Below are 144,179 nucleotides of genomic sequence, written 5' to 3'. Positions count from 1 at the left end.
CAGACTCCCTTAGGCATTTTGCAGGACATCAAGTGTGCAGTTTTTCTTGCACGCGGTGTATCTCATCTTTGAGGCTTGTTTTGGGATCTCCATAAGCAATAGGTAGTCTGGAAAGGACTCTGCATACTTATTAGAAACAAGCCTTGTTTCTGGCCTTGATTGACAACCCCACAAGTTGGTATCTACGACCATTAAAAAAATATGCATAATATATAAGAGAGAAAAGAGTGTTGTGGTGGTCAGTGCGTCGGTCACCAAAATTCCATTGCTCAAATCCCTTTTGATTTTGGTACCAACAAGCAATATTTACTCTGTAAACCCCTCTCTAACATAAGAGAGAGAGTGATATAAACAGAGGGAGGATAAAGAAAGAATCTATATGAAAAAAGAAAATGTGTAACCTCTCTTTGTTTCTTATTCCACGCTTGTTGGATGGTATGCTAACTTTTTAAAATTTAGGGCTCTGAATGATAGTAATTTCAACTGTTTGAACTTGTTAGTAGCCATATTATCCCTGATTTCGACTGTTTGAACTCTAAGGGTCTCTCCCTTATAGGGGAGGGTGAGAAAAAAAATAGGAAAGCCCATTTCCTTCCATCAACGGGATGATTAGCTCTCTGAAGCCTGCCTTTCTTAAGCTTTTTTAATACTTCTCTCTCTCCCTCTCTCTGTGCCGACGAGTAGCGTGCATCGAAGAAGATATTGCAGAGGTGGAGATTGGTGATGAGGATCGTGAAGAATCTGTATTGGAGGTTTCGGATAGTCGTGAATCTCCTCAAAAGAAGGGAAGCCGAAGCGAAAAATCCAAGTTCGTCTGTGCACGAAGATGGTGGAGGGCATTCAGAAGTACGTGACGTGTTGGTTCCATCGGTGGTCCATTGGCGCTATCCAGTCGGCGAACAATAGCCCAGAATGGTGGAGCAAAGGTTGATGAGAGTCTAAGCCCGAGCGTACACCTCCTCGATCAGGCCTGAAAGGCGGTCGAGATGACGATCACAACCATCCCGTCGGCGAGGATGCTGAAACCCTAGTTATAGCTTGATTGAGAGGCGGCGAACTCCGGTGGTGCAAGTAGCAGAGCCTCTGACAAAAAGGAGGTCATTAAGGGCATCGATGTTGCCAACGAGCTGTGGGGCTTCGACCGGCTGACCGACGAGAGGTCATGGCCCCTCTGTCGTGGGATGTTTTCTCCCTGAGCGGCGCGGTTGCCACTCCCAATCGTTGCACAAAAGGGGGCGCAATTTCCGCCTCCTTCCTGTTCACTTTTTTTAAGGGGAACCCCTAAGGTGACTTTTAGAGGACTCTTTTACGGGAGCAGGGAGCAGAAGAACGTGACCTGGGACTAGTTGAGGTCCCCGACTTCGAACAGGTCGAACCACCTCCAAACTGAGACACGCTGATAAGGTCTCTGGTGAGATGGGAGCGGGAGCCTTCAGTTGGGTTAGGACGATCAAACAAAACCAACTTTTTTTGTGTGCTTATAAAAAAAATGGGGTTAATATTCTTTTAAGGAACCGGTTTAGTTATTTTTTACTCAGTGGGTTCATAAAATATTTTTATATTACCTTTTGAGACCTCTATTATTTTTTTAGAACAGAGGCTTTGTTTTTTGGATTTTTCAAAAACAGGTTTGTCTCCTGGTTAATACCCGAGACAATTATATGTTTTATAAAATTACAGAAAACCACTTAGAGTTTGTTGTTTAACTCAAAATTTTATGAATATTATGTTCTGAATTATTGTTTTTATCCAAAATTGTTTCTGACTTTTTTTATTTTGCAGAAAAGTATTTTTGTTTAGCAGAATACCTTCCAAAGCGTCATCCTGACAGGTTTGGATCCAGTTGGTATAGGTATTTTCATAAAAGACCTTGTTGGATTCGGTAAAACTTTTGGATCCTGAAATCTTTGAGTTATTGCATTATTTTTATGCTTCATATTATGTTCATGTTTTGAATTATATTATGGTATAGTCTGTATTGATTCAGTTTTTTTATGGATCAAGTTTAAATTGGACTCTGATCCATTAGATCTTAGGCTTGGTTTAAAAAGTTGATTTGATTAGTATTAGATCAGATGTTTGAATCTAGTAAGGTGACATAGATCTAGTTTGATCAAGTAAAGCATATAGGATTTGGTTGAACATATATGGATCTAGATAGTTGAAATTGATTGAGTATCGATCCATTTGAATTAGTTTTGGATCTAGACAATATTAAATTTGAGTGAATCTAGTGTTATATCCGGATAAGTATAATTACCATATGGGATCCAAGATTGTGATTGATCCGGATAAGTCTATTATCATATGAAATATGGATCTAGTTTGATCTAGTTTTTGAGATTGGATCTAGATAAGTATTGTGCTCTGATATAGGATATGGATCCAGAATTGATCCAGAGACAAATCTAAATATATATACATATATATATTCTGTCAGATATTTTGTATGAATCTAGATTTGATCCAAGTTGAATCTGGATAATATCAAGCCAGATATTTGGATCTAATAATGATATATATTTTGTATGGATCCGGGATTAACACAGTTAGATCCAGATAAGTAGAGTGCTGGATGTATAATATAGATCTATCTGCTTTTAAAATATATAGTTTTGAATATGGATTTGGATTATGGTCAAATCCTAAGTGATCCATGGTTTCATTTAAGACGGTTATCCATTTTAATATGGATCGTGTTGGACTTGATATATAACATCTCAAGTCGGATTTAGATATGGACTTCTACAAATCTAATAAATTTGAATATATATATATATATGAATCCAAAAATGAATCTAAACTTAAATATTCAACCTTGTGGTTTGATTAAAGCCTTGTAATTGGCTTATCATATTTGGCATATCCAAATGATAATGAGATAACTCTCATTGAATATGGATATGGTATATCTAAATTAGATTTGGATAATGCTAAACTTCATGATGAAAAATCAATCTAGCTTGTGAGTATCCTTACAATGATGATATATAATGAAGAAAAAATCCAGCTAGTATATGTATAACCTCATGATGTCGTGGCTTAATGCAAATATTACTTAAATACAATGCATTGGAATAATGGAAGCTCAATTTTTACATATGCATGAAAGGATATAATGATAAATAATCATTATGAATACTCTCTACGGTATAATTGTAAATGCAAGAAGAGATATTTTGTTTTCATGCATAAAATGTTAAATGGTGTTGGTTAGTCACATTTATGACTATTTGAATCCGGATATACTGATCTAAAATGATCAGGTAGTGATCAATATGTGCTAATGCACATGAAAAGCGGGAGTATAAGTTATGGTAAAAATTTTGAAAAGTAAAAATATTTGCTATGTTTGGCAAATTATGAATTTTTCATAGTATTCTACTAGTGTGCATGCCTATGATATAGTCATGAAAGAGCCACAAGAACTCCATGACTATATGAAACCCACACCATGATGTATTCATTTTGATTTATGAACTGCATGACTTAGTATGTGGTAAATGGTGAATACTTAAAATCTGTAACATTATAAAAAAACAACCTAGTTTATGAATAGCCCCATGATAGAGATATATCATGAAGGAGAAATCCAACTAGTGCATATAAAACCTCATAATGTCATGAGTACAATACATATTGCACTGGTTATAATAAAATGTGGGTGTTTGCCCCATATGACCAAGTGAAATATGTTGGATCCAATGTTACCAAATGAGTCTCACTAAGAATCCAATGACCCACTTGAGTAGTGGGTCATTGAGATATACACCACCAGGATAATAGTGAGGCCCATTACACATTGGATTCCCAGCATGTTTGGGAATCCAATAAAACAATTATGATTGGATAACGGCTACCCAGGAGAGGTTAAATTCTCAGTCCCTGCCTCCGCAACAGATAATTGAAGAGGTCTCGATAAGCTAATCGAGGACCCCCCCCCCCCCTAAGCAAGCCGTTAATCAATTCTCACTCCTCTCCTCATGTCTTTCCGGTGCACACCTCAATTCGAGATTCATCACCCCCACACCAGACGGGCCAAGCCATTCTATGACTTTGGCTTCGGCCCATCTATTTGGGGGGCTAGGTTTGACCATGCTACGGCTTGTTGGCAATGGTAGGTCTGTTGATCTGCCCCCCACCCCCCATAAAAATTACCTTGTGTTAACCCATTGCCGCCCTCTATTCTATGAGGTAATGGGTCACATGTCAACCTAGTTGAAAGTAAGTTTGGGCCCTAACCTCCCAAAAAAGAAAAATACCATATTTTCATATTTGTTTGGAGACTCGTATATGAAGAGGCAACTATGAAATCTACAAATTCTCTTAAACAACTTCAAAATAGTTTTGGTAAATGATTGCTGGAATTTTGATGGTGCTCCTAAGCAAGCAGGTGGGAAGTACTAAATTCACTAGAATTGTGAATTCCATACTTCCCTGGCTGCTATGGACGCCGAGATTCCAAACAACCATAAAAAGAAATATGTTTCTCATGTTTTGGAAGTGGAATTTCCATAACTTCCTTTTGTTTCAAGGAAGCGAGAGTTTCCTAGTACCAAAGTGCGCTTTTGAAAAAGATATTTTTCTCATGTAGCAGGATGCTCCAGGTAATTATGATACAAATAAGACCCAAGGGATTTCCCACATGACCTTGGGCTTGTGGATAGAGAACTTTTTGATGCAATAACTCAATGTGGACTCAGTACGCACCGATCCACAATCCAAGATCCAAATGGATCTTGTCACACGCGGAAGCTTTTACGAAGATGAGTCTGAATAGGACTCAGTAACATGGATTTTCGGGACCTATGCACTCTATTTCGACAGAGGTGGTCCAAATAAAAGTTGTGCATAACTCACACAGATTTTTAACGAATCCAAAAACACTGGATTCGGGTCAGCGGTGTCTGTTTTACGGACTCGAAACGGGGACTGACAAACAAGGTTATGACAGACTTTTGGATTCTGTGGATAATGTATTCGATAGGGTTTTCGACCCTGAAAACAGTAGAGTTTGCAAAAACTCCCAACTGAAAAGTCGAAAGTTAGATCCAAACCTTTCCAACGAACTAAAAATTGGAATTTTATGAGTTTTCTATAAGGCTCTACGAATTTTTGAATTCTGGAAAATGGTGTGAGTTATTAATAACAGAACTAAATTTTTTACTATTCGACAACAGAAAAGATTGATATTTTGAGGTACTTAAACGAAGATTCAATTAAAATTCAAAACATGAAAACTGTAGATATAGGTTCTAGCTTTTCACAAAATTAAACAAATTAGATTTTTATGTAGGGAATCTCCAGATAACGAAAAAATACTGAACACCACTAGGAGTGTTATGAACCAAACTGATAACAGTGGGTTCCTATGAGTTCGAGACTTTGATAGCAATTTTCAGAGACTCAGCCGGAAGATTCATGAAATGGCCTCAACCACAAAGTTGTAGAAAAATGCTTTAGCTTTCCGATAAGATAAAGAACGCAAGAATCTGACCAGTATCGAAGCCGATACAGGTGATTCTTTAGATTCATTTTAGACAACTCAGGATTCAGGAATCCGAGTTTTGACAGAAAAATCTGAGTTATGTATTAACCAATAAAATTGGATGTTTGTGAATAATAGAATCACTCCATAGCATAAAAGACTTTTATTCTTTCACTAGAAAAATAATACATAACCTATTGCAACTCATAAGCAATATACTTTGATAGAAACAACAAATAAAAACACCAATGATAAAATGACGAAGATCTAAGAACAAGAGAACCCGAGAATATAATATCCGGATGATGAAGACAATGGATGTCGCTGGGAAGCAGTCGACACCGAAATGACGATTCATGAACAACCACTTGAATCAACCACGAACATTTGTATCAACTTGCAAGGTCGATCTTGACAAGATCACCTTCACACCAAAAATGACTTTCGGTTTCACCTTCACCAAAGGAGTCTTTTTTTCTCAAAACCATCCACCAAAACAGAATTTTCCCTCACTCTAGAACCAGCCACACACTAAAAACTAAAATGAAGAGCTCTCTTCCTCCCCTTGGTCGACCTCCACACATTAAAAGGCTTGGGGCTTGGGAAAGAGCCACATTAAAGAGTCAAATGGCCTTCCTAAGCCAAGCTACAAAAACGAGTTTGACTAGCCTATTTTTTATCATGAGCATTAACAAGGGCCAACAACTATTTTTGACTTGGAATAGTCAAAACTAAATTTGAACCAATCCCAAATTGGTCCACCTCAAAGTGGCACCAACTAGGGCTCCACTGAGATGGATCGAGATCCAGATTTGGATCGTGCAGCGAATTGGATCCTGCACCAAAAACACATTAGAAAATGCAAATACGAAAAATAAAAAAAAACTACCTGCAATCCCCATACACCCTCTAGTACCAGAAAACAATCCTACAGGGTACCAGAACTGTCCAGATTCATAGAATTCGGCTCCTAAAAAATAAAAAATAAAAAAGATTACAAATAAAAACATATTTAACACGATTCCTCACATGCCAAAATGAAATCGAATAATAAAAATACAATATCTGAGAAAGATACAAAATATCTTAGCTATTGTAGCACGATAATAAAAAATGGGTCTAGGTTAGCAGAGATCCAATTGGACCCTGATAGTTCTGCACAATTGGATCTGCTATGAATCACATCCTAGATTGGATCTTGGGAATTTGATTTGGATCCAATTTATCTTCAAAGCTCGGATCTTCAAGATGCTCTGCATCATTCCCCCTAGGTCGAAAGGCTTCATCCTTAGAGCCTATTTCTGCTCAAATTCCACTTTATAATCCCTGCACACATTCAAAATGTAATCAGCGCAAAATCTGTTCATGGCAAATAAAAGAGAACTAAACAAGGCAGAAAATTTTATATAAGAATGACAAGAATATTTGATGCAATATAATTCAATATGCTCTATAAAATGCAATTCAGATAAATTCAAACAGAACAATGGAATTGAATCTCAAAAGCATCTAAGACAGTATACTTAATAATCTTACCTTGCATCAACATGCTGCAGATAATAACAAAATTTGGGTCAACCACAAATAAAATTTGCTTATTTATCATGTTTTTCAATATTTCAAAATTTTCACTAAAAATTTTCCAATTATAAGGCAAGTCACAAGCAAGACAATGTAGCAATAATTCAAACTTACTGAGAGGATTTTTGAAGGATACAGAATCAACATTATTGACTAAATCCTGATATTTCCAAAATAAATTTAGGGTGTGCGCGATTGTCATTTCCGCTTTACCTGAATCACATTTAGGGTTTACATGGGGCTCAAAATTTTCTAATGGTGCACTAAGAGAATTTTTAATATCTAAGTGCTCATTAGAATTTCTAATACTTTAATTAGTCTTTTCAATTTTAAAATCATCCTAAAAAATGGTTGCACTAATGAGACTTGACAAATCAATGCGGACAATCATGTCAAACGCATCTTGAGGCAAAATTGTACTTTCTAAGGGCTCATAAAATTCCTTAAAGACCTGATCATCAAGACTGGCATAGGACGGGTCTTCTAGAGGTGCTATTTCCCAAAATGATGAGATGTGAGGCATCTCTTCATACATCTTTTCAAAGACTGGATCAGTAATGAATGCACTCATAGGAACATCCTCAAATTCAGGTGAGGGTTCCTTCTTGATTTCCTCATCGAATATCGATTCACCAACCATTTCACGAAAAGACTCCTCGGGAGGATCCTTTGTGAAAATAACAAGAGTGTGATTAATTTCTTCGCACTGGGACTCTTCTTCGCTATCCCAATCCTCGTTTTCCATTATGACTTCTTTGAATTGTTGAGATCCAAAGTCAGAAGAAACAAAACTTTCTTCATCCTCGCAACTCACACACGAGATTTTCTTAAACCTATCCCTAGAATTATCAGATTTAAATAAGGTGGGGTTGGGTCGGGGCCTAAAGGATGAGACGAGCATACGAGAACTCTGCCTTAATTCTCTCTGTGAAAAAATCACATAATGGACCTTTAGATTTAGAGTACTAGACTTCCGACTGGATCTCCTAGGCAGATCCATCTTTCTACCTGCATATAGGTATTGATGTGGGTCAGACCCACGAACGGAGTCAGACCACCCATACGCCCTCAAGGATCGAAGTAGATTCGATCTGTGACAAAACTCTTCCTCTAATTTCAGTTTACAAAGCTTCAATTTTATCCCAGCAATTCGCATTTGCTCAGTACGAAGTTGACTTTGCAGATTCTGAGCTTTCTTATCTTGTTCTGACTCAAATTCTTTATCAGATTCATAATAATATGTCTTATGCATTCCTCGAGAAGCATACGGACTTCGCTCAGATCCTCTCTCCCACTCCCTGGTAAAATCTGTCAACATATGACTTAGATATTCGATTTTACGCCTCAGAGTTTGAGTTTCATACCTAAGGTCACAGATTTCATTTTTAGGGTTATACTCGCTATGACACATATAGCATGTTCGCCCAGACATGGCACATGAATCCTAAAAAAAAAATTAGACACCCCACAACATCGAAAATTATGTCATATTGAAAATCTGACAACCCTCACTCTGATACCAAAATTATGCAATAACTCGATGTGGACTCAGTATGCACTGATCCAAGATCCAAATGGATCTCGTCACGTGCGGATGCTTTTACGAAGATGAGTCTGAATAAAACTCAAGAACATGGATTTTTGAGAACCATGCACTCTGTTTCGACAGAGGTGATCCAAATAAAAGTTGTGCACGACTCACACAACTTTCAAACAAATCTGAAAAAACTATATTCGGGTTAGCAGTGTCCATTCTACGGACTCAAAATGAAGACTAATGAACAAGGTTATGACAGACTTCCAGATTCTGCGGATAGTCTGTTCGACAGGGTTTTCGACCCTGAAAACAATAGAGTTTGTGAAAATTTTCAACTGATAAGTTGATGGTCAGATTCAGACCTTTCCAACGAACTAAAATTTGGAATTTTCTGAGTTTTTTATAAGGCTCTACAAATTTTTGAATTCTAAAAAATGGTGTGAGTTATTAATAACAGAACTAAATTTTCTACTATTCGACAACAAAAATGATTGATATTTTTGAGGTACTTAAACGAAGATTTAATTAAAACTCAAAACATAAAAATTGTAGATCTAGGTTCTAGCTTTCCACAAAATTAAAAAAATCAGATTTTCATGCAGGGAACCTCCAGATAACAAAAAAATACCAAACACCACTAGGAGTGTTCTGAAACCAAACTGGTAACTGTGGGTTTCTGTCAGTCCGAGACTTTGATAGCAATTTTCAAGGAATCAGATGGCCGATTCACGAAATGGCCTCAACTACAAAGTTGTAGAAAAATATTTTAGCTTTCTAGGAAGATAAAGAACGCAGGAATCCGACCCATATCGAAGCTGATACAGGTAATTCTTCAAAGTCATTTTAGACAACTCGGGATTCAGGAATCCAGGTTTTGACAAAAAAATATGAGTTATGTATTAACCAATAAAACTGGATGTTTGTGAATAATAGAATCACTCCATAGCATAAAAGACTTCTATTCATTCACTAGAAAAATAATACATAACCTATTGCAACTCATAAGCAATATACTTTGATAGAAACAACAAATAAAAACACCAATGATAAAACGACGAAGATGTAAGAACAAGAGAACCCGAGAATATGATATCCGGATGATGAAGACAATGGACGTCGCTGGGAAGCAGTCAGCACCAGAATGACGATTCACGAACAGCCACTTGAATCAGCCACCAACTCGAACCACGAACATTTGTATCAACTTGCAAGGTCGATCTTGACAAGATAACCTTCACACCAAAAATGACTTTCGGTTTCACCTTTACCAAATGAGTCTTTTTTTCTCAAAACCATCCACCAAAACAAAATTTTCCCTCACTCTAGAACCAGCCACACACTAAAAACTAAAATGAAGAGCTCTCTTCCTCCCCTTGGTCGACCTCCACACATTAAAAGGCTTGGGGCTTGGGAAAGAGCCACATTACAGAGTCAAATGGCCTTCCCAAGCCAAGCTCCAAAAACGAGTTTGACTAGCCTATTTTTTATCATGAGCATTAACAAGGGCCAACAACTATTTTTGACTTAGAATAGTCAAAATTGAATTTGAACCAGGCTCAAATTGATCCACCCCAAAGTGGCGCCAACTAGGGCTCCAGTGAGATGAATCGAGATCCAGATCTGGATCATGCAGGGAATTGGATCCTGCACCAAAAACACATTAAAAAACGCAAATACAAAAAATAAAAAAAAACTACCCACGTTCTTCATCTGCAAACCGACATGGCCACTCCCAGTATGTCATCGCCCTTTCTCTTGCGCAAGCCTGTGTGTTTATGCCTATATATTTTTTTCTTGATTGCGTTTTTTGGGCAAAACCGTCGTTTGAACGGCTACGCCCCTCTTCTCGACCTCAATCGGTTTGGTTTCTTAAAGAAGGGAGGCGCATACGCCGTATTCAGGATTCAGACAGGCAATCCCCTATCATTTTGGAAAAGCCAGGCGTTATGCTAGTTGTTTCCCGAAATGCCCAAATAAAAAATATATACCTTCTGTCTGGGCGTTGATCGAGGCCATCATCCACCGAACGGATCCTCCTAATCTTTCTCCCTTGCAGACGTTGCAGATCCGTCGACCATTTTGGTGTCGCAGGCTATGGCCATCGTTGGTGCCTCTACAGCGTGTCGGGTTGTCAGAGATGGCGTCTCCACACCTTGCCTGGTCGTCGACCATAGGCAAGGTGGTGGAGGCTTCTGCCCCTATTTGCCGATGGTGTCGTCGACCATGTCTGCCGACGATGTCGCCGGCCTTGTCTATCGGTGACCTTCTGGTTGCAGAACTGTCGAAGACAGCGATGGCACTTTTTGAGAAAGGGGAGAGAGAAATCTAAAAGTAGATTTTAGGGTTTTGAAACCCTAATTCATAAAAATGGGGTATTTATGCTCTCGGGTTAGGTCCATATATGGATCTGGACCTACCCTACCTGTATTGACCCATAAGGAATTGGATCGGGTCTAAGCCTTGGGTGAAGGATCTGGTAATTCTAGAACCTGATCCAATTAGTTCTCGATTGGGTCCATATCTGGATCCAAACTCAACTTTCCCAATACCGATCCATAAAGCTTTTTCGGTCCGGTCTCGGGTTTCGGGTAAGAGTCCCAAAGCTCTTGCGACCCATACCCATTTTGGTTTAGATTCGGGTCGGGTTTGTGGAACCCGATTTGGTTTCTGGGTCCATACTTGATCCATTCTATTCCATTGGATTGGGTTATTGTTTGGATCTAGATCTGCCGACCCATACCAACCCATAAGGCTTACTAGGTTGGATCTGGTTAAATCGGGTTACATGGTTCTGGATCTGGCAATATGACAAAACCTGATCCACTGCACTGTAACAGTGTCAGAGAACCATTTCAGACGGTTCAATATGATTCTGAACCGATTTGAGTCTCTCTGGAACCGGTTCTCAGTCATCTGAGATCAGTTCAGTGTTTCAAAGACTGGTTCAAACTGTTGCAGGCCCGATACCGTGACTTTTAGAATCGGTTTGGGGTTTTTTATGACTGGTTCATAAGGATTAAGAGTCGATACAGTTAATTAATGACCGGTTCATGCCATTATTTCACTGGTTCATTATATTTTGATTTGGATACTTGTTTTTTCTTCGGTTTATGGGTATAAACATTAAGTTGCAACATTTTAAAAGCTTTTATTTTGTTATGTTCATGCATTTTATTTATAATTATGCATGCATAAATGAATGTCTGATATTAGAATCAAGGATAGTTAGATAACTTGGTGAATTCATGTTACCGAAGTAACTGAATACACGTATGTTGTCAATTTTGTTCTATCGTATAGTTTTATCAAATATTGATGTTGTACTTAAATTCATAAAATGATGAGCGACCCAAAGAGAGTCTCATCGTGTTCGAAATTTAAGTAGGGTAGAATAAGGCAAGTGTATTGAGATGCATCATGCATGTGTATCCAAAGGTACCATGTGTTAATGGTTTAGCTTCACATGAGCCTTAGTTTTACCAACTATGCTCGGTAGGCATAGTGATTATGCATGTTGGAGTTCTTACCAAAGTAAGACTTCAATGACCCCTTACACTCACCCGAAAATAAGCATATCAAGGGCCTTTTATTTATTGTTTTTTCATCAAGTTTGTCTTGTATATGCTTATTTTGATACATGTCTTTTGTCATGCAGTTTCTATTCCTGTGATTCTAGATGGCTCAAATTCTATTCATTTTCTTGACGGATCTAATTTTAGTGATTGGAAAGAAATTATCATTTTCATATTAGGGTATATGGATTGAGATCTGCCCTTAAGAAATGATAAACCTATTGCCCTGATAGATCAAATCATTGCTGAACAAAAAAGTGCTTTTGAGAAGTGGGAGCACTCAAATAGACTTAGTTTATTGCTTTTGCGATCTAAGGTAGATAAGAATATTTGAAGTGCTATCCCGCAATACAGGACATAATTTTTTTTTGAGTGCTATTAAAGCATAATTTATCAGTTCAAATAAGGCCAGGGTCAGTACCCTAATGTTAAAACTCATAACTATGAAATATTTTGGAGGTGGTAATATTTGACAGCATATTTTGAAAATGAGAAACATAGTGTCCCAACTGAATGACATGAAGCTGGTCATTTCTGACTCATTCCTAGTGCATTTGATTCTAACATCCTTACCTTTGGAGTATGAACTTTTTAAGATCTCGTATAACACACATAATAATGAATGAACATTCAATGAACTTATGTCCAAGTGTGTTAAGGAAGAATAGAGAAGGTGCAATGTGCACATATAGCTTCTCATGGATCCAAGGTAGGACCAAAGAAAAATGCATTCAAGAAAAATGTTAGGAAGAATTCAGCAGAAGATAAGACATCTCAAAGCAAGCAAGCTGATTCTACTAACATAAAGTGCTTCTTTTGCAAGAAGAAGGGACACAGGAAGACAGATTGCATTAAGTACAAGAAATGATTAGAAAAGAAAGGTAAGTTGTCATTTGTTTTTCATGAATATAATTTATTATATATTTTTTAAAATAACTGGTATATTGATTATGGTGCTATTGTTCATATTGTCAACTAGTTGCAATCATTCCTGAACAGAAGGAAACCAACAATGCATGAGAAGTGCATCTATTCGGGAAACAAAATGTGTTTGCATGTGAAGGGTGTTGGGACTTGCAAGATCACTTTAGATATTAGCGTAGATTTGGATCTTCATGATATCTTTTATGTTTCATCATACAGTAAAAATTTAGTTTCAATTTTAAGGTTGAATAAATTTGGATATTGCTTTAAATTTGAAAACTCCAAGTTATTCATTTATAAAAATTCAATTAAAATTGGTTATGCATTAGTTTATGATGGTTTGTACAAATTAAATGTGAAGATTCAAACTCAGGAGTCTTTGACTTTTGAATACGCATTGGTGGAGAATAAATGTAGCATGATTAATGATAAATCCTACATGCTTTGCATCGAAGGTTGAGTCATATCTCTGAAAAAAGAATAAAGAGGCTCGTAAATGAATGGATCTTGAAATCTCTAGATTTTATCGACAATGACCCATGTGTTGATTGCATAAAGGCTAAGCAAACAAACACATATAAAGATGATGTCAAACATAGTAGTGAGATATTAGAGATAGTCTATACGAATGTACGTGGACCATTTACCCCTATTACACAGGCAAAAACTATTTTGTCACATTTATTAATGACTATTCTCGGTATATGTATCTCTACTTGATTTATGAAAAATCTGATATTTTTCAAATGTTTAAAGAATTTAAAAAAGAAGTAAAAAAACAAACCGATAAAGTTATTAAAATAGTTAGGTCTGATAGATGTGACGAATATTATAGTAGGTTTGCTAAGATGGGGCAAAGGGAATGACCATTAACACAATTTCTTAAAGAGGAAGGCATTATGACTCAGTATACCATGCATACTAAAATGGTGTAGCTGAAAAGATAAATCGTATGCTTAAAGAAATGGCCAGGGCCATGTTGAATGATTCAACACTTTCCATCAAGTTGTATAGCGAAGCCTTAAGGACAATTGTGCATATTTTAAATAAGGTGCCTACAAAATATGTGCCTAAAACTCCTATGAGTTGTGGATAGGTATGAAACCATCATTGTTTTATATGCACATATGGAGATGTCCTACAAAGACTAAATTGTATAACCCCCACATTAAAGCCTTTGATCTAAGAACAACTAGTGGATATTTTATTGATTATCTAGAGAGATCAAAATGATACAGGTTTTACTGTCCATCTCATTCACCACCAATTTTTGAAACGGATAAGGCAAAATCTCTTAAAAATGGTTTAGTATGATTATGTGCACTTCAAAACCTTAGATTTGAGAAAATACAAGATCTAGTCTCACCACCTGTTAAGAAAAACATTGAGAGATACCATATTGTTATCCCTAACGATGATGTGGTTGATCACCGATTGTTGATGTACAAATCCAAAATAAACTTATTGTGGATAATGCAAAAGAGCACAAACAGAATGAATAAGTTCAATCTGAACCTGTAGAACGACCTGTTTTGAGATCCATAAGAATTAGGAAATCTGTTATATATCCTGACTATGTGGTGTACCTTCAGGAGCCTGATGATTTCATAGATATAGATGATGACCTGTTAACCTTTATGGAAGCTATTAAAAACAAACAATCTTCACACTGGATAAAAGCTATGAAAGAAGAGTTTGACTCTATGGCTAAGAATCAAGTGTGGGATCTTGTCGAGTTACCTAAAGAAGTAAAACTCATAGGGTGTAAATTGGTCTTCAAGACCAAAAGAGACTCCAAATGTGACATAGAGAGACATAAGGCAAGATTGGTTGCTAAAGGGTTCACCCAGATGAAGGGCATTGACTATAATGAGACATTCTCTTCTATCTCAACTAAGGAGTCAATGAGAATAATTCTAGCCCTGGTAGCTCATTATGACTTAGAGCTACATTAGATGGATATAAAAATAACATTTCTCAATAGAGATCTGAATGAAGAGGTATATATGGATCAACCTTTTGGTTTCTCTGAAGATGATAATTTGGTTTGCAAGCTTAACAAATGAATACATGGACTTAAAAAGGCCTTTCGACAGTGGTATATTAAATTTTTTCAAGTCATTGTGACTTTTAAGTTTGCAGAAAACATTATTGATCAATGTATATACCATAAGAAAAGTGAGAGTAAGTTCATTATATTGATGTTGTATGTAGATGATATTTTGCTTGCAACCAACGCTATAAAGTTACTTGCAGAGATAAAACAGTTTCTTGCGTCATATTTTGATATGAAAGATATGGGTGAGGCTGCTTATGTACTTAACATAAAGATCCGTTGAGACAAAGCAAAAGGCTTTCTAGGCCTCTCTCAAAGACCCTACATAAATAAGGTATTAAAGTGATATGGGATGAAGAATTGTTCTCCTAATACAACACCCATGTCAAAAGGTGATAAATTGAGCCTAAAGGATTGTCTACAGGACGATATTGGTAAAGCACAGATGAGTGCTTATCCAAATGGATCAGTTGTTGGCAGCTTACAATATGCGCAGACTTATTCACATCTAGATATTTCTTTCGCAATAGGGATGCTTGGTAGATTTCAGTTTAACTCAAGCATATCCCATTGAAAGGTTGCTAAGAATGACATGCGGTATTTGCACGGGACAAAAGATTATATGTTGATGTATCATAAGGTTTGATCACCTCGAGTACTTCCATAAAGTTTTCATTTGAAGAACATTTTTCATGACACTAACAAGTTGGAAACTACGTCAAAGAAACATAGGTACTCCAAAATGTACATAGTAAGCGCTGACTTGAGCGTAACTACCAACATTTTCTCATGAAGAGAAGAAGTCATACTTCTTATACACGCTTTACACAACTCGATAAATTATTTCACCTCATCCAACTGAGCAGAATCGATGTCAACGTTCGCTTGGCATCCACCAAGATGTGTTTCATCAACAAACCGCCATTCCTCTATCGCTTCATAGATCTCCTGATCCACGAATAATGTAAGCAATTTTAGACGCTCATGTAGCACCTCATAGTGGCCTTCATAGCATAGAGGTGCTATTTCAAACGCACTATACATTTCTCAGAGAATGACCTTAATATAGTAAAATCATAATACTTTATCAATCTTACCAAAACCAAGATATTTGTCTCTCTGCTCGAATTCATTAGAGAGGTGCTCCCTATTCTACAACTCAGGAGCAACATCCAAGGGACCATGCATTACCAACTTCATCTTTCATGCCTGTATATTCCTCCTTTCAACATTGTCCATAACCGAAGGAGAATGTTACCTAAGAAAACCATCCATAAAACACTCAACCATACATACCACACTAATAAAATCCCATAACACTTCACAAATGAAACATTCTATTAAGCAATAAAAAAATACAAAAGTCAACCATCGCTATGTTGCCAAAAAAAGCCAACACCATCATTAGCCTAACAAAGCAGTGATAAAAAAAAAGCATGCAACCATAGAGGCCACCCTATTAAAACCCCACAAAACTTCATAAATAAGAGATTTAACTAAGTAACAAATGAATAAAAAACAAACAAATCCACAAACGAAGACAAAAACAACAAAGCATACAATAATTTGAATCGAAAGATGAAAAATGATGGTATTGTATGGGTAATTTGACATATTTTCCTAAAAGCCTATAATTTTTTATATTCTTCCCATATCCAAAATCACAATTATCTAGATTTAAAATGACCTTTTTACCTTTCGCACATGCAAACTTTCTCCCAAATACATAACTATTTTTTGTAGAACAATCTATGTTCTTATATATGTATCTCTTATCAGATGTTGAAAACTTGTGTTTTTATAATAGTTGAAAAGTTGAGACACCTATAACTTTTATGTTTTTAGTCAGAATAAAAAACCTATGTAGGGTTTTCATTTTTTAGTTCCAAAATCAGAACAGAAACATGTTCTACACCCTCTAGAGTTGCACATTTTCTGTTTGTTCTATGCTATTTTTTGACCACTTACATTGAAAAAATGAAAAATAGAAAAAAGGAAAGAGACATATCAAGATGTTAGCTTTCTACTGTCATCAAGATCACTTTGATCTGATAGACTATTCCTCCTAAACATGCAAACAATGAACATAGGCGAGGATGATGAAGTCCACATCAAGCATAAAATATGAGTGGACAACCTCAAGTCCGCATTAAATATATGAGGAATTGAGGAAGCCTGCATAAAATATATGTGAACTTCCTCATTTTGTTTAAGTTTAATAGGAAGTTTGCATATAATTTTATGCGAACTTTGTGAAGCCTGCAAAAAAAATGTGCAGACTTCATTTTAAGTGGGCGTATGCAGCACCCGAGGAGTGGAGCACAAACTTGATCAGTTTCACACATGCAAAGGGTAGAAGGGACATTCCAATGCTTGCTATTTGTGATTTTGGACAAGGGAAACAAATTGCAAATTTATGGGGTTTTAGGAAAACATGTCATTTTTATCATACAATACCATCATTTTTTGATTGAAAGACCCACCTTACAACAATCCAATAAAGTTTCATAAATAAATAAATACACATATTTAATGAACGAATAAAAGATCAATGAATCCACAACGCAGACATAAACAAATCAACATACAATAGTTCGAAACCAACATTATAAACCCAATAAAGCTTTATAAATAAAGGATCCACCTATGTAATGAATAAATATAAGACCAACAGATCGACAAAGCAAACCAGAAACAACAAAAATATTGTTGTTGCACGACTTTCCTATGGTTCCTTCCTCTTATTTTCTCACACATATAAAAAAAAAAACTTATGTTATGCTTAACCTTTCTTTTTTCATTATATACCCTCTTTTTTAGTCATTTATGGATTTACGTCGCATCTTCCCTACAAGTGTCTATTATGATTGTTTTTTTGTCGATGTGTGGCTCAAAATAGTTCCATCCATGCATCCATCACCATACCTGCACACAAACGCAACATGCATCCCATCCCACATACCATACACATACATCACCATATGATAGCAGCCCAAGGTTTGGAGAGAGAGAGAGAGAGAGAGAGAGAGAGAGAGAGAGAGAGAGAAGTTCGGGATTTGAAAAGGGAAAGAAAGGGAGCAATCTTCTTTGAAAACCCAAGAGAGTCATTCTATTTAAAAAATAAAGAGTCAATCCTATTATAATATTTAATAGGCTAATTTGAGAATTTCTTAATTGAAATTGAATTCAAAATAGCATGTGCAAAGGTATTTATAGACTTCTCATCCTTGGGGCTGTTTCAACTTGGGTGGATCCTTGGAAGAGATTATCTCCTTAAGCATAAAGACAATAATGCCCCTAAGGGGTGTTGAGACAAAGAGAAGGACTTCCTTACTCTTGACTATTCGAATAATCTCCATGTAACCCTTAGTTACCTAAAAAACCTTAATATCCTTCTCAATAACCCCATTTGGATCATTGGATCCATAAGTTCCTAATGTGAGAGATATCCAAACCTGCCCCCAAATAAAACATACAACAAAAATACAAAAAAATAAAAAAATCATGAAAGCGATGTCAGGCTGCTATCATCATACTTGTAGAAACTACCACATCTCATCATGCTTGTATAAGCCACCCACAAACAACGATTCATCCCACACCCATATAGATCACCACATCATCAATCTACATAACCACGACCACTCACTCCATGTGATTGGTGGGTTCCCCCACCTGGAAAAGGTCAAACACATGGCAGCCAAGGCCCATGGCCCATGTCAGCCTTTGACCGGACCCACCATGAAGCCACTGGTAAAAGTCAAAGCCTAAATCATATAACAGAGTGAGCTAAATGACCTAAATTCTCATGGCAATACGGTCAAATGGGTAAATCCAATGTTTCTAACCAATCGGCCAACAAGAGCTTAAGTAGCCAATAGGTTGGTGTGAGAGGTCATGATCCAATTTGACTCGAATAGCTCCTCGATCCAAGTCTGTGTGGGAGTAAAAGTAATTCTTAAGGTCTAGAGCATAGTTACTGGAAGCGCTTCCGTGCTTAGAGAAGCATGCAATTCGGTGCTCTTCTGGAGTAGGGGAAGCGCGCTTCCACCCTGGCCTCCCAAATCAATTCATCCTCGCTTATTAAGAGTACCACTCTTGCTTCTTGTCGCTCTTCACTTGCTTCATATAATTTTTATATTAAAAAATAATATTTAATGTTACAAGTTTGCAGGTTGATTTTATATTACTTCCTACTCTTTTGATGTTCTTTTTTGCTTTCACTACCGCTTCCTTTGGGTTTCCTTTTTCGTTTGTCATGCGCTTTCCTAATCGCTTCACAACCATATCCCGCTTCTTGCTTCATGTTATTTTTCAATACTCACTTTCCCGCTTCTCGCTTCTGGCTTGTGGCATTGTTTTTCATATCCATTTAGTATCTTGGTAACTATGGTCCAAACCGAACCCACAAATGAGCTTGGTTCAAGAAGTCTCGAGCTATGGAAAAACCCTAATAGTCTTTGACCAAAGTAGGTGCTTGACCAACCTACTACTTTACAAACCTTGAACAATGGAGATGTTAAGGGTTTGACCGACCAACTACCAACAAACCTTGAAGGGTGAGGATGTCCACCTTTGAGTATTTGGAGCAGATATATGATGTCTGGAATCATTCAGTCAGTTTAGGTAGGCTTCTTCCAGAACCCACAACAAAAACGAGTCAGATCAATGTGGGTTTGGAAATCCAATAATCCATATCCAATGAAAACAAAAACAAAAAATTCCAAAATGGATGAATACCTAATCTGATTAAGTTAATTTATACCTAGGCACATGTCCCATAAATAGTAAGGATGCAAATCGGTTCGATTTCTGGGTCTGAGATAGATCCGACCAATTTTGTGGATCTGGTCAGTATATAAACTGAACCAAGTCGGACTTGGAACAGATATGGTCAACATATTTGAATCCAGGTCAAATTCAGGTAAAAAAAATATGGTTGGGCATGAGTTAAGATAAAGTCTAACCCTACCCGTTTTTGTTTTCCACATGAAAATCAATAGATTGTAACCATTTACATCGGATCGAGTGTGACAATGACTCAAATCCTAACTGGATCGTGGAATCCATCGTGAGATCTGATTTGGATCCATAACTGAATCCTCTCCATAGTGACAAAAGTACGGCAAAATATTTGCAGTAAAAAACTCAAGAGATTTTGAAATTTTTCATAATTCTCGCATTTTTTGGCAAAATCTGGGCAATAAAATATAATTTTTATAATAAAATATAAATAAAACACATTTAAAAATAAAAAAACTCGAGGTTTTTCATTATAAATATCTGTTAAAAACGTAAATATCATGATATTTGTCACAGTTTGAAAATCTCGCGATAAATTGCGGTTTTAAACTTTCAGGCAATTTCTCCTGATATTTGTCACATAGATCCTCTCTTTTAAGGCCAGATGTAGAGCCGGGTCAATTATCAAACGAACCAAATTTGACCCGTTTTAAAGCCTAGCATGGATGCCTAGAGACAATTCATCTGGACCCGATAAGAGGTCTCCAACTAGGAAGCATGCGACATCTTTATCCAAATTCACATCTGTATCCAAAGTGCGTGAAACAGGTCTGAATCCAAGTACATAGATCCGATGAAGTAGTGTTGAATCTGGATCCAAAGTATATGTGGTAATAATGGGCCAAGTAAAAAGCAAACTAAAATTAAAGTTTTTTTTCACAATCAGATCGGATTTGATCCGAGCCCAAACAGAGATCTGACTCATATATGGATACAGATCCAAAAATAACTTGACACGCAAATTTGAATCCAACCCTAATGCACATTCATAATTCGTTAGTAAATAAAGTGTTGGATTCGGCTCTGATATCTGATTCATATCCAGTAAAGCCAGATCCTATATCCAATAAGGTGAGATCGTATAGGAGCATATGTTGTTAAGACCCATATGCGACCAAAGATCCGTTCCCACCAAAACCACCAAAGGTAGAAATCCACCACTAGCATGTAGGGATGACAGTGGACCGGGGGAAAGCAAGGCCCTGCCCCGCCTTGCCCCGTTTGGACCGGGGATGGAGGGCATGAAACGGGGATGGAGGTTAAAATTCATCCTTGTGCGGGGATAGAGACGGGGATGGATTGACACTTTCTCCCGCCCTGTCTCGCCCCACCCCCACCCCGCCCCTTCATATTTTATCTTCTCTTACTAACCCTAACCCTATTTTATCAGTTGGAGCCATCACCGTCGCCTCTTTCCCATCCCCATTTGCATTCTACTACTTCTGCAGGAACCGACATCTCGAACACCTGCACTTCATCGAGGTCCTCCTTTTCTCCTCCCACTGCCTCTTCCTTAAAGGTGATCGTGAATGGAATCGAGTCTCCAAACAGGAACTCCCAAGATGGGTTTCTATGTTTTTTACTTTTTTCTTTCAAGATTCTTGATTCTTACCGGTGGTTATCTTGTTTTAGATTTTGTAGACTGTCTGAATGTTCTAAGAGGGAAGGTGATGCTTGCATTATACTCGTGGTCCTGCAAAAATGTATGAAAATGAACACATAGAACTGAGGTTTCTTTGGTTGGCACCATTTCTTTCATCTTTTAAATGTAAAATTCCTCTTTCATCTTTTAAATGTAAAATTCCCATACCCACTTAATTCTATTCTCAGACAACTCTGTTTTCTTTGATTCCGGGGCTAGCAATGCCAATTAGGTATTTTTGTCTCTTTTTTTTCTTCCTTAAATATTGCATTGGAAAGATTGGGGTTTTGTGAATCTTTCTCTTGTTTTTGTGAAAAAACAGAGGCTATAAGAATGGGTTTGTGTGGCACGATCTCTGTGAAGATGATTTGATCTACCCCACAAATGGGAACGAGTATATTTTAAAAGGCTCTGAACTATTGGAAGAGATTCTGTCCCCTTTTGGTAAGAATTTTCATTTTTTTATCAGTTTAACTTATATGTTGTTCGCGATTCATCTTTTTTTTTCAAATTCTTGGTCCACGTCTTCTTTTTTCCTTCAAAATTCAAACTACCATCATTATTTTTTTCTTTAAATTCATGACCTCCATCTTCAAAGTTTCAACTTTCTGTTTCGTAGATCACCAACAACACCCGCCACCCATTGCCCAGACCAAGCAACACCGAGAATCCTCTTCCTCGACATCCACCTCATCTCCGAAAAACTTATTAGATGACTTGTGGCCAACTTATTAGATGACTTGCAGAAGTAGGGGACGCAGGTGCGGGGATAGGAAATGAGGCGGGGGTGGAGATTAGTATTTTGAGATGGGATGGGGGTGGAGGTCCAAAGTCTCCCCACCACGGGGGTGGACCAGGGATGAATGTTACATTTCAAAGGCCGGGGCAAGGTAGAGACCTTGTCCTCCGCCGGTCCCCTGCCATCCCTATTAGCAGGTGTCGAGTGCAACTGTCGAAATATGAATCGGATTACGACGTTCCGATACATATCATAACGGACACATCGAACCGTCTAAGTCAAATGTACAAACAAAACAGGCCGGTTCGACATTCGGCTGTCAGAAAGAGCCGATTCTTTTGGACCTTACATCTCGGTCGAGTCGTCTAGATCGGCGCCGCAGTTTCGGCGGGGTCTTGTCCGTTACTTTTCGCACGTGCCAGGGCCCGACTGATGATTAACTTCACTTCTCCTGGTTTTCTTTTTCCGTATTTTCTCTATTTTTTTTTTCTCTTGGAAAAGGGAGGTGGGCGATTTATATGAACCAGATCGAATGGAATTTTGACGTCCGCAATGACGCCTTGGTAGAGAGAGAGAGAAACAGAGGGAGAAAGCAAAGCTTAGTGAGAGAAGGAGCGACTAGAGAGAGAGTGAGTTTCGGAGAGAGAAACTAATGGTAGAGAGAGATAAGATCATAAGAGAGGGTTGGAATTTGGAAAACTGGAAACAGTGAGGAGAGAGAATCATCGCGGGTTAGAGAGGAGAGAGAAGGACAGAAGGTCTTAGAGAGAGAATGACAGCGGTTTAGAGGGAGGATAGAGAAAGAAAGAAGGCCTTACAGAGAGAAAGGAGGCGGTTTAGGAAGGAGAGAGAAAGACAGAGGAGAGAGGAGAGAGGAGAGAGAAAAACACAGTAGAAAGAGAATGAGGGCGGTTTAGAGAGGAGAGAGAAAGAAGAGAAAAGAGAGAGGAGAGAGAAAATCACAGTAGAGAGAGAGAGGGGAAGGAGAGGCGAGAAGGGGTGTTTTCTAGGGTTTCATCGCCCTTCTAGAAGCTTCCAGGACGGCCTCCGATTCCGCTCTAGCTCGAGAGTCGTCGTCGTCTTCATCTCTCATTCTGGTATGTTTTTTCTCTCAAAGGAGGGATATTTCCCCATCTTTCTTTCGAGCTCTACCGAAACCCTAGAATTCACAGAGCGCTCGAACCGCGGGAGCTCTGCTTGATCAGTAAAATCACTCTGTTTCGTCTTTGCGCTGAATTCCATCGGCATTCCGACGGTACCGCGAGTTCTTGTTTTGTTCTTTCTAAGGTTTTGTGGGGGCAAAAGGGAAGGGTTGGGTTTCTTTTAGGTTTTTAGGGGTTGTCGTTGGGAGACGTTGTTGATCGAGGGTTGGTTTCTTTCCTCGGTGCTTGTTGGGGTTGGAATTCGAGTGTTTTTCGGTGCCGGGTGTTTGCTGTGTTAAGTTTTTCTTTTGGTGGTTTCTTGATCGAACACGGAGTCGGGGTTTCGCGCTTTTCGTAGGCGGGGATGAGAGTCTGGTAGTGGTGATGCAGCTTTTTTTGATGTCTGGAACGTCCCTTCTGAAAGCCGCCATGTGTTCGAATTGAATGGGTTTAATGATGGATCTGTTGGGTGGTTGTTTCTGTGCGTTGTTATCGTTTTCCGTTGCTCAGGTGCGAGAGGTGGTGTGAAAACTGAAAAATTGGTTGACCAGAAATCTTGATTCGAGTTTGTGTTCTTGGTATTTGTCTATGTTGAGCTTTCTAGTGACTTGTTTCCATTTGAGGATTCTGATTCTTAGAAAAAGAAATAACGGAATCTGGGTTAAAAAATATGCGGTACCCTCATTCTCATTGTGTTGGTTCGGTTTTGTCGTCTGTTTTGCTTCATTGCCTTCTTTGTTGAGTGATCAATGCTCACTTGCGGGTTAGTTCGCCGCCCATATAACTGTTCAGGAGCATAGATAGAAATGTCTGGACTGCAGTTTTACCTGTTGGAAGCTTGCCTGTTCTAGCTTCATCGCTGAAACTGGGTAGTCTGATCAGTTGTTTGATTTGTGAGCAAAGGCATCTGCGTCGAGGATGATACCATCAGGGCCTCCGACGCCCGTCGGTGGTGCCCAAACAATTGCCCCTTCTGCTCTCTTACGAACAAATTCTAGTCTTTTGGGAGGCCAAAGTGGGTCAGTTCCTGCACAACCTGCCTTTCCTTCCCTTGTTTCTCCACGTTCTCAGTATGGAAATATGAATGTGCTCGGCAACTTGTCCGATGTTTCTTCACTTCTTGGTGGTGGGGGAGGTGCAGGAATTGGTGTCAACCAATCTTTTGCTGGGGCGAATGGTCCACTGTCTGCTGGTTCAAATCCTGGCCTTTCTGGAAACATTCAGAGGGGAGTTATTGGCATGAGTGCTGAATCTGATCCACTCTCAGGCATTGGCAGTGGATTGGGCTTTAATGCTTCACCTCTGTCGTTCACATCATTGAATGCTTCTGGCGCTATCTCATCTGGTATAAATGGATCTATGACGGCTTCTGGAGGTGCCCATTTCCAGAATTCTAATAATCAGCAGTCTCAAGACTTGCCGCATCCTCAACAACTTGAGGTGCAAAACTTTCAGCATGGACAACAAGGGCAGGATTCCTCTAATAGCCTGCAAATTCAGTCTCAGCATCTGCTTGGGGCAAGAGGGTTGCAGCAGTTCTCTGCTCAGATCAACGTTGGCTTGGGATCAAGCCAGCAGCAGCAATTACAGTCTCTTAGGGCAGTAAACAGTGATCAAAATGGACCCCAGTCATTGACATCCTTGCGTGGCCTGGTCCCTGTAAAAATGGAGCCTCAAGTGCCGAATGACCAATCTGCACAGCAACAATTGCAGACATTGCGAAGTATGGTTCCTGTGAAGTTGGAGCCACAACAGCATCAACCACAACAACAGCAGATTACGTCTTTAAGAAGTATTGGGGGCATTAAAAGCGAGCCACAACATTCAGATCAGTCACTATTTTTGCAGCAGCAGCAGCAGCAGCAACAACAACAACAACAACAACTTTTGCAAATGTCTCGACAGTCCTCCCAGCAGATGCAGTTGCAGGCAGCACAAATGAGTTTTTTGCAGCAGCAGCGGCTCTTGCAACAGCAGCAGCAACAACAGCAACAACAACAGCAACAGCAACAGCAACAACAACAGATGTTTAAAATATTACCTGTGCAACGCTCACAATTGCAGCAACAACCTATGCAACAGTTTCAACAACACAATCTACCACTAAGATCTACCATAAAACCAATCATGTATGAGCCAGGAATGTGTGCTCGAAGGTTGACACAGTATATGTATCACCAGCAGCATAGGCCTGCTGTAAGCTTCTTTATGTATACATATTTTGACTGCTTTTAGTGTCTTTGTAGTTTATTCTAATTTCAATGGTACAGCTGCTTATTTATGTCATTTAATACGTGCAAAATTATTGTCACAGGATAATAACATTGAGTTTTGGCGGAAGTTTGTTGCTGAGTACTTTGCTCCACATGCCAAGAAGCGTTGGTGTGTTTCTTTGTATGGCAATGGGCGGCAAACCACTGGTGTTTTCCCTCAGGTATGTTTTTTATGTTTCTTTTTTTCCTTTCTTCCTTTTGTATGTTCTTGATCCTTCTGATCTCCATGGGAATAAAAAATCAAGTTGCTTCATGTCTTGGCTCATTGTCTCCATTCATTTTTTCTTTGAAAAGAATGCAAGATTTTGCATACCTTCTCAGAGCAGACAATCCTCAGAAAATATTGAATAAAAGATTGACGTTCTCTATTTTTTCAGGACGTCTGGCACTGTGAAATATGCAATATAAAGCCTGGTCGTGGTTTCGGTATGTAATTTTTCTTTCTCCATATACGTGGTTGACTGCTGTGTGGTTGTATTGTTATGATGATATGTAAATATCCTTCAATGTTTTTTTCTTCTGGATACTTTTGGTTAAATGCTAAATATATTGTTCTCTTTGTCACCAATCCAAATACAAGGGCACCATAAATAGATTTTTGCATGCTTATGATTATTACTGTAATTTTCTTCTCTCAGAAACAACTGTGGAGGTTTTGCCAAGACTCTGCAAAATCAAATATGACAGTGGTACTTTGGAAGAACTTCTATATGTGGACATGCCCCACGAGTATCATACGCCATCTGGTCATATTGTCTTGGATTATGGAAAGGCAATCCAGGAAAGTGTGTTTGAACAACTACGTGTAGTACGTGATGGGCAACTTAGGGTTGTTTTCTCTATGGATCTAAAGGTTTGTTTTGTTTTTCGTTTTTTACTTTTTTTGGTAAAATATTTGGCCTTCATAATGTCTTTCTGTATTCTTTTTCCTTATAAAATTTCATTGAATCTCACAGTGACTTCATTTTCTTTGTCTGTTGTCTAGATATGCTCCTGGGAGTTTTGTGCAAGGCGCCATGAGGAGCTTATTCCTCGAAGACTGATATTATCTCAGGTCCTTTATGATTCCATCACGTGATCAAGATGTTACCAATTATTGTGTTGTTTATGTCTTTTACAGCAATAGTGGAAAGTAGCAGCAATATGTAAAGAAACCCCTAACAAATATGTTATTTATCAAGTGAGAATATCGTTGTAGCATTGTGGTGTTTTAAAAACGTTTAAACATGAAATTTAGCTTACGGATCTTGTTAAATTCTTTGCCGCCTATCCTCTTCAACCCTGACCATAGCCTGATTCGATGGTACTTGACATAGGATCATGGTTCATTTAGTTTTTTTTTTCTGACAGTCAAGAACTGATAGTTGACAATGAGTAGTCCATTATTCTGCGTCTTTTGGTTTTGTTTGGGCCTTGCCATGTTTTCAACCTTTTCTGTAACATTTTTGTTTATCATTCCTTTGCATTCGAATTTCTTTTTTATTTCAACATTTCCTGTTAAAAGTTGAGATACATAAAGCTGGTAAATTGCTGGTTTTAACTTTTGTTGCTGTTCTTGATTCAAGTAATGACCTATGTCACATGGGTGCGGGTCCGGGTGCGACACGGGTGCGGTGCAATTTAAAAAATTTTGGACACAGGGACTCGGCTATATATATATGTATATATATTTAATATATATATATATATAACAATAATAAGACTCTGTCAAAGTTGTGCCCATTAGGGGGACACGGCTATATATATATATAATAATAAGACTCGGCTATATATCTATATATTTTTGAAAAAATATATAAAAAATTTGTTTTTTTTAGTTTTTTGCCCTAAAAATGGACAAAAATAGACTCGGTCAAAGTTGACCGAGTCCAAAATGTGGACCGACTCGGCCCCGGTGCGTTGACCGAGTCTGACACTTGGTTGACCGTGTCTGCCTCGTGTCCGAAGCCGCACCCGTGTCGGGGCATGTCGATGCGGGTGCGTCGACCCCCTAGCCAAGTCCGTGTGACATAGGTAATGACTGAATCACTGTTACATCCTCACTTAAAGACAAATGCAGATGGACAACATGAAGACAGTCAACATGTTTTCACTCATACAAATAAATAAACGAACAACTCAGTTGGTTTTGTAGTGGCTCACATGAAAAGCACTAAGGTTATGGATTAGTAGACTTCAAGAAACTTTTTGATGGGCTTGCCAAATTACTAAATGAAAAAGTCACTGGGTTTGTAGTGCCTCATATTAATCTCTAAGTTTGCTGGATTAGAAAGTTGGGAATTTCCTCTATTAATGTAGACTTGGAGAAACTCTTTGATGAAGTTGTTTGGGGTTTTTTATAACCTCTAATGGAGATAATGAGATGCACCTCTTCATTTTTCAATGCTTTTTAGTCCCACTTTGCTTTATGTTTAAACTTCAAATATGTGGCTTAAAATGCATCGATGTAGATGCCTTTGTGATGGACTTTTGCGTTCTGTTGCATTCTGTGATTGGTTCTTTCGGTTTAGGAGGAAACCCTTGCCATCAGCTTCCTGCACCTTTTCCATATAGTGATTCCTGTTTCTTCCTTTCTCTAAGAAGTGTATCTGGGACACCATATTGAGTATGCACATCTACAATTAAAATAACTTGTATAGATTGACATAATGCAACTACTGAGCAACTTCCTGCTCAAGTTTGACATGGCTGACAATGTCTATAGGAGGAAGGGTGCTAGTGTTTCCATCCTTTTCCTTTTTCCAATGGGTGCCATAAAGCACTAATTGATACTTGATTTGAGCTGGAGCCCACTTGGAAATGGCCCCCTTCAGCTAGAGTATATTGGTTTGTCATGGTCATCCCCAGGAACAGCCTAGCTAGTAAATGTGTTACTTCTCGTTGCTGATTTGAACCAGTTATTATTTGTGCTACCTGCAGTAATCTCGCCAGCTACCAAGTAACCTGCATAAATAACATAAGGATTTATGTGTTGATTTTTTGATGTAGGGATAATCATTAGATTTCATTTGATTCTTCTAGTTGTTGCTATGTGCACATTTGCACGTACATCTTCTGTATGAACAAGGAATTTGGTGATTATATTTTGGACGCATTTGGATAGAGCTTGTGAAATTCTCATCAGCGAGGCCACTATTTCTGTGTTTGTGTGATGGAAGAAACGGAGCTGACAATCCATCAAATTTTTGAAAATTGAAGTAATTTTAGTCCTTCCAGAAGAAACCACTTTTACTATTTAAAGATATGGTAAATTGGATTCTCAGAATCCTGGGGCTCCATAAAAGCTGTCAATTCTCATTCTTCTGGGTTTCAAGGAAACCTCACCAATGATGTTTGCTTTTTAATGCTCAATCAAAGGGCACCCTTAAGATGAACATTATGCAGTGCTCTGTTTTTGTGATGATATGTACATATCATATCCATCTTTTGTCCTGGTCAACTTTTTTGATCCATACAACACGGATGCAGTCATTGGTTCCTATTCGTTGCATTCTAGCACATTTTGTTATAGCATAGTTGGTGTGGAAGGTGTTATTGATATTTGCTGTCATGTACAGGTTAGCCAGCTTGGTTCAGTGGCTCAGAAATACCAGGCTTCAACTCAAAATGGGTCGTCCAGTCTTTCATCACAGGAGTTGCAGAGCACTTGTAATATGTAAGGCACAACTTTCCTTTTCAGAATTGTGGTGAAAGTATCTGAAATTCATTCTTTAATAACGTTTTCTGAGAATATTGTTTAATAGTCCTCTCTCTCTCTCAAACACACACACACACACACACACCTCTGTTTGGGTTCCTTGGATCTGGAGCTAGATTAGAGCCCTTTGCTATTTTGATTAGTTTTCGAGAGCCATCACTTTTGCTTGTTCTGTCCACTTCTGGTACAGACTCACTCACCATGTTTGCATGCATGTGCATGCAGGCACCTTGTTCTCATTCATGCTTATTGTGCCATCATTCAAAATTATGTTATTGGTATTGTATTTATCTAGTGTGTTTATGTTTATCTACTTCCTGCAGATATAGAGTGATATTTATGATTTTTTTTCTTTTGTACTTTAGTTATTAATACGCCAAAAAATTATTAACTTACTGGAGATTAGTTTCTCTTTAGCTTTGTCTTGGCCTTGCAAGACTGATTTACCGATAAATATTTAAGTGTTAAAGACCGATTTCCAAAAGCGATATCTCTATAAACTTTCTCTTTGAATTCCTATTTAACAAATGCTAACTTGTTCATGGCTTGATTTAGATATCTTTTTGATTGGCGTGTGAGAGGTTTAATGCACAGTCACAGATATTGCTGATAAATTGAAAATGTCGGCTTTATAGATCTTGTTTTTTGGAAAACAATTTAAAAGGTAAAATATCACGATATTCTCAAAAATAATTCTATAGCAATATTATTGCCATAATATCACAATATTATTACGATACTTGTGATATTTTGTTAGTCTTACTTTTTTTATTTATTTTCTATATCTTAAATATGTTTTTTCTTTTATATTTTTTACTTCTTTTATTATATTTTATACATGTGTATTTTATTATCTAAACATATAATTTTCTTACTTATTTATGCTATTTTTATATTCTTTAATTATTTAATTGCCAAAAATTTCCCAAGATTTATCAAATAAATCTATATTCTTGCAAGACTTGCCTTGCCAAGATATAGCCAAGACCCATTTTTGTGACTGGTTTGATGCCTCATTATACCCATTATGTTTTTTTTTGTCATACTGCATCTTTGGCGGATTTTATTACCTTTTACTTTCTTATTATTAGTTCTTACTTTAATGCAGAACAGAGATGTTTTTTATAGCTCGTGAGTCAGCCATAAAAGCCCCCTCCCTGTTTTTGGTTGTTCACGACTTCCAAATTGAAAGTATGAGGTCCATTGTCTTCCCTACAATTGGAGATAAATATTGAAGGGTCTAAAGGCTCTGGTTAGAAGAGATAATTGTTGGAAGAGTTGGATATTTATTGAAGGTCGATGACTAAAGAGCAGACTGGTGCTCAGATGTTGTGTTGACTGAGTGTTGGAAGATGGAACCTATATATTTTTTTGGAATGAAAAGACACAAAAGAAAAAAAAAATTACATAATATGAATAGAACAAAGGAGTTTATAAATGTCTTTTGGTGGAAATAGTTGTCTGTGAGATATCAACATTCGCTTGATGATGATGGGTTCCTATTTTGAAGCTAATGGCCTGATGCATCCCCAACCTTTGATCACTTACTCCATCTGGTGGATTACAGCTAAGAATGTCTGTTTCTCTATTAGAACCTCATGAGCCACCTTTTGGATCAACGAGTGAATCATCTCGCTGTGAAGGACATTTAGTCTTGGTGTCTATGGCAAGCACATTTGTTTCATGGATTATTCCCTTACGCTACTTAGTGTTTATTGTTCTAAAATGCGGTTATCATCTTGCTAGTTTATACCCTTGCAATGAAGACATTGGATCCTTGAAAAAAAAAGTCGCGATTCATCGCCTGAGGTGTTGTGATGCCATCAAGTTCCTCTTTCTCCCAGGATTGCCCGAATATGGAAGTTTTTTGAGTGATCCTCATTTCCTAAGGCCTGTTTTTTTACACCTTGAATCCTAAATATTATAAAAGCAGAAGTGAGGGTATTAGGTGCAAAAAATTAAATGCTTTATTATGTTTTGGCATTCTTCTCATATGTTTTGACTGTGTAATTAAAAATTTGTTTGCCCCTTCTCTATGTAGTTTAAAAAAAGTGTTTATTGTAATTTTTGAACAAACTGCTGGGTTTCCATCATAAATCTCTCTCTCTCTCTCTCTTAATTGTCATAATAAAATGACTATAATCATAATAATGAAATAGGAAACCGTTGAGAACCTCACTCTCTCTCTATGAGAATCTTAATCTCTAAATCTTGATAAATAGAATTTGATGATATTTTTTTGTCATTTCGGTTTTCTCGTGGGGCCCGTACATACCGAGGGGCCAATTTGAGTTAACCATTGAATATGTGATAAAGGGAAAAAACAGGTTTCAGATTTGCATATTGTGGATTGAGGCAACCTATTTTACTTATGTTTGGATAGCATATAAGGATAAATATATACAACAATGAGACTGGTTTATGTCTTTTCACTATGCAAAGCGTCTTAAGTTACAGTTTTATACACCAAGTGGCTGTAATGAAATAAGAACAAAAGCAAACAAGTGCCTCTTATGGGCTTACAAGAACACAACCAACTCGAGAACACTAATTGATCATTCCACACCACCCACACAAGGGTCAAGAATAAAATAAATGCTTTTGTATTACACAAATACTTAAGAAAGCATTGGAATTTACAAGGGCTTAAAGCCCTATTTATAACAAGCAAGAGAGATAGGGAGCAGCCCAACTAGCTCTTGGGTTGTGACCGTTGCGAGCAACTCCAACAACTAGTTGGAGCTGTCCCAATCTATTGTACCAAAAAAACAAAAATACAAAAAACAAAAAATAACAATTATACAGTCAACCCTTAATGGGTTGACTTCTATTACAAGGTAAAATGACCGAAATACCATTGATGGGTATTTCAATTTATATATATTAAAAGAACATCTTAACACCCCTCTTCAAACTAACAACCGAGAGTTTGCCAAGGAGGAAGTGAAATCTATGTGACAGGAGGCTTTAGTGAAGAAATCCATCAGTTGATACTCAAATGGATCATAAGGCAACGTGGTCTTCTTTAGAAATTCATCACGAACGTAGTGGCAATCCATTTCAATGTGTTTGGTCCTTTCATGGAATGCATGATTGCTTGCAATGTATACTAATCTCTTGTTGTCACAACATAATCTCGAGGGTTTTGCAATGTAAACTCCCAAATCTTCTAATAACTGATTAAATCATACTAACTGAGACTAATTGTCGGCATGATACGGTACTATGCTTCAAAGGAAGAGAGGGACACCTTCTGTTGCTTCTTGCATCTCCATAAAATTAGAGAATCACCTACCAAAACAAAGCAACCATTGGTTGAGCATCTATCATTCACATCATTTCTCCAACTAAAATCAAAATATGCAATAACTTCCAACGAGGAAGATGATAAAAGAAATAACCCATAATTAATAGAATTTCTAATATATCTAATAATTGTCATTATAACACTCATATGTACTTTAGTGGGAACATGAAATTGACTAACAGAATGAATAGCATGAGAAATATCAGGACGACTAATAGGGAGATAAGATAAAGCTCCAATCATTTGTCTCTATGGGGTTGGATCCTTCAGGCTTTCCATCATCTTTCTTGATCTTTGCATTGATGACTTTTGGAGTATCAACTCGTTTTTCATCTGAGAGTTTTGATCGTTTACTTAGTCTGCGACAACAAATAACCACGAGGTGAGTAAGTCACTTCTATTCCAAAAAAATACCGTAAAAAACCAAGATTTGTCATATTAAAGTTAGCTTTGAGCACATCTTTGATATGACTAAATCTCTGCTTATCACCTCATGTGGGTGGAAACAATTATCAACCCTTTCTGGATTTTTTATTTTGTTTTCTTTTGGTGAGTCCTTATTGCTATGTCTATTTTATTATGTAGGACGGCTATTTTTAGTGGAAGTCTATTTTCTTGTTTCAGAAAAAGATATCGTTATTGTTAGAGGTGGCATCAATCCTGCTTTATCTGATTTTGATAACAGATTGTGTTTGGTTTGTCTATGTTTTTGGTCTTCTAATCCTTTAAAATTTACTACTTACAGCCAAATGATATAAAATTCTACTCTTTCCCTTTGCAGTTTCTTGATTTTATAATGTCTGAATTTTCCTTTTCAAGGGTAGGTTGTGGATTGCAAAACATACTCAAAATAGTGCTTAACTGACGGAAGCTGTGTTCGTGCTTGTCCTTTAGGTTTGTTGCAAGTGCACGCCATTTAGCCAAAGCTATGGAGGTTCCCTTGGTAAATGATTTGGGATACACAAAAAGATATGTTCGCTGCCTGCAGGTTGGCCTTCTTCACAATTTCTTTTTTGAAATTAAAAACGAAATCTTCCAATTAAAATTATATTGACTGGCAGATACATCTTAGAGCTTTGGGTTTTCTCTGTTGATGAACATCTGAAAGACATCCAATTGGACTTGATCAAATGCTAATTTCATACGTTCCTTTGAGATAAAATTTATAAACTGATCTAGATCATTCTTCATTTACCGGCTAATTTTTTCTGATATGATTAGTTTTCGTCATTGTGTGTGATCAATTGAAGCTTTGCAATATGAAAATTGAAAACGAGTGCTTTAATTCACTTATTTTATCTTGTAATTATTATCCTACTCATTATTATATGTTAAACTTTTTGCATACTGCAATAATTTTGTCAAACTGGTGGGCTTAAACAATATCTAACATACTATTTCGAAGTGCAGATATCAGAGGTGGTTAACAGTATGAAAGATTTGATTGATTATAGCAGAGAAACTGGGTCAGGTCCAATGGGTAAGCATTGAAACATTTTCCTTCTGGATTTATATATAATAGATATGATAATGGCCTGTCAGTATGTCCAGTCCAGATTTATCTTGTAGTGTTCTTTGTATACCTGTTTGTGATTGGGAGGTCATCATATTTGATCTGATTATAGTATTCTCCTAAAACAAAATATATTTTAACTATGTTGCTTTGCTTTTATGGTACCATATTTGTGTTTGATGCTGCGTCAACTTTTGGTTTGGTGGATAGCCATATATTTCTGGTTTTGTTTATTTTTTTAGGAGACAGAAGAGAAAGGATTTGCAAGAGTCTATTTTCGATGGGCGGTCTACATTAATATGAATTTAAAGGAATGAATTTCACAGTATTATGGTTTGCGCTTTTAGAAATTAGAACCATTACACATGGTACAAGAATAAACTGTAATAGAGTTCGAAAATACATGACAGAAGTACCTAAAACCAGCACGACTACATAATACACTCAAACTGTAATTCATGATACCATTGATGGCATGTGTTTTAGCAATGTCTATAAGGCTGTGTTTGGGAGCCTTGCATTGGGATTTAAACATGGTTTCCATGTTTTGCCATAACATGGCGTTGGGATTCATGGTATTACCAACTCCAACCAGATGTTTGGGAGCTCATCACATGGTTTTGATACTTCCATGAATTGGTGTTTACTCCTAAACGGATGTGCATTTTTTTGAGTCAAAGTCAACAATTTAATATAGTTTGGGGTTGCGAGTCAAAAGACAGTAAAATTTGGACGAATTTGACTATTTTGTTTAATGTGAGTTGTTTCAACATGTTGGGACTGGTTCAAACTTGGATGGATCCGAACCTGAATCTGACTTGCTGCTGGTGGTACCGGGTCTGGACTCAGGTCTGATTGGACCCAGAGCATACCCGTCCTTTAAGAATTATATGAACCCGACCCGGTTCATATAGGGCTGCGAATGGATCGGATATTGGATTTGGATCCTTTAAGATAGATCCAAATGTGCATTCAGATCGGATTTGGATCTGTTCAATCAGATTACTTTTGGATACGGATCCGATCAGTTAATAATTCGGTTCTAGAAATGATCCGAATCAAATTCCGATCCCATTGCAATTTTTACATCTAAATAGCTTTTTTTCTTCTATGTATTATCACTTGCATTTTGGATTCGGATTCAACCTTACCTTTTCGGATCTGATTCGGATCTACTGTTTGCACTTTGAATTTGGATTCAGATATGGTAGGATCCAGCCCACAACTGACCCATTTGCGCCCCTAGATTCATACCTCATAAAATATTAATTTTTTATTATTTTCCCATTGAAAATTGCAGATCTTAATCGAAACTGGAATGGAACCTAGGTTTGTTATGAAGTTTCCCAAACCATACCTGGTTCCATATACTAATCTAACCCTTGGGTCCGACCTGGATTCTAGTTGGATATCTTTCTTGTCACTAAACCCTGAGTTTATCGAGATTGGTACAGGCAGGGTCTGGGTCAAACCGGATCCATTGGCACCCCTAGATACAGGTACATGATTGAGCCATGGAAGAACTTTCATCAGAACCCATCTGCATCACATTTGTTAACACCTCAATCCCACCCGCTGTACAAAGTATATAGTTGTTTTGCAAGATGTCATACCACATCTTCGAAGTTTGCTCACATAACATAAGGGTTCTCAAGATAGTCAAAACAGTTCAGTTAAAGAACATGTTAGATCCACTGCAGCTATCAAAATTCACAAACTAGGGCATATAATTAACAAAGACCACCAAAGCACTTAACAAACATCAGTTAAAGTTTGCCCACCAAAGGACTTTTTTAAGAAAGACCTAAATTAACAAAAACAGCTATACGACCTAAATCAACAACCTGCTGAAAATTTACGACATTTACAAAACTTTGTAACCATTCAGCAAGCTTACACTATAGTAAGGCTAAAAAGAATAAAAAATATCAGAAATATACACTGCAGCTCTCAGCTCCCTTGAATCGCCCAGCAATCTTCAACACCTCTGCTTACATTACCCAGGACAATCCACTAAATTTACGGATCTCCTTGCAGTAGTATTCTAAAGTGAACACAATCACCTAACTATACATTGGCAAAGTAATGGTCATGTCTCCTCCAACCTTGTGAGAACGAGCCCTTATTTGATTGCCATAGGTAGGAGGAAAGTGCCAGCTTCAAGTATAGTCTCAGAACCAGAGTTATGACTCATCTCAACTAGAAAAAACATTAGCCATGAAAATAACATGTAAACTGCCAATTGGTAACACAGCTAATGTCAGCTGTCAGGGAGTAGTCCTGGTTAAATGTCTTTAAGGTCATGAACTTTGCAGATAGTCAAGTTGAGGTTAGGCAGGCCTTACCAGTTCACCAGGCGATCAAATTAGCAGTAGATCTTTGGGAGACAATAGTTTTTTGGTGGGCATACACATACAATCTTTGGTAGGCATGTGCACAACTATGTCACATGGATACTGGTGAACATACGGGAATACAGCCATTTTTATGAAGTTTTCAGTCTAACTTGTTTGGAAGGGGATACAGAACAGCAGCCTAAATGGAGTATCTGTGTGACATAGGTGCACACAGAAAATTTTGATAGGCCACACACACACACACATACACACAATCTTTGGTAGGCACATGCACACATACATAATTACCAACAGTAGAAATACGGAAGCAAATCATGGACCACATGAATCAAAAACCAGATCCATACTAAACAAACAGAAAGCAATCCAATTCAAGCAGATAAACATTTAAGATCCCTATGTAAAAGGGAAATGCAGGTAGTGAATCAGAGAACCTTTTGTCCATTAACAACAGTGTCCAACAATATCATATTCTCAGTATTTGTATATCATGCTCAGATGATAGTTCTTGCCTATCCTCTATTGTTGCTATCAGCTTAACCTCAAGTTTCTAACCACTTTGATATCAAACATAGAAAACCAGAGGGACTACCTTTTTTCTAAGCTACTTATGCAAGTACGTGACTTTTATCATAATACATCCATCTTTCCTAAAACTGCTGATTATGTTGCAATAAAAAATTGTCCAACAATGTAATTCTTTCTCCAGTCAACTTATTGATGCTCATGAACAATCTTACAATGGATAACTAGATAAGTAGATAACAAGTACTCAGATTTACCATTTAAAATGCTACTACTAGATGGGAGGCCCACCAAGCTATGAGTAGCCATCAAAGCCAAATGAGGGGCCACTTCTTACTCCTAAACTGTTTGCCACCTTTTTCCCCCACAAGTTGCATCACCTATGTCACAGGGATTCGGCTAGCAGGGTGCCGCACCCGCGTTGACACGACGCGGGTGCGGTCAACCCGACCCTGGGTGTGGTCAACGCACCCAGGGTCATTTTGGTCCAATTTTTCGGACTTAAAAAAAATTTGCCAAGAACATTTTTTTTGCCCTATATGTCACAGGGATTCTCCAACTAGGTGCCACACCCGCACCCGATGCGGTCAACCTGACCCTGGGTGCAGTCAACACACCCAGGGTCATTTATGTCCAACTTTTGGACTTTATATATATATATATATATATATATATATATATATAATTTTTTATATTTTTGCTGCACCCCCACACCCATGTGACATAGTGCATCACTAAAGGATACTCCCCATCCAAGACCATTCAAGCAGCTTCCAGATAATGAACATAGACCAATTCAAGTAGCTCACTAAATGGAACAAAGGCTAGGCACATGGAATATCGATTTATCACTTCCAAAACTAAGGATGCAACGTCCTGCATCTCTGATTTGCCTGTATAAGCGGCTTGAAATAGAAAACTACGAAACCATGACGAGGGTATTTGACTAACGGTGATTCTAAAAATACAGTACCACTCATATTCAAGTTTAGCAAGGTGTAACCAATGTTGTATCATACGATACCATACGATACATACAACAACAACAACAACTACGCCTTCATCCCAAAACAATTGGGGTCGGCGATATGAAGCAACAAAGAAAATCATTCTGGGTCTTCCACATGAATCCTTCTCCTCCAATCATTTCTATCCAATGCCATGTCCTCGGTGAGGTTCAAAGCATTCATATCCTTTCCTATCATCTCCATCCAAGTCTTCCTAGGCCTACCCCGACCTCTTTTAACTAATATATTTTCCCATTTCTCCATCCTTCTAACTGGAGCATCATTAGGCCTTCGCCTAATATGTCCAAACCACCATAAACGATTCTCTCTCATCTTATTTTCAATGGGTGCAACGCCTACCTTCTTACGTATCTTCTCGTTCCGAATCTTATCTTTTTTTGTATTTTCACACATCCATCTAAGCATACGCATCTCAGCTACACATCTTTTGAATATGATGTCTCTTGGCAGCCCAACATTCCGTACCATATAGTAAAGCAGGCCTAATAGTTGTCCTATAAAACTTCCCCTTCAACCGCAATGGCATTCTACGATCGCACAACACTCCAGTTGCACTGTTCCATTTCATCCACCCAACCTTTATCCTATGATTTACATCTCCATCAATTTCTCCATACTTTTGAATGATAGATCCCAAATATTTGAAACAATCATCCATCGGTATTTCTTGCTCACCAAGCTTCACTACACTCCCATCACTACTTCGTTGCTTACTAAACCGACATTCCATATATTTTGTCTTACTCTTACTCAACTTAAAACCTCTTGCTTCCAATGTCTGTCTCCATAATTCTAACTTAGCATTAACCCCAACTCTAGACTCATCAATCAAAACAATATCATCAACAAACAACATACACCACACCACATTTTCTTGAATTGATCTCGTAAGCTCATCCATCACTATAGCAAATAGGAAAGGGCTTAAAGCAGATCCTTGATGTAACCCAACCGTTATAGGAAAATTGGTTGTCACCCCTCCACAAGTGCGGACATTGGTTACTACTCCTTCATACATATCCTTAATTATACTAATGTACTTGAGAGAAACACCTTTCTTCATCATTGTCCACCAGAGAACGTCCCTAGGTACTCTATCATATGCCTTCTCCAAATCAATAAAAACCATATGCAAATATTTGTTCCTCTCTATTTCTCTCAATAAGTTGTCTAAGAAGATGTATAGCTTCCATAGTTGATCTTCCGGGCATAAAACCAAATTGATTCTCCGATATCATGACAACCTTCCTCAACCTAGACTCAATCACCCTCTCCCAAAGTTTCATAGTATGACTCATGAGTTTTATACCACGATAGTTTGTGCAATCTTGTATATCACCCTTATTCTTATATAGAGGCACCAAAGTACTCTTCCTCCACTCATTAGGCATCTTATTTGTCTGCCAAATCTTGTTAAAATATTTGTCAACCATTCTAAACCTTTCTCTCCCAAGCATTTTTCAAGCCTCAATAGGTATAGCATTTGGGCCAACTGCCCTTCTTGATTTTATTTTCTTCAAAGCCTCTGTAATTTCTTTCTTTTGAATCTTGCGCATGAAGTCACGATTCATCTCATGGAAAGGAATTGACAAGTCTCCAAGATCCTGAGCATGACTTCCATTAAATAGATTATCAAAATAATCTTTCCATCTCTCCTTAATCTCTTCATCTTTGACTAAAACCCTTTGTGTTTCATCTTTGATACATCTAATCATACCCAGATCCCTCGATTTTCTATCTCTCATTTTTGCAAGCCTATAAATATCCTTCTCGCCCTCTTTGGTATCCAACTTGTCATAAACCTCCTTATATACCTTATCCCTCGCGTTTTGAACTACTTTTTTAGCTTTCTTCTTTGCTATCATATACTTTTCCAAATTCTCATTATCACGACTCTTACTTAGATTTCTATAACACTCTCTTTTAACCTTAATAGCTAATTTGACATCCTCGTTCCACCATGATGTATCCTTAACTAGCGGTGCACCGCCTTTAGACTCACCCAATACCTCCTTAGCCACCTTTCTCATGTCACCCGCTATCTTATTCCACATTGAGTCTGAATCCTCCTCGAGACACCAATCAGCTTCCTTAACTACTTGCTCTACAAACATTCTTTGTTTAGCTCATTTCAATGCCCACCACTTAATTCTAGGATCGATCCTATGTCTATCCCTTTTGCGGCATTGTCTAATTCTAAGAGCTAAAATTAAGACTCTATGTTGTGTAGCTACACTTTCTCCCGGTATAACCTTACAATCGATGCAACAACCCCTATCTCTTTTTCTAAGTAGGAAAAAATCTATCTGACTCGTATTGACCCCACTTTTAAATGTTACTAGGTGAGACTCCCTCTTCCCAAACCAAGTGTTTGCTAAGATCATATCATAGGACAAACCAAAATCTAAAATCCTTTCTCTACTTTCGTTTCTTTCTCCTATACCATAGCCTCCATGGATATTCTCAAATTTATCCCTACTAATACCTACATGTCCATTAAGGTCACCGCCGATGAAAAACTTTTCACCATAAGATATCCCTTGTACTACTCCATCTAAATCTTTCCAAAATTGATGCTTAATGGAATTATCTAAACCTACTTGAGGTGCATAAACACTAATAATATTAATAATATTCGTACCTAATACTAATTTAATAAGTAAAATCCTATCACCCTTCCTACGGACCTCAACTACATTATCTATAAACTCATGACTCGTAACAATCCCTACTCTATTCCTATTTCTATTTATTACTGTATACCAAATATTATATCCCCGAGGTTCTATCACTTTTGCCTTCTCACCTACCATTGATCTCTTGTAGACATAAAATATCAATCTTTCTCCTACACATAACATCTACTAACTCTACCAACTTGCCACTTAAAGACCCTATGTTCCAAGTGGCTAACCTAATTTTATGGTCTTGGACTAACTTCTTTACCCCCACCTGTCCAAGTGAGGGAACCCTTGCCTATTTGACACCACACCCGGGCATCGGTGTGACGCGTCGCTTCCGGGCGACGACCTAGCAACTCTTGCCCATTTATCACTGCCTCCGGGCCTATAGAGTACGACACGTCGCTCAGTAAGGAACGCCCCAACAAAATTCTCATATTGGTTCATATTCATAGGGTATGACTAAGTTTTTATGCTGGCTGTCACTGGCCTACCGCAACCCTCCTCCTTTATCCGGGCTTGGGATCGACACTGTATAACTAAACAATTATACACAGGCGGAGTTACAGTACGATACATATCGTAACTATTTAGAATATCGATACGATACACACTCGTATTGTGATATGGGTGCGTCATGTATCGTACCGTATCGATGTATCATACGATACGGGATGTATCATACGATGCAAGGTCAGCATTCTTCAAAAATAACCAAATCGTAATTTTGGAGTTTTAAAGACCTTTGGAGGGCCAACTCCCTCATTTGTATAGAAGCCATTAAAGGTATCCACACACCTTAAGACTCGTGAGAGCGATTTGGGGGCCGATCCGTGCGCAAGGGAGAGGGCTTTTTCGGTTTGCTAAAATAAAAAATTTTTCCACCATTTTTCCATTCAAGGAAGTGGGTTAAGGTAAAAAAGATTTATTATGATTATAATTACAAAACTAACTTCCAAAAAAATTTAGAGATTTATATTAAGGTTGAAATTAAGCTCCACACTCCTCCAACAAAGGTGGCATCGATGATTCGGCATGGCAATGAGGCACTCAAGTAAAATCGAGTGCAACTATTGCCATAATATTTTTGTTTATGTAATATGAAAGTACGAGTCTTGTGGCATGTTCTTAATTGCAAGATATTTAAAAATTTGCATTGTTCTTGTGAGATAATTGATGTTTGATGATGTCTTATGCAACTCAGTCTAATAGAGACATAAATGCTTCATATGTGATTTTATGGTTGTATTTTGTGCAATTCATTATTGTTTAATGTGATGATTTTTTTAGAAAAATTGCTATTTTTTCTGAATTTTTATGATTTTTTCAAATTTTTTATTTTTTTTCAAAATTTATGATTTTTTACGATACAATGTATCTTATTTTGGGCCCGACCAATACGGGTTACTATACGATACATACAACCTTGGGTATAACACTTATTTCAAATCTAACATGTAATAAACAAAATAATAAGCCAATACTTCTTTAAAGATCCATACTTTTAACATCAAAGCAACACTCTGCCAAGGGAATTTAAAGGAAGAAAGAGAGGAAGTCCTGACTAGCCACAAGAAAAATTTTAATAACCCAATTGTTTGGAAAATTTAAGAACAAAATGACAATTTGAAAAGAACCAGTAACAAAACTTTGGATAGTTTGATCCAAGATGAAATCTAGCATCAGATCTTAGGATTGGGTAGGCACACACACATCAAGAAATGATGGCCTTACCCGAATATGGGATTCCTGCTCACTTTCTTCCATGACTACTCTACTGAAAAGATAAAATAAACTTAGGGTTGTTCTAGAAAAAAAAGAGAAAACAGATATTCATGGAAAAACAGTGGCTGGGATGATATCCAATTTACTCAATGAAGAAAAAAAATAGAAAACCAAGAAAACATAGGGACTGCAATTGGCTGATTTGGTTGTGTTGCTCCAAAATCCTCTTTGTGAAAAAAAACCTTGCAAACAAACAAAAACTATGGTTTAAGACTAGGAAACAGAAAACAGAAAATCTTCTTTGCAAAACAAAAAAACAGAAAATCTCTTTGCAAAAGAAAGAAAAACAGAAAACAAAAAAGAGAACATCATACCTTTGTTTTCCATTGTTTTGGATGTTGAAGCTGCTCTCCAATCCTGTTTGCAGCAGTTACATTTAAGCCAAAGAGGAGAAAGGGTTAGCAATGGAGGGAAATTTTTAGGGTTGGGTAGAGAAGATTCAATGGGTTAATAAGGGGCTGTTAGGTTAGGTAAGAGGGCTTCAATGGGGGGAAGAAGATGGGGCTGTTGCAGAGGAAGGGTAGTGGGGAAGCAGGGTATCAGGCAGGGTGTTCACTCATGGATTCTGTAAAACCCACCTCCTATGGTGGGGTGTTGAATCCCTGCATCGGGGAGGGTTTTGGTGCTGCCAAAAACCTTCTCATTACCCATGTTTTATTAAAACATGGTTCCCAAATGTCAGAGTGCATCGGCAATTCTGAAAACCTGCACCCATGCACTCCGATACAAGGTTCCCAAACACAGCCTAAATACAAAACGCTAATCTTAATCTTCTTATTGTCCTTCTGCAGCCTTTTCCTTGTTTCATCTTATTTGATCTTTCATTTCTTCTTACTCTTTGTGGTTAGATCTGAAAATTCTTCTTAATTCTTCTAAGCTTATTATCCAGATTTGAAATATCATGTTAATGATTACCAAGATCTTAATATCCCAGCTGAAACCTTACTTTATCAAATCTAGTCTATTCCCATCTTTCATAAATTTCTTCCTTGCTGACTCCCTATTCAAATCAGGATCTAATTTCTAAGTCATATCTGGATAATAGTGCGTAATCCATGTCTTTCATTCAGCAAAGGACCACTTTGTTATGAGAGAGAGAGAGAGAGAGAGAGAGAGAGAGAGAGAGAGAGAGAGAGAGAGAGAGAGAGAGAGAGAGAGAGATCAGCTTGTTCGAATATTCGCACCAATTATTAGTGCGGTTTAGGAATTTCTCTCTTTCCATGATTTAAAAGAGGAGAGAGAAAGATGTGTAATTTAAAATTTTAGTCCTTTTCCACATTATTCTTTGACATATTAATGATAACTTTTTCCTTCCATGGTTAATGATTACTAGTTTTCTTCTCCTTGCTCAATGACAGATCCACAGACATCTTTGAACCTAGTCTCTTTTGGTTCTTCCAATCTTTCTTTTTAAGGATATTAAGTTAACCCACTCTACCTATATAGTATATAAGTGTCGTTCTTCCATGAATTCATCACTTGTGCTTGTTTGACATGTTGAGAAGAAGAAAATTCCATTACAATAGTTCATTTTGAGAGGAGAGGTGAAAGAAGGAAAAAAGAAGTCCTTCAATTCATTCTAGCATATGATGATTGGCTGGCTAAGGATCAAGGTTTAATGTGTGGCTAATGACTATTGCAACAAAGATATTTTAGCACAATGTTTTTTTTAAGGAAAGATAACTTTGATTAAACGGAGAGAAAAGATGCCAAGAAGTCACGCCAATGGAAAAAGGAAGGGAAAATAAACTTCATCAGAGGCACATGTTTTTCTTGTGGGGTGGAAGACAATTGGACCTTGTCAGAACCAGTTGGTTCTTGGTGGAGTCAAAGATTCCTATACCGGGTTCATGTCCTCTGACAAGAGGGGTTGAAATTCATTGACGACTCATCAAAATTCTCTCCCATCAATGGATTTTGTCTTTTTGAACAAGAATTTTATTTAGAAGTGATGTGTGTTTAGATTAATTGCACTAACAATTTGTCCTTGTGTGTGTCTGTGATTCTTTGTTTCAATTCAACACTAATGCTCAAAATTGGTTCGACTTGTACATGGCAGCCAAGGTATTGGAATGATAGATCTGTCTACACAAACTTGAGGGATAAGAGTAAGTTTTAGCGCACCCCTTTTCTTTTTTGTGAGGGTGGACAGGGAGGGGGTGGACGAGAGCAAGGTTGTAAAAAACGTAGCCTAACCCGTATAGGCTGGATCCAAAATAACATACATATCGTATCATATCATAAAAGAAATAGTATGACTCCCCAAGAAGTCAGGAAAATTTAAAAAAAAATTGCACAAGAAACAATGATGAATTGTATAAGATAAAACTAGAATATCACGCATCAAAACAATTATATGCTATGAATGGCATGCATGAGACATCAAACATTGAATAATCAAGATAATATGCTCTCAATAGCATGTGTATCTCATAAGAAAAATGCAAACTATGACATAATATGCCATATTAAACAACAAAACTAAGCTAACAAGTCACAAGATTCATAATAGTATGTTACATAAACCAAACCAATATCATAAGGTGTTTTTTTGCTTACAAATTTTACATGACCAAGTTTTTTAAAATTCAAACAGAATAATTTCAATCATGATTATCATCATCATCATCTTTTATTTTGACAAGAAATCTCCCCCAAATCACTCTCAAGCTCTTTATGAATGAGCATAAACTTGCCTTATCGGGCCTTAGATGTTTCCAAAAAAGAAATAAGTGCAACTTAAATTGCAGTTATTGCGTATTGTAAGCTACACCCCATATGGCATGTATCATAAGATACATGGGGCGTATTGTTTAAGTACAACCCAATATGGGTATGGTACACACCCGTATCAAGATATGGGCATGTATCATATTAGAACACCTAGTAGATACGATACGTGTCATAGCATATCATACAATACGCTATGATACGACACTGGATGAGAGTATTGTTATCAATAATGTGGTCAATGGTGGGAACAGTGCCCAAAAGATAGCTTTGCTCTGTTGAGGCGCGTTGACCCTTGTTAGAGATGAAAAAACTTGGTTTGAGGTACTCCGAATAGCGCTTTGGGTGTGGTTGAAGATTTCAAATAGGAGTGAGGTGAAAAGATCGTAAAGTTTTTGGGGTCTATCATCAAAGAACTCAAGGAGGATAAACTTGATCTATTTTCAGAATTTAAAAGATTTCTCGTCTTAGGAGGGAGCTTGCTTTGCATGCAGGCAACGAGTTAAAATAGCGGAGCCTTTTCTAGAGCTCTTGGATGCCTAGAGGTTTGCCTAATGGCAGGGTTTGCTCTATTGCTAAGATATCAAATCGTTTCTAGAGAAATTAAACAAAGCACTCTTAGTCTCCCACAGTGTTTAGGTCTATTTCTATCTTCCATTTTTCTTGGAAGTTGCTAAGAGGATATTTTAGCACAAGTTCTGGATTTACTAATTGCGTATGATCTTTGGCAAAAGTTGAAAATTTCTTATCCTAAAGGGTGATAGTCCAACTTGATGCACCTTCATCATGCGCTTGTGGATTATGAAAAGGAGGATTGGCTTATACTATCTTGTACATACTGAGAGCATCTATGATCAATCTGTGATGATGAAGCAACCAATTAATGATGCTAGTGATGCTTGTTACACTCTTAAAAGCTGAGGAGATCAATGTGAGAACTTTGTGATAAAAGTAACTAATAAACCTTGCTATCGAGCTTTGCTGAATCAGACTCAATAATTGCATGGCTAAATTGTAAGAGAGCTGGATATAAGTAATTTGAAATTAACCAACTTTCTACCATGAATTGTATCCTGCATCTTACCTAAACTGCTTTGTTGTGTTGTTGCATATTTGCCCTTGACTGAAATTTATTCTATTCTTTCTTTTGCTTTCTTCTTTATCCTTTCATCTATTTTAAATGGATTCCTCTACCTATGTTGGCTTCTCTTCGAACTTTTTGAGTCAGCTTGTTTCCGAAAAACTTAATCATTCTAATTTTCTGACCTGGAAGAGATAAATTGTTCCTTTTATAAGGAGCCAAGATCTGTTTGGGCATCTGAATGGATCAATTTCAGTCCCACCACAGTTCATTCTACAGGAATCAAAGGATGATAAAGGAGATGCTCCGGTTATCTATGTTTCAAATCCTGAATTCACAACATGGATGAAGCACGATTAGGCATTGGTTGCATATATTGCTTCCACCTTGTCTCAGGAAGTATTGATATCAATTCCAGATGATTGTACTGCTGGTCAATTATGGAATAGACTTGCACAAACCTATTCTCAGATTTCAGAGGCAAGAGTTTTATTTCTAAAAAGGGAGTTCCAGACCCTTAAAAAGGGCTCAATGTCAGTCATGGATTTTTTAAACAAGGTGAAATCAGTTACAGATCAACTTGCTATTGTTGGAAGTGTTGTCTCTGACAAGGAAAAAGTGCAACAAACTCTCAATGGACTGCGTCCAAAATATCATGTTCTCTCCACTTCTTTATTGGTTCTACCAGTGTTACCTAGCTTCGAGGATCTTCAAGCTAAACTTCTTCAATATGAAATGAGCATAAAACACTTGACGGAAGGCAGTGAATGTGCATATACTCATAATGTCTTGGCATCAGATATATCTCATGGTTTTGAGCATGGAGGTACCAATCTTTAAAATGGTAGAGGTCGAGGTCGCTTTGGTCAAGGAGGTCGTGGTATTCTTCCTACTCCGAGCATGCCGAGATTTTTTAATATAGGGCATAAGAAAAGAGTGCTTATATGTTTTCAGTATAATAAGAAAGGACATGGGAAAGTTGATTGTTGGTTTAACCTTTAAAACAAATGAAAGAATAATAAGGAAACAAAAGGGAATCTGATGGTTAGAGATCTTTTGGAGATATGCAACAACTTTTGCTGGCAGCTTTATCTCAGATGAGTATTAAGCAAAATGAACAAGGTGAATGGTACGTGGATTCTGTAGCCGTCTCTCATGTCATAGGAAATGTTGGTAAGCTCTCGAATTTATCCTCTTATTTCGGAAAAGGTAGTATAGTCACTAGAGATGGAATACATCATCACATTTCTCATGTTGGAAGTGCACAAATTCTTTTGTCTAGTGCTTCTCTTAACCTGTCCAATGTTCTTTTTGCTCCTAATATTAAAAATAATATTGTTTTTGTATCCAAACTTGTTGATGGTATAAAATCTTCTGTTGAATTTACTCCATCTTCTGTGTATGTTAAGGATCTTCAAACGAATGAGACATTCGCTAAAGGGGAGTGATGAGGAAACATGTATATCTTCAAGGAGGATCCAATATCTCATTCTTCTTCTACCTTGAAGTCATCATTTTTGGAGTTGACATCTCAGAGTTGTCATACATATGTTTTTAGTCTTTCTAGATGTAATGAACCAATAGTCATGGTTTCATTAAGAAACTTGTATCAAAAAAATTGATTTCAGAGCCCTGCCTACATTCTGTTTTAGATGCTAAAAAATGTTTACGCTGTCAGTTATGTAAGAGTCATGTTCTTCCGTTTAATCTCGTTAATGAAAGAGCCTCAAAAGCTTTTGAAATTGTGTACTCTGATGTATGGGGACCAACTCCTATATGTTCTTCATCTGAAAGTCAATATTATGTTTTATTCATTGACAGTTATTCTCGTTTCACCTGGATATATTTCATGAAACACAAGTTCGAAGTTTTTAGATTGTTTCAAAATTTTTGTGCTCTCGTTAAGAATAGTTTTTCTTCCAATGTTGTGCATTTCCAATGTGATGGTGGAGGTGAATATTCTTCAAGTGACTCTTTTGATTTTCTTCAAAATAATGGGATAAGTAGGCGTGTGTCCTGTCCACATACTCCTCAAAAGAATGAAGTGGTTGAACGAAAACACCGCCATATCGTAGAAAGTGCCATAAGTAATATTTCTATTAATCTCTGGACAGAAGCTTTTCATACCGCAATACATGTGATTAATCGTTTGCCTATGAGAATCTTAGAAAACAAGTCTCCATATTTTTACTCTTTTTGGAAAACATCCTTATTATAATGACTTGCGCACTTTTGATTGCGTTTGTTATGTTCATATTTAACAATTCTCTGAGGAATAAATTTTAGGATAAAGCAGTGAAGTACAAATTTGTTGGATATGCGAATGATTATAAGGGATACAAATGTTATGATCCTGTAACAAAGCGTATCAAGATTTCTAGAAATGTTTTTTATGAACAAAATTTTGAAAGCATGTCATTATTACAAGAGCAAAATTCATCTCGAAATGTTGAAGTTTATGATCCCTGGTTGAGTGCAAAATTATTTGAGAATAAAAGATTTTGTCAGCCATTTTGTGAAGAATTGAGTTCAAATGGGCAAAATCCCGATCCTCCGTATTCTTCAGAAAACAAAATGCCTAGAGAATTTCAGAGATTTTCTGGTTAAGTTTATGTTAGAAGAGCAAGCGATCATGTCACAGACAATGTCGAGCAGGATATGAGTCAGCTTCCTTTGAGTATATCAGAAGGGATACGTCATCCTATTCAAAGATGGGTCAGTTATGCTAACTTTTTCATGGATTTTCAGTTGTTCATGTCACAAGTTAAGAAGCATGATGAACATGTCAATTTCTATCATGCCATTAAATCACACAAATGGATAGAGGCTATAAACGAGGAGATGGAAGCTCTTCATGAATGTCAAACCTGGGAAATTATTCCTAGACTTGAGAAAAAAAATGTTGTTGGATGCAAATGGGTTTATAAGATTAAGTATAAACCTGATGGATGTATTAAAATATATAAATCAAGACTTGTGGATCATGGTTTCACACAAGAATATGGGCAAGACTATGATAAAACTTTCAGTCCTGTTGTTAAAATGGGAAAAATACGGATTGTTATATCTTTAGCTGTTGATTATGGATGGCAGTTGAGCCAGCTAGATGTAAAAAACGCCTTCTTACATGGAGATTTGAAGGAATAAGTTTTCATGGAGCAACCTCCTGGATATGTTGAAGGAGAACCTAAGGATTATGTGTGTAAACTGAAAAGAGCTCTTTATGGATTGAACCAAGCCTCTCGCTCTTGGTTTGAGAGTTTTTCTCTTAAAATTCAAAACTATGGTTTTGCATATGCTCTCTTGATCATCCACTCTTTATTTTCAAGGATAAGGATGTTACTACGTTAGCAGCCCAAAGCAAAGTCAAGACCGGTCAAAAACAAGTGTGAGTTATAGTTTCACTTATATATGTTGATGATATAATTCTTACGGGCAATTCTAACAGTCATATACAATCTGTGAAGGAGTTATTGATGCAAGATTTCAAGATGAAAGATCTTGGTGACTTAAGGTATTTTCTTGGAGTTGAGGTGGATAGAAGAGATGATGTCGTAACTCTTACTTAACATAAATATACTCTTGATCTTTTGAGCAGGGCAGAGATGTCAAATTGTAAGCCCCTAAACACACCCTGTATTCTTCATCAAAAACTGAGTCCTAATGATGGAGACTTATATAGTGATCCGACCAAATATCAGAGTATCGCTGGAATGCTTCAGTATCTCACCTTTACTAGGTTTGACATCGTATACTCAGTTAATCAGGTATCTCAATTTATGCATGAACCAAAAACTGGTCATGTTGAAGCCGTAAAAAGAATTTTGAGATTTTTGAAAGGGACCATTGGTGACTGTTTTCTTTATCAAAGAAATTGGATTGACAATAAGGGACATGAGATCATCACTTATACAAGTGCAGATTGGGCAGGGGATTCGGATGAGAGGCGATATGTTTCTGCCTATTGCATATTCATTGAAAAAAATTTGGTGTCATGGAGTAGCAAAAAACAAAGAGCTATTGCTAGGTCCAGTACTGAAGTTGAATATAGGTTTATGGCAGTTGGGACGGCTGAAGCTACATGGGTCAGACATCTTGCAGATCTTGGAGAAGGAATCTCACAATCCTTTTTGTTGTGTGATAATCAAAGTGCTATTAATATTGCTCATAATCCTATATAGCATGGTCGCACAAAGCATATTGAGATAGATCAACATTTCATCAGACAAAAGGTTGAAGACATAAGCCTCGTCACATTCGCATATAAAGCCAAGTTGCAGATTTGTTCTCCAAGAGCCTAACAAAGCATCAATTTTGGTTCTTAAAGAACAAGTTGTCCATGGTTCATGATCATGCACAACTTGAGTGAGGGTGATAAAACGTGATTTGATGTCATCGGATTTGGGTCAGATCCAGCTCCGTGCGTCTAGTCATGTTTAGACTGTATTATTTTTGTAATGGCATTTGTGTTATTTGTATGTATTTTAAACCTCTTGTATAATATGATTCTTACTATAGCATTAGGGTTAGCCATCTCAATAAGGACTACCATTTTTTAGCATCTTCCTCCCTCCCTCTCTCTCTTCCTCTCTCCTCTCCTTCAACTGATTGTGGTGATTTCTTCATCATATATTGGTTTTTCTTACACGGGTCACCTGCGGCGGCTTATCAGGTACCCAACCTAACTTAGGTCGGGCCCTGGCCCAGCTGCTTGCTCGAGTGAGACTCTTGTACCCGACTTTTAAAAAATAAATAAAAAACAATATATATATTATAATATATTTCATTTCGGGTCTTGTGTCAGCCATAAAAATGGTGAACCTCAACCCATTGCATTGAAAAAATGAGGGTAGGGGTTCCTCCTTTTATAACCCATGGAGGGCTCTTTACTTTCTCTTGTTCTTCAATGTGGGACTATTCCCCACAAAGTAATTGTGCATGCTATAGCTCCTATGGATGATACATGAACAATGAACAAGTTTCCTTTTATATGTCAACACATTTAATGCTCTCTCTCACATGTAAATGGGCCAACACATCATTTAATGCTCTTCCTCTCATAAATATCTTACTATTAACATCCTTTTGTCCCTCTCATAACAAACGAAAGGTTTTCATACAAACCTTTAGTCCCATATCGATCAATAGAGAGAAGCGTGCCCCTATCCACAACCTATAAATAGAGGACACTCCCTCCTCTTTAAGCATTAAAAAAACGAGTCAGTTTTTGACTTTTGGGTTGGTTTTCTCTGACCCGACCCGATCCAATATTATCGACGGGTCACGGGAAATCCCTTAAGACCCATGCTAAAAAAATGTCGGGCCTAACCCGACTAGATAGTTATCGGGTCGGGCTTTCGGCTACCCATCATCCCCATCGGGCTTGTCGAGCCCTAATGGGTATTTAATAGGGTTGGCCCGGCCCGACTTGATGTCCATCCCTACCTATAAGGGTGGTGGTTGTGTCATCACTGGTGATGGTACAACACATCCCATGAAAATTGTTTTTGTTGTTCTAAATAGTAAAATAAATCTTACTTTTGTCCTTTAATCTCTAGTCTAGTTTTTGTTTTCATTATCTTTGCTTTTTTTTCGGAGGATCATTTCTCTAATACCATGCTAGAAGATTGTACCATGGAAGCCTATATTTCCTTGGTGATGGGTTGAAAGAGTTTTAAGGGTTGTTTCTCTTTAGGCATGTCAATAAAGATGCTAGCTTTGGGACCATGGATTAGGTTGTTGTGGAGTTGAGTCATTGAAGATTCTCTGGGTTCATCTTCTTATTTCATTTAAGCTGGTCTCCGAGAGTTTTTTCTAAAAGGTACTTTTTTATAGGAATCATTCCTACCAAGAGAAAATGGTGAGGTCCACTCCCCACCACCCACCACCATCCGGTTTGTAGAAATTATTTTTTAATTTTTAAAAAGTCAGGTAAAAGAGCCCGAGTTGGGCCAGGTACTTGATAAGCCATGGGCAGCCCAACCCGATGTCCACCCCTAATTGTAAGTGAGTTCTTTCTTTATTTGACATTCCATTCTCATGTTTGGGGTTCAACCCCCACCTTGATTTTGTGGATTACGTTTTAAGTACACAGATATACTCTGCCAACATAAGTTTGAGGTGTTTTCCAAAGTTCTTGTATTTAGATCCTTCATTTGAAAAATCAATTTGGCAAGTGAATATGAATCCTTCATTGTAATGGGGGAGGAAGTGCATGTCCAATATTTAATGAATATTTTAGGTCTGATGGAATATAGCAGAAATCTTTTATCCAAACACTTCTGAGCAGAATGACATTGCAGGAAGGATCATGGACACATCAATGAAATGGGTTTGTCACTATATATAGTAGTGGAAACCTCGGAAATTCATGGAGTGAGTAATTTCTTACAGCTATATTTTATATTTACTGGCAAGTGGCAACCATTGAATACCTTAAATAATTTATCACATTTTGAAGTATTCTCAGGAAAATCTCCAGATTATCAATTCTTGAAGAGTTATGGTTGTACTTGACATATTTGTGGAGATGCTAACAAAAGAAGCAAGTTTGATCCTATATGTGTTTATTGGATATTCCGACAGGCCTAAGGGATTCTGGTTGAAATATTTTAATCTCTAGAATTTTACCGTTATCGCCAATATATTGTTCTAAAATTCTAAACGTACTACTTTGGGAAATTCAGACATCATGAAGCAGTGGTTATAAGAAATCCAGGGACAATTCTGAATTATATAGTGCTGCTGGTGCATATGTTAAGGATGTAACAAATCCTAGAGAAGAATTCTCTTAATTCTTCCGTGAGACAAGAATGAGCAACATGCATCCAAATTGAGTTGTGAAGAAACAGGTTGTAAAGCCATTGCTTTTATGTTAAGGATGTAACAAATCTTAGAGAAGAATTCTCTTAATTCTTCCATGAGACAAGAATGAGCAACATGCATCCAAATTGAGTTGTGAAGAAACAGGTTGTAAAGCCATTGCTTTTATATCAAAGACAAAATAAATCTGGCCAAAATGATAACATTGACAAGCAGTAGCAAATGGTAATGCATAGCAAGCTTAATGAATTTTGTGACTACCCAAAATCAGGTGCATCAAACGCCTAATTTGTTGAATATTGTTGTTTCATATGCAGCAAACCAGCAAAATGAACATGCATTAGCTGAAAATTGTCTAGCTGTTGAATATAAAACATGCTTGATATATTTGCATAAACTCAGCTGAGATCATTAGGGATTCAGCACCCTATTCAAGGATGGATCTCATATGAAGAGCTGATTAAGAATATGAAATGGATTGAAGCAGTTGGTGGAGAAATACTAGAGGTGGTCATTGGGTTCGGTCTAGGCTTCCATTTTGGACCTCAGCCCACCACCTGGACCAGGCTTAGATGCAGCCTATTCAATGATGGATCTCATATGAAGAGCTGATTAAGAACATGAAATGGATTGAATCAGTTGGTGGAGAAATACTAGGGGTGGTCATTGGGCTGGGTCTAAGCTGCCATTTTGGACCTCAGCCGACCTGGACCAGGCTTAGATGCAGCCCATCGATTGGCCAGCCCTGCTTGACAATTCTTCTTTGGAATAATGGTGGCCCATGGCCTGCCCACCTGGGCTGTTGTTTTGGCCCTCTACCAGCCTGGACCAACCCATTGCCACGCTCTAAGAATATCGACCATGTATATTAATGGTGTGTAAGAGATTATAGAAAGTCCAAAATATAGGAATGTTCTTGAGTGTAAATGGGTGTACAAGATAAAATATATACCTGATGAAAGCATTGAAAGGTTAAAACATGAGATGGTTGCAAAAATGCTGTAATTAGCATCATAGGCTATATATATAATAATGAGGCCTTCAGATCCATGGTTAAATTCATTAATTGTCTGTTTTATCCTATCACTAGCTTTGTTGTGTGGATGACGTTTGGGCCATCTGGATGTGAAAAATGTCGTCTTATATTGATAATGAAAAGAAGAGGTTTTCATAGAGAAAGCTCAAAGATTTCATCAACTTTGATCAAGAAAGATATTTTCAGCAGTTGAAGTAATTTAAATATCAGCTGAAAATGTTTCATATATTTTGTTTCAAAGTTTCCACAATGTGTTAGAATGCTAAAGTTGACTATTTTGTTACAATGGCAGACAAGGAGGATTCAGGTTACTGTCTGAAACATATCAATGACAGATTTATTTGTTTGAAACTGTCTTCTGTGCGGTGAATTGTGACAGTGCTGAGTTTGTTGACTTCAAAACTTGTTCTGGTAATGAAGAGTCAAGGTATTTATTGCAAGTTAAACAGCAAACAAAAGCCCATTTCGGACAGGTTTTTCTCTGATATTGCTTGTTGCAGGTCAAGTTTCATCTATAATAAATTATCCTTTTTCGGATTCCTCGATTGTCTTTTCTGTCATTTCCTTATTTTTCTCTGTAAATTTATTGGTGTTTGCCTTGTTGCATTTTTTAACATTATATGAATCTTCGTAAGATTTCCCTTATTGCAGAGGTGTAAATGTGTCTCGTTGAAACACCAGAAAATTTGATTAATTAGGTCAATCGTTGCTACTTTCCTTGGCCTCTGTGAGGCAATTGTAAGAGTGCATTTTGTCTGCGGTATGGTCAAATAATGGTCTTCCTATGGTTGGTGGGTTGGTGCAAGTCTTTACTCACCTTTCATTAACATTTATTTACTCTGTTTTGCTTTACAGCAAGCTTGATTAATTTCCCCAGAAGGACCACAGTATCAGGTGGAACAGGTCAATGTCAGCAGCAGCAACAAGAGCAATCAAGGTCACAGAACGGTGAGGGTTCTGTGCAACAGCTTACACAAGGTAATGGTGTAGTTGGTCTCACCAACTTGCTCAATACCTCTTCGTCATCCTCCTCTGCATCCACAAGCACCATAGCTGGTCTCATCCATCAGAACACCATGAACACAAGGCAGGACAGTCAATTGAACAATGGCAGCAGTCCTTTTGGAAGCTCAGTTCAAATATCATCCGCTGGTTCTTCAAATTCACTACAACAACAATCACACCCAAATCCATCTTCCCCCTTCCCAAATACCACCCCTGCTGCAGCTAACCCGCTTCCACAATCTTCCATTCCACCAACTGCACACTCTAGTTCTGCTAATTCAGCTGCAAATATCCCTCCACCTCAGCCTTCACACTCAAGTGAAGTTGATCCAGATGATTCTCAAAGCTCTGTGCAGCAAATAATACAAGAAATAATGATGTCCTCTCAGCTGAATGCAGGGGGTAACATGGTTGGGGTTGGTCCCGTTGGAAACGAGATGAAAGGTTTGAACACAATGAATATGCAGACAGGAAACACGTCTCTAAAAGGAGCCAACTGTCTGGTTGGTAATGGAATTTCCAGTGGCATGGTCATCAATGGTGTTGGCTTTGGTAGCATGGGAAGAATCAACCCAATGTCAGCAGTCACAATGAGTGGTGTAAGAACAACAATGCCCGGCAACCCAGTACCAACTTTGAATGGGAAAATCAGCATGCCTTCAATGTCTCAACAGGACCCAAATGTAAACCATCAGCAGGATATGAGAAACAGAATGTTGAGCGGGCTTGGGTCTGTGAACGACTTCAATAATCTTCAATTTGACTGGAAGCCGTCTCCATAATGGTAACCATCGATCTGAACGTATGTACACGATATGTTAATATCTGATTTAGGATGGGGAATGACTCTTGGCTGCAGGAAGAGTTGATCATCTGTACAACAGTATCCCCAGGTCTCCCCTGCCCTTGGTTTCTGTTGTAATTTTATAGTGATTTGAGAAAGAGAAATTGTTGTATCAAGTTGGAACAGTTGCTGTTTCTCCGTCCTTTTTCCATGGGGTGACAATGTAATACGAGCCGGGCCGTTTGAAAGTACAATGCGGCAGTGTAGCTCTTCCTCCACTCACACCCTCAAGCAAGCAGCTGTTAGGGCTGAGAGGCATAATCCGGCAGCTTACTGGCTCGGTTTTCTTTTTCATGTAATTTTATTAACAGTGTAGAGCTGGTTGCTTTTGAAAAGCAATGTTGAATCTCAACCTCTCCGAGGGATTTACACTCTCCCTGTGTGCGTGTTTGTGTGTGTGTGTGTCACATCTTGACCATCTCCCCCTTTAGAAGAAATTTTGGGGGATCAGATTTGGTTGGGTATGTTATTTGATCCAAGACATTATTTTCAGCTAAAGATACTAAGATTTTTGGGTTCTGATCAATATTATGTTAGATATTATATTAAAGTCCAGATCAAATCCAGAATACAGTTTTTTTATACAAGCAATCTTGTTTCTGACTTTTCTTTTACCAGATTCAGTACAACAATAAAAAAATTGTATTTAAATTCGACTTTACTACATTGGACCAAGTTTGATACATACATTGAATTCAGATCTGCTTACACGGATTTCAATCTACCTCTAGCTTGCTTTCAACCCTTTTTTTTTACCCCCAAGTTTAGGTCGATATTGTTTTCCCGACCTTGACTGAAACTGGATTTTTTCCCAGAACAGGAATCTAAATTAAGAAAAATCTTATTGAATTCAGTCTAGACCCATGCTATATCCTGATCTAATTATTACCTGATCCTTAAGATCCTCCTTGAATTTGCCACCAATTCAGATATTTGTCACCACATTCCAAATTTGAAAAATCAGTTCACAGTTCCAATCTTACAATCTAATTTGGATGTCTCTGTGGTGTACAATGTCCACTAAATTGGATAGGGTCTCTCAGTGCCAAACGAAACCACATCATTGAACATCCCAACCTTCAGCAAGTCAATGCTGTAGTCCCTATTGTTCAAACCAGGACCCTGTCTTGTTTATTGCCTGGTTGTAGGACTTTGTTATGGATTAATTCTGCAGTGAAGCACATAAATCTTGGTTACTATGCACTAAATTTTGCAAATAGTTAGTTCAATGATCATGTTGGTGATACATTTTGTATGTCACTACACCAAGGCTCTCTCTCATGCACAAACATGTATGCACACACACACACAGGCATGTAGAGTTGTGCATAAAAAACTATATGAATTCTTTCCAAAACAAAAAAATCCATACGGAACTCCCATAAACATGCATGCCACATAGGCCAACATAATGTGGATGCATCTGTCTCATAGTTTTTCATCTGCCCCATCCCCACTTCTTGTTCCCTTGTAACACTTTGCAACTTGATTGAGGAAAATCAAAGATAATGATTCATTCAAGAGATGGGTTTCAACGTTAATGTTGAATCTAGGATTTACTTGCTCGAAACGGTCAAGCTACTGAAAAATTCAGTAATGTGTACATGCACAATTTTTTTTTAACAATGAAGCACAAATTTTACATTGATCAAACCCAGAGAAGCCAAATACAATGTTGAATATTTCTGAAGTGTGGGACAACCCAATATCTAATATCAGAAAATTGAGATCTACAATGTCTGAGGGGCCTTCACTAATAAAATTACATTGGATACTGTACATAGAACCACATTCTTTATAGCCAATTACTCCGACAGCCAGTAAGAAATAGAACTTGGCTCCTTTTCTTCAAGGGCCTATCAATTTATCAATCCAAGCCCCACGATTCATTTTGTTGCAAAATTTCCGAGTGCAATCAAATGAAGGTGCCAATTGTAGTTATTAGACCTCAGAATCTTCTGAGTTCACATCTCATGATTTTCTTTCCATCATTTTCGCTTTTGTGAAAAACACTCCAGCAAGAAGACCTGTGTACCACAATTTAAACATGCTCCATACTAACTATACAAACTCCATAAAGCCCCATCCAATTAACCAGAGATTTTTGTCTTGGGCACGAGCACTTACCAAAAAGAATACTCGAGAAATTTTCAGGAGTTGTTGGAACATCGAAGAGAAGAATCCCAGCAATGGAAAGTGGAATCTTATTCAGTGATCCCACCAAACTGAAAAATAAGTAACATGGGAGTTCCATTATGCATATCACAGCACTAAATTAAATTTCAAAATTTTCCATTTAGTTGAACACCAATCAAACTCTGTATGCTGCAAACTAGTACAATGTGAGATGCAATGCAACAGAATGATGATGCTCAATAATAATGGTTATGATGGAAACACCCATACAAAATTGTCATCCCCAAACACCATGTACCTTTGCAGGATGGAGAATAACCATACTGTTTTCACTTTTCATACAGCTCAGTTATATAAGTTTTGTATTTAGCTATCAGCAGCAAATTTGTTCCCATGGTAACAAATACTTAGAAAAACATGTCTCACCTGTAGGTTGTAGCGCCAGTTTGATGCAGAAACCACATTGAAGTGAAGCTGATGGCAAGGCTTAACAATCCGCTTGCTGTCAGAACCAACCAGAACACAGGCATCCTAAGAAGTGGCCTGCCAATAGATGTAACAAGTAAAGGACATTTCTTAAAGATATAAAGGACAGTTTTCTACCACAAAGTAAGCTTGTCTGTTCAATCTTTTAGTTGTATCATTCAGATCAGGCACAACTTTTACCTAGGATTGAAAACTGGTTCAGATATGAAACCAATGGATGTGCTACATATGGTATATACTATATACCATAAGAGATCAGGTATGGATGTAGCATGTCACCTAAACATATGGCCTATATCAGTAAGAGGTTAGATACACATGTAGCGTTGTGTGTCACCTAATCCTAGGTTCTACTATGGATCTGGAAGACAAAATTTAGCAGCTTAGGCTCCAATCTGAATCTGAATCTGAATCTGAATCTGAAATGGATTATACATGCTTTCACACACACTCACACACACACGCACAAAAACACAAACGTAAACAGATATGTAACTGGTAGAGCTAGATTTTTTTATGGATACTGAAATGAAGAACCAGAAACTTTGTTAGTAAGACCATTTCTCTTCTTGAGTGCTGATCTACGTTATCTAGATAGCATAAAAAGCTAGTGTGTGTGTGTGTGTGTGTGTGTGTGTGGTTCACACGTGAGTGGTACCAGTAATTTGGTATATAAAAAAAACTAAGAGTCAATATATTTCATTTCCATAACTTCTTGGTTGATAATTCAGATAAAACCATGAAGAGATAATTCGATAACCCATCAATGTGCATGTAACTTTTAAGCAAAGTAACCACAAATGTGTATCAATCTAATAGCAACCACACATAAAATTACAAACAATTGTTCAAATATGTTTGCAAATGTTGAAAATGTGTGAGTGCCCAAAACTGTTGCACATTCCATGCACTAGAAATTGGAACATCTAGAAATGTCCAAGCAATGCTTGTCAGTGTTAGCACTGGCAAGTGTCACACGTAGACACAACCAACAGGTCGAAGTGTTCATAAACAGAGGTTCTGATACTTATTGTGCAGTACAATCTGAACCTTGTAGCAACAGCATTCTAATTTCACACATGCACACATGCATAAACTTGCACATACACACACAAGTGCAGAGAAAAAAAGGTTAGTACTACTTATTTTTGACACTGATTGTGCATCAAATTTATGCAATTTATTGCTATTACAGCTCATTGTGAATCAGTATGGACAGAATGATCTACAAAGATACATGGAACAGAGGCAAGGAAATGAATTATTTCCCAAGGTGTGGCAAGGAGAAAGTCCAGAGCTAACTGGATATAGCGTTACTGTTAGATTTTCAATCTCCAGGTCGTTCCACGCGTGAGAGCTGAGAAACAGAGAGAGATAGAGAAAGGGAGAGAGAAGTTGGGGAAAAAACCGATACCCTATTATCTTAGGGTCGGCTGCTGTGAATACTCATTTATATTAACATGCTATTACAAAAATTAGGGTACTAAAGTACCCTCATTACAATAAATTATATTACACAATGCCATTAATGAGAAGTTAATGTCACGGGTCTAGATCTCCAGATCCATGACCCGTAACAAGGGAAAACACTTCTTTTCACCCTCCCTCAAGTTGTGCATGATCTTGAACCATGAACAACTTGCCTTTTAACATCCAAAATCTGTCTTTTGTCAATCCTTTTGTAAATATATCTGCCACTTGATCTGTAGTTCGTACAAATTCAGGCTCAATCTCTTTCTCTTCTACCTTTTGCCTCACAAAATGCTGGTCTATTTCAATATGTTTGGCACGACTGTGATGGATTGGATTAAAGGACATACTAATGGCACTCCGGTTGTCACACAAAAGAAGTGATCGAGAGATCGATTCTCCTACTTCTGTCAGTAGGTGTCTAATCCAACTAGCCTCAGCAGGGCTGCCATTGACCTGTATACAGCCTATGTACTGGATCTGGCAACAGCCTTTTGTTTCTTACTACTCCAAGAAACCAAATTTATCCCAACAAACACATAATAGCCGGATACTGATCTGCGTTCATCTGGGTCTCCTGCCCAGTCCGCATCAGAATAAACAGTGATCTCATGTGCATTTTGCCCATTTGTCTTTCGCTTATATATGAGGCCATCCCCAACCGTTCCCTTCAGATATCGAAGTATCCGTTTAGCTGCTTTCATATGCCCTTCATATGGTGCATGCATAAACTGAGAAACTTGATTCACCGAGTAGACTATATCAGGGCGAGTAAAAGTGAGGTATTGTAACATACCCACTATGCTACGGTACTGTGTGGGATTATCAAATGGATCTCCATCTTGAGAGCTAAGCTTTTGATGAAGAACGCTAGGAGTGCTCAAGGGCTTGCAGTCTTTCATACCCGCTTTATTGAGAACATCAATGGTATACTTATGTTGAGTGAGAGTCATCTCTTCAGAAGTACTGTCGACTTCAATTCCAAGAAAGTACCGTAGTTTGCCAAGGTCCTTCATTTTGAACCTCTGATTCAAGAGATGTTTGACTTCTTCAATGTGCTCATTGAAATTACCAGTGATGATGATATCATCCACATATATCAACAACAGAGTAATTGTGTCTTGGTTCTTAAATATAAATAAGGAGTGGTCAAGAAGAGATTTCTTAAAACCATATTTTTGTATTTCAAGAGAAAAGCTGTCGAACCAAGATCGAGATGCCTGCTTCAATCCATATATCGCCCTTTTTAGTCTGCAGACATATTTTGTAGGATTGCCTTCTGCGTAACCAGTGGGTTGTTCCATGTATACTTCTTCTCTCAAATCTCCATGAAGAAAAGCATTCTTCACATCAAGTTGGCTAATAGTCCATTGATGTTCAATAGCTAAAGAAAGTATGACTCTGATTGTCCCCAACCTCACCACTGGACTAAAGGTTTTATCATAATCCTGTCCTTGCTCCTGTGTAAAACCTTTGGCTACAAGTCTCGCCTTGTATCGCTCTATAGTCCCATCTGGTTTATACTTTATTTTGTACACCCATTTTGAACCAACAACGTTTCTGTCAGGTGGTCTTGATACGACATCCCACGTACCACATTCATGTAGAGCTTCCATCTCCTCATTCATTGCTTCAACCCATCTTCTAGAATTTGATGCTTGAGAGAACGTTGTGGGTTCATCTTCTTTATTCAATGCTGTTAGAAAGAGTTGAAAATCTAATGATAAATTTTCATAACTGACCCACCTTTCAATTGGATGGCGAGAGCGTGTGGATCTTCTGGTATCAACGATGTTGGATGTAGAGGATGCGTCCATATTCGAATTAACTATGGTGGGCGGCTCTCTTTCTCGTCGAGTGTAGACGAGGCCTTTATACCTTTGTGGATTCAAAGTTGGGTCTGTATTTTCATGGGCAATCATTTCATCAGTAGACACAGGTTTCTTATCCTTTTGAGTGCAGTTTGAGCAAACATCACTAGCTCCTTAGAGAAGTTCATAATTCAACCAAGGATAATAAGCCTCAACTTTAGGTTTTGATTCTGAAGAACTAGTACATCGACAATCAAAATTCAATTCATTGAAGATGACATTTCTTGATATTTTGATGCGCTTGCTCACCGGATCATAGCACCTGTACCCTTTATAGTCATCAGCATAACCCACAAACCTACACTTCAGGGCCTTGTCCTGAAACTTATGTCTCATTGAACTGTCAACATGAACATAGCATAAACAACCAAACACATGCAAATCATAGTAGTTGGGATGTACACAAAAAAGAGACAGGTAAGGAGACTTGTTTTCCAAAATAGTCATGGGCAATCGATTTATCACATGAACTGCAGAATGAAAAGCCTCTGTCCATAAAGTGATCGGAAGACTACTGTCATGCATCATGCTCATCGCACTCTCAACAATATGGCGATGCTTTCTTTCAGCAATCCCATTCTGCTGAGGTGTGTGTGGGCAAGACACCTTTTTCCTTATCCCGTTATTTTGAAGAAAGTTAGTAAAGTCAATGGAAGAGAATTCACCTCCTCCGTCACATTGAAAACTTAGGATGTTTTCAGAAAATTGGTTTTTGACAAAGGAATGGAAGTTTCGGAACAATTTGAAAGTCTCATATTTGTGTTTCATGAAAAATATCCAAGAATAGCGAGAATAACTGTCAACAAATAAAAGATAATATCTAGTTCCAGATATGAAAGCAACTGGAGCAGGCCCCCAAACATCAGAACAGATAGTCTCAAAAGGTCTTGAAGCTCTTTTATTGATATAATGAAATGATAAAACATGACTCTTACATAAGAGACAACTAGAACATTTGTTGTCATTGACATTTATTCCTAAACTTGACTTGGGAATGAGGTTATTTGAAACAAGCTTTTCAATGAAACTACTACTGCAGTGACCTAGACGACCATGCCAAAGGTTTGACTTATTGATTTCAGAGACACTAAAAACACAGGTAGGATTTTCAGAAGGCAACGATGATTGGAGCTTCAAGTTTGGGTCTGCAGAGCGAATATGTGTTGAAGGATCTTCTTGAAAGACATACATATTGCCTTGTCGTTTTCCTCTAGCGATCGTCTCCTTCGTGCAGAGATCCTTGACAAGAACAGAAGAGGGAGTAAATTCAACTGAGGCTTTGATATCATCAACAAGTTTAGAAACTGAAATGATGTTTTTCTTGATATTAGGAGCATAAAGAACTTTTGAAAGGTTGATGGAAGATTCAGGCAAGGGTATATGAGAGACAGAGTAGTGTGATCCATCTCCAGTAACTATACTACTTCTACCAATGCAAGGAACAAGTTTTAGGAGCTTACCTGCATCACCAGTAACGTGGGTCGCTGCGCCAGAGTCCACATACCAAGTACCTTGCTCATTTTATTTCAGATTCAATTCTGCTAAAGCTGACAGCAATAACTCCTTTACTTCTTTGTTGGTCCTTGTACTATCTGTGCCTCTTTTTGCTTCAGTTTGTGTTGATTTTCCTTTATTTAGGGGATTGAACCAGCAATTAGCTTTGATATGCCCCTTTTTATTACACAGAAAGCAGGTAGGAATTGGCCTCTGTCTTTGTGGATTGGTATATGTGTTGGGTGTAGGCAATAATCCACGACCTCCTTGACCACTTCTCCCTTGTGCTCCCTTTCCCTTGATATCATAGCTTCCTCCTCCTCGTGCATAAGTAACCCCTGTAGCAAGAACTTCATGTGCCCCAGTATGCATAAATGATTCTTCAAAAAATCCCTTTAGGTTCATCTCATATTGTAACAATTTTGCACGCAGATCTTCAAAGTTGGGCAGCTCAGGTAAACATAACAGGGAAGTGACAATCATATGATAGTCGTGTCCCAACCCACTGAGGGTTTACTGTACCAAATCTTTATCAGTTACTGTACTTCCAACAACTGCTAGTTGATCTGTGATAACCTTCATTTTGTTCAAGTATTCCATGATGGTCATGGAATTCTTTCTTAACATTTGAAATTCTCTTTTAAGAAACATAATCCTGGCTTGAGAAACCTGTGAGTATGTCTGAAAAAGTCTGTTCCAAAGTTGCATGGCAGTGCAGTCATCTGGAATGGCTATAAGTACCTCTTGTGAGAGTGTAGATGTAATATAAGCAACTAGCGCTTGGTCTCTTTTCATCCAAGCCACAAATTCAGGATTTCTAACATATACTGTAGTAGATTCCCCTTCGCTGTCCCTTTCTTCTCGTGATATGAACTCAGGAGGAACTGGAATAGATCCATCCAGATGTCTAGAAAGATCCTGACTCCTAATGAAAGGTATGATTTGCCTCTTCCAAGTCAAGAAGTTACCATTATTTAATTTTTCAGACACGAGTTGGCTGAGGAAACTTGAAGAAAGAACCGACTGGCTAGGAAGTGAATCCATGTTTCACAGTATTAAGAGTGTGTTCAGCACAATCTGCCTACAGTTTTTGTAACCTTTTTTTTTTTGCAGAAACTAATTCAGATCAATGACTATCAGATTGTTGATTTAAAACAGAAATTGAATATCTATCAAATTTCTGATTTGTATAGGAAATGAAATATTGGATATGAAAATCACAAAAAAATTGTGAATATGAATTCCCACTCGGTATTGACGCAATGCTTTCAAGCTAAAGCAGATAAAATGGTAGAAATGAGAGTGTATCGGCTTGATCAGATCTGATCAAGGGTGCAGCTGGATCAAAATAGGGCCCCGATTGCGTGATTAGATCACGCTGTGATCAAGAACGATAAACAGGGTATATTGATGACAGAATGAAGAATGAAGAATGAAGAATGAAAGAAAAAGGTATATTCAACAAAGGGTTTGGGGTCGAAAATCTGGGCTGAGTCACTCAGTCCTCTCTGAGTTGACTCAGATTAGGTAGGAAGATAGTTTGATCAGATCTGATTAACGTCAGATTTGAAAAAAAAAAGGAAGGCGGAAGAAGGAAGGCAGATCGGATTTTCGTCAGATCAGATCTGATTGAAAAGAAAAGAATGGACTGGGTCAGACGTAAATAGAAAAAAAAAATCAGACGAGATGGGGAGACAGAAAAAAAAAATTCTTGACTTAGAAGAGAAAATCGAGAAGAGATAGATCTTTCAGACGTACCTTTGAGATCGATTCCAGTTTCAGCTGAAGCGTGGCTCTGATACCATGTTAGATTTTCAATCTCCAGGTCGTTCCACGCGTGAGAGTTGAGATACAGAGAGAGATAGAGAAAGGGAGAAAGAAGTTGGGGAAAAAACCGATACCCTATTATCTTAGGGTCGGCTGCTGTGAATACTCATTTATATTAACATGCTATTACAAAAATTAGGGTACTAAAGTACCCTCATTACAATAAATTATATTACACAATGCCATTAATGAGAAGTTAATGTCACGGTTCTGGATCTCCAAATCCATGACCCGTAACAAGGGAAAACACTTCTTTTCAGTTACATGTATCAAATTTGGATATCCATCAGATTCGTTCAGATGTATTTCTATGTACAAAATTTGATTAATACTTGGATACTGTTTGTTCTACCAAATCTGACCAAACAGATTCGAATTCTGTCAGATATATGACCTGAATCTGAACACTTGACATCCCTACATGCACATGCCAAATCAACTAAAAATTATGGTGATAATATGACTGTGTATAGAACTCACGTCTTGGAAAGGTAGTCCACCTCATTGAATGCAACAATAAGCAGCAGTCCTAGAGGCAGTGAGAGGACATTGTTCAGTAGCACCATTGAAAATTCATTTAAATTTCCAGAATTGGTGACTTGCTTTGCTGTATCCATGATCCTTCTCAATGTTAACTGCACAGGAACAAAACATCCAGGTTAGTTTACTCAATAATTCCATTGAAAGAAAATATAGTTATCAAATAGTTAACTGATTTTAAATCCATAAAGTGTGAAGAAAGTTCATCAGTGTATCTATATAAAACTGTAGCATGAGATAGCGACTGAAAATGATTCGAGTTTCTACTTTCAATTTCCTCAGTGGGATGCCCGGCAAGGAAATTTTGCAGCTCATCATTCTTTATGCTAAGAATACTGCCTCTACCTTTTTGCCTATCAAAATTGGTATGCCACAATTGACTCTTAGTGATTTGTGGTTATGATTGTTTCCACTAGTGGCACCAATCATCAACTATTATCAACAAGAATCACATAAAAATTTCCAGTCTATGTAGCAAACTCAAACAGTGTGCAACTCCAAATTTTTTACAGATACTTTATCTCAGTTTTCACTTATCCTAACAAAAATACAAGACCAAGTTGGAATTCAGGTCAGAAAATAAATAATTAGAACAGGAAGGCAACAGCATCCAAGTCAACAGAGACAGCTACTTCTGACGTAGAAAAATTACATCCTTGGATTATAAACCAAGAATGATGCATATGAAGTAAAAGGAATTACCGAATATGAAGCTGTTAGGAAACAGTTTAAAATTTGCCATGAATATCCCACTGCATGAAAAGTAAGATCTGTGATCCCACCAGATATTGCTGAAATGATCTGCAGAGATAAATAAAATGTTAAATGGTCCTATCTAAGAAAAGACTCCTCAGTATTATAAAAGAATAACATATGGACCTATTTGAGCAAATCGATAGTGAACATATACATATATATAGGTATGTTTACCAGCAAAACATGTTTGCTGCTTGAACCAACAATGGTTCTTTCCCCTTTCCACCTTTCCGCCCAATGCAAACATCTCTCTCTCTCTCTCTCTCTCTCAGGGATCGATCCCTGGGAGGTCGGCCCTGATGGATCCGGTTTGCTGAACACAGGGCACAACTCACAAGGGGCTGCGCACGAGGGGGTCAAGCCACGGTAGTCAGGGGCACGTCCGAATAGGCAAGCAGACATGAGAGAGAAGAGCAGTGAAGGGGGAGTGCTGGGCGCGTTTCCAGGGAGTCGGACACGGTCTGGGCACTGACGTGAAGGGCGTGTCCCAGGCAGGGGTCACAGTCATGTGAACCATGAAGGGGAGGTTGAGTCCAGGGCAGGGACTTGGCCAAGGAGGGAACCGACAAGGAGAGAGAGAAGTGTCTCTCCTTGCTGGTGCAGACAACAAGGTGGAACGCGAGAGCAGCGGCCCGAAGGGAGAAAAGCGTTCCCGACTAGCCGACAATGGACAGAGATGGATAGGTGAGAGAGAAAAGTCTTTCCCTCAAAAGAACACACCAAACCAGAACCAAGAACGAAATTTAGAGGTTGAACTCAATAAATTTCATTAAGAAATAAAGTAACTATACATGCCTATTTATAGAAACATAGAGGGTAAAAGGGTAAGGGTCCATACACAATCCCACCCTGGATGGGATTCCAGGGGGCATCCCACCAGACTCTCAGGCTGGGGTGAACTCTGATAATTAGTGCATAGTCCTCATTGGTGCGGGATACTCTGGGGCAGATCCTGTACTGGGTGGATCCAATACTAGGGCAAATCGGACTTGGAGCAGAAAAGAGTCTGTAACACTCTCTCCCCTGCCAGCCTGACTCCCTTCTCCATCTCCCTCCTATTTTTCTGTGTTGTGCTTCCGAGGACCACCACTGTCAAACACCACCAGCGGAGGGAGATCGGGTGACACGGAGAAGGGAGGAAGAAAGGCGAGCAGAGGAGGGAGATCAGGTGAAGAAGGTGGTGGTCCTCAGAAAGAAAGGAGGAGGAACCTCGCCAATGGTAGTGGTGGATCGGTCGACTGCCGGCGGTGGTTGTGATCCACGGAGAAAAGGGAGTGAGAGGGAGAGGGAAAGAGAGAGAGAGTAGTCAGGCTGGGGTGGGAAGGAGAGGGGTTTGCATTGGGCAGAAAGGGGAAAGAAGGAAGTTGTCCGATCCCCATATTAGACGGCAACTGTTGGTTCAAACCAGCAAACATGTTTTGCTTGTAAACATATTCCAGTTTTCCTATATATATATATATATATATATATATATAGAGAGAGAGAGAGAGAGAGAGAGAGAGAGAGAGAGAGAGGAATCAAGAACATCGAGATCAAACAGATACAAACTAATAACTCAAGGTAACACCAAAACATTCGGACAGACTATTGGTTGTCATGTACCATGGCACGGAATAATGCATGTCTCATAAAGAAGCAGAGCAAAGAGAAGAGGCCCAAGTTAATGAAAAAGAGATTGCAGGAGCATGACATACCCAGAAATCACATCCAAATTGCTAGGCATATCAACAGCAAATAAAGTAATGCCAACGTACAAAAGACAGATGACGAGTTTGGCATAACTTAAATTACTTAAATATCCTTCACTAGTTACGAAGTCTACAATGAAGAAATATTATAGGCACACCCTTAACATATAGAAATTGCACAGTGCTTGGATCTTCATCTGTCATCACTTAAACACACACACAGACACCAATAAAGAAAAACCTCTAAAAGTATAAGAAAATGGTTCATCATACCATTAAGAAAAGAGCTGCCCACACTTTATTGTCATGATGCTTGTTGAAAAGGTACATTTCACCTAAAGCAGTTATTACATTGGTGACATTTTTCAGAATTGTCACCATAGCAATGTTAATGTATTTAAGACTGCAAGAAGCAAGAAGAGATATTAGCCAACTGGAAAGAAGAAAATAGTACAACCACAGCAAAAACAGATGTAGTTGAGGTGGGGTGCACAAAAAACAAGACACACAAGTCCACAACAGTGACATTCCAATGATTTTGGAATTCTTGTTCTCTTTAAAAGACACATTATCCAAAGAGAATTTTGCTCATCATAATAAACTGCCAAAATAATCGTAAATCTTGAAAATACATTTCATGATAACAAAAACAATACTTGCACTTAGTGTAAGACTTTTTCCAGGCAGAGGTCCATCATAAAATAAAGGATCTTCTTGTATGGGATCCACTATAAAACTATCAATGGTAGCCAAATAGGAAAACCTGACTGAAAAGTTAAAGATCAAAGGAAGATTGGAGGGATTCTATGCATTAGAAATAACCAATAGAGGATATTGTATAATAGATCAAACAAAAAAGGCAAAGCAGAGAAAGAACTAAATAGAGATTTAGCAGCTGTATGAAAACGACAAATCAATATTGCAGGACAAGACAACAAATATCTGGCTGCAGAACATAGTTGTTGAAAATTTATTCCACTAGGAGCCCAAAACAAAAGTAAAAGAAAGAGTCATCAAAATTGTCTGCATATATGTAAGCATTAAGCAGATAAATAGTGCCCTTCAAGTGACTGGAAAGAGCAAGATGTAGTACTAAAGACATGCTTGGGTCCTGCCTCCAATGCAATGTCTATGACCTGTTTATGAAATCAATCAAGTCATAGGATACTAGTCCTGCTAATTATGTTGCCACATGGTTGCAGCACTATTGGCTTTCTCCTGAGCTGGCCTATTCCAGACATTAGTACATGCTGCTGTTTTATAGACTAGTTCCCTTTCTTTGCAATGTCTAGCATAGGTGACATCTTTCATCCCTTCCCTTCTGCAAATCTTTCTTTTCAAATAAAAGAAAAAGGACATTGATAAAATGCTTGACTAATATGTAAACATATTGACTTATGCATCTGATGAATATTCATCTAAATATGTTCTTTTAGGACTGCATCACTCAATTGCAAGTAGAAGGTTCATAACCATTATGCAGACATAATTTTGGAGTTTCACATTATTGCAGATCAAATTCATGTTATCAATGTTAAGATAAGTGTGATCTTTTTATGTATATATATATATATATATATATATATATATATATATATATATATATATATTGGTTAGTCAACATATGTTGACTAAAATCAACTTAGGTTGATTTCTTCTAGCCATTGGAGAGGCTGTCCAGCGGCTAGAAGGGAATCCACTTATTCCCTTTTCTCTGCTCTCTCTTTAAATGCATGGGTGAGTGTATGTGTGGGGTTTGAGAGAGTGATGGGTAGTTTTAGGGTTGAGTGTCTTTGTAGTGAGACAATTTGTAATTTTGCATTTTCTTTTTGTATTATTTGAATTTCATTCTTAATGAAATTATTCATTTTATATTTTTTGTGTTCCAATGTTACTTCTATGGTGAGTATGTATTAAAGTACATTGTATTTTTGGTTCTTGGTATTCATTCCGGAGTGCATCAGGATTTGTGCCATTCTCATGACATGGTATCAAAGCAAGGCATCATGGTCTTGGAAAAAAATTGTATGGTATGGATTCAAAGACTTCACATTCCGGTATATATCTTTGACTCTTTTAGTTTCATATGTATGGTAGGTATTTTTAAAAGATTATATCAAAATGTTTGTTTTTAATTAGAATTTGTTGTCTTTTGACATCTAAAGTATATGTTTTAGGTTATGGATATGTACGTTGAAAAACTTCATCTTACAAAAGTATGCACTTTCTTATATGTGTCTCATGTTTTTCAAAATACTAAACTTTTATGTTGTATTTCTCCTCTGAATGTCTCTTAACATGCATGTATGCTTGTTCTTATGCTCATATATGTGATTACATGGCTTATCTTTTAGATTTTTGGTGTATCGTGATGTTTTCTTAATAATTTTAATGATGTGATCAAGCATCAATTTTTTGTGAACTAAAGATTATGAATCTTAGAAATTTTTTGCACAGTATTGTCTTTAGTGATAACATGGACATGTTCCATGAGTTTATACGGTCCTTCTATCATCAATGTATTATTCCATGTGTGTTTAAGTGATATTGCCTTTTTTTGAAAAATATCTTATTGAGTAAAAATTATTCTCAAGTTGATGGCTTGTGTATAATGTTGATTTAAGCAATTCTTGCATTATATTCGTAGGTATATGCCACAAGTAGTTTATATGATTACTATTGGATGGAATAATTATGATTTGTTGCAATATCGTGTGTTTTTACACTTAGTTAAATTCAAAGATTTTGGCTAAGTGTTGTAGAAAATTGATAAATCCTCAATTTTAAGTAGCGTCAATTGAGTTTGGGTTTCGCCCAGGTCTCATTGATAAGACCTAAACGAGCCAAACAAGATATGATAAAACTTTTATTTTTGACCTTTAAAATCAAGCAAAATTCGGGTTAAATTCGAAGGCGAAATTCAAGTTATACATCATTAGATGCGCCTCAAATGCTGAATTCAACAATATTTTATTTTCCTGAATTTGGACTACGGTTGGCCTGAAAATCACAATTTTTCAAAAAAGGCCTGTCTCGATGGGACCGAGTCTCGGTTGGATCATACCGGATCTGTATGATCCAAGATAATATGGATCTGGACTCAATCCAAGACCCATATTAATTAGGATCTGATCCACTTCAGGATCCATACGGATATTGGATATGGATATGAATCTTGGATCCGAATTCAGATCCAAAATCCAGGTCTAACGAAATTAAAGCTTTAAATTCAGTATAAAGGTTTAAATTAAGAAAATTTAAAGTTAAAAACCCTCTGAATTTTTTGAATATTTATTAATTAATAAATAATTAATTAAATTAATATTAAAAACAATTAAATTCTGAATTTCAGTTGCATATGGTAGTTACCAAATAGTGGGGTCTTTAGAAGAGCCTAATTTGGTTGATTAAAAAACAGGTAAGTAGATTAGAAAGAGGAAGAAGTTGGAAAAGAAAACAAAAAAGTTTTGAGAAAAATTAGGAAAGGAGGTTGGAGATAGTCCCATATGGGAAAACTCTATCTCCAGCCCATATGGGAAAACCCTAGAGGGGCGTCACCCTCTAAAGGCTCCCCTCTAATATAAAACCTCAAAAAAAAAGCAAGAAAGAGAGAAAGATATATATATATATATATATATATATATATAGAGAGAGAGAGAGAGAGAGAGAGAGAGAGAAGGGAAAATCGTGGGAGAGAAAGAAAGAGAAGAAAAGAGAAGAAGAAGAAAAAGGAGAAGAAGACTCACTTCCTCTCCGATTGTCTGATTTTGGTTTCTTTCGTTTTTTTTTCAAGCTTCAAAAAAAGGTACGGTTTCTCTCTCGGTTCTAACGGGAAAAAATAGTGTAAGTGAATTCTATGTAATGTTTTTGGTGGAAAAGGAAAAGAATGAACGAATGAGAATCTGATTTAGAATATGTATATATGTATGTATATACATAACGTTACAATGGTTATGTATATATATATATATATATATATATATATATATATATATATATATATATATATATATATATATATATATATATATATATATATGAGATGCTGTCTTTTCTTACTCTACCGACACACACACACACACACACACACACACACACATATATATATATATATATATATATATATATATATGAAATAAAATTCAGAATGGATTGTACAAGCTATTTGATTTCTGTGCACATAGTGGAATCTGTCCCACTATGCGTGTGGACAAATCTGCCGATTTTCATGGGGTGCACAGATCTGGTCCAGATCTGATGAAATATTTTTTTTTCTATGTGATTCGGACCATACGGTGTTCAAGCACAGTTGACTTGAATTAGATTTGTCAAGTGAGGAAACACTTATGCTGGATTTCCCTACAAATAGTCATTAGTACAAGAACATAATATGTATAATTCATTTTTGTATTTCTTTGAGAGAGTAACCAAGTAAACTTATGAATTGTTGTTCGCGCTTGATAATATACCATTTTGATTATCCTGGCTACCTTGAAATTATATAGATCCAAATGGGAACTTGAGCCACCCCGGGTCTGCTATTCGAATATATATATATATATATATATATATATATATATATATATATATATATATATATATATATATATATATATCAGGCCTGAATTCCGATAGAGTGTGTTATTATCTGTAAACCCTGACCCGGTAGGGTTCGGTACTGGCCAGATCTGGGTCAGATCCGACCCGTTGACAGTCATACTTATACATATTCAAGATTTAATTTATCTATGTAGAAATTGTTTCAGATTTATACAGCAGTTCAGATTCTTAAAAGTAAGATGTGAGTACTTTAGTTCAGATCTTGTCTAAATTAGAATAAATATCTGAGATTGTTTTTGCATTTTTTTGTTGTTTTACCTGATCCGGCATTGTCATATACACTCTTAGCTGGGTGTAACTTTACTATATCGGGTTTGTTTTGATAGGGGGTTCAGGTTCACAGATCCCGTGAAGGACCCAGAAATATACCTAGATTGGGTGGCTGGTCAGACCTGGTACGGACTGTATCGGGTGCTGACCAGACCCAATAACATGGCAATTTCGGGTGGCTGGTCAAACCCTGATACGAACAGTATCGGGTGCTGACCAGAACCGATAAATTGTTGTTTTCAAGGGGCGGGTCAGACCCGAATACATGCTGTATTGGGTGCAGACCAGACCCGAATAGATGTTGATCGGGTTTCTCACATAATGATTTCCTTGCACAAAGATGCATCTGGAATCCTGGATAGTATTCTAGCATGTCATTTTCTTGTATATGTAGATGTATTAATCACATGAACGTTGACTTTTGTTGGGCTGTTTTGAGGTAGACCAATGTTGCACTTTTTGGTGCAGCATTGCCTGACACTTTTTGGCTGCATGTTTATACATGAGAAACATACTGTCAATAGTGTTTTAGAGTCGTCCTGTGTACGGGGCATCATAGCGTGAGCCCGGTGGTTATGTTTTTGTAACCCGAGCATACTCGAATTTGGTAAGGATGCTGTTGGACATGTATGCTGATGAAATCTAATATTTTGTTGACATAAATATGCATATAATGAACACATGAATTCTGAAGTTATAATGTTGTTGTATCAGCATTATCATGTGCATGTTTGCATGTTATGCACTAGACGAATCATGAAAACAAAAATGTATATTGCAAGCATGTGTTCATATGCATATGTAAATTATTTATTCATGTACATTCGTACTGTGTGTGAATGAATGTACATTTGTAGACATGTTTGGATAATTGTGTGATCACTTGCTGACTATGGTTTTTGCATAAGATACATCAGTGGTCAGATGTGAACTATGTAAGCCATGGGGGCCAAGAGAAATGTTGCTCTAAGTTTTATTCTATGCATTGCAAAAATCCATTTAAAACTATTGATTTTTTAATTAATTGCATTGTTAAATTTTGTAATGGGCTAAGGTCCAGTGTAGTGTTTTACATGTTGATTTGCGAAACTAATCTTTTGTAAAGAATCTGTCTTTTGATAAAAAGATAAAACAATGTAATTAATGTTTCTTCCTAGATGTCCTTTCCACAGTGTGAGAATTATGGATGTTTCTCTCTGTTTCTTCATTGAAATATTGCACTTGAGAAGAAAGCACATTTACCATGCAAAACAACCACAAGCATAGCATAGTTGCAAGCAAAACAGCTTAATGTGTTCCATACAGAAGTAGATGAAACTAAATGAGAAACAGAGAGAACAAAATAAAAAATTAAGAGACTAAAACATAGAAGAAAAAAAATCAACAGAACAGAACAATAGCAAATTACCATAGGTTGGAATCCATACCTAAAAATGCTTGTAATAAGCATCCCAACAAATACAACATTCACAGGTAGCCACACCTTAATCAATCTCCAAGTAAGGGGCTCTGTTGAGATTATGCCGAAAAAGCTCAGAAAGGAAACAATAATCACACATACGAGATTCTGCAAACCAAAGCATAGATGGAAAATCAATATGGATACAAAACTTATAATGTGACTACGTAATACAGAAGTAATATATCTATGGATTCCAAATATAGTACATATGCATGTCACAAAGCATTTGCAGTATAGCAAATAATTCTTTTTTGGATATGGGAACTGAAACGCCAAACCAAGTGTGATGTTAGATTTCAAATTGTGAGTCAATTCTACAATGAAAATGAACTATCACCAGAAATTCACCTGATACATCATTAAAAATATTCCACCACTAAAATTGTAACCTGACAACACTAATTTGTTGACCAATATCATGCTGCATGATGAAATGCAGTATGCAATCCCAGACAACAAAGCTTGGTTATGAACTTTGCCAAGAATATGCCTGTGTGCAGTTCGATCTCTGTCTTTCTCCACTTTACCATCTTCCAAGTCAATATCATCAATGCAGAAAGATTTCATCCCAGAAAAGGATCTATACAGAAAAAAAAGGAAAAGAAAAAGGGGCCCTGTCAGCAACAATAGAATGACACATTAACAAGGAAATGGAGCAACATCTCTTTAACAAAATCGAGGCCTCCAAAAACATAAAGCACTTAAATAAGTATCCAACAATAGGAAGCTGTATAATTCTAAGAAGCATGGAAATTCTGACATCTGCAAACTAATTGGATCTAAAATAAAGTGAAATGCAATTAATTAGCTTGCACATGAATAATAAACTAGAAAAATCTGCACGACATAAGGTCTACAAGAGGCCATGAAGAAATGCATATCTTGTGCATGTGTGTGTGTCCTGTGTGTGCACGCATGTGTGTATGCAAGCTCATGATGTGCTCTGCCCTTTGATTCTGGAATCGGAGCTCAAGCGCTCAAAAAGCATTCGTTTCTTGAATGCCTCCTCTATCCAAAGGTTATGTCCACCATTTATTCTTATTTATCAAAATTATTGTCATTGATATAGTTGTTATAATCTGTTAAAGTTGTATAGACACATTATATATATATATATATATATATATGTGTGTGTGTGTGTGTGTGTATACATGTATATATGTGTATATATATTTATTTTTACTGATTTGTATATGTAATAGGTAATGCCCATTAGGGGCACTTTTGTACTTTTGTTTTTCCTTTTTTTTGTAGTTTTTTTAATTCTTGTTCTAGCTGTTGGGACTAGCCCAACAACTAGTTAGCTAGCCCCTTGTGTGGTTTGAATTCTCTATAAATATGGGGTATTTCCCATATTGTAGTTACGTTTTCCTTAAGCATTTTCATTAATATATTTTATGTGTTCTTGCCCATAAAGTGACTTGTGTTCTTGTTTGTATAGGCAAATAAAAGGCTTGCTATCTTTGTGCACATTCTAGTAATCTTGTAAGCCCATAGTGGCATCTATTTGTGCACCTTTTATATTTCATTACATGGTATCATAGCCTTTGAGCTAGGGGTGTCAACCGATCAGGTTTACCCGGACCTGACCCGTATCAAACCCTATAGGGTCTGGGTATGGTGATAAAGAAGAAGACCCGATTAAGACCTGGATCTGGATCCAAAGGTCCGATTAAAACATGGATTCGGGTATAGTTTGTGAAATTTTATATCAGACCCGGGCCCAACCTGAGTTCCTATTAAGACCCACAAATTTTCAATGTAAAAATAAATAAAAAATATTATTTTACTGGGTATGGTTCGGGTCGGGTCCGAACCCAATACCATACCCAAAAATTGTGGCCAAGTCTGGTTCTACCTGGGTCCAACTCTGAACCAAACCCAACCCGTTGACACCCCTACTTGGGGCTCTTGAGGTTGAGGATCATGTGAACAAGGATAGAGTGATAGAGGGTTTGTTGCTTTGGAAAGCTCGTCATCAACATCCTTCATCTTCTCTCTTCTTAACCATGACCGACAAAGAAGTTTTAATGGTTGTTCTCATCAAGTTCAATGGGACCAACTGTGAAAATATCTCAAAAAGAGGTAGTGTGCAACCCAAGCTCTAACTCCACAATGGGATATGTGCACAAAGGCACAAGAACACTTAGAACAAAATGTACCCAAGGTACAAATGAGGAACACAAATGCAAAAATATAAAGAATTTTATTGAACAATTGGAGAACAATGCTCCAAGCATTGAATGAATTTTACAATAGGAGTTCAACCCCTTTTATAGAGAAGAGGAAGCCTTGGAGGGGCTCCCACTAGACGTTGGAGGGGTCCAATGTCTAGTGTTGGACCCCCTCCAATGTCGACTAAGTCAAAAAGAAAAAAGAAAGGAAAAGAAAAAGAAAAAGAAAAAAGATAGAAAAGAAAGAAAAGAAAGAGAAATAAATTACAAACATATTTACAAATGTAAATATGCATAAAACAGTAAAAAGACAAAAATACCCCTGGGGTTTACATGAAGGAATATATATATATATATATATATATATATATATATATATATATATATATATATATATATATATATATATATATATATATATATATATATATATATATATATATATATATATATATATAACGATAGATACATATACATATATGCATGATACATATATGTATATGTATCTCTCGTTATATACATATAAAAATATATGTATATAACAAGAGATACAATTTAACACCCTCCCTCAAACTTAGGGCGCAATGACCGAGAGTTTGCCAAGAAGAAAGTTGAATCTGAGAGTGCCTTAGTGAAGAAATTTGCCAACTGATATTTCGAGGTCACGTATGAAAAATCTATAACTCTTTGCAAGTATGTTTCTCTAACGTAGTGGCAGTCCATCTCAATATGCTTTGTACGTTCATGAAATTTGTGATTTTTTGGCAATGTAGATTGCACTCTTATTGTCACAACATAACTTGGTGGGTCCTTGAATCTGAATCCCCATGTCTTGTAAGAGTTGATGAATCCACACAATTTCCATGGTTGTGGATGCCATGGCTCGATATTCTGCTTCTGTGGATGATAGAGATACCTTTTGTTGTTTCTTGCATCTCCATAAAATTAAAGATTTACCTAAAAAAATGCAAAAACCTGTAGTGGAGTGACGGTCATTTGAGTCACTTCCCCAATCAGAGTCAGTATATGCAATTAAATTTAACTCAGAGGACGAGAAAAGAAAGACTCCCTTATTTAAGGTTTGCCTTATGTATCTGACAATTCGGAGAACGGTGCCCATATGGACAGATGTAGGAGCTGTGAAAATATCTCAAAAAGGAGATAAAGTGTGCGATAAGCACAACACCACCAATGTGCACAAATGCACAAGAACACTTAGAACAAATATACACGAAGGTACAATAAAGAAACTCAAATGCACAAAGGCATACAAAATATAAAGAATTTTATTGAGAAGAACGGAGAACAAAAACTCCAAAAAGTGGTTTTTACAAAGGGGGAACTCCCCTATTTATAAGCAAGCAAGGAGCCTTGGAGGGGCTCCACTAGCTGTTGGAGCCTCTCCAACGGTTAGAATTCTAACCGTTGGAGAGGCCCAACAGCTAGTGTTGAGCCCCCTCCAAGTTGACTTGAGTCAAAAAAAGAAAGAATAAAATGAAAAGAAAAAAGAAAAGAAGAAAAAGCAAAAGTACAAAAATATTACAGCATATTCATAATTATGAATATGCGCAAAAGAAGGGAAATGACTATAATACCCTTGCGGGTTTTACAAGAAGAGAGAGAAACATATATATTTACATATATATATAAAGATAGATACATATGTTAAAAAATGATGTATATTTATATATATATATATATATCTATATACATAGATTACGACACATACACATATATATGATATATATATGTCTATGTGTCTATCTATATATATAAATATATATATATTTATTTTGTAAAACCCGATAGGGGTATTTCTGTCATTTCACCCTGTACACGCATATCATTGATATGCTTTTCTCTTTTTCTTTTTCCTTTATTCTTTTTCCTTTTTGCTTTTTTAGTTTTTTGTTTTTATTCACTTGAGAGGGGTCCACATAGAGTCGTTGGACCCCTCCAACGGTCATAAATATGACCGTTGGAGGGGCTCCAACGACTCTATGGGAGCCCCTCCTTGGGTCCCTTGCTGTGTATAAATAAGGGGCACAGCCCCATGTATTTGTTAAGCTTCTTATGAAGCATTCTATGAAGAGAAATATATTTTTTATCTTCTTTTTGTGCTTGACCACTTTTGTGGTTTATTTTGCCCTTTAGTGGCCTCTTGTGTATGTGCGTGCTTCCGTGCTTTCGCTTGGAGACGTTGCTCTTTTCATTTGGCACTTCATTACATGGTATCAGAGCAAGGTTAAGAAGGCTTCATTGGATCCTCCCTTGACAAGTAATACCTCTCCTCTCTCTTGTCTTATAAATTTTTCTTCTAATGGCCAACAAAGATGCAAAAATCGATCTCTCATTCAAATTGGATGGGACCAATTATCGCATGTGGGCGGCCGCTATGGAGAATAATCTCAAAGGTAAAAGGCTTTGGGGTTATGTACGTGGAACCATTCCGGAACCACAACTAAAGTTAACTAAACTTGAAGGAGGTGAAGAAAAAGCTTTGAATGAAGAAGAAAAAGAAAAGGCTATTCTTGATTATTCTTCTAAAATGGAAGATTGGGAAAGTGAACATGCTAAAATCTTAGCATGGTTCATGAATAACGTCGAATTAAAGATTTGTGCAAATCTTGCAAAATTCAAGAAGGCTAATGAAGCATGGTTTTTCATGAAAGGTATGTACACTCAAAGAGACCTTGCTAGGCATTTTTTTCTACAAGAAAAGGTAAGAGCTACCAAGCAAGGTGATATGAGCATTAGGGACTACTATAGTGCCCTATCTTCTTTATGGGATGAACTTGTCCTTCTCGAACCGCAATGGGAAGGAAGTGCTATTGCTATGCGACAAGAGCAAATGGAAAAAGAGAGGTTCTTTCAATTTATTCATGGGCTTCGTCCCGAATTTGAACAACTTAGAGGATCTCTACTTCATAGAGCCTCTACTCCTCTAAGCGATATTTTGGCCGATTTATGTCAAGAAGAAACCCGTTTGGCCTTAAAAAGGGATGTTGATGAAGTACATGCCGTGTCTAGACCCGGCAACAATGTAAGATCATATAAACCACCACATTTTTGGAAGAATAATGGTGGTGGAGGAAGAAAAATCATTTGTCATAATTGTAATGAACCGGGCCATATTCGTCCCGATTGCCCTAAATTCAAGAAGAAGGTAGCTTCCGTGGGAGAGACTCCTCCAATCATCAATGAAGATACAAAAAAGGATGGTGACATAAAGGATTCCATCGCTCATCTAACCGAAACTCTCCAACAATTTATGAAGATGAACGCCTCTACATCATCATCCTCACCTTCCACTTCCGGTGCCGGCATCTCTTCATTTCCAGGTATGTCCTCTTGGATTCTTGATTCGGGTGCCTCTTTCCATATGACTCCAAATGCATCACTTTTGTCAAAACCAAGTCTCAATAAATTTAAATCATATGTATCCACCGCCGATAGAACTTCTTTAAATGTTGAGGGTATTGGAAACCTTGAGAAAATTTATGACCAAAACAAAGAATTTTTTGTTCCCAAAATCCGAATCATCCCAAAACTTAATCTAAATCTTTTTTCCGTCTCTCAAATTACCGATTTTGAATGTAATGTCTCTTTTTCACCTACCCATTGCTATGTGCAGGATCTCCGGTCCGGGAAGCGGATTGGGCAAGGCCATAGAAGAGGGGACCTTTACTATATGGATTTTTTGTCTTTGCCATCCAAATCATTTTGTAATCATGTTCAATCCAAAGATATTGAGACTTGGCATAAGAGACTTGGACACCCTAGTATTTCTAAATTGTACCTCTTTCCATTTTTGGAAATTTTTTGTAATACAAATACATTTACATGCAATGATTGTATTCTTGGGAAAATTCACTCTATTCCATATTCTCATAGCAATTTTGTGTCAAAAAGGCCTTTTGAACTTGTGCATTCCGATGTATGGGGACCGGCACCCGTTATGTCCAAAGGAGGCTTCTCTTACTATGTTTCTTTTATTGATGATTTTACTAGATACACATGGGTTTATATTATCAAGAATAAATCCGATGTCTTCACTAATTTTAAAGAGTTTCACGTTCTTGTTCAAAACCAATTCCAACACAATATAGCTATTTTTAGATCCGACTCAGGAGGAGAATACATGTCTAAAGACTTCCAAAATTATTTTAAAACAAATGGAATTTTGCACCAACGATCTTGTCCTAAAACTCCGCAACAAAATGGTCTTGCGGAAAGGAAACATAGGCATTTAATTGAAACCACAAGAACTCTTCTTGTGTCTAAATGTGTTCCTAAAAATTTTTGGGCCGAAGCTCTTCTTACCGCAACATATCTTGTGAATCGTATGCCCTCTTCCTCTTTGAAAAATGTTTCGCCCTTTGAAAAATTATTTAAAATTACTCCCGATTTTAATAGACTAAGAATCTTTGGATGCAAATGTTTTGTACTTAGTCTAGGACAAGATAAGTTGTCACCTAAAGCTATTGAATGTGTGTTCATTGGCTATGGTGAGAATAAAAAAGGCTATAGATGCTATGATATTCGAAACGATAAATTATATGTGTCGAGAAATGTAAACTTTATTGAAGAACAAAATGGTTTCGATATCCACACATCTAAGGAAGACATCGATTATTCTTTTCTATTTGACTTAGCTCCTAGAATTGAGTCTCCTGAGGCTATTACTTGTGATACTAGTTGTGATGGAATTTCACATTATAATATACAACAACATGATAATACCTCCCAAAATGAAAACCTTAATGACATAAATGTCTATACCCGGCGGATAGGAAATGAACATCAACCTGCTATTGACAGATACTCTCAAGACTTCTCTTTAGAAGAATCTACTGACAACAATCTACCTAGGAGATCTTCTCGTACTAGTAGGCCACCACAAAAGTTTGTGTCCTATGAATCTTTTTCTCCGAATTATAGGGCCTGTCTTATGTTAATACATTCGTATCACGAACCTACCTCTTTCAAGGAAGCTAAAGATCACCCACATTGGATTAAAGCCATGAAAATCGAATTAGAGGCTCTTAACAAGGCCCAAACCTGGAGCATTATTCCTCAACCTTTAGGGAAGAAGGCAATTGGGTGTAGATGGGTATATAAAGTCAAAACTAAAAGTGATGGGTCTCTTGAAAGATACAAAGCTCGTTTGGTTGCAAAAGGCTATGCCCAAGAATATGTGATTGATTATGAAGAAACTTTTGCTCCCGTAGCCAGAATGACTAGTGTACGAACCTTAATTGCTTTAGCATCCATCAAACAATGGCCTATATACCAACTTGATGTTAAAAATGCTTTCTTAAATGGAACTTTATGTGAAGAAGTTCTTATGGACCCTCCGCCGGGTCTTGAAATTGGGAAAGGTAATATTTCTAAAATTAAACAAAGCTCTTTATGGGTTAAAACAAGCGCCAAAAGCTTGGTATGATCTTTTTAGCAAAGTAGTTCTTGATAATGGTTTCTCCTCATGTTACACTGATACTGCTTTGTTTGTTAAATCCTCTAATGAACACATAACAATTTTGTTATTATATGTTGATGATATGATTATCACAGGTAATGATAAGAAAGGTATTGATCTTATTAAAAATATTCTTAAGAAAAATTTTGATATGTCTGATCTAGGTTTTTTGAGGTATTTCTTAGGAATTGAAGTTGCATACTCCCCCAAGGGGTATGTCCTATCTCAGATGAAGCTTGCCTCTGATATTATTGCTAGGTCTGGGCTAACAGATGACAAAAGGGTGGAGACTCCAGAAGTGATCAATGCCAAGATGAGAGCCAATGATGGCACTCCTTTAGCAGATCCCACGTCTTATCGTCAATTGATTGGATCCTTAACATATTTATCTATCACCAGGCCTGACATTTCTCATGCAGTTCATAGTGCAAGCCAATTTCAGACTGCTCCTACCACCACTCACATGGCAGCAGTAATGAGGATTATCAGATACTTAAAAGATTCCATAACTAAGGGAGTATTCTTTTCCTCTTCTTCACCTCTTACTTTACTTGCGTATACTGACTCTGATTGGGGGGTAACCCCGATGATCGTATTTCTACCACAGGTTATTGTGTGTTTCTTGGGGAGTCACTTATCTCCTGGAGGTGTAAGAAGCAGCGTAAAGTTTCTCTCTCATCTACTGAAGCAGAATAACGTGCGATGGCCACTACCACAACTGAGATTATATGGTTAAGAAGCTTACTTAAAGATATGGGTGTCTCATTCTCCACTCCCTCAAAGCTGTGCTGTGACAACAAGAGCTCCATTTATATTGCTAGCAATCACACTTTTCACGAACGAACGAAGCATATTGAGATGGACTGTCATTATGTTCGAGATGAGTTTTTACGAGGCACCATTCAACTTCCATATGTTCCTACCGAATATCAGTTAGCGGACTTCTTCACCAAAGCTTTGCCTTCGCCTCGCTTCTACTTCCTCCTTAGCAAACTCTCGGTGATCTCACCATGTGTTTGAGGGGGGGTGTTAAAAAATGATGTATATTTTTATATATATATATATATATATATATATATATATATATATACATAGATTACGACACATACACATATATATGATATATATATGTCTATGTGTCTATCTATATATATAAATATATATATATTTATTTTGTAAAACCCGATAGGGGTATTTCTGTCATTTCACCCTGTACACGCATATCATTGATATGCTTTTCTCTTTTTCTTTTTCCTTTATTCTTTTTCCTTTTTGCTTTTTTAGTTTTTTGTTTTTATTCACTTGAGAGGGGTCCACATAGAGTCGTTGGACTCCTCCAACGGTCATAAATATGACCGTTGGAGGGGCTCCAACGACTCTATGGGAGCCCCTCCTTGGGTCCCTTGCTGTGTATAAATAAGGGGCACAGCCCCATGTATTTGTTAAGCTTCTTATGAAGCATTCTATGAAGAGAAATATATTTTTTATCTTCTTTTTGTGCTTGACCACTTTTGTGGTTTATTTTGCCCTTTAGTGGCCTCTTGTGTATGTGCGTGCTTTCGCTTGGAGACGTTGCTCTTTTCATTTGGCACTTCATTACAACATATACATATATACATCATGTATATATGTATATGTATCTCTCTTTATATATATATGTAAATATATACATAAGAGAGATACATTTTAACAGGAGCATGCTAAAATTGGCTTGCAGTGTGCACGACATGCGAGATGTCTGGCCTTGTAATGCTAAGATACATTAGAGACCCCACAAGTTGCCGGTAGGGAGTAGGATCTGTTAGAAATCCACCCGTACCTGCGTTGAGAAAGAGAGAGAGAGAGAGACGAAGAGATGAAAGCAAGAGGTGAGCGACTGTCACGATTTCAGTATGAAATCGTGACCTAAACTATTCATTTATAACTTAATTTTATAGAGGTATGGATCCGGGTCTGGTGTATCCAGACCCGATTAAAATATAACGTATATTGTACACATTTTTTTTTACATGGATCTGGTCGGATCCCGGGTTGGATCCTTTTGCACCTTTTTCACCCCCCCTCAAGTTGATCATGGTTTTGGACCATGAACAACTTGCCTTTAAGCATCCAAAAACGATCCTTTGTTAACCCTTTGGTAAATATGTCTACAACTTGTCTTTCAGTACTGATGAATTCAGGTTCAATCTCTTTTTCTTCAACTTTCTGTCTCATAAAGTGTTGGTCAATCTCAATGTGCTTAGCACGACTGTGATTACTGGATTGAATGAAATGTTGATAGCACTTTGGTTGTCACATAGCAAGGTAGTGTGAGAGATCTTTTCTCCTACTTCAGTTAATAGACGCCTGATCCATGTGACTTCGACAGTAGCAACAACCATGGATCTATACTCAGCCTCAGTGCTTGATCTAGCGATAGCCTTTTGTTTTCTACTGCTCCAAGAGACTAAATTCCTTCCAATGTAGACACAATATCCTGATGTAGATCTTCGTTCGTCAGGATCTCCTGCCCAGTCTGCATCACAGTATACAGTAAGTTCCTGCTCATCTTTGCCATATGATTGTGGTGAATATATCAATCCATCCCCAATAGTCCCTTTCAGATATCTAAGGATTCTCTTGACCGCTTCCATATGTCCAGTACATGGTTGCCAGTTGAGGAAGCGGGAGCGGGAAGCGGGAGCGGGAAGCGATACGGGAAGCGGGAGCGGGAAGCGAGGCACTTTCAAAATTTTAGGAAGCGGGGAAGCATGGGACCACTTAGGACCGATTCGGGAAGCGTCTCGGAAGCGACCTAGGAAGCGTCTCGGAAGCGTCTCGGAAGCGAGGGGGAAGCAAAAAAAAAATAAAAAATACAAAAAAATTGAAAAAACAGGGGAAGCATGGGGGAAGCGTGATGGGAAGCGCGCTTCCCATTAAAGGGAAGCGCGTCCCCCATTAAAGGGAAATGCGTCCCCCATTAAAGGAAAGCACGCTTCCCAAAAAAGTGGGACGCTTCCCCCCACACTTCGGAAGCGCGCTTCCCCTTTTAGCTAGGCGCTTCCGGTAACCCTGGTCCAGTACGTGGCGCATGCATAAATTGAGATACTTAATTGACTGAATAAACGATGTCAGGTCTAGTGAATGTGAGGTACTGTAACATTCCTATTATGCTTCGATACCTGGTAGGGTCATCACACATATCTCCATCATCAACGCTAAGTTTTTGATGAAGCACACTCGGAGTTCCTAGAGGTTTGCAATCTTTCATGCATGCCTTGTTGAGAACGTCTACGGTGTACTTATGCTGAGTGAGTGTCAAGCCATGAGCCTGGTTATCAACTTCTACACCAAGAAAATAACGTAGAACTCCAAGATCTTTCATTTTGAACCTCTGACCTAGTAAGTCTTTGACTTCTTGGATGTGAGCTGCAGAGTTTCCTGTGATGATAATATCATCGACATAAATTAATAATAGAGTGGTCACAGTCTGGTCCAGCATGGAACGTGAGAATCCATGTTTCTGAATCTCTAGCGAGAAGCTATCAAACCAAGAGCGAGATGCTTGCTTCAGACCATAGATAGCTCTGTTTAACCTGTACACATGGGTTTTACAATTTTGTTCTTGATATCCAAGAGGTTGCTCCATGTATACTTCCTCCTTCAAATCTCCATACAATAATGCATTTTTCACATCAAGCTGACTCAACTTCCATCCATGTTCGACAGCCAGAGAAATAATAATTCGAATTGTTCCCATTCTTACAACCGGACTAAAGGTCTCATCATAGTCTTGCCCTGCTTCTTGAGTGAATCCTTTTGCCACAAGCCTGGCCTTATATTGTTCAATGGTTCCATCTGGCTTGTACTTTATTTTGTAGACCCATTTACATCCGACAACATTTTTGTCAGGTGGTCTGGGAACAACTTTCCAAGTTTCACATTCATGTAAGGCTTGCATTTCATCATTCATGGCTTCTACCCATTTGGTAGAAGTGGTTGCCTGATAGTACATAATGGGCTCATCTTCCTTATTGAGTGCAGTTAAAAAGAGTTGAAGATCCAAGGAGAAGTTGTTATAGCTAACCCACTTGTCAATGGGATGTCGTATGCGGTTTGATTTTCTGACCTCAAGAGTATGAGAAGGAGTTGGATTGGCGACTGAGACATGATCTGAATGACTTGATGTTGTCGGTCTCTGTCTAGAATAGACAATGCCTTTGTATCTGCCTGGTACTTCCTCTGCATTCTGTGATCCCGACGTCCCAATGTTCTCAAACATCTCTTCTTCTTGTTGCACGCAATCTGAGGAACATGCTTCATTGGAGCCAGCAAAAAGTTCTGAACTCAACCAAGGATAGTAAACTTCAGTTGGCATGTTCGTTGAGTCAGCTCTGTCATCAAAGTTTTGTTCATCAAAGACAACATTTCTTGAGATTCTGATACATTTGTTGGTGGGATCATAATACCTATATCCTTTGTAGTCATCTGCATATCCCACAAACTTACACTTCTGGGTTTTGTCCTGAAACTTGTTTCTCAGAGACTGATCAATATGCACATAGCAAACACATCCAAAAACACGCAGATCATGATAGCTAGGATGAGCTCCAAAAAGACAGTGATAAGGAGACTTATTTTCCAGAACCATGGGCAGTCTATTTATCACATGCACGGCAGAATGGAAAGCTTCTGTCCAGAGGTTGATGGGAAGATTACAGTCATGAAGCATACTCATGGCACTTTCAACGATATGTCTATGTTTTCGTTCAGCAATTCCATTTTGTTAAGGAGTGTGAGGGCAGGACACCCTTCTTCCTATTCCGTTATTTCGAAGAAAAGAAATAAAATCACTAGATGAGAATTCCCCACCTCCATCACATTGAAAAAATTGAATGGACTCAGAGAATTGATTTTTGACAAAGGAAAGAAAATTTTGAAACAAAGAGAAGACTTTTGACTTATTTTTTATGAAATATATCCAAGTGTATCGAGAATAACTATAAACAAAGATTAGGTAGTATCTGCTTCCAGATCCAGAGACAATTGGGGCGGGTCCCCATACATCAGAACAAATAATCTCAAAAGGTTTTGAAGCTCTCTTATTAATTGAATGAAAAGGCAATACATGACTCTTGCATGAAAGACAACTGAAACACTTATGACTGCTCTCATCCCCATTGAGACTTTCTTTTGGAATGAGATTATTAGAGACAAGTTTTTCAATAAAATGACCCCCACAATGTCCTAATCGACTATGCCATAAGAATGGCTTATTATATTTAGAAATACTAAAAACATTAGCATAAAAGGGTGAACATGACTCTAATGAAGGCTTCGAATTCAAATGAACAGGGCAGACAACATGACATGGAGCTTCTTCAAAGACATACATATTGCCTCGTCTCTTTCCTTCAGCGAATGTTTCCCTCGTGCGTAGGTCTTTAACCTGCACAGAAGAGGGGGTAAATTCAACTGAAGCATTATTATTATCAATAAGTTTGGAAACAGAGAATATTTTTCTTGATGTCAGGAGCATGAAAAACGTCAGAAAGAGTAAGAGTAGAATATGACATGGGAATGAGAGTTTTTCCAACATGAGAAATAGGATGGTGGGATCCATCTCCAGTGACAATCATACTTTTTCCAAAATAAGGAATAGGGTTAGAAATTCTACCTGCATCGCCTGTCACATGAGTCACTGCCCCTGAGTCGACAAACCAAGTGCCTTCGTCATTCTGCTTCAATTTCAACTCTGACAAGGCAGATATCAGCAGATCTTTAATCTCTCCACTGTCTCTGGTATTTGTGAATCTTCTTTTGGTTTATGTCTGTGGACTCTTTCCTTTATTTTCTGGATTATGCTAGCAGTTCGCCTTGATATGCCCCTTTTTGTTACAAAGGAAGCAAGTAGGGATGGATCTTGGTCCTTGCGCACGAGCTAACATGTTTGGAGTGGGAAGAAGATCACGCCCTCCGTATCCACTTCGCCCTTGTCCTCCTCGTCCCCGTGCTTTACCATAAATCACACCTGTGGCAAAAACTTCTTGAGAATTTGGGTGAATGTGTGTTTCTTCAGAGAATCCCTTCAGATTCATTTCATACTGGATCAATTTGGCTCGTAGCTCGTCAAAGTTAGGAAGAACAAGAAGGCACAATAGTGAAGTGACTATCATATTGTAGTCAGATCCCAATCCACTCAGAGTTTGTTGCACCATGTCATTGTCACTTACGGCACATCCTATAACTGCAAGCTGATCTGTAATGATCTTTATCTTGTTCAAATATTCCATGATGGTCATGGAGTCTTTTCTTAACAGCTGAAATTCTCTTTTCAGAAAAACCATCCTTGCTTGAGGAACCTGTGAATACGTCTGAACCAGTCGTTCCCAGAGTTGTAGTGTTGTACAATTATCGGGAATGGCAACAAGGACCTCTTAAGACAGGGTTGAGGTGATGTATGCAACAATTGATTGATCTTTCTTTTCCCAATTGAGAAATTCTATATTTTTGACATACATGATCGAACTCGCCCCTTGATCATCTTTCTCTTCTCTCGGAGCAAATTCTAGTGGGACTGGGGTGGTTCCATCCAGGTGACCTAAGAGACCTTGGTTCCTTATAAAAGGAATGATTTGCCTCTTCCAAATCAAGAAGTTTGAGGTATTCAACTTTTCAGAAACGAGTTGTTGAGAAAACTTAAAGAAATATGTGATTGGGAGGAATAAGGATCCATAGAGAATGAAATTCAGCAAGAGTGTTCACGAAATGCTCAGCCCCTCTTTCTCCTTTTTTTTTTTACGGCTGTCAGATTCAGAGAATAGAGAGGTTGTTAGATTCAAAGAATATAGAGACTGAACCCCTTTGTTTGCACTCGAGAAAATTGATATTGAAACTTTTCCACGTTAAATATATTTTCAAACAAGTAGCAAAAGAGAAACAGGAAAGGGAACTTCACAACAAATATATTTGAATATGTAGAAATATATATGCGTGGAGGGGATTGGACAAACGATAGCAATAAAAAGGAGTCATGCAGGCAATATCCAACAAAAAAAATGAAATGGGGCACTCGATAGGTCTGGGTTTCAGCCACTCGTTTTTGTTTTTTTTTTACGATCTGGGTTCACGTGAACAAGATTCACGTGAATCTCAGATCCAAGAGAGAAGCAAGCCCACGTGCGATGTGGGTACACAAAAAAAAATCAGAAAAGGGAAAAGAACGAGGAGGAAAGAACGAGAGAAGAAGGAAACGAAGAAGAGTGGAAAAAGGGGGAAAAAACTCAACTCCGATGGTCGCACCTGTCGGAAACCTCCTTCCTTTTTTTTTGCCCTTAGACAGATCTTAGCTCTTATACCATGTTAGAAATCCACCCGTACCTGCGTTGAGAAAGAGAGAGAGAGAGAGAGAGAGAGAGAGAGAGAGACGAAGAGATGAAAGCAAGAGGTGAGCGGCTGTCACGATTTCAGTATGAAATCGTGACCTAAACTATTCATTTATAACTTAATTTTACAGAGGTATGGATCCAGGTCTGGTGTATCCAGACCCGATTAAAATATAACGTATATTGTACACATTTTTTTTTACATGGATCGGGTCGGATCCTTTTGCACCTTTTTCAGGATCCTCCAAAGGAATCCTATTATTGATCTTCATCTTTGATCCCACAATTTCAAAAGTCTCACAGATTTTATCGTCAGAAATACCTGATCTGTCAAGAATCTCACATGCAAGTTTAATTTGAGACAATAAATAGCCTCTATGAGAGTAGGATACCTCTATACCAAGAAAGTATGTCAAATACCCCAAGTCTGACATTTCAAACCTTTTTTTTAAGTAGTTTTAATACTTTTGATGCCCTTTATGTTACTACCTGTTATCAACATGTCATCAACATACAACAATAAAATCACAATTCTCGCATTAGACCTTTTAACAAACAGAGCACTGTCAGTATAGCATGAAGTAAAACCTTCTTGAATCATAACTTTATTAAATCGATCATACCAAGCCTTAGGAGCTTGTTTTAAACTATAGTGTGCCTTTTGCAAACGAAGGACTTTTCCCTTCGGTATGTCCATGCCAGGAGGAGAATCCATGTAAAGTTCTTCTTTAAGATCCCCATTTAAAAAGGCATTTTTAACATCTATTTCGTAAATATTCCATTTTTTAATAGATGCAATGGTGATCAAACATCTTACAGTGACCATCCGAGCAACGAGGGCAAAGGTTTCTTCGTAATCAATACCGTATTCTTGGCTATATCCTTTTGCGATAAGGCGGGCTTTATATCTTTCAAGAGTGCCATCACTCTTGGTTTTGACTTTAAAAACCCATCTACATCCTATTGATTTCTTTCCTTTTGGAAGATATTAAAAGGTCCAAGTTTTAACTTTATTGAGGGCTCTAAGTTCGTTATCCATAGCGTCCCTCCATTCTATCATTTTTTTAGGTTCTTCAAAATTCCTAAGCTCTTGATATGAGTGAATGGCACTGAGACATGCCCTATGTTTTGGGAAGAAGGATTCATAGGATATAAATCTAGAGGGATTTCTCCTAGGTCTTTCGGTTCTTCGAGAGTGGTTGGAAGGTTCACTAAGGTCACTATACTTCTCTATTGCACTTCTAAAAGTACTTTTATCTCTCTGTGTATAGGTAATTGGTTTAATTGTTATTTCTTCTTCATGTTGGATGGGTTGTGGAATACTTTCACTTAAGTCTTCATCCTCATTTAATTCATCATCGCTAAACAAATCTTCGTTCTTAGATAATAACTCAAACAAGAAAGAGTAGTCGACATCATCTTCATGAGTTTTATGTTCTTCAAAACCACTCATATTTTTTAAAAAGGTTCCATTTCTTGAGACATACTCTTGTCGTTTTTAATATCATAAGACCTAAATCCATTTTGTGTTTCGGAATATCCCAAAAACACACAAGGGATAGCTTTGGAAGATAGTTTATCATTCTTATCGGTGAGGACAAAACATTTACAAGAAAAAATTCTTAGTCTATTGTAGTCGGGATCCTTTTTTAACAAGGTTTCAAAAGAGGATATTTGATTCAAATTTTTCGAAGTCGATTTATGAGATAAACCGAAGCAAGAGCCGCTTCGGCCCAAAATATTTTTGGATTTTTTTGAGAAATGAGTAAGGTCCTTGTAGTTTCTATTATATGTCTATGTTTTCGTTCGGCTAGTCCATTTTGTTGAGGTGTTTTGGGGCAAAACCTTTGATAAACGATTTCATTATTTTCAATGTAACTTTTGAACTCATTTGAAAGGTATTCTCCTCCGGAATCTGTTCTAAAAATTTGTAATTTACTATTGAATTGATTTTGTATCATCGTATGAAAAACCTTAAAGGTAGAAAAAACCTCATGTTTATGCTTGAGTAAGTAAATCCAACTATATCTTGAAAAGTCATCAACATAGATAACATAATATGAAAAACCTCCTTTAGACACTACGGGTGCTGGTCCCCATACAATCCGAATGCACAATTTCAAAAGGCTTAGATGAAAACATAGTTCTTTGCTCAAAAGGTAAGCTTCTCATTTTACCAAGAATACAAACATTACAATTGAAATTGTCTTTGCATAAAGTTTTAGCAAAATGTAATTGAGAGAGCTTGGCAATATTTGGATGCCCAAAGCGTTTATGCCAAACATTTATATCTTTATGTTGGGCAATACAACAACAACTACGCCTTCATCCCAAAACAATTGGGGTCAGCGATATGAACCAAAAAAGAAATTCATTTTGGGTCTTCCACATGAATCCTTTTCCTCCAATCATTTCTATCGAATGTCATGTCCTCGGTGAGGTTCAAAGCATTCATATCCTTTACTATCATCTCCATCCAAGTCTTCCTAGGCCTACCCCAACCTCTTTTAACTAATATATTTTCCCATTTCTCCAACCTTCTAACTGGAGCATCTTTATGTTGGGCAATATTACAAAAAAATTGTTTTGGAATTTGAAGAAATTCCATGAAGTATAGATCTCCCTTCCTAAAGCTTTCCCCAATCAACTTCTCGAACCGGCGATCCTGTATCCAACATTTATTTGATGAGAACTTGATATCACACCCATGATCCGATAGTTGAGAGACGGAAAACAAATTTAAATTCAATTTTGGGATAAATCTAACTTTAGGAATAAAAACTCCTTGTTTTTCAAACTCTCTAATTCCTTTTATTTCAAGAGAAGCCCCATCTGCGGTAGAAATAAAAGAAGGGGAAACATTATTTTAGTATTTAGAAAGAGCAAAAACATTTGGAGTCATATGAAAAGATGCACCCGAGTCTAAGAACCAAAGAGTCTTACCGGGAGGAGAGAAGGTAGTCATGGCGGCTCCGGAAACGGATCCCTTGAGGAGAGGTTGAAGAGCTTCCATGATTTGATTTAGAGATAAAGTGCCATGGTTGGAGGTTGAAGGTCCTTCCTCCTTGATTGGTTGGAAAGTTGTAGACATAGCCACCATCTTTTTCCATTTAGGACATATCGGTTTAATGTGTCCCGGTTCTTTACAAAAGTGGCATATGATCTTGCTATAGTCTCTTCTTCCATAATGCCCACCATTTTCTCTTCCTCCTTGATTTTTGTTGAAGTGGGGGGTTTATAAGTTTTGACATTATTCCCCGGTCTTATACGGCATAAGCACCCTCATCCTTCGAAGGAACGACCAACACACTTTGATTGGTTTTATTCATCCCCAATCTAGTTTCTTCTCCACTTAGTTTGGTAAGCACATCTTCCAATGGGGGAGAAGAAAACGAAGACAAAAGAGAGGACCTAGTTTGTTCGAATTCGAGTCTAAGCCCATTTAAAAAGTTGAATAAGTGACCATCTTCTAATTGTTTGGTTCTTAATTTAATAGCCTCTCCACTCCATTTAGGTTCTTGGAGAGCAAGTTCATCCCAAACCGTAGATAACTCGGCAAAGTATTCTCTAACGATCATTTCACCTTGTTGAAGAGTTAATGCCTTCTTTTGTAGATAATATTTATGGGACAAGTCTCTTGAAGTATACATTCTTTCAAGATACTCTCATACTTGAAACGCTTTCTTGAACTTCAAGATATTGACATTTATTTTTGTTTCAACGGAAGAGAAGAACCATGAAAGAATTTTGTAGATCTTCATCTCCCATTCATCATGCTTTTTGTTGTATTCTTCAAAGGCTTTTTCTCTCTCTTCACCATCAAGAACCTTGATTTCTCCTCTCTCCATAATGGTGATCTTAGGTTCGGGTTCGGGAATGGTTCCTTTGACGTATCCCCAAAGACCTTTCCCCTTAATGTGAGCCTCCATATTGTCGGCCCAAACATGATAGTTGGAGTCGTTTAATTTAAAACAAAGTGAAAAATGCGACTCTTTTTCACCCATTAAAGAGAGAATAGTTGAGAAAAAATACGTACCACAAAAAGTTTTTCAAATCTTACTTGATGTAAGATTCTTCTAAAATATTGAAGAAGCAAGATCCACCACTTCAAACTTCAAAATACTGAAGACACGTTTTTCGAAGCACTCAAAAAACGAAGAATCCCACGATCCTCTATCACCAACCTCGCTCTGATACCATGTGAAAATATTTCAAAAAGAGGTAGTGTGCAACCCAAGCTCTAACTCCACAATGGGATATGTGCACAAAGGCACAAGAACACTTAGAACAAAATGTACTCAAGGTACAAATGAGGAACACAAATACAAAAATATAAAGAATTTTATTGAACAATTGGAGAACAATGCTCCAAGCATTAAATGAATTTTACAATAAGGGTTCAACCCCTTTTATAGAGAAGAGGAAGCCTTGGAGGGGCTCCCACTAGACGTTGGAGCCCCTCCAACGGTTAGAAATCTAACCGTTGGAGGGGTCCAATGTCTAGTGCTGGACCCCCTCCAATGTTGACTAAGTCAAAAAGAAAAAGAAAGGAAAAGAAAAAGAAAAAGAGAAAAGGAAAAAATGAAAAAGAAAGAAAAGAAAGAGAAATAAATTACAAACATATTTACAAATGTAAATATGCATAAAACAGTAAAAAGACAAAAATACCCCTGAGGGTTACATGAAGGAATATATATATATATATAACGATAGATACATATACATATATGCATGATACATATATGAATATGTATCTCTCGTTATATACATATAAAAATATATGTACATAACAGGAGATACAATTTAACACCAACTACAACATGTGGGCCATCGTGGTGAAGAGGATTTTGGTTGAGAAAGACTTGTAGCAATATGTTGATGGTTCCACACTGAAACCTCAAGCTATTCTCACTAAGTCCATTGTGAGAGGAGATGGGTTGTCCAACAAAGAAACTCTTAAAGAGAAAGAAAAAAGGCTCCCTTGGACCACAAGAAGGCCTACAAAGAATGGGAAGTTGTCCATGTCAAGGTTCTCTCACTTTTTATTAAAAGATTGTGTGAAGAACCATGTGTCAACATCCTTGAATTCGAAAGAGCCGATGAAGCATGGGTCTTCATTAAACAAACCTATACACAAAAGGATGTCACACACAAATGGGACTTGCGTGACCACATCCACAATTGTAAACAAGGGGATAAGACCATTAGAGAGTATTATGGTACTCTCAAAAGACTATGGGATCAAATGGCTAAAATGAAGCTTATATAGGATACACCCAACGATGTTCTTCAAAGGAAGATCCAAATCCTTGAAGAACAAATTCTCAATTCATGAAAGGTCTTAGCAGTGTTATTAAAAGTGCGCCTCAAGGCGCAAAAAGCATGCCTCACCTCAAGGAGAGGGCCTTTGTGCCTTCAGGCGCAGCATAAAAGCGTAAATGCCCCGAGGCGTACGCCTTATACGCTTTGAGGCGTACGCCTCGGGGCGAGGCGCGCCTCAAGGTGAGGCGTACATGTAAAATTGTCTATGAAAAGACAATACGCAAACGAGCACAAATAATATAGAAAAGATGTGCACGATGGCACTCTCACAACACTTGAACAAAGTACGCAAAAGCGTAAAAATAATAAACATGCACAATGGCATGTATTTTATAGAAAGAACCAAATGCTTGAGACTCTCAAGCTTAGGGAAAACAAGGGGGGAACACCCCTATTTATACAAGAAAGAGGAGGTGCAAGGGGACTCCCAAAGGAGTCGTTGGGGAGCCCCCAACGGTCACATTTGTGACCGTTGGGGGCCTCCAACGACTCTATTGGGGGACCCCCAATGCACCTTTTATGAAAATGCAAAAAATAAAAAGAATAAAAATACAAAAAATAAAAAGAAAGAAAAATAGAGCATATTCCAAATGGAATATGCGCAAGAGGGGAAATTACAATAATACCCTTATCGGGTAAACATAAAAATAAAATAAAATATATATTTATATATAGAGAGAGATACATATACATATATATATTATATGTATATGTATCTCTATTTATATAAGTATATATATTTATATTTACATCAACCATTTTGGGAGATACATTTTAACACCCCCCCCCCTCAAACTTACGGTGTGATAACCGCAAGTTTGCCAAGGAGGAAATGAAATCTGGGCGAACATAGAGCTTTGGTGAAGAAGTCAGCAAGCTGATACTCAGACGTTACGTATGGTAGATCAATGACCTTCTTCAAGTATTCTTCTCTGACATAATGGCAGTCCATCTCTATATGCTTTGTTCGCTCGTGAAAGGTGTGATTCTTGGCAATATAAATTGCACTTTTATTGTCACAGCACAACTTTGTTGGTTCTCTGATAAACACTCCCATATCTTCCAAAAGACTTTGAATCCATACAATTTCCATGGTGGTAGACGCCATGGCTCTATATTCGGCTTCAGTGGATGACAGGGAGACCTTCTGTTGCTTTTTACATCGCCATGAGATCAAGGACTCACCTAAGAAAACACAGAAACCAATGGTGGAGTGACGGTTACTAGGGTCACCTCCCCAATCTGAGTCAGTATAAGCAAGCAATTTCAATTCAGAGGAAGAGGATAGGAATACTCCCTTATTTACCGTTCCCTTCAAATATCTGATGATGCGAAGCACAACACTCATATGAACGGTTGTAGGAGCATGCTGAAACTAACTGGCGATGTGTATAGCATATGACAAATCGGGTCGAGTAATGCTAAGATACATTAAAGAACCTACCAACTGCCTGTAAGGAGTAGGATCGGTTAGAGGAACACCGTCGTCAATCTTCATTTTTGTTCCAACAACTTCAGGAGTTTCGCATACTTTGACATCAGAAATACCTGACCTATCAATAATCTCGCAGGCAAGTTTGGACTGAGATAGAAAATAACCACGTTGCGAATATGCAACCTCAATTCCAAGAAAATATGTCAGAAAACCTAAGTCTGATATCTCAAATTTTGAAGTCAAGACGGACTTAATACCCTTGACTCCTTGAACATCATCACCTGTAATTAACATGTCATCAACGTAGAGTAACAAAATTACAATCCCTGCATTAGATTTTCTAGTAAACAAAGCAGTGTCAGTATAACATGAGGAAAAACCATTTTCCAACATTACACTGGTAAATCTATCATACCAGGCTTTGGGGGCCTGCTTTAAACCATAGAGAGCCTTACAAAGACGAAGAACTTTATCTTTAGGAATTATCATGCCTAGTGGGGCATCTATATACACTTCTTCGTTAAGATCACCATTTAAGAAGGCATTTTTAACATCCATTTGAAAAATGTTCCAATTTTTAATAGATGCAATAGTAATAAGACACCTAACAGTAACCATTCGAGCTACAGGGGCAAAGGTTTCTTCGTAATCAATTCCATATTCTTGCCCATACCCTTTTGCAACTAAGCAAGCTTTATACCTTTCTAGAGAACCATCGCTCTTGGTTTTAACTTTAAAGACCCATCGACAGCCTATAGTTTTCTTTCCTATAGGTAGAGTTTGGAAATCCCAAGTTTCTGCCCTTTTAAGAGCATTAAGTTCCTTTTCCATGGCTTCTTGCCATTCTATACATTTTTTAGCTTCTTCAAAATTTCTTGGTTCAAAATAAGAGTGAATGGCACTAAGACAAGCCCTATATCGGGGTGAAAAAGAGTCAAAAGATACAAAACGAGTTGGGGGTCTTCTATTCCTTTCAGATCTTCTATGGTCAAGAATAGGAGAAAGCTCACTATATTCATCAATAGCACTTCTAAAGGTGTCTTGGTTTCTACGAGAGTAGGTTATTGGCTCACTTGGAACTCTACTTTCTTGTTCATTGGGTGAGTTATGTTCACCAATATCTGCATCATTTTCCTCATCATGGTTTAATGATTCCTCATCATCACTAGATATATCATCATTACTAGACAATAAGTCAAATAAGAATGAGTAATCAAAATTTTCTTGTTGAGAAACATTTTTTTCAAAACCACTCTCATTTTCTAAAAAAGTTACATTTCTAGAGACATATAGCTTATCATCTCTAAGGTCATAACAACGAAAACCTTTTTGAGTTTCGGAATAACCAAGAAAGGCACAAGGAATAGCCTTGGGAGAGAGCTTGTCATTCTTTATAAAACACTTACATCCAAAGACTCTTAACCTATTATAATCAGGTTCAAGCTTATGTAATACCTCAAAGGGAGATATTTTTCCTAATATCCTAGATGGTAAGCGATTTATCAAATAAACAGAAGCAAGAGCTGTTTCAGCCCAAAAGTTTTTAGGAATATTTTGAGATATAAGAAGGGTCCCAGTGGTCTCAATAATGTGCCTATGTTTTCTTTCAGCCAACCCATTCTGTTGAGGTGTTTTAGGACAAGACCTTGAAAAAGGTGCATAGGATCTGACCCGATCCATGTACCCAACCCATGTAACATGTAATGTAATTTTTGTTTTTCATTTATCGGGTCTGGATACACCAGACCCGGACCCATACCTTAATGTAATTTAAATACCTAAGTTTAGGTCACGATTTCAGATTGAAATCGTGACAGCCGAAGTCGCTCTCTCCCTCTCTATTTCTCTTCTCTTTCTCAATACAGGAACCGAAAGAAAAATTTACATGGTATCAAAGCCAAGATCCAACTAAGGGTGGAAGTGGATTCCGAAGGTGCCGAAAATCAAGGTTTGAGGTTTCGCCTACTCTTTTCTTCATCTCCTTCAGTTTTTTCTTTTACCACGATTCCAATCTCCACTTCTCGTTTCTCTTTCTGTTTTCCCACCTTTTCCACGCTGTGAATCCCTAATATCACGTGGATTTCATTTCCACGATCTCTTCCTTTAGTGGATTCACATCTCACGTGAATCTCTAATCAGTTCACGTCACGCAGGATTCACGTGAATCCCTAATCAGTTCACATCTCACGTGAATCTTGATTTTTTTTATCACGATTTCAATATCTACCTCTCGTTTTCCCCTTTCTGTTTTCTCATTTTTTTCACGCAGTGAATCCCTAATCAGTTCACATTTCACGTGAATCTTGATTTTTTTATCACGATTTCAATATCCACCTCTCGTTTCCCCCTTTTTGTTTTCCCATTTTTTTCACGCAGTGAATCCCACGTGAATCCCTAATCTCACGTGTATTTCATTTCTGCGATTTCTTCATTTAGTGGATTCACATCTCACGTGAATCCCTAATCTGTTCACGCAGGATCCAACAAAATTTTTTTTTGCTGTCCTGTCAATACTCAAAAAGGGGGTTCCCTTTCTTGTTAAAACCCTTTTCATGGATCTTCATTCCTCTTCATCCAACCTTTCCTCAAGTTTTCTCACTCAACTCGTTTCTGAAAAGTTAACTACCTCAAACTTCTTGATTTGGAAGAGGCAAATTATTCCTTTTATAAGGAGTCAAGGTCTCTTAGGTCACCTTGATGGAACCACTCCCGTCCCACTCGAATTTGTTACGAGAGAAGAAAAAGACGACAAAGGAGTAAGTTCAATTGTGTATGTCAAGAATGTTGAGTACCGCAACTGGGAAAGGAAAGATCAATCAGTGGTTGCTTACATCACTTCCACCTTGTCCCAAGAGGTCCTTGTTGTCATCCCCGACAATTGTACTGCTCTGCAACTTTGGGAAAAATTGGTTCAAACATATTCATAAGTTTCGCAAGCGAGAATGGTTTTTCTCAAGAGGGAATTCCAGATGTTGAGAAAAGATTCCATGACCATCATGGAATATCTGAACAAGATGAAGACTATCACAGATCAACTTGCAGTTATAGGATGCGCGGTGAATGACAGCGATATGGTACAACAGACTCTGAGTGGATTGGGATCCGACTACAACATGATAGTCACTTCCCTATTATGTCTCCCTGCTCTACCTACCTTTGATGAGTTGCGAGCAAAATTAATTCAGTATGAGATGACTCTGAAAGGGTTCTCTGAGGAATCTCACGTTCACACAAATTCTCAAGAAGTTTTTGCCACAGGGGTGTCTTATGGTAGAGGACGCGGACGAGGAGGACAAGGGCAAAGTGGACACGGAGGGCGTGGTTTACTTCGAAGTCCAAATATGTTAGCTCATGCGCAGGGGTCAAGATCCATTCCTACCTGCTTCCTTTGTAATAAAAAGGGGCATATCAAGGCAAATTGTTGGCATAATCCAGAGAATAAAGGAAAGGGTCCACAGACAGAAAACAAAAAGAAGTTCTCAAGCAGTTGAGAGATTAAAGATTTGTTGATATCTGCCTTGTCAGAGTTGAAATTGAAGCAGAGCGATGAAGGCACCTGGTTTGTCGACTCAGGGGCAGCGACTCATGTAACAGGTGATGCAGGTAAGATTTCTAATCCCATTCCTTATTTTGAAAAAAGTAAGATTGTCACTGGAGATGGGTCCCACCATCCTGTTTCTCATGTTGGAAAAACTGTCATTCCCATGTCACATTCCACTCTTACTCTTTCTGACGTTCTTCATGCTCCTGACATTAAGAAAAATATTGTCTCTGTCTCCAAACTTATTGATGATAATAATGCTTCAGTTGAATTCACTCCCTTCTCTGTGCAGGTCAAGGACCTTCGCACGAGGGAAACATTCGCTGAAGGAAAGAGACGAGGCAATATGTATGTCTTTGAAGAAGCTCCTTGTCATGCTGTCCGCCCTGTCCACCTGAATTCAGAGCCTTCATTAGAGTCGTGTTCATCTTCTTCTGCAAATGTTTTTAGTATTTCTGCATGTAATAAGTCATTCTTATGGCATAGTCGATTAGGACATTGTGGGGATCATTTCATTAAGAAACTTGTATCTAATAATCTCATTCCAAAAGAAAGTCTAAATAGGGATGAGAACAATCATAAATGTTCCAGTTGTCTTTCCTGCAAGAGTCATGTATTACCTTTTCATTCCATTAATAAGAGAGCTTCAAAACCTTTTGAGATCATCTGTTCTGATGTATGGGGACCAGCCCCAGTTGTTTCTGGATCTGGGAGCAAATACTATCTAATCTTTTTTTATAGCTATACTCGATACACTTGGATATATTTCATAAAAAATAAGTCGAAAGTCTTCTCTTTGTTTCAAAATTTTCTTTCACTTGTCAAAAATCAATTTTCTGAGTCCATTCAATTTTTCCAATGTGATGGAGGTGAGAAATTCTCATCCCGTGATTTTATCTCTTTTCTTCAAAGTAATGGAATAGGAAGAAGGGTGTCCTGTCCTCACACCCCTCAACAAAATGGAATTGCTGAACGAAAACACAGGCATATCGTTGAAAGTGCCATGAGTATGCTTCATGACAACAATCTTCCCATCAACTTATGGACAGAAGCCTTCCATTCTGCCGTGCATGTGATAAACAGACTCCTATGGTTATTCTGAAAAATAAGTCTCCTTATCACTGTCTTTTTGGAACTTATCCTAGTTATTATGATCTGCGTGTTTTTGGATGTGTTTGCTATGTGCATATCGATCGGTCCCTGAGAAACAAGTTTCAAGACAAAGCCCAAAAGTGCAGATTTGTAGGATATGCAGATGACTACAAAGGGTATAGGTGTTAAGATCCCAACAACAAACGTATCAGAACCTCAAGAAATGTTGTCTTTGATGAACAAAATTTTGATCACGGAGCTAACACAACGAGTATGCCAACTGAAATTTACCATCCTTGGCTAAGCTCAGAACTTTTTGCTGGCTCCAATGAAACATGTTCCTCAGATTGCGTGCGACAAGAAGAAGAGGTTTTTGAGAACACTAGGACGTCGGGGTCACAGAATGCAGAGGAAGTACCGGGCAGATACAAAGGCATTGTCTATTCCAGACAGAGACCGACAACATCAAGTCTTTTAGATCAGGTCTCAGCCGCCAATCCTACTCCTTCTCATACCCTCGCAGTCAGAAAATCAAACCGCATACGGCATCCTATTGACAGGTGGGTTAGCTATAACAACTTCTCCTTGGACTTTCAATTGTTTTTAATTGCCATCAATAAGGATGAAGAGCCCATCATGTATTATCAGGCAGCAACTTCTATGAAATGGGTAGAAGCCATGAATGATGAAATGCAAGCCTTGCATGAATGTGGAACATGAGAAGTTGTTCCCAGACCACCTGACAAAAATGTTGTTGGATGCAAATGGGTCTACAAAATCAAGTACAAGCCAGATGGAACTATTGAACGATATAAAGCAAGGCTTGTAGCAAAAGGATTCACTCAAGAAGCAGGGCAAGACTATGATGAGACTTTTAGTCCGGTTGTAAGAATGGGAACAATTCGAATTATCATTTCCCTGGCTGTTGAACATGGATGGAAGTTGAGTCAGCTTGATATAAAAAATGCATTCTTACATGGGGATTTGAAAGATGAGGTATACATGGAACAACCCCATGGATATCAAGAACAAAATTGTAAAACCCATGTATGCAGGTTAAAAAGAGCCATCTACGGCCTGAAGCAAGCCTCTCGCTCTTGGTTTGATAGCTTCTCATCTGAAATTCAGAAACATGGATTTTCACGTTCCATGCTGGACCACTCATTATTTATCTTTAAAAGCCAGTCTGTGACCACTTTATTATTAATTTATGTCGATGATATTATCATCACATGAAACTCTGCGGACCACATTGAAGAAATAAAAGACTTATTAGGTCAAAGGTTCAAAATGAAAGACCTTGTAGTTCTACGCTATTTCCTTGGTGTAGAAGTTGACAACCAGGCTCATGGATTGACACTCACTCAACACAAGTATACCGTAGATGTTCTCAGCAAGACAGGCATGAAAGACTGCAAACCTCTAGGAACTCCGAGTGTACTTCATCAAAAACTTAGCGCTCATGATGGAGACTTGTGTGATGACCCCACCAGGTATCGCAGCATAATAGGAATGTTACAATACCTCACATTCACTAGACCTGATATTGTTTATTCAGTCAATCAAGTGTCTCAATTTATGCATGCGCCACGTACTGGACATATGGAAGCGGTCAAGAGGATCCTTAGATATCTGAAAGGGACTATTGGGGATGGATTGATATATTTACCACAGTCCCATGGACAAAACGAGCACGAAATTGCTGTATATTGTGATGCAGACTGGGCAGGAGATCCCGACGAAAGAAGATCTACATCAGGATATTGTGCCTTCATTGGAAGAAATTTAGTCTCTTGGAGCAATAGAAAACAAAAAGTTATCGCTAGATCAAGCACTGAGGCTGAATATAGATCCATGGCTGCTGCCACTGCCGAAGTCACATGGATCAGGCATCTTCTAACTGAAGTAGGAGAAAAGATCTCCCACACTGCCTTGTTCTGCGACAATCAAAGTGCTATCAATATGTCATTCAATCCAATACATCACAGTCGTGCCAAACACATTGAGATCGACCAACACTTTGTGAGACAGAAGGTTGAAGAAAAAGAGATTGAACCTGAGTTTGTCAGTACTGAAAGACAGGTTGCAGACATATTTACAAAAGGGTTAACCAAGGATCGCTTTTGGATGCTTAAAAGCAAGTTGTTCATGGTCCAAAACCATGATCAACTTGAGGGGGGTGAAAAAGGTGCATAGGATCTGACCCGATCCATGTACCCAACCCATGTAACATGTAATGTAATTTTTGTTTTTCATTTATCGGGTCTGGATACACCAGACCCGGACCCATACCTTAATGTAATTTAAATACCTAAGTTTAGGTCACGATTTCAGATTGAAATCGTGACAGCCGAAGTCGCTCTCTCCCTTTTCTCTCCCTCTCTATTTCTCTTCTCTTTCTCAATACAGGAACCGAAAGAAAAATTTACAGACCTTTGGTGAATAATTCTGTGATCCTCAAGATATACCTTAAATTGATTGGAGAGATATTCTCCTCCAGAGTCACTTCTAAAAATCTTTATGTTGTTGTTGAATTGATTTTTAATCATTGAATGAAAATTTTTAAAACATGAAAACACTTCATGTTTAAACTTAAGGAAATATATCCACGAATATCTGGAAAAATCATCCACAAATATTACGTAATAAGAAAAACCTCCTTTTGAAACAACAGGTGCAGGTCCCCAAACATCCGAATGAACAATTTCGAAAGTTTTAGAAGAGAACATAGTTCTTTGCTCAAAAGGTAAACTTCGCATTTTTCCGAGAATGCAGTCATTACAAGAAAAAGAGCTTTTACATAGGTCTTTTGCAAAATGTAAATATGATAACTTGGTGATATTAGGATGACCAAGTCTTTTATGCCACACATTTATATCTTTATGTCGGGCAACATTACACAAAACTTTTGGAACTTGAAGAGATTCCATATAGTATAAATCTCCTCTTCTAAAGCCTTCCCTAATCAATTTCCCGGACTGGCGATCCTGTATTAAGCATTTATCACAAGAGAATTTAATATCGCAGCCATGGTCCGTGAGTTGAGAAACAGAGAGGAGATTTAAGTTAAGTTTAGGTATAAATCTGATTTTTGGAATAGAAAATTCTTGAGTTTCAAAATTACCTATTCCTTTAATTTTAAGAGAGGTTCCATCAGCAGTGGAGACATAAGATGGGGAACCATTTTTCGAATAATCGGAAAGTGAAAAAATGTTTGGGGACATATGAAAGGATGCACCGGAGTCCAAAAGCCAAGAGATTTTACCTGGAGAGGAAGAAGTGGATACGGCCGCACCGGAGGTAGATCCCTTGAGGAGAGGTTGAAGAGCTTCCACTATTTGATTTATAGAAAGGGTCCCATTCGAAGATGCCTCATCCTTCTGCGGTACACCAGTGGTAGCCATGGCTAGAAGTTTCTTCCATTTGGGACATACGGGTTTGATATGCCCCGGTTCTTTACAAAAATGACAAATAGTTTTGCTATAGTCCCTTCTTCCTCTTTGACCACCATTTTCACCTTGATATTGAAATTTAAAGTGAGGGGGGCGATAGGTTCTTACATTGTTTCCGGGTCTGGATACGGTATTGACCTCACTATTTTCTTCAATATTACAAGGGACCGCAAGAACATTTGGTCCTTGTTTACATAAATTCATACGAGTCTCTTCACCACTTAATTTGGTGAGAACATCTTCAAGAGAAGGGGGAGAAAAAGAGGAGAGAAGAGATGACCTTATTTGCTCAAATTCGGGCCTTAGCCCATTCAAAAAGTTGAAGAACTGATCTTCTTCAAGTTGCTTGTGACGGAGCTCAATTGCCTCTCCACTCCATTTTGGTTCAAGCATTGCAAGCTCATCCCAAATAGAGGAAAGATCGACAAAGTATTCCCTAATCGTCATTTCACCTTGAGTAAGGGAGATAGCCTTCTTTTAAAGGTAATACTTATGAGAGAGATCCCTTGAGGTGTACATTTTTTCAAGATAATGCCAAGCTTCCGATGCCTTTTTGAATTTAATAATGTTGGCATTAATCTTGGTTTCCACGGATGAGAAAAAACATGAAAGAATCTTGAAATTCTTCATTTCCCATTCATCGTATTTCTTGGAGTATTCTTCAAGGGCTTTGGTTCTTTCTTCTCCCTCAAGAATCTTGATTTCACTTCCGTTTACCACAGTAATCTTGGTTTCCAGTTCCGAAATTGTGTCTTGCACATGACCTCATAGGCCTTTCCCTTTTATATGAGCCTCCATATTTCCGGCCCAAACATGATAGTTGGACCCATTTAATTTGAAACCAAGAGCAAAATGAGACTCTTTTTCGCCCATTAGAGAGAAAAGAGGTAGAGAAAAAAGCGTACCAACACAATATTTCCAAAACCAACTTTGCACAAGATTCTTCTAAAATATTTGAGAAGAAAGATCCACCACTTCAAACTTCAAAGATCGGAAGGCACGTTTTTCGAGGCACTCGAAAATGGAGAATCCCACGATCTTCAATAATCAACCTTGCTCTGATACCATGTAAAATTGTCTATGAAAAGACAATACGCAAACGAGCACAAATAATATAGAAAAGATGTGCACGAAGGCACTCTCACAACACTTAAACAAAGTACGCAAAAGCGTAAAAATAATAAACATGCACAATGGCATGTATTTTATAGAAAGAACCAAATGCTTGAGACTCTCAAGCTTAGGGAAAACAAGGGGGGAACACCCCTATTTATACAAGAAAGAGGAGGTGCAAGGGGACTCCCAAAGGAGTCGTTGGGGAGCCCCCAACGGTGCCCCCAACGACTCTATTGGGGGACCCCCAATGCACCTTTTATGAAAATGCAAAAAATAAAAAGAATAAAAATACAAAAAATAAAAAGAGAAAAATACAGCATATTCCAAATGGAATATGCGCAAGAGGGGAAATTACAATAATACCCTTATCAGGTAAACATAAAAATAAAATAAAATATATATAAATATATATATTTATATATATAGAGATACATATACATATATATATTATATGTATATGTATCTCTATTTATATAAGTATATATATTTATATTTACATCAACGATTTTGAGAGATACATTTTAACAGTACACGCCTCAAATTTTTTATATCGAGGGCCCTCATCTCTCTGCTCTCTCACTCAGGCCCTCTCTCGTCTCTCAGCAACGCTATATCTCATGTGCTATATTAGTGATAGAATTGTTGAATCTCAAAACCCACTTGTTAATTTCCTGTGTTCCTCTCATTGTTTGTAACAATCAGAACCCAAGTGGAGCAGCACCAATGCACGGATTACTGCTTTCTCTCACTAAATGAATAGCCAAAATTGAAGCAGATAAAAAGCAGAAGTGGGGTTTACGGGCTCAAAGAGAGAGAGAGAGAGAGTACCTGGAAAGCTGGACTACAACTCCTCTTTTTTCCTCTTTCGTTTGAGGTCTTTGGCACGTTCGAGTTGCCTCTTCACACTGTAAGAAAGTGAAAAATACGCTACAACAAATGTCTCTCAACAAGTTCTCACAAATACATCATAAGAACCACAAAGGTTCACAAAGAGAACTTAAGAATACACACAACCCGAAACGGGTATAAAAATGAAAAATAAACAATTTTATTGATTTGAGATAAAAACCCAAAAACAAGAGTAAATCTTTACAAGGGGAATAGCCCCATATTTATAGAGAGGTAGAGAGAAGCCTTAAGAGAGTTGTTGGACTCTCCAACGGCTCTAATAGAGCTGTTGGGGAGTCCAACAGCTCTTTTTGGATTTACCTTTTTGACTTGGTCAAAAAGGTACCTTTTTTACTAGTCAAAAAGGTAAAGGCCAAATCAGTCCAATGATGGACTGGTTTGGCTAATTCTAGTTGTATTTTAACCAGAATTAATTAAACAAAAAATCCTAACTAGAAAGGAGATAAAACATTACATGTCTATGAGATTACATATGAGATATTATATGAGATTACATATTTTAACACTCCCCCTCAAACTTACGGTTGGATAACCGAAAGTTTGCCTAAGAGAAAGTGAAACCTAGGAGCAGCGAGAGGCTTGGTGAAGAAATCAGCCAACTGATATTCTGAAGCAACATAGGAAAGATTGATGGTGCCACGCAAAAATTCCTCTCGAACATAATGGCAATCCATTTCTATATGCTTGGTGCGTTCATGAAATGTCGGATTGCTTGCAATATAGATAGAGCGCTTGTTGTCACAACACAGATTTGATGCTTTTGGACTTTCAACTCCCATATCGGAAAGTAGACGTCGAAGTCAGACTAATTCCATAGTAGTTGTAGCCATTGCCCTATATTCAGCTTCAGTTGATGAGAAAGAGACCTTTTGTTGCTTCTTACATCGCCAAGACACCAAGGATTCTCCTAAAAAGACACAAAAACCTGTAGTTGAGTGGCGATCATTTGGATCACCACCCCAATCTGCATCAGTATAAGCAAGCAATTCTAAGTTAGAGGAAGCGGATAAAAATAATCCTCGAAAAATAGAATTTTTGATATATCTAATAATACGCAAAACTGCTCCAATATGAACAGAAGTTGGAGCATGTTGAAATTGACTGGCTGTATGGACCGCATGTGTAATGTCAGGTCTTGTGATAGATAGATACGATAGAGCCCCAACAAGTTGCCTATACGGAGTCCGATTCTCGAGTGGCTCTCCATCATCAATCTTCATTTTGACATTCACAATCTCTGGAGTATCAACATGTCTTTCATCTGAAATACCTGACATGGCAACAATATCTAATGCAAACTTAGATTAAGTTAACAAGTAACCTCTAGGTGAGTAGGCAACTTCTATACCAAGAAAATATTTCAAAAAACCCAAGTCACTCATTTCAAAATGTGTTTTGAGAAATTTTTTAATATCATAAACTCCCTGTTTATCACTTTCAGTGATGATCATGTCGTCAACATAGAGTAGAAGGATGATAATACCTGCATCAGAATTCTTAACAAACAAAGCTGTGTCAGTAAGACAAAATCGAAAACCAAAATCAAGCATAACCTTACTAAACTTATCATACCAAGCTTTTGGAGCTGGCTTGAGACCATATAAAGCCTTGTTTAGGCGAAGTGTTTTCCCTTTAGGTATATTCATTCCTGGTGGTGGGTCCATGTATACTTCTTCAACTAAAGATCCATTTAGAAAAGTATTTTTAACATCCATTTGAAAGATATGTCATCCCTTTATTGATGCAAGAGCTATTAAGATTCTAACAATGGTCATTCTAGCTACTGGGGCAAAGGTCTCTTCATAGTCTATTCCATATTCTTGAGAATAGCCTTTTGCCACCAACCGGGCCTTGAATCTTTCAAGAGTGCCATCACTCTTGGTTTTCACCTTGTACACCCAGCGACAACCAATAGGTTTCTTATTGTTTGGAGGATGGTCTTGAATGGTCCAAGTATTTGCTTTTTCTAAGGCTTCTAATTCGACTTTATAGCCTTGACCCATTCTGGTTGATCCTTGGCTATATCATAACTGGGAGGTTCTTCATAGGAATGAATTAGAGCAATAAAGGCTTGATGTTTTGGTAAAAAAGACTGATATGACACAAACTTTGCAGGAACCCTCGAGATCCTAGTGGATTTTCTAGATGAAGAGGCAGATTCATGTTCCCTTGTGTATTTATCCAGGGCACACTGTCTTTCTAAATTTTCTCGTCTAGAGTATTGAATACAATCTTGACTATTTCTATGAGGATCAGAATCAATCACATCCATCTGATCATCTAGATCAATTTCTCTTTCACTATCCTTTGGAACTAGATCCAACAAGAAAGAATACTCATCTATTTCAGTAGAATTTTTTTTTTCAAAAAAACTTTCATTTTCTAGAAAGGATACATTCCTTGAAACGTATAACTTGTTGTTTTTAGGGTCAAAACATCTGTATCCTTTTTTATTATTTGCATATCCTAAAAAAGTACAAGGTATAGCACGGGGAGAGAATTTATCATTCTTATCTGTAAAAACAAAGCACTTGCACCCAAACACCCTCAATCTTGAATAATCAGGTTTTTGTTTATAAAGCTTTTCAGTAGGAGAAATATTCTTTATTGAGGATGAGGGCATCCTATTAATAAGATACACAGCAGTTAAAATAGCTTCGGCCCAAAAAACTTTAGGAACTTGATGTGTGATAAGTAGTGTTCTAGTTGTTTCTATAATGTGTCTGTGTTTTCTCTCAGCTAACCCATTTTGTTGAGGGGTATAGGGACAAGATTTTTGGTGTGAAATTCCATGTGAGTTCAAATATTCTTTAAATTCAGTTGATAAAAATTCTCCCCCTGAATCAGTGCGAAATATTGAAATATCATTCTTAAATTGATTTTTGACCATATTATGAAATATTTGAAAAAAAGAGAACACTTCAAATTTGTGTTTGAGAAAGTAAATCCAGGTATATCGTGTAAAGTCATCCACGAAAATTACATAGTATAAAAACCCACCTTTTGACGTAACTGGTGCAGGACCCCAAACATCAGAGTGAATTAATTCAAGTGGTCGAGTGGAGACAAAGGTTCTTTCTTGAAATGCTAGTCGTTTCATTTTTCCAAGAATACATTTTTCACAAGTGAAAGTTTCAAAATTACAAATTTTTTCCATGTTTGGAAAGTACTGAAGCTTGGATATACAAGGGTGACCAAATCTTTGGTGTAAAAGATCCAAGCCTACTTTTTGAACATTGCAGCATAATGTTTTCTTGGGTAATTCCAAAAAATCCATGTAATATAAGCCTCATTCTCTATGGCCTTTCCCAATCAGCTTCCCTGACTGGTGATCCTGTACTTGACAATCATGAGAAGAGAAGGAAACATTACACCCATGATCAGTTAATTGAGAAACAGATAAGAGATTTAGATTAAGTTTGGGGATATATCTAATCTTTGGAACCCAAAATCCTTTTGAGTTTTGAGAGTTATTTTCAAAATTTCCTATTCCTTTTATCTCAAGGGATGTTCCATCCGCAGTAAAAACACTCGATCCACTTAAGTCATAACAATGCGACAGTAATTTTAAATTTAGTGTCATGTGAAAAGAAGCACCAGAGTCAAGAAGCCATAGGGGTTTACCTGGATCGGAGGTGCCAACAGAAGAGATCGCAACTCCAGCTGAGGGAGAAGTTCCTTTAAGAAGAGGTTGTAGAGCCTCCACCAGCTGAGACAGGGACATGTTTCCAATGGATGTCTCATTTGATTCTTTTGATTCAACAACAGCTACCTTCTTCTCATAAGATTTTTTCAACTTTGGACAATAAGTTTTAACATGTCCGGATTCATGACAGTAATAACAAATAACTTTTCTCCTTTCAAAATCGCCTCCTTGCCTTTCATTGTTTATTCTCCCAATATGTGGAGGTTTGTATGTGCGAATGTGATTACCTGGTCTAGATACAGCTAAAACTGTATCATCATCGCTTTTGTCGACTCGTTTCTTGAGTCTATTTTCTTCCATACTTAGCTCTTCAATGGTATCTTCAATAGAGGGAACATTTCCCCAATGTAGAAGAGCAGACTTGGTTGATTCAAATTCGGGTCTCAACCCATTTATAAATTGAAAAAAATGCTCCGCGTTTACTTGATTTTGGCGAAGCTCAATGTCTTGTGGACAATGCCACTTTGGTTCAAGAAGAGCCAACTCTTCCCATAGTTCGGATAAGCTATTGTAGTATTCTCTAATACTTCTCTCTCCTTGAACCATATTCCGAACCTTTTCTTGTAACGTGACCCATTCTCCATTCTTTCCATTCCTTTTCATATGTGGAGATAGCCTTAGTTTTTTCCACCTCCAAAAGAGGTACTTCTCTTCCACCTTCTTCTTTAGTGAGCGTTAGTTTAGGTTCCTTATCGGTTCCATCAACTAAGCCCCATAGACCCTTTCCCCAAATAAGATGCTTCATGATTGAAGCCCATGTTACATAGTTTGAATCGTTGAGTTTTATGGACTTAATGGTGACATTATCATTGTCATCCATTTTACAAGCTTGGGAATGTGAGGGAAAGAAGAAAAGCAAGTGGCAAGAGGAATATTTTAACCACAAAGATCGAAAATAAGTAGCCTTCTACGCCCTTCAAGGCTACACACGAGCACTCCTTCAAAGAGACTTCACTTTCTTGAAGAGTAGTTGCATGGCACGCTTCCCAATACACGTCCACCAACCTTGCTCTGATACCATGTAAGAAAGAGAAAAATACGCTACAACAAATGTCTCTCAACAAGTTCTCACAAATACATCATAAGAACCACAAAGGTTCACAAAGAGAACTTAAGAATACACACAACCCGAAACGGGTATAAAAATGAAAAATAAACAATTTTATTGATTTGAGATAAAAACCCAAAAACAAGAGTAAGTCTTTACAAGGGGAATAGCCCCATATTTATAGAAAGGTAGAGAGAAGCCTTAAGAGAGTTGTTGGATTCTCCAACGGCTCTAATAGAGCTGTTGGGGAGTCCAACAGCTCTTTTTGGATTTACCTTTTTGACTTGGTCAAAAAGGTACCTTTTTGACTAGTCAAAAAGGTAAAGGCCAAATCAGTCCAATGATGGACTGGTTTGGCTAATTCTAGTTGTATTTTAACTAGAATTAATTAAACAAAAAATCCTAACTAGAAAGGAGATAAAACATTACATGTCTATGAGATTACATATGAGATATTACATGAGATTACATATTTTAACACACACACATATATTGTGGGACATGGGGACGACCCGAACCGATCCAATGCAATTTTAATTAGAGCCCATGCCACCCAACGGCCCAACCTTGACCCACCGACGAGAGGGGATCAGGTCAGAATGTGCTCACGGTATTCCGTCAGAGCACTTCTGGATGTCATTGATCTCAAGATGGACGACATCCAATACTTGTACCAATGAGATGCCCGTCACTTGGATGGGCCTCACTATTTTTTTCTGATGTCGTGTGTTTAGGATGGACGACATTGGAATGGTTTAAAATGAATATCTTGCAATAAGCTTATTTATTGTTTTGATGGGTGTAGTACGTTTTTAAGATGAACGACATCCAAAGTACCTCTGATTGTGTTAGCAGCCCTAACCCGGCAGTTGTCAGTGTTTGTGAGGCTCTTTTTTCTTTTCAACAAAATAGAGTCGCCTATCAAACACAAACAAAAGGGCTCACAATGCATGAGTCAGATTGTCATAATTTTATGGCAGGAAATGATCCATGCCTTTAAATCAAAACAGTAGAGAAAGAGAGAAGAAATAGAACACCATGGTTCAGCTACTATGCCTATATCCACGATGGACGTATTTCATTGTGGCCGAACTAACCATGAATAATTGTTGTTCAACTCTGTTAATTCTTGTATAGGTTCATCTATATGGCTTATATAGAATTGAATGAATGCTCATCTAAGTTGTTCATTAATGTTACTTTTACATGTTAATCTCATATTTTTTTAGTATTTATTTGATATTTTTTTATTTCTTCTTGGTTGTTGCTTCATCAATAAAGCATTTTTTATTTATTCATAATTTTAGATATTTGTTATATTTTTTTTAAGTTAATTTTTTTTAGGCTTACGCTTTACGCCTCACCTCAGATTTTGGTGGAGCGCCTTGTCACTCAACGCTTTTCACAACACTGAGTCTTAGGATCGAGTTCGAACAAGTTCGGGTCACCATCATTCACTTTAAGAAAATTCCACCATTGCATGAAGTGTTAGTTGAAGTATGCATGGAAGAAACAAAATTAAAGACTACGTCTAAATCCAAGGAGACCAAAGATAATATGTTGGCCGTCTCTAGACCAGGTGCCAACACAAATGCATATAAGCATCCATCCTTCACCAAACATAATTTTGGGAGGCCACAATATGATGATGTGAGGGGAAAAAATCATTGGGCATAATTGTGGGGAACTGGGGCACATCATGCCCTATTGCCCTAAATTCAAAGGAAAAGATGAGAAGAGGGTGGTGACGGTAGATGTTGCTCATGAGAACAAGAGCGGAACCAATAGAGATTCCAAATCTATTGGAACCTATGTAATAGGGATTCGGCCAACCAGGTGCCGCACTCGCATCGACGCGATGCAGCACCCGGTGTGGTCAACCCGACCCTGGGTGTGGTCAACGCACCCAGGGTCATAAATGTCCAAATTTTGGACTTTAAAAAAAAACTCGATGAAATGGGTTGAAGAGGATTAGGGAAAAATTGTTTTACCCTATTCCTCCCAACCCTGACGCTACGACCCGTCTCCCGATGTAAAGCCCCCAAAATCCTGGACTAGTAACTTTTTACAAAAAGTTTGAAAACTTTGTAATCATTCTTTTATCAGAGTTTTCATTAGTAATTCAGCAGAAAATGGTGTTTTTGAAATAACAAGTCAACGGACCTTGGGCGCATTACTTGCGAAACCATTCATTTACACAACATATTTGAAACTCCGTACATTCAAAGTCAAAATACAGTTTTAGTAATTTAGAGTTTATACAAAAGAAGAATTTTCAAAGAAACCCTTATACAAAATTATAAAAATGTACTCATAAGTGAAACATCAGAGAAAGAGTCGCATCTTGATACCATCACGTTATCGTGTCATCGCATGCCGTACTGACCTAATTATCACCCGTACCGATAAGATGGGTCAGTTTCATGAAAAACTGGTAGGTGCACAAGTATGACAATATAGATCAAATCTAGCATAAACATTTAATTCATACATTATACGTAATTCAACAAGTAATATAGACAATTCTAGCATATACATTTAATTTATACATGATACGTAATTCAACAAGTAATGTAGACAATTCTAGCATATGCAGTTAATTTATACATGATACGCAATTCAACAAGTGATGCGAGCAAGATAACTTTGTTTCGATATTAGTTGTCATGTGGTTACGCACAGACGCGAAACTTATAAACTAATCTGGAGGTTTATTATGCTATATATTTTTTATACCCCGGGTAGCTAACTGAGTTTGCTCCTAAGAGGACGGTCGGTGACTGAGAGAGGATTCCCCAAAGGCTACTCGTTCAAGGGATACATACAACTTCTGTAGAAGTCCATGGGATCTACCACCTAGGATAATTTTTGGTAGTCCCGTCCCTTAACTCCGATGACTGGGAACACCGACACATTTGCTCGAGGGGTGGTTGTTAACAACCTATCCATCCGAGTTTTTGTACCATCCCATCCTCTTGACGAAAAACAGTGGGGTGAATGGGTGCGTCAGGTTTTATTTAACTGAAGACCCATTCTACATGCTCTGGTCTTTCAAACCAACCCAAGCATCTTGCTTGTGAAGGCGATCATCACCATTATGTGATTTCCACAATGTGTCATTCACACACTTTGAGGTTACCCGAACATCTCATCCAATTATCATAGTACTAACATGTCGTGCATGTCTAAAAGTACGGCTACGATGAGAGGGGTATCGATTTCTCAAAAGAAACCCCAACTCCATTGTTTTGTAAAAGAAACAATACAATTATATTATTTAGTTTGACATGATCTAGTCTTTGAAACACTTGTACATCCTTGTGCAACTTGCACGATACGAGGTCGCATGGATCTCTCATCTATTTATCGTAGTATTGGCATGTTGCGCATGTCTTGCAATACTGTTTGCGATAAACAGGGTATGGGTTTCTCAGTAGAACCCTGCCCAAGCACATGCTCATGCCCCCAACTGGGGTTATCCGAGTCATAACGGAAACCCAAACCGAAGTTGTAAAACATTTCTCCCAAAATGCGCTGACTTGGGAAAGCTTAGTTGCAATTTCACAACCTATAAGCGTGCAGACTTTGCTTTGCAAAACTACGTATTTGGAAACTGGATTCCTGCAAGGAATCCCTTTTCTTTAAAACTCTAGTGCCCATGCGTAACCTGTCTTTTGAAAAAAGAGCAAGTAAAAAAAATGGTACAAATAGGATACATTCTTGTGTGTCCCACTAGGTTGCAAAAATAAATACATATATTACAATGTAACCATTTTAGTTTAGTTTGATATGAATTGATCTTTCGAAACATTTTTATATCATTGTGCACTTTGCACGATACAAGATCGCCACGAAACTCTCATCCATCCAATCATCGTAGTACTAACATACCGTGCATGTCTGATAGTACCGCTACGACGAGAGGGGTATAAGTTTCTCAAAAAGAAACCCCAACTCTATTTAGAAAATCTCAACGTCCCGTACCCTTGGTCAGAGATATCCGAGTCATTATCAAATATCAAAACGAACGATCGTACGTATGTCTTAAGGTTATGTGGGGTTGAGGGAAAGACTTGGTTGTGAATGTGCAACCGCCAAAAGTTTGATTTTTGCTTTTCGAAACAACGGATATTTCAAATATTTAAATCTTGCATGAAATTCCTTTTTTAAAAGACTAGGCGAGCATGCACAAATCTGCGTCTTTAAGAATAAGCGTAAGCCTGTGCACATTTTAGCGCGGTAGCAAAGTAAATGACATAAAGTGAGACTCGATGTATGAAACCACACAAGCTAAATAAACTGTGTAAGCAATGCACAATGTACGAAACTGTATATCGACCAAATAAACTGTATAAGCAATGCACGATATATGAAACCGTACATTGGCCAAAATAAACTGCATAAGCAATGCACGATGTACGAAACCGTACATCGGCCAAATAAACTGCATAAACAATGCACGTAATAGCGTGGTGGTAAAATAAATGACATAAAGCGCACTCGATGTGAAAAAATGCACATCAAGCTAAATAAATTGCGTAATCAATACACGAGGTACGAAACTGTACCTTGGCTAAATAAATGCATAAGCAATAGCCTGTGCACGTAATAGTGCGGCGGCAAAGTAAATGACAAAAAAAAGAAAGAGGACAAGGATCACAAAACTGCGTCCTTGAATTAAATGCGTAAGTAGTAGCCTGTGCACTAAAGTGCGACATCAAAGTAAATGACATAAAGGAAAGGACAAGGATCACAAAACTGCATCATTGAGTTAAAAACGTATATATATATATATATATTTCAGATTAAATATTATATGCTTAATTTAGTTTGTCCCTTGTCCTTTGTGCAATTTTTTCCTACCTCAAAGATGGTCAACCTCGCAGACAATTCCGAGCATAGGTCTTTAAAGGCATATGCCTTGCTGCGCGTGCCACGTCCGTTGTGCCAATGGGGGCTCTAAAAGGGTAATTTTATCATGTTGTCAAAGAGAACGATGCAACAATTTAAGTTAATGAAATAAGAAACGTTTTTGTGTTGCATGGGTCAAACCCGAACCTGGTTCTAGCCGATCGGGCTGAGTCAGGCTTAAGCGATGGGTGAATCGAGCTAGGCTCAATTGTCAGGCCGAGCCTAGCCTGGCCCCTACTCTGGACAAGACCGAGCATAGGCTCGATCCTCCGATTCAGAGAACCTGGCTGGGCTTGGTTTAAGTCGTGCCCAGCTCGGTGACATGTCTCAGCTGCAGCACCCTGTTGTAGCCGAGGGACAGGGGAAACAAGAAAGGGGGGCGAACAGGCAACGACGTCGTCCCCTGCCTGCTAACCTGAAAAAGGAGGCAGGGGCATCGCCCCTGCCTGCTAATCGAAAAGGGGAGACAGGGGTGTTGCCCCTACCCGCTAACAAAGAAGAGGAGGCGAGGTAGGGGTGTCGCCCCTGCCTGCCAAAAAACAACAAGAGGCAGTGGCGTCGCCCCTGCCTGCCTAAAAATCAGGAGGCACGGGCGTTGCCCCTGCCTGTCAACCGGAAAACAAAAGGCAAGGGTGGCGCCCCTGCCCTCCGATTGAAACAAGAAGGGGGGTGGCTGGGGGCACCACCCCCTGTCAGTCGGCCGAACACAGGCGACAGCAGAAGGGTGCCCCTCCTGCCGGCTAAACCCGCGTGAGAGAGAAAGTTAGAGAGGAGAGCAAGAGAAAAAAAAGGGGGGAAGGGCTACGCCCCTCCCCCGTTAGAGAGTGGAAGGCAAGAGGTTGGCAACCTCCTGTCGGCGCCCTTCATAGAGAGAAAGAGAGCAACGAGAAGGGGGGGATAGGAGGTTACCTGAGGGAGAAGACTGCCGATGATAGGGGTTCCTGAACAAAAATACATGGGAGCTCGGTTGGCCTCCAGAGGGGTGCTCGGTGATTTGACTCTAATTTGTTATGAGAATGCAATTTCATGAAATATGTCTAAACTAGCTTTCTTGAATGCCTAATATTTTTGAAAAAGATTGAATACATACATAATAGAGATGTTTGTGGTTAGCATCACTGCAAACCCTCACGAGACCTTACTCGTCAATTGGGGGTAACCCAGGAGCTTAAAGGGCTTGTTCCATATGCTAAATGCAATCGTGATTCCTACGAAAGTGAGTTAGGCTAGTTAGGTATTGTATATTAGTTTTTGCATTTAGGCTTTTGCTTTGTATGTCCTGTTCTGCTTTCATTAGTTTAGGAATAAAGTTTGCTCGAGGACTAGCAAACAATAAGCATGAGAGAATTTGATCATGCATATTTTACTCATATTTTTATATATTTTTATGCATGATCTTGTGCATATTTAATGTTTAAATGCTCATGTTTAGTTGTTCTACGTGTTGGTTCAAATTTTGCAAAAAATGGAGTTAAGATGAGCTTTTCAGAGTAGCTTGAAGGTATTTGGATCAAATCCCGAGGTAAGTACTAAGTACCAGTCAAAATCCAAAATTTGAGATTTGATCCATTTTAAGAGGGCCTAAAATACCTAAACACCCCTAGTGGGGCATCAACCACTCTTTAGAAAAAGTATAAGTTCTAACATTGTTTTAAAAAAATAGTTATTGAGTTGAGGTGTTTTGTAAATTTTGAAAAAAATAAGCATTTCTTTAATAATTTTACAAAACTACCCATCTAACCCTAGAATAGCCTGTTTAAACTTCATTGGGATGTGTGAGAGGGTGTTTTTGCCTCCTTGGAATTGCTGCCCCCTCTTTCCCCTTTCTTACCCAAGGTGCCGCCATGCCCTACCTCGATTGTTGTGCCATCATAGCCTTCTCTCCAACCTAGATGTTGCCATGATGCTGGCCAAACCCTTCTTTCTCCCTAGTCGGTATCTTCTTTTCTCCCACACACTTCTCCCATATCCGTTGCTCGGCAAAGAAGGTGATGCACAATCGAGGGAATGGTGAACCTTGTGGATTTCGACTAAGAAAGGCAGCCACGTGCGTGAACAGGTATAGATCACTCTCTTTTTCCCCAAGCTCCTCGGAGGTGCCGAAAGGTACGTTCTTTCCTAGCTCTTCTTTAGTTTAGGTGCATATAGATTAGGGATTCTGTTTTTCTTCTTTGCTGCATATTGCATTGCATATATTTAGTTGAGGGTCACGTTTTTGCATATGTTTTTGCATTTATTTCAGCATTACAATTAATTTTTATTTTTGTTAAAAGTTTTTTTTGAAAACCGGCAGCCAGTCTGCCCAACCCAATCTGTCGGCCAGGCCTGGTCTGCCACAAACAGTCGGCCAGACTTGGTTTTGTGTTGATTTTTGGTTAGGTTTAGTGGTCGATCAGTAGCTTTACTAATGTTTATATTAGGTTAGCAGGTTAGTTAGTGGTCAACATGTTAGGTTAACGGTTTTGCAAAAGATCCAAGCGAGTTTGATGATAAAAACCTGGTTTTGAGCAGTTTTCATAAAATTGAGTTTTACATGTTCAAATTCGGTTTTTGGCAAAATCGTGTTCTAGTCTTTTCCTGTTTAACGGGGGGGGGGGCGGAGGGGGAGGGGGAATTCAGGAAACCCTTCATGGGTTTCCCTGTTTAACGAGAGGGGGAAGGGGGAAGTGCGGCGCAGGAGGGAAGAAGGGTTTAAAGAAACCCTCAACCCCAATAACCCTAGATGGTCCGCGAGTCGGATCCGGGTCCGACCCGGGTCTGATTTTTTTTCGTGGGCTTTACATGGAAGCCCATAGTAGCATCTATTTGTGCACCTTTTATAATTTCATTACAACCATCATCATCATCATTATTATTACTATTTGAAAAAGATGACTAATGGACAATATGTTGAGGTTTTGTCGCAAAACTATTATGTTAGAACCTAGTATAGCCTACTCATGTCCTATATTTACCTAAGTTTGTGTGCTTATTAAACCTTTCAAAAGTTAGCCTTACATTGAAGAGTGTGAAAACTTCACTTGGCTTTAAATATTGTAGAGTTGCTTTTATAGGCAAGACACATTGGGGGCATGTCAATTGAACTTAGAACTTTGGACTTGGATTTAGGTTTGGGCTTTAGTTTGGTTTGGTTTGGTTTGGTCTTGTCTTGACCGTCGACCATTACTTTTAGTACTTGGGACGTTTTTATTCCCTAGACCTTGACTGACTCATTTAATGAGTGTTAACCGAACTTATTGGACCTTGACCTAGTCAAGCTACCGTTGGAGCCTCTATTGACCCAATCCATATTAGAGCATGAGGTTTGAGGTGGTCGGATCTGGATCTTGATCCAGATCAATATCACTCACGTCATTGTTCACAACTTTATTGTTCATGTCACTGTTCATGATGTTACTGTTCACATCTCCTAGTTCCTTATTGTATTTTATTATATATTGTGTTTTTAAAATACCCTTTATTAGTCTTCTTGTATTTTGTGTTAATAAGGGTGTTTCAGTAAAGATGTATTTTAGTGTAAATTGAATATAAATAATCACAATGAAGCACGATTTTCCCATATTGGGAATCGTGAGAATTCAGGCCAAACCTCAGAAAACTTAAATCTAACATGGTATCAGAGCCATGATCTGAAGTGAGGCTAGAAAATATTGGTGACCTTCAAGATTCGATCTTTCTTTCTCCAGATAACAGTTGAGTCTTCTATTCTTTTCTCTCTTCCTCTCTTTTTTTTTCTTTTCTCTCAAATCTGTATCTCTTCTCTGGGTTCTTGATTCTTAAATCATATTTGTGTATTTCTTGATTCCATAATCTCTCTTTATCTTCGTTTTCTTGTTATTTTTTCCCCTTCAAATCAGATCTGTGTATTTCTTGACACTTTCTTTTCTCCCTAAGATCTTGGATTTGAAATCTCTTTTATAAATTTTGGCTCGTTTGTGTTTTGTGTCGTATCTTTCTGGTCAAACAAGATTTATCAGATATGAAAAATATATCAGATCTAAAAAATATATTAATGTCACCTAAGGCCAGTGATTCCTGTTTTGCATCATTCAACAAAAAAAAAGGGTTCTAAGTTGACCTTGACGTGTGATTTCATTAAGATATTCTATTTGCAGCGGCATATCTGATTTACTGTTCATGTTCTTTTCTGCATCGGAGTTATTGATTATCTCATTTTCTTCTTTAATTATTTGTTGCCCTATTTTGTTCTTTTTGCATTGATTCTTCATTCTTGTCATGGATTCAAGTTCCTCTTTAAGATCCATCTCTGCTAACTTTCTTGGCCAATTAATTTATGAAAAACTGAATAACTCCAACTACCTTACCAAGAAAAGACAAATTATTCCTTTTATTAGGAGTCAGGATCTCGTTGGTCACCTCAATGGTTCAGTTGTCGCTCCATCTGAGTTTCTTATGCAAGAAGATAAAGATGACAAAGGGTTGTAACTGCAACAAGGACCTTTAGGAATCCAAATTTTGTCAAATGGATGAAAAAAGATCAAGCCTTAGTGACCTACAACACTTTGACCCTATCTGAGCAGGTATTTGTGGGAATTTCATATGATTGCACTGCGATGACGTTATGAAATACATTACAGGAGACATACTTACAGATTTCAGAGGCCAAGATCAAGTCAATTATAGATCAGCTAGCGTTAATTGGATGTCAAGTGTCAGAGAATGACAAAATTCAACAAGCTCTAGTTGGCTTGTGACCTGAATTCCATGTGTTTTGCACTACTATACAGTATACTGAGACCGTTTGTACTATTGATGACCTGAAAGCCAAACTCCTCAGTTATGAGATGTCATTGAAGGGAATGTCAGATGTAGAAAAAACTAAAGCAGATTTCCATGATGTATTATTTACAAGAACCTTTTCAGGTCGTGGACGTGGAGACGTGGTAGAGGCAGATGTTACAATCAGGGAGACCGAGGAATTCTTCCTACTCCCCAATATCCCTCCAGAAGGAAGAGGTGCATTCAATAATAACATTCCTACATGTTACATGTGCAAGAAGAAATGACATGTAAAATCAAAGTGTTGGTTCAAAGATGATTCGAGGTATAATCATGAAGCTAAAGGCAAATATCTACCTAAGGATTAAGGGCAAAACAAGGGGCAAATTGGTCCTGAGAAGGAGCTTTTGTTGGTTGCCCTTTTCAGACTTAGTTTCAAGCAAAACGATCAGGGTGTTTGGTATGTTGATTCGAGAGTTATCGGCCATGTCACAGGCGACACAGGTAAATTCTCCAAACTGATTCCTTATTCTGGTAAAAATAACATTGTTACTAGAGATGGTAGATGTCACCCCATTACACACTTCAATTCATATGTTGAATTTACTCCATCTTCTGTGTATGTCAAGGATCTTCAAACGAAGAAGACGTTCGCTGAGGAAGAAAAATGTGACATGTACGTCTTCAAAGAAGATCCCTTGATTGCTCGAGCTACATTAGATAGTCACTCAAAGTCGGAGTCCTTTGCATGTGTTTTCAATATTTCAAAGTCCAGTCAGTCAAATGTTTGACATAGTAACTTAGGTCATTGTGGTGGAGTTTTTCTTGAAAGACTAGTTTACCCAAATCTGTCTTGGTTGAAGAGTCTTGTGATAGTCTATGTCCTAGTTGTCAAGTTTGTAAGAGTCATGTTTTGTCATTTAATTCATATAATAGAAGAGTTTTGAGACCTTTTATTATTATTCATTCTGATGTCTGGGGACCATCTCCACTTCTTTCCTCTTCTGGTAGCAAATATTATGTATCATTTATTGATGACTATTATCGTTACTCTTGGATATTTTTCTTACTGCATAAGTCTGATGTTTTTTGTGTGTTTAAAACATTTTGAGCCTATACGTGTACTCAATTTTCATCAAATACTTTAAATCTCCAATGTGATGGCAGTGGTGAATACTTATCAAAAGAATTTGTTGAATTTTTACAAAATAATGAAACTAGTTGAAGAGTTTCATGCCCGTGGACACCTCAACAAAATGACATTGCTGAAAGAAAGCATCGCCGTATTGTAGAGAGTGTGTTGTCCATGATTCATGAGAGTAAAGTCCCCATAAAGTTATGGATCAAGGCATTTCATACAGTCGTATACTATGTCACATAGGTGAGGGTGCGGATGCGGCGATGCGACACTTTAAAAAAACTTGGCTGCAACAGTTTTAAGTTAACACTGTGTATTTGTGTGCATTTATGTATTTATATATATAATATAGAAAAAACTGGACTTGATTAGGATTAACTGAATCTACTTTTGGATAAAAATGGACCTCAGTGTGGTTGGCTTCACCTAACATAAAGGAAGTTGTGTCCAAGTGTCGCACCCGCCTGGATGCGGGTGCGACGCGGGTGTGGGGACCTGTTAGAAGAGTCCATGTGACATAGGTTGTATATGTCATAAATAGATTGCCCATGAAACTTTTGCAGAACAATTCACCTTATTTTATGCTATATGGGAAGCACCCAAATTATAATGAGTTAAAGGCATTTGGATGTATGTTATGTTCATGTGGACAGCTAGTTGAGAAACAAATTTCAGAATAAGCCCATGTTTGTCGTTTTGTTGGATATGCTAATGATTACAAAGGTTACAGGTGCTATGATTCCAAGTTAGGCAGAATTAAAATATCAAGAAATGTTGTGTTTGATGAGTGCAACTTTTCTAAATATCATTGCAACCATTATGTTTTCTAGGACAAGAATAATATTGAAGTATATCAGCCTTGACTGGATAATAGTCTATTTTCAGCCATGAATGATAGGGTATAGCAGTCAGATCTTTTTTCTGATCAAAGCCAAGATGTCTTAGAAGATTCACCAGGAAATGCATTTATACAAGGCGCAATCAAAGCCAGATGGTTTTGCAAGAACAACAACAATCATCAGATCAAGAGAGACAACTTCAGTCAAATAAGAAGATAAAGTAGGGTGAGACATCCGATTGAAAGATGGGTGAGTTACGAAAATTTCAGCATAGATTTTCAGTGCTTCCTTACTCAAATCAGATAGCAGCAAGAACCCAAAACATTTCAGTATGCAATGCAGTAAAATAGGTGAATAGAAGCTATGAATGAAGAAATGCAGGTCTTGCTAGACATGGGAGATAGTGAAAAGACCGCATGATAAAAATGTAGTTGGTTTGAAATTGGTCTATAAAATAAAATATAAACTCGATGGAACTATCAAGAGATATAAAGCTTGCCTAGTAGAAAAAAGAATCACTCATAAGTATGGGCATGATTATGATGAGACCTTCAGTCCTGTTGTCAAAATAGGCACTATACGAATCATCCTTTCTCTAGCAGTTGATCATGGGTGGCAACTAAGTCAGTTGGATATAAAGAATGCATTCTTACATGAGCATCTTGAGGAAGCTTATATGGAGCAACCACCAGGGTATAGTAAAAAGGATTCAAAAACTCATATTTGCAGGTTAAAAAAAACTATTTATGAACTGAAGTAAGCTTCAAGGTCTTGGTTTGAGAGTTTTTTGGTTGCAATTCAAGCTATGGTTTTACTTTGTCCCCATTAGATCATTCACTTTTCATTTACAAAGGTAAAAATTTTATCATTGTGTTACTAATTTATGTTGATGATATAATTGTTATAGGCAGTTGTAGTGAACATATTGAAGAAGTGAAGAGGTTCTTGTACAAAAAAATTTAGATGAAAAATCTTGGTTTGTTACAATATTTTCTTGGGATAGAGGTAGATTGGCAAGTTGATTCCCTTATTTTAACTCAGCACAAATACTCGATAGATCTCCTAAATAAAATGGGCATAAAAGATTATAAACCTGCTGCAACCCCAGTTCCCATTCATCAGAGATTGGGCACAAATGATGGAGAATTGTTTCATGACCCAACACAGTTCAGAAGCATAGTTGGAATGTTGCAATATCTCACTTTCATTCGTTTCGTTGTTAATCAAGTGTCACAATTCATGCATCAACCTAGAACATCACATATGGAGGGTGTGAAAAGAATTTTGAGATATTTAAAGAGCACTGTTGGAGATGGCTTGCTCTACATAAATAGGGCACCACATAAAGATATGTTAATGGTTATGGCTTATTCAGATGTCGACTGAGCAGAAGATCCTGATGAGAGAAGATCTGTTTCTGGATACTGTGTTTTCCTTGGAAGAAATTTGGTCTCATAGAGTAGTAAAAAATAAAAGGTTGTTGCGAGGTCCCGTACAAAGGTTGAATATCATTCCATAGTTGCAGTTACATCTGAGATGACATGGATTAGACACATGATGTATGATTTGGGAGAAGTCACCCCCAAGTCACTCTTGTTGTGTGATATTCAAGGAGCTATCAAGATTTCAGTAAATCTCATTCAACATAGAAAGACAAAACATATCGAAATTGATCGACACTTTTTTCATCAGAAAGTGGAGGATTAGGAGATTGAGACCCGCTATGTCCGGACTGAAGATTAGGTGGTTGACTTGTTCACTAAAGGCCTCACAAAGAACAGGTTTTGGTATTTAAGAAGCAAGTTGTCCATGGTTGTTAACCATGTACAACTTGAGAGAGGCTATTAGAGCGTGAGGTTTGAGGTGGTCAGATAAATTCAAGGTCAAAAAAGAAATTGAATGGTTTGATACTGTAAAATTGTCAAATTTCTTGGGTGTTCAAATCTTAGTTGTCAAAAATGCTAGTCCAAGCCTAGGCAGAAGACCCCTAAAAGGACTAGGTGGGACTATTCGGCCTACGCAAGACCAAAAAGATAAAAAAAAATTGATACAATAAATAGCAAATTTAGTAAAAAAATATGATTGTAACTATGAATGAGGTATAAGTGTGTAATTCACTACAACATATTGCAAAATTCGTAAAATTTCATGAACATAAAACATATATATAAAAGATACACAACACACACATGCATATATATATATATATGTGTGTGTGTGTGTGTGTGTGTGTGTGTGTGAAAAACACAAGCATACATGTAAAGAACATAAATAAAATAGAAGGAAAAAAGGAAGAAATAGAAGGAAAAAAAGAAAAAAGGGGGAAAAAGAACAAAAAGAAAAAGAAGAGAAGAAAAAAGAAGTGAGTGGAGGGGTGAGAGGAGGAAGAAGAAAATAAGAAGAAAAAAAATAAGAAAAAAAGAAAAACAAGGATAAAAAGGAAGAGGAAGAAAAAGAGGTGGAGGGCAAAAGAAGGAAGAAGAAAAAAAGGAAAAATAAGAAGGGGAAAAAAGGGGAAGGAAGAAAGAAGAAAAAAGAAAAGACAACCGTGTCTCTGCGGCCTAGGCGGGGATAGTTTAGGCACCACCTAGGCGGTAAAACAGGGCCCTACCGCCTAGACTGATAAGCATATGTGGTGGCCTTGCGCCTGGCCTGCCTAGGCGGCGCTTTTGACAACTAAGGTTCAAATAGTTCTGCATCTTCTCGTCTAAGTTGCTGATTGATTAGAGTTGCAGACACCTCATACTCTAGCATTCTCCCATCTTAAAGATCCAGTATATTACACAGTGTAAGATCAAGTGTAATTCATCATTAAACCAAATAACATGTTTTCTCTTTTCTTATTGTTAAAGATAAGTCGACCACTTTAAAGCAAAGTTTATTTAGTCTTAAGGTTGCTTTTGGTATTTTATACATAATAAGGGACTCTAATGTAATTTTGTTATCTTGGTTAATCTCTATTTAAACTTAAGGAGATTAGACCTAATAGAATTAACCGAGTTCTTTCTTTTCTCTTTCTAGTTTTTTGTGCATCCTCTGAGCCTTAACTTCTACATGGTATCAAAGCCATCGATCTGGGGAGGGTGATCTCAAGTTCTGCGTCAAAGTTCGAGTGAAGGGTTTTAGTTCACGTGAAGAAGATCGAAAAAAAAAGGTTCACGTGAAAAGATCAAGAAAAAGGTGTGTCATTCTTTTCCTTTCTCGAGTGGTACAGATCTGATAACAGATATGAGATCTGACAAAAGTCATGACTCAGATCTATAATCAGATCTAAAAGTTGCGTGTGTTATGGGTCTCTGTCGACCAAAGTGAATGGATACAAGTATGGGTTCTGTGCTGAAGTCATAAAGGGGGTGACGGTAAAATTTTTTTGGTATCGTGGAGTTTCTGAAGACCGTAGGCTTTGGGTATTTCAGATCTAATAAAAAATCTGAATGCAGTGGAGATTAAATATGTTTTTTCAGTCGTGGACATGTATATTTTGGTTGGGTTCATTCAAATCTATTTGGTGTGAAAAATATTCACATTAAATAGTCGTGAATCTGCAACTTTTTCAGAGATCTGATCACAGATATGAGTGTGGTGAAGATTTAAAATTTCTGTCATGGACCTGCGTACTTCTGTTACTCTATATTAAATTGTCATGGTTTTTTTTTGGATCTTTTTATAGATCTGACTCATCTAAGTGTGGTGAAGACTAGATATCATGTTCAGTCGTGGAACTACATACTTCTATTTTTGGTTCACTCATAAATGGTTGCTATGAAGAACATGTTATCTTCAATAGTTTTTTTTAATTGTCTGGTTGGTTCAGATCTGATTGCAGATCTATTGTCGTGGTGAAAACTTATTATACTAGTGGATTTGCACAGTGTGGAAGTTTATTGCAGCAGCACTATTAGTGGTGACTATTGAGGAAGTGGTATTCAGTATGGGTGACGTCTCAAAATCTGATTTCAAGAATGAGGCTATTGGGGAATATAAAGCCTTTGCAAATCCTTTCTCCTATGGTTCTTCTGTGAAATTAAATGAAACTAATTATGCATGGTGGTCTAGAACTTTTATGATGTCGGTGTATGGACATCGTAGAAAATATATACTGCTGGAATCAGAACCTGATGATAAAACAGGAAAATATAATACTTGGGACGAAGATAATGACATTGTTATGTCATGGATTATGAATAGCATTGAATCTCATATTGCAGATGGCTTAATTTATTACAATACAGCTAAACATATGTGGGACACTCTTCGAGATACGTACTCTCAAGAGACCAATGTGAGTCGTATTCTACAAGTTGAACGAGAAATATATAATTTACAACAAGGTGATCAATCATTGGCCCAGTACTATGCCTCTGTTAAGGCAGGCTTTGAAAGACTTAATGCTCACAGGCCTCTGTGTTGCTCAAAACAGAAGGATCATCAAGAACAGACTATGGTTGCTCGGTTCCTCACAGGTCTATCATCAGAGTTCTCAGTTGCAAAAGCTCAAATGTTGACCGGGTCAGATGTTCCTACTCTCGCTGATGCATACAATCGATTGAGTAGACTTGTCATCTCTCTTCCACAATCTCAACCTGCATCTCAGTCATCTGCTTTAGTTGTACCATCTAGTTATGGACGAGGAAATACTATGCATGTTAGAGGCAGAGGTCGTGAAAGAGGTATAGGAGGTAGAGGCAGACTCCAATGTACCTATTGTGAAAAATCAAGACATTTAGAAGATCGTTGCTGGGATAAACATGGACGATCAGGTTTTTCTCCATTGAAGCCAAATGTTCCAAAAGCTAATGTTACAAAACTAGAGGTGGAGTGTGAAACCAATTCTCCTAGTGAATCTATCACTCTTAGACGTGCAAAATATGAGGAGTTGGTTTCTCATCGTCCTTCAAGTTCCTCCTCATGTTGTTGGTGTGGCCTACTCTACTGGAGACCATCTTTCTCCCCATGATAGTAAGTGGATTATTAACTCTGGTGCATCTAGACATCTATGTGGAAACTCTAAAAAAAATTCAGATCTAAAGGCTATTACTGCACATCGAGGAGTCTCATTAGCTGATGGGAGTTCTTCCCCGGTTATTGGTCAGAGAAATGTCTCTATATCCTCTTCCTTGCAGTTGAAAAATGTCCTTCATGCTCCTTCATTTCCTCAAAGTTTATTATTAGTGAGTTGCCTTACAAAAGAGCTAAATTGTAGAGTGATATTTGATCCTATGTGTTGTCATTTTCAGGATTTACTGACGGGGAAGAAGATTGGTGGAGGCTATGAAGAAAATGGAGTTTACTATCTACATCACCCTGTGGGAAACATTTATGCTGCAGTCGATTCTTCCTTGAGTCTTGTTTAGTGGCATCGTCGTCTCGGACATCCTTCATTGTCGAAGCTTCGTCGTGTCATTCCTCAAATTTCGTTTACTACATCATTTCAGTGTGAAGCATGTCAGTTGGGAAAGCATCATCAGAGTTCGTTTCCTTCTAGTCAGAGTCAGTCCAGTCATAAGGTGTTTGAACTTCTTCATGCGGATGTATGGGGTCCCAGTAAAATTCCTACCAAGACCCAATGTCGTTATTACCTTGTTATTGTTGGTGATTTTTCTAAGTTGTCTTAGGTGTTCTTAATAAAAGAAAGATCTGAAGTTCCTAGTATCCTCAAATCATTAGTTATTGAAATAAAAAATCAATTTGAATCTGTTGTCAAGATTATTCGCACTGATAATGCTCTTGAGTTTAAGACCAAAGCTCTATTGCAATTTTATTGAGACCATGGCATTCAACCTCAAATTACTTGTGCCTATACTTCCCAACAAAATGGGGTGGCTGAGCGAAAACACAGGCACCTCCTTGATGTAGCCCGCACTCTTATGATTCAATCCAATGTTCCTGCTTCATATTGGGGTGATGCGGTTATCACAGCTTATTATTTGATCAACTGCATGCCTTCATCGTCCGTGGAAGACCAAATTCCTTTGCAAATCCTGTATCCTAATGTATCTCTCTTCTCTTTTTCGCCCAAGGTATTTGGGTGTGTTTGTTTTGTGCATAGACTCGGACCTGACTGTGATAAATTAGCCACTCAAGCCACTAAGTGTATGTTTATAGGCTATCCAAAGAATCAAAAGGGGTATCGATGTTATGATCTGATTTCCCGTCGGGAGTATGTCAGTGCGGATGTATCTTTCTTGGAGTCTATTCCATATTATTCCAGTACTGGTGCTCAGTTGCAAACCGATCAAGATGACTCATTTCCTCTTCATGTTCCTCCTTTTCCATTAGAATCGGTGCCCCCATTACCGAATCCAACTCCACCTTCAACTCCACCTACCTCACGGTTTCACAATCCTCCATTGGTGTATGCGCGTAGACCTCCACCTCCTCCAGAGCCTCCATCCTCTTCTTCTCCTGAGGTAAGTGTTCCTGATAACAATGACATTCATGTTGATGATAACAAGCCAATAGCTCTACGAAAGGGGACATGACAATGTACCTTATATCCTATATCTCAGTTTGTGTCAGATGCTAGAATTGGTAATCAGATGAAAGCATTTATCTCAGCCTTATCTGCAGAAACTATTCCTCTGAGTTATCAAACAGCCATTCTCGATAGCAGGTGGAAGCAAGCTATGCAAGATGAAATGGACACTTTACTATCTCAACAGACATGGGACCTTGTTGATCCCCCAGTGGATAAGGACATCGTTGGATGCAAATGGGTATATACTGAAAAGAAGTCGTTTCTGGTTCCTAACCCAAGTCGGGTCTGGACCCGTTTTCTGTACTGGATTGGATCCATATCCAAAGTGCCAAATGCCTGTTGTAAATGTGTATATTATTAGAGGGTATTTTAGTACCCTAAAAAAAAGGTTGTGTATTGGTTATAAATTAAACCTCTAATACAATGAAAAACATGATGGAACCTATTGACGTGTTTTGCAGCCTCTTCTTCTCGTTTTTCTCTTTCCTGCACAGGTGAACGTGGAGGTCTTCACGTTTCAACATGGTATCAAAGCAACGTTGAATGCTGGGCCTGAGATTGCTTTCCAGAAAGATCGCCCCTATCCAACTTCAACTTTGCGTGCGCCTTCTTCCTTTTCTCTCTATTCTACTTCGGCCCTGGTAAGAACCCGACTTCTGGGTACGTCTCCTTCTACTTTTCAAATCTGGTAACCCGACTTCTGGGTACGTCTCCTTCTCCTTTTCAAATCTGGTAACCTGACTTCTGGGTACGTCTCCTTCTCTTTTTCAAATCTGGTAAAAAAAAAAACCTCTCAGCGTGTGTTCTCTTCTTTTCCTTTCTGTTTATCTTCCTCTCTACTCTCAGCGCCGACGTGTCCTTATCTTCTTCAGAACTAATTGTCTTATAATCAGTTAACTGATCCCAGAGGTGATATTTATTCACTTAGATCTGCGTATTCAGTCGTTAAGATTAATGCTTGTGGTGTTTCCTGTTTTTCGAATTATTAATTGCCCTGTTTCATGTTTATCAGATTTGAAACCACTTCCACGTTTGATATTCATTATTGAACTGCTTTAAGTCTGGAAACTATACACTCAAAGATCAATATTGTGCTGCCACAGTTTGCAATATTTTGTTTCACGTTTTCACATTCCTTTGTGCGATATTCAGGTCGTGTCTTGAAAACTGTTTAATCAGTTACCTCTCTGGTCATACCCGAATATAATAAGTCTGTTTAAAAAAAAAAAGAGGCAGGATACTCGGGTGACTGAATTTTTGTTTGATTCAGACTTTTCTTTTCATTCAGACTTTTCTTTTCCTTTTTCTTTGCCAATGGACTCACCCTTCCCACAGTCAGGCCTTTCCTCCAACTTTCTTAGTCAATTGGTCTCTGAAAAGCTGAATAATTCTAACTTCTTGACTTGGAAAAGGCAGATTGTTCCTTTTATAAGGAGCCAGGATCTCTCTGGTCATCTGGATGGATCAGTCTCAATCCCTCCAGAATTCACCTCGCAGGAAAAACAGACGATAAAGGGGCACAATCCATCATTCTTCTCAAAAATCCAGATTATGTTGCTTGGATGAAAAGGGATCAAGCATTAGTGGCATACATCACATCAACACTCTCACAGGAAGTTCTTGTTGCCATTCCCGATGATTGTTCAGCCAAAGAGTTGTGGGACAAGTTAGTTCAGACATATTCACAGATCTCTGAAGCAAGAATTGTGTTTCTCAAGCGAGAATTTCAAATGTTGAAGAAAGATTCGATGTCTATTATGGAGTACCTGAATAAAATGAAAGGCATTACAGATCAGCTGGCTATTGTGGGATGTCTCGTCAGTGATAAAGACAAAGTGCAGCAGACCTTGAGTGGATTAGGGTCGGACTATCATGTACTGGTGACATCCTTGTTGTGTCTCCCGGAACTTCCAAAATTTGAATATCTTCGTGCAAAGCTACTACAGTATGAAATGACCCTGAAAGGGTTCTCTGAGGACACCCATGTTCATTCAGGAACTCAAGATGTGTCGGCCACGGGACTGACTTATGGCAGAGGCAGAGGAGGAAATTCTTTTCGAGGAAAGGGAGGACAAGGGAGAAATGTCCTTGGTGGTCGTGGTATCCTTCCAACGCCCAATATACAGGGACAAAGACCTATTCCTACCTGCTTCCTATGCAATAAGAAAGGACATATTAAGGCAAATTGTTGGTTCAATCATCAAAATAAGGGAAAAACTCTACAAACAGAGGCTAAGAAGGATGGAGAAGTAAAAGAGTTGTTATTGGCAGCCTTAGCAGGCTTAAATATGAAACAAAATGATAAAGGCATTTGGTACGTCGATTCTGGAGCAGCGACACACGTCTCAGGTGATGCGGGTAAACTCTTAAATCTTAATCCTTATGTTGGTAAGAGTAGCATAATCACAGGAGATGGTTCTCATCACTCCATCTCACATATTGGAAATGCCATTATACCCATGTCCAAGTCTTCTCTTAATCTTTCAAATGTTATTCATGCTCATAATATCTAGAAGAACATTGTTTCTGTCTCAAAACTTGTTGATGATGTTAATGCCTCGGTTGAATTTACTCCCTCTTCTGTTTATGTCAAGGATCTTCGCACGAGGGAGACATTCGTTGAGGGAAAGAGACGAGGCAACATGTACATCTTCCAAGAAGATTCTTCCTTCGTTGTTCATTTTGTTGATTCATCCTTGAAGCCTCAAAATTCGTCTTTTGTTCCTTCTAAATATGTGTTTGCCATCTCTGAATGTAATAAGCCAACTCTTTGGCATAGTCGTTTGGGTCATTGTGGTCGTCATTTTATTGAAAAACTTGTCTCGAATAATTTCATTCTTAAGTCCAGTCTGGGTTCAGAAGCCAGTAAAATAAAATGTCCTAGTTGTCATTTATGTAAGAGTCATGTTTTGCCTTTCAATTTAATTAATGAGAGAGCTTAAGGCCTTTTGAGACCATATGTTCTGATGTCTGGGGCCCTGCCCCATTTGCTCCTGTTTCTGGTAGCAAATATTACCTCATTTTCATTGATAGTTATTCCCGCTATACTTGGATATTCTTCATGAAACACAAATCAGAAGTTTTTAGATTGTTTCAAAATTTTCATTCCTTTGTCAAAAAACATTTTTCTACCAATATTCTCAATTTTCAATGCAATGGAGGCGGAGAATTCTCTTCCAGTGATTTTGTTAGTTTCCTTCAACATAATGGGATAAAGAGAAGAGTGTCTTACCCACATACACCTCAACAGAATGGAATTACAGAGAGAAAACATCGACATATTGTTGAGAGTGCAATGAGCATGATGCACGAGACTAATTTACCTATCACTCTATGGACAGAAGCTTTCCACTCCACAGTTCATGTGATAAATCGATTGCCCATGACCATTTTAGAAAATAAGTCTCCTTTCTTCTCTTTATTTTGAATACATCCTGACTACCATGAATTACGTGTGTTTGGATGTGTTTGTTATGTTCACGTTGACAACTCATTGAGAAATAAGTTTTAGGACAAAGCATTGAAATGTAGGTTCGTGGGATATGCTGAAGACTATAAGGGGTATAGGTGTTATGATCCATTGAGCAAACGCGTCAAAATATCGAGGAATGTCGTTTTTGACGAGATGAACTTTGACAATCAGTCTGTTGATCCAAGTTCTCATATTGCTAGTTCAGGTCCAAGTGTTGAGGTGTAAGATCCATGGTTAAATTCAAAACTCTTCTCCAATGCTAGAGAAGATTGTCCTGCAGATTGCAGCCAGAAGGAGATATGTCAGGAGTCATCAAATGTATCCCAAACAAAAGAGGTTACCACACAAAACTTGGAACCAGTAAGGTATAAAGGTATTGTATACACCCGGCGAGAAAAAGAGCAAGAGCCCTCATCTTTTTCTTGTGATAATGATTCTGGTCCTTCTACTTCCGCTCCACATATGTTGGACAACATCAGAAGATCCACCCGGGCCCGACATCCGCTTGACAAGTGGGTTAGTTATAAAAAAAAATCATTGGATTTTCAATTGTTCCTAACATCTATAAATAAAGAGGATGAGCCCCTCATATTTCATCAAGCTGCAAACTCTAGAAGATGGATCGAAGCAATGAATGAAGAGAAGGAAGCTTTACATGAATGTGGTACCTGGGAAGTTGTGCCTAGACTACTAGATAGGAATGTAGTTGGGTCAAGATGGGTATACAAGATAAAATATAAACCAGATGGGAGCATTGAAAGGTATAAAGCTAGACTTGTAGCCAAAGGGTTCACACAAAAACAAGGACAAGATTTTGATGAAACCTTCAGCCCTGTTGTTAAGATGGGAACCATTCGTATTGTGTTGGGTCTTGCCATTGAACATGGATGGACGTTGAGTCAGTTAGATGTTAAAAATGTGTTTTTACATGGGGACCTAAAAGAGGAGGTCTATATGAAACAACCCATCGGGTATGCAGAACAAGATGTCAATCATTATGTATGTAAGTTGAAAAGAGCTTTATATGGATTGAAGCAAGCTTCTCGGTCCTGGTTCGGGAGTTTTTCGTTGGAAATACAGAAGCACGGTTTCTCTCGGTCTCTTCTAGATCACTCATTATTCATCTACAATGAACGAGATGTAACCACTCTTCTGCTCATATACGTCGATGATATTATCATCACAGGGAACTACAGAAGCCATATTGAAGAAGTAAAGAATATATTAAATCAGAGATTCAAAATGAAAGATCTCGGTGATCTGCGATATTTTCTTGGGGTGGAAGTTGATAAAACGTGTGATACACTTACTCTTACTCAACACAAATACACGATGGATATTCTTAGTAGAGCAGGCATGAAAGATTGTAAGCCATTGGCAACTCCAAGCATCGTCCATCAAAAATTGAGTTCTAAAGAAGGAGATTTATATGAGGATCTCACTAGATATCGCAACATCGTGGGCATGTTACAATATCTGACCTTTACCAGACCTGACATAGTCTATTCGGTGAATCAAGTATCTCAGTTTATGCATGAACCTCATACATCGCACATGGAGGCAGTTAAGCGAATAGTTCGTTATCTAAAGGGTACAGTTGGTGATGGGCTGGTGTACAGGAAAAGTGAATTAAATAAAGGTGGCCATGAAATCATTATATATGCTGATGCTGATTGGGCGGGTGACCCAGATGAACGACGGTCTGTATCTGGTTATTGTAGTTTCATTGGATCCAACATGGTCTCTTGGAGTAGTAGAAAGCAAAAGGCAGTCGCTAGGTCAAGTATAGAGGCTGAGTACAGATCGATGGCTGCTGCGACTGTTGAGGCTACGTGGATAAGACATCTCTTAACAGAGATGGGAGAACCGATTATTCGTTCACTCCTGTTGTGTGATAATCAAAGTGCCATCAATATGTCCTTTAACCCCATCTATCATAGTCGAGCAAAGCATATTGAGATTGATCACCATTTCGTCAAAAAGAAGGTTGAAGAGAAAGAGATTGAACCTATGTTTGTGCGAACTGAAGAGCAAGTTGCAGATATATTCACCAAAGGACTGACAAAGGACAGATTTTGGTTTCTAAAAGGCAAGTTGTTCATGGTCCAGGACCATGCACAACTTGAGGGAGGCTGAAAAGAAGTTGTTTCTAGTTCCTAACCCAAGTTAGGTCTGGACCCGTTTTCTGTACTGGATTGGATCCAGATCCAAAGTGCTAAATGCCTGTTGTAAATGTGTATATTATTAGAGGGTATTTTAGTACCCTAAAAAAAGGTTGTGTATTGGTTATATATTAAACCTCTAATATAATGAAAAACGTGTTTTGCAGCCTCTTCTTCTCATTTTTCTCTTTCCTGCACAGGTGAACGTGGAGGCCTTCACGTTTCAACATATACCATTAAGTACAACTCAGATGGTTCAATTGAAAGATATAAGGCCAGGTTAGTAGCAAAAGGTTATACTCAGACATATGATGTTGATTTCTTTGAGACATTTTCTCCTGTCGTGCGGATGGGCACCATCCGTCTTGTTCTCTCGATAGTTGTTCACCAGGGATGGAATTTGTGTCAACTAGATGTGAAAAATGTCTTCCTATATGGGGATCTGTTTGAGACAGTATACATGCAACAACCTCCTGCGCTCGAGGCTGAGGGGGAGTGTCAGAAGGTGTGCAGATTAAGAAAGGCGATATATGGGCTAAAGCAAAGTCCTCGTGCATGGTTTCAAAAGTTGTTTGATGTGATGTCAAAGTTCGGTTTTGATAGGTCAACGTCAGACCACTCATTATTTATTAAGAAAACTAACTCAGGCCTAACTGTTATGGTGGTATATGTGGATGACATCATCCTTACAGGAGATAACATGAAAGAGATTGCAGCTACAAAGGCTCATCTTCAAAAACATTTTGTTACCAAAGACCTTGGTCCACTTAGATACTTTCTGGGCATAGAAGTGGCCAGGAGCAGTGAGGGAGTGGTTTTGTCTCAACGAAAGTATGTGCTTGATCTATTAAAAGAGACAGAAATGTTGGGAGCTAAACCTGCAAATATCCCCATGGATCACAAAGTTCATTTATTGGATGAGGGGTCAAAACCCATCGATAGCAGAAAGTATCGCTCGTTGGTAGGAAAGTTATTGTATGTGACAGTTACTAGACCTGATATTGCTCTGGCTGTAAGCAAGGTTAGCCAATTCATGGACAAACCGACAGAGATACACTGGAATGCTACAATGATGATACTCAGGTACTTCAAATATTCTCCTGGAAAAGGGTTATTATTCAAGAAAGGGGGTACCCTGGAGGTAGTTGCTTACTCTGATGCTGATTATGCTGGGTTTGTAGAGGATAGGAAATCTACCACAGGATTCTGTGTATTTGTGGGAGGTAACCTAATCTCTTGGAGAAGCAAGAAGCAAACCGTAGTTGCTGGATCGAGTGTCGAATCAGAATATAGGGCTATGGCCCAAACGATAGCTGAATTAATGTGGGTTCGAACTGTACTGGCCGATCTTCAAGTGAAGGTTTCATCGCCTATGGTGATGATGTGTGATAACAAGGCAGCTACATATATAGCCAATAATCCTGTATTTCATGAGAGGACAAAACATATTGAAGTTGATTGGCACTATATAAGAGATATGGTTCAAGCTGGACATATCTCCACCAAGCATGTGATATCTGAGGATCAAGTTGCAGATATTTTTACAAAGCCTCTTGCCAGGCCCAGTTTCTCAAAATGCTTTGGCAAGCTGAGCCTGATTGATATCTATGCTCCAGCTTGAGAGGAAGTGTTAAAGATAAGTCGACCACTTTAAAGCAAAGTTTATTTAGTCTTAAGGTTGCTTTTGGTATTTTATACATAATAAGGGACTCTAATGTAATTTTGTTATCTTGGTTAATCTCTATTTAAACTTAAGGAGATTAGACCTAATAGAATTAACTGAGTTCTTTCTTCTCTCTTTCTAGTTTTTTGTGCATCCTCTGAGCCTTAACTTCTACACTTATCATCTATGAGTATCACTAAGATCAGAACAACTAAAAATACACGGTTGGCCATCCTCATCCAACCAAAGCTATGAATAAGATGTTGCACAAAAAAGAAAGGTTGATGAGCAAATGAAAAACAAATAGCACTTTTCTAACTAGGAAGAAGTTGCAGCAAAGAAATGAGAAAAACCACAACTTTTGACATGGTTAATGATAACGGGACTGTGGAACCATGCTTTTAACTTTGATACTTGTTAACTATCAACTTTATTTTTATCAATATGGGTGTTTGTCAAGTACATAAATTTTAACTAAGTTTAAAAGGCTCATGGGCAAAAAATTCTTCACAACATGACCATTTCTCAATCATGTCTTCCTCGATGATAGGATGCTTCCCATAGGAGACAAGGTGTATGACTTACCTCAAACCACATCTGGAAACTTGAAAGTTATATTCATACTTCGATGTATTGAACTTAACAATCATGAAGGATTTCAATTTCAATATTAGCCACGTATACACCATTCTTGGCTATATCTTGGTAAGGCAAGATCCTAGGATAATTACAGGATTTTGACAAATCTCAAGAATATCTTGACATTGAAAATTGGAAAACTATAAAAGATATACAAAAATAAGATAATGGATTTTCATAATACTTTTTAAAAAAATGTTGATAAAAAGGGTTTTAGAGCAAGGTTGCCAAACTAGGAAGCGAAAGCGGGAAACGATACGGGAAGCGGAAGCGAGAGGCAAGGCATTTTAAAATTTATACGAAGCGGGAAGCAAAGTATCAATTTAAAAGCGAAATATGAATAAAAAATGAAGCAATATGGTAAATGAATAGGAATCAAACAAGAAACAAATAAAAACTAAAATAAAATTGATCATTCTTATATTTCATGATTTTTCTGTAAAAGAGTTAAATTTTTGTTAAAATCTAACAATGATGGTTACTAATTTAAAAAAAGCACATGAAAAGTGAGTGAAGAGTGAGAGAAAATACATGAAAAAGATGAAAAAAAAAACATGAGAAAAGCATATAGTATGCATAGACCATGTGTACGGGAAGCATAGAAGAAGCGTGGGGGAATCGAGATTCCCATGAAGTTTCGTAAGCGAGGAGTATTGCGCTTCCGAAGCGAGTTTCTGGGAAGCGAGCTTCCCACCTACCTAAGAAGCTTTCAGTAACTCTATTTTAGAGTATAAAAAGGATACAAAATATGGGAAAAAGTCAAAACATAGAAAGATAATGCAAATATAAAACACAAAAATATCATGACAATATCATGATATTTCAAACTTCCTATTTTTTGAAAATATCATGATGTTTTACCTTTTAAATTTTATCATGAGATGATAATGTCATAATATTTTCAAAAAATGTGATATAAATGATTCTTTCCGAATTGGTTGGATCTTTGGTGTGACGATTTACTTCATGGGTAAGGTCTCTGATTCAAGTCCAGAATGGTCCGACTGTGCCAGGGAAAAGAATAGAAGCATCTGACTTCTTCATGCATGCTCCACTTGGCTCGGGGGATATAGCTCAGTTGGTAGAGCTCCGCTCTTGCAATTGGGTTGTTGGGATTATGGGTTAGAGCAACTAAGCCTTCTCAGGGGCTTGCTTATAAGCCATTTCAATTACTGAAATAGGAATTATTCAAGTTAATACTAATATTCACCTTCTGTACTTGTAACCAGTTTATGTATGAATGTGACCCATCAAAGATATTTATATGAGACACAAGTTGTGGCATCATTCTTCATAAACTTTGTTCTCTTATAAGCAAGCATATGATGTATGAATTATGATGCTCCATGCAATTTATTAACCATTCTGGATAACAAATCGTGACCCAATATGACTTTAAAAGCTACCAAATTGTCTACTCATATGTAATATTCAAATAACATGCGTGCACACACAGATGAACATCAAATGGAACATTTGATTTCCTTATTGAATGGTTATTGTTATGGAATGCATGCTAGACTGCTACCAAGTACTTTTTAGCATTTTATTAAATGAAATACTACTGCATCAAAATGGCATTATTGCTACAATTACTAATAATGGAATACATGCCTGTTGGTTGCAGCTTTCCTTCCACCACTTGCTGAACTCAGAACTTTACCTATGTCTCCATTTTGCTCATGATCAATCAGGCTACAACTTTCACCATGCACACAAACTTCATAATTGTCATCTGTGTGACTTCTTTCATGAACTGGATCCGGCAAGTCAAGGGGAACCCCTAAAGGCATAGTTCTGGAAGATAATTTCAGTGACCATTCTTTTTATAGCCTCCAATTCACATAAAAAAACTCATTTCAACTACTTAGTAATTTCAGAATGAAATGATAATTGCATTTCCTTATTTTATCAAAAAAAAAAAAAAGAATATGCTCAATGTCCTCCCAGGAAAATTTGTTGTTCAAAGTGAAAAAGAGTGACATCTAAGGATGCATTCCTCATTTTCTGAGAAGGGAATTCCATGTTTTTACCAAATATAAAAATAAGATAGTTCTTGCTAAAGAATGCAGATGTTACCCTACAAAATAATTAGCTCAATGATATGTAACAATCTGTATTTTCTTACAAATTCATAACTGAAATTGGAACTTAAAATTAGAGGCTGGCCGCTGGCAGCATAAAAGTTGAAGGGAAAGGGAAAAGTAGGATTGTGCAACATAACAGGCACATAGGTACATGCCCCCTCACAACTGCCGGAACCTTTTATTCAGGAGTACATCCGATGGCATAAGACTCATTTGCCCATGCCACTAAGTGCATGACATCATGCAGCTCATGCTCCAGAACAAAAACTAGGATCATCACAGGATCATAATCTTTTATCAAATGTTCACTGAAGATGCTAATTTCATGTACAGAAATTAGAATATAGATTAGAGGATCACAGGAACAAAATGGAAACCGTTTGTGTAGTGAGTAATAGGTTCTGGTTATTCTCCAATCCAAAGTATTGTTTACACAGCTCATACCATCCATACATATTGTTTTAAGATTTCAATTGTTCCATGTTTCAGCAATAGGCTCACGTAGTCCACATTGGTAGGCTCGCTTGCTGACATAGCTTTTCAGCTTAAGGCATTAGCTGCACTAAACTATACTTGATTTCACGTCCTTATGCCTATATTTTGTTCCAATAAGCCAATGAGAGGACTGACAGATCCACTTCAGGGCTTCAGTCCTTTCTTTCTCCAAGGTAAGTGGTGTTCCTTATGGAAAGATTTGGACTTCAGAATAAGAAGGAAAAAAAGAAGGCTGAGTAGTCTCGGAAGAGGAAGCCCACGTAGGGAAATGAAGTGTGCTTTGGTGAGCGAGAAGCAGCTAGGTATGTGGTGTGATGATAATTGATGCGTATTCAAGACTAATACTCCAAAATAAATGCTTTATTAACTGCTCTCAGAAGATACGCAATACAAATTTACTTATTTTCACAATATTGCTTAAATTGTATCCCTCACAAACAATAACTTCAAAAATGTAAAGTTGTATAACGCATGCAGCTTATGAAGAAATTGCTCATTAATGACATTCTTTCTTTAATTAAAATATACAAAGAGTTTTATGAACTGCTCTGATAGCTGACGTTAAGAACCCAGGAAGCATGATTTGATCAAATCAAGACTGGCTTCCACATAGGCATCTGCTTCAGTATGGAACATGAGACCTCCACAAAGGCTCCAATTAAGTAGCAAGCTCATGATCTATATGCCAAATCTATTCGGCTGCAGATAGGGGGACATGGCCATTTTTGTGAAGCTTTCCAATATAACTAGTATAGAAGGGGATAAGGTACAAGAGTAAAATTGGAATATCCGTGTGACATAGCTCTTGAACATCTACCAGAATTCAAAAGGTGCCACAAAGGAAAGAGCAACAGCAAGAACATCCAAACTCAGTTTCTGAATTTACTCAATAGTGGCAAAAACAGGACTGAGTTCCAATAACTGCACAAGTGTATCTTTCATGTAAATCAGAAAAAAGAAAAAAAATTACACCCATGTATTCATTCCTCACAGTAAGAAAAAGACAAATCTCAAAAAACAGCACACCCAAATTCTCTCCTTGTTTGTTAGAACAATTACATGCTCAAATAACAGAAACCAAATCTTCAGCACCCCAACAACTTCATGGTTCATCAAATTCTAGCAAAACAAGGCTTTTATGAAAAAAGGGGAACTTACTTCTAGAAGCAAGATAGCAATAAATTGCTCTGATACATAATAAAGTCATAAAATACTAATCAGATGAGATACTAGGAACAATTACATTTCAAAACTAAACTAAAGAAAAGCCGACACTTATAACACGATAACAAACATATTTCCAATTCAATAGCCATCATTTGAACTAGAAATGGAACACCCACTTCGTTATTTTCCAAAAGAAAACAAAAGATGGATGGAAAAAGCCCCACAAAAGAAAAAAAAACATGAAGACTATCGACGTACCTCGAGCCCATCTGAACAACGGTACCAAGAACTACGCGTTAGGATCACGACTGCAACCCGAAATCAGATTCTCCAAAACACCATCTTCATTTACGGCCTCGAAACTAAAAGTTTCAAATGAAACGAAACAAATTAAGAAAGACCGTAAGAAAGACCGATCAAATTCATCAAACAAGAGCTAATAAAAACATCGTTCTAGAATACAATCGTTTGAGATTTTTTTAGGTTTTGGCCTTTACAATGTTGGGCAGAGATAGCACCAAAACTAGTAAAGACGAGTTGGAAGCATTAAATAAACACAAAGATTTGAATAAGTTTTCGTTGCAGAGCATGCTAGGAAATAACAGTTATCTACCTAAGCAGGTTTTATGTTCCCGGGGTCCGAACGAGCGCCACATGGGGCTCGTATCCCCGTGTGTTCGCATAGTTAGCGTATGAGTTTGGTGTGGTTGCAAAAACTTAAATACCTTTTTTTAGCCTTTTTGTCATTTAGGTCGTGAAACGATGATTTAAAAAAAAAGATAAAGTAAACTCTTCTGTTATAATAGGAGTTCCTCGCAATATTTCGCCTTAAATGTTTTGGATCACCCTTTGACAATGCACCATCTACTGTAATAGAAGCTTTTTTTATGACGCACTTTTTATCGTCGTCTACTGTCGTCAGAGCACCTTTTATCATCTTCTATTATCGTTGAAGCACCTTTTGTCGTTGTTTGCTCGTGAAAAATAATTGAATTATCAGAGGAATCAACATCCTGTCTATTATTACTCATCATGATATCAAGGTGCAAGTGTCGAATTGAATAGACAAAGAATAATAATTTACAAAAGATATAAGGGTGGCAACGTCAAACTGAGTAGACATAAAGTAGCGATTTATAATAAAGATCAGATGAGAGAGTAGCGATTTACAATATAAATTAGATCATAAAGTAACAATTTACAGTAGAAATGAGATCAGAGAGCAACGATTTACAGTATAAATCAGATCAAAGAGTAGCGATTTACAATATAAATGAGATAAGAGAGTATCAATTTATAGTAGAAATAAGATCAGAGAGTAAAAATTTACAGTATAAATGAGATAAGAGAGTAGTGATTTACAGTATAAATGAGATAAAAGAATAGCAATTTACAGTATAAATCATATCAGAAAGTAACGATTTACAGTAAAAATCAGATCAGAGAGTAACGATTTACAGTAAAAAATTAGATCAGAGAGTAGCCATTTATAGTAGAAAATGAAATAAGAGAGTAGCGATTTATAGTACAAATCATATCAGAGAGTAGCGATTTACAGTATAAATCAGATCAGAGAGTAGCGATTTATAATAGAAATCGTTACTCTCTAATCTGATTTCTATTGTAAATCGCTACTCTCTAATCTGATTTCTACTATAAATCGCTACTCTCTTATCTTATTTCTATTGTAAATCGCTACTCTTTGATCTGATTTACACTGTAAATGACTACTATCTGATCTGATTTCTACTGTAAATCGCTACTCTCTGATCTGATTTCTACTGCAAATTGTTACTCTCTGATCTGATGTTTATTGTAAATCGTTACTATCTGATCTAATTTATATTATAAATCGTTACTCTATGATCCAATCTCTATTGTAAATCGTTGCTCTCTGTCTACTCAGTTCGATGCTGCTATTATTATCTCTTCTGTAAATCGTTATTCTCTGTTTACTTAGTTTGACGCTTACACTCTGGTATCATGATGAACAATATACAAAATATCGATTCTTCTAGTAGTACAACTATTTTTCATGAGTAGACGACAATAAAGGGTGCTCTAGCGGCAATAGATGATGACAAATGATGCTCTGCCGGCAACAGACGACGACAAAAGATGCTCCGACGGCAGCAAACGACGACAAATGGTGCAATGTCAAAGGGAACTCCTGTTACAGTAAATAGTGCATTGTCAAAAGGTGATCCAGAACGTTCATTAATTATCGAGTTTATTTCTTATTGCAAAGCGATTCTATGTGCAACTGAGGATACATCCTCTCCAAGCAAACAAGTTTATTAGTAATGACAGCCCACTACACCATTTTCCTCGGACTGAGGCTGATTCTTAGAGACTTTAACATTGATGCACTCTTGAGAATATGCTTCACAAACTTCAACTCAGGCACTGTCCATTTGAAGGAGTCGATGGACTTTGACTCAGACAATGATAAGAGTCGCGGGAATGTGCAAAGCTATTTAAGGGAGGATATTTCTGTCAAACGCATATCTATCTTTTTTATATGTTATTTTATTATAAAATCAACATGGATAACATTGACATATGAATTATTGCGGGTCCCAAGATATTACTCCGTACACACTGAAACACACAAATTTGTCTTCGGGGCAGAACACACAACACCCTCCCGCATATGACAGGGTGCTCCCGGAGTACCTACTCCCACCTAATAGAAGCTTTAGATTGTCAAATTTCTTATACTTGATGAGATCATGTAAATATGATGTACAAGCATTATTTAGTAGAAGATGTGATTACAACATATATGTATGTTTTTTAAGACTTTTAAAAATCAACGACTTACAATGTATCAAAATTTCATGACTTAAAAATCTTACTTTTATATAAAAAAAACATGATCCAAAATATGATTCTTATCAAATAAACTATGTTAAGTATATCCATAAGGTTTAATTGAGAATCTACAACCTTGATTTCTAGT

At 37.7% G+C, this 144,179-nt stretch overlaps 2 protein-coding genes across 8 annotated transcripts; one reads left to right on the top strand and one right to left on the bottom strand.

Moving 5' to 3' along the window:
* Nucleotides 1-22,884: 22,884 nt before the first annotated feature.
* Nucleotides 22,885-56,694, top strand: LOC149817255 (transcriptional corepressor SEUSS-like). 3 transcript variants are annotated; one of them, XM_089987984.1, is made up of 10 exons: nucleotides 22,885-23,439; nucleotides 24,626-25,680; nucleotides 25,799-25,918; nucleotides 26,135-26,183; nucleotides 26,396-26,610; nucleotides 26,743-26,811; nucleotides 29,315-29,412; nucleotides 33,656-33,749; nucleotides 34,172-34,241; nucleotides 55,175-56,694. In XM_089987984.1, exons 2-10 carry the CDS (start codon nucleotides 24,724-24,726, stop codon nucleotides 56,104-56,106), a joined length of 2,604 nt encoding a protein of 867 aa, XP_089844110.1. In that variant the 5' UTR covers nucleotides 22,885-23,439; nucleotides 24,626-24,723; the 3' UTR covers nucleotides 56,107-56,694. The 3 variants fall into 3 exon arrangements, with proteins under 3 accessions (XP_089844110.1, XP_089844109.1, XP_089844112.1); XM_089987983.1 differs by having other exon boundaries at nucleotides 23,068-23,439; nucleotides 24,388-25,680; XM_089987986.1 differs by lacking the exon at nucleotides 22,885-23,439 and having other exon boundaries at nucleotides 24,386-25,680.
* Nucleotides 56,695-57,779: 1,085 nt separating this feature from the next.
* On the bottom strand, nucleotides 57,780-141,824 carry LOC149817254 (GDP-mannose transporter GONST1-like). Of its 5 annotated transcripts, none has more exons than XM_089987556.1 (10): nucleotides 141,715-141,824; nucleotides 141,476-141,579; nucleotides 139,083-139,265; nucleotides 75,137-75,368; nucleotides 74,754-74,893; nucleotides 68,710-68,839; nucleotides 66,695-66,793; nucleotides 65,933-66,087; nucleotides 58,731-58,847; nucleotides 57,780-58,393 (listed from the first exon to the last, which is right to left on the bottom strand). In XM_089987556.1, the coding sequence occupies exons 2-10, from the start codon at nucleotides 141,484-141,486 to the stop codon at nucleotides 58,210-58,212; spliced, it is 1,251 nt and encodes a 416-aa protein (XP_089843682.1). In that variant the 5' UTR covers nucleotides 141,487-141,579; nucleotides 141,715-141,824; the 3' UTR covers nucleotides 57,780-58,209. The 5 variants fall into 5 exon arrangements, with proteins under 5 accessions (XP_089843682.1, XP_089843683.1, XP_089843681.1 ...); XM_089987557.1 differs by having other exon boundaries at nucleotides 57,780-58,195; nucleotides 58,296-58,393; nucleotides 141,476-141,805; XM_089987555.1 differs by having other exon boundaries at nucleotides 141,476-141,805.
* Nucleotides 141,825-144,179: the final 2,355 nt, after the last annotated feature.

Source organism: Nuphar pumila, chromosome 14 (genome assembly GCF_984573655.1).
Source record: "Nuphar pumila chromosome 14, dmNupPumi1.hap1.1, whole genome shotgun sequence".
NCBI classification, from domain to species: domain Eukaryota; kingdom Viridiplantae; phylum Streptophyta; class Magnoliopsida; order Nymphaeales; family Nymphaeaceae; genus Nuphar; species Nuphar pumila.
Note: the sequence above shows the minus strand (reverse complement) of the source record. Positions and strands in the feature narration are given on the sequence as shown.

Coding starts and splice junctions, on each gene's coding strand:
- LOC149817255 (XM_089987983.1), top strand. CDS start 24,403: ATGATACCATCAGGGCCTCCGACGCCCGTCGGTGGTGCCCAAACAATT. Junction 25,681..25,798: donor ACCAGCAGCATAGGCCTGCT/GTAAGCTTCTTT, acceptor TTATTGTCACAG/GATAATAACATTGAGTTTTG. Junction 33,750..34,171: donor GATATGTTCGCTGCCTGCAG/GTTGGCCTTCTT, acceptor TTCGAAGTGCAG/ATATCAGAGGTGGTTAACAG.
- LOC149817254 (XM_089987556.1), bottom strand. Junction 66,088..66,694: donor TCCTAACAGCTTCATATTCG/GTAATTCCTTTT, acceptor GTTCCTGTGCAG/TTAACATTGAGAAGGATCAT. Junction 58,848..65,932: donor GTGGACTACCTTTCCAAGAC/GTGAGTTCTATA, acceptor ATCTATTGGCAG/GCCACTTCTTAGGATGCCTG.